At 45.0% G+C, this 109549-nt stretch overlaps 3 protein-coding genes and 1 long non-coding RNA gene across 6 annotated transcripts; 2 read left to right on the top strand and 2 right to left on the bottom strand.

Moving 5' to 3' along the window:
• Positions 1–4320: 4320 nt before the first annotated feature.
• LOC147195266 (ephrin type-A receptor 3-like) lies at positions 4321–81153 on the bottom strand. Of its 2 annotated transcripts, none has more exons than XM_086128374.1 (19): positions 80957–81153; positions 68501–68565; positions 61390–61590; positions 59540–59647; positions 59068–59419; positions 40316–40471; positions 37852–38187; positions 36831–36943; positions 35537–35699; positions 33058–33166; positions 21026–21093; positions 20345–20470; positions 19758–19943; positions 12457–12518; positions 10668–10877; positions 8811–8960; positions 8431–8624; positions 7978–8115; positions 4321–7862 (listed from the first exon to the last, which is right to left on the bottom strand). In XM_086128374.1, the coding sequence occupies exons 1-19, from the start codon at positions 81072–81074 to the stop codon at positions 7814–7816; spliced, it is 2904 nt and encodes a 967-aa protein (XP_085984500.1). In that variant the 5' UTR covers positions 81075–81153; the 3' UTR covers positions 4321–7813. The 2 variants fall into 2 exon arrangements, with proteins under 2 accessions (XP_085984500.1, XP_085984499.1); XM_086128373.1 differs by having other exon boundaries at positions 4321–7836.
• Positions 66804–96070, top strand: LOC147195265 (uncharacterized). 2 transcript variants are annotated; one of them, XR_015102756.1, is made up of 3 exons: positions 66804–67050; positions 95857–95937; positions 96026–96037. It is a non-coding gene; the product is annotated as an uncharacterized LOC147195265 (long non-coding RNA). The 2 variants fall into 2 exon arrangements; XR_015102757.1 differs by lacking the exon at positions 66804–67050 and adding an exon at positions 95484–95606 and having other exon boundaries at positions 96026–96070.
• Positions 96071–97269: 1199 nt separating this feature from the next.
• Positions 97270–99625, bottom strand: LOC147195264 (monocyte chemotactic protein 1B-like). The gene is made up of 3 exons (XM_086128375.1): positions 99526–99625; positions 99323–99431; positions 97270–98914 (listed from the first exon to the last, which is right to left on the bottom strand). The coding sequence occupies exons 1-3, from the start codon at positions 99590–99592 to the stop codon at positions 98773–98775; spliced, it is 318 nt and encodes a 105-aa protein (XP_085984501.1). The 5' UTR covers positions 99593–99625; the 3' UTR covers positions 97270–98772.
• A 3863-nt stretch (positions 99626–103488) lies between these two features.
• LOC147195263 (uncharacterized) lies at positions 103489–104461 on the top strand. Its single transcript, XM_086129386.1, has 4 exons — positions 103489–103626; positions 103705–103813; positions 103908–103982; positions 104108–104461. The coding sequence occupies exons 1-4, from the start codon at positions 103551–103553 to the stop codon at positions 104178–104180; spliced, it is 333 nt and encodes a 110-aa protein (XP_085985512.1). The 5' UTR covers positions 103489–103550; the 3' UTR covers positions 104181–104461.
• The last annotated feature ends 5088 nt before the right edge of the window (positions 104462–109549 follow it).

Raw genomic sequence — 109549 nt, 5'->3', positions numbered from 1 at the left:
CTTTGGCTTTGCACCAGGAAGGAAAAGATGAAGTGCAACGAGAGAATCAATTCTCTCCTCCCTCCTCTCAGAGAGCGATTTACAGGCCAAGTTATGACAGCAAACAATAACGACAACCATCCTTCATTGCGGTAGTCGGACAAGACAGTACCCGCACACGCACAATCAAATCGGCCACAGTTTCATCTCTCGTATGACTGTGTGTGTGTCTGCGTGTGTGTTTCTCCATGTCATCACTAAATGTGATTGTCCTTCATTGGGTTGATCCACTCAGTTTATTGCTGCCAAAGATAAAAGACTCTTAGCAACAACAAAAAAAAAGACTTTTATTGGCAGTGTGGCAATGCAAGGTAACCAGACACGGATAAAGAGTGAAACTTGAGAACATCCATCCATTCATCCATCTTCCGATCCACTTTCTCCTCGCAAGGGTCATGGATTGTTACACAAAGGACAAAGTTGCCTCCTGGGGGGAAAAAAAAAAAAATCCCATGATTTGAAGGTATTTAGATACAGTTGATGGATAGATGCTTCGCCACAAGTAATTGATTTGGCGCAGCCCTTTAGCTCACATTCAGTGTACCAAAAAGCAGGAAAATATCATAAATCATCTCAAGGGTGGGCCACAGCTGATACTTGTCTCACTTGCATTTCATCTTCATGCTTTCGCCGTTGCAAATTTCTCACTTCTCCTCCGCGCGCGCAAACAAGCCACCGGCTTTATTCTCCCGGCTGTTGATACGTCGTGAATATAGAATCCAATACGTGTTATTGTGCGTGCGCTCATGCGCACGCACAATAACACGTCTTGTACATGTCGGCAATTTGATCGGGAGGCCCTAAAGCGCCGGCGGCCTGAAAATCAGCCCCTGGCATCCATCATGCTTTATAGCTCGTCACACAGTGCAGCCCCTCAGTATAGAGACAGAAATGAGGAGGCGGGGTGGGGGGGGGGCATATTAAAAAGTGCAAAATGGAAAAGAGAGAAAGATGAGGCTGTGAATGAAAGCGGGGGGGGGGGGGGGACAACAAAAAAACATTGGGTTCCTGGGGAGTGTGTTTGGGGGGTGTTGGGGTATTGGATCAACCCTTCCAATCAATATCCATTTCCCAGGGCTGTCATGTTGTTGTGCAAGTGGCTGGTACATTACCAAACAGAAAGCGTCTGATCCGAAATAAAATATCACCTTCAGTACAAAGCGGCACATTCATCTTCATTTAACAAACACTCTGCTTTTAGTCAAACCTTTCATGCGTACCTCTCTGTTTTTTTTTTGTGGTGGTGGTTGTTGTTTTATTTTTTTAATCCAAGTTGAAATCGGACCGTAAGCCTGCAGCGTGTTGGCGAAAGCACGACTTTCAAGGCGACCCCCCCGGATAAAAAGAAGGCGTATGCTCACTCTCCTATGAGCTCTGAGTATGGATGTTAATTCTCTATTAGCGATGTCCTCATTCCTTGGACCTTTATTTGGTAGCTCCTCCCACTCGAGATTCGAGTGAGGTGACGACAAAATCACTTGAGGAGCAAGGAGGGAGCGATGAAATGTTCTTTTCACTATGTCACGATATGTCACAGATGTTTCAGCTTGGTAGCTTTATGTTAAATGCCAAATCAAAGCTAACACGAAAATCAGCTCGATGTATGTTGCGGCACAGCAGAGCCGCTCCAAACTGAGCTGTAACATCTTTGTGAGGTGTTTCACAATTTTACTTTTTTAATAAACATTTTAACATCTCGTATAAAACCATTTTCTTTAATGTCATATTTTAAAACGAAACGAATATCTCAGATGATACGAATCAAGACGCATCAAACCTACCCGAGAGCTCATTTACACTTAATGTTCTCTTTATTTGTCGCGTGACTCAATTGATGGCATTTGAATTGCCTCTTATTTCGTAATTTGTCATCAACCGCTCGCTACTCGTACCGTATGTCTAATTGCGCACATGGTGACATGTTTGCAGATGAGCACGTCTTTGTAAAACTCAGTGTCCATTATCATTGTGTTTACTGTATCATTTCAAACAAGAGTGGTGTGTCCCAATAAAAGACGGCGACATAAACTAAAGCGATGGAGCTTCATTTCGCCTCTCATTATTCTCGGTTCTATTTCCATGGCTGCCTGAAAGCCTAAAAGCCGTCATAAATTACAATGTTATTTGGGTCAAACCTTTGTTAGGAAGCACGGGGGGATGATTTAGAGCCTCGACTGCCTACGCTAACCGCCGTGTTTGTGCTTCAGACGCACAAACACTGGTTCACCCAGCGCAGAATGAGACAATGTTGACACTCGGAAAAAAGAGAAGCTCATCATGTTTTTGTGTATTTAGCGAAACGGACCGCTAGCTGTGTCGCCGCTCTGTCGCTGTGTTTATCTTGCGTGGTCAAACTTGAGCTATCACAGTTGTATATTCACTGCGTAGCTACATGGCTAGCGGTTATGGATTCTGGTGTGTGTGTGCGGTGTCCTTCTAAAACAGAGCTAGCTGCTTGTAATCAAATTCATTTTAAAATATGACATCTGGTATTTGGATTACATTACAAACTACATTTTTTTAAAACCAGGTAACAAGTAACTATATCGGAATACATTTTTAAAGTAACCCTCCCAGCCTCGCTACTAAATACAGTACAGGTTGCACTTTGAGTGGCAGAAATTGAGTCCTATTGTACACCTTCATTTGATTTGAATACAAGTGGATTGGGGAATATTACTGCCTTTTTCTTTCAATTCTTTTGATTCTTTTTAAGTAGATTTTGGTTCCAGCTTGACAAGCATGCCCAATGCCATTTGGATGCTAAATCCCCTTTAACGGTATTTGCCATTTGCCGTTCTCGTTTAACTCTACCCAACCGCGACCCGCTGGAGGTTAAAGCAAGCGCCAAAAGCAATGCCACATTCAACCCAACCCAGGTGTGTTATCTTTTCTGTCCTCCATTGCATGGCTCAAATCACAGTGTTCTGTCAACATCCATTTTTCAGCGCCGTCGCAAGCACGCAAACGCACACATGCACAGTTCATGATGCTGACATAGTGACTTCTCATTCCTGTGGTCCGGCGTGAGGAGGGTGAGGCATGTAATATGATTTATAGAGCCGAGCTCCGTTTTTAAATTCAATCAGGAACTTTGATTGTCTTTGAAAATTTGAGACCGGAAATCGCTTTGAGAGCAAACTAAAATACGGCGAGGCAGCGGATTGCAGAAGTGCGCGTGCAAGTGGAGCACGACAAACACAGAGGCTTATTTGATGAGAGAGGACACGGGTAACGCAAACACAATTGACAAAATGGCACATTAAATAACATTTGCTTGGGATTAGATGTCATTTCTACTTTAAAAAAAAAAATTATGTCCGTGCACAGGTCCCGATAGACTTCTAATCTTTTGGTCTCTTGTGTTTTCTTGTAAATGTCTTCTGATGCTGTCGAGAGGACAGTCAAATCCACCCATGACAGCATGAATGAGTGCACCAATTAGCTTTCCTTTGGGATTTTGTCCGCGAGACCCAGCGAGACTGGGCACTTGGACATGTATGTGATAGAAACGTGACAGGCTCATCAGTCATCTATGGCCTTTTAAAGTGTTCTCCATAGGGACACGTGACCTTTTCACTTGATGCCAATAGCAGCTGTGCGATGAATCAATTGCCTGCGACTAGCTCGCACCGACCTCAGCGTCCCTCCTGAGTAAACACGAGAAATGATATTCTCCTCATGTCAAGACCAAAGCCCCATCTTACTGTTTGGCCTTCATGGCTTCCACTCTAACAGACAGTCCAGCAGGGAATCGGGATGATATGCTGGCCTAAAGGAGGTGGAATGCCGGTAATATGGAGCGACTGCAACTGGGGTTCTTTCTTAAGGGGTTAATTAAGGCCAGGCGTCACAGACCTTCCTCCTCCAAGGTGACAAAATTGTCTCTCGTGAAGGAAAACGATGCTCACTCACGCCGTGACTCACGATGAGGTCACAGGCTGGACGAGGTTTGCCATGTGCAAATATTATGAAACAATTTGACTCCACCTTCATAATTGCAACAGAGCAGGGGAGGGGGCGGGGAAAAGGGGGGGCGGGGTTAACTAAGCAACCTTTTATGCTGACTGGTCTGCACTCAACACATTTGATACTTTAAAGCTTTTTAGCAGCAAAAATAATTAAGCGAGGTTCTCATATTACTTTCCTGTAAAGGCACTTTGAATTGCGTGCGGTCCCTCTGGAATCACGCTTGTGAATTTACTCGGCGTGTTCGCTCGTGCATATGTGTTTGTGTGTGCGCGCGGTACAATGAAAGAAAGGGACAATACAGGCGACAGCTAAGAAATTAGAAATATTAGCATATTTATTACAGCGACATGAAAGACATGAGAATGCTGACAACCTTCACGACGAGCAAGACAGAGGAAACTGGCTTGATGGTCCCTCGACAGTATTTGGTGACCGAAGAAAGGAAAAGTGAGAGGAGGTTCAAAAGACTCACTCGTTGAACATTCACAAGAACGCAGATGGAGGACAAAGACTGTCAAAAGATTACGCCAAACCGAGCCACGTAACTTGACGTCAACAGGTGAAATTGGGGACATATTTGGGATTTGAGGCTTACAAAAGGAGTGTGCCGGCATCTTAAAAAAATCCTGTAAAGTGAATTCTGAGATTTGTTTGTAAATACATTATACGTGGCGAGGGGGTTCTGAAATCATACAAACACTGACAACTGGAGAAAAAAAAACACTGACAGCTGTACGGAGCCGATTGTGGCGATATACGGTAGTTTTCAACCTGTTTCTCACCATTTCTGTTTTCCTGATTTTCATTTTGGAGCGTATCGCATTTCTATGTTGTCTCGCTCTATAAACAGTAAGCAGCTACGTACGCATCAGTGGTTTTCCGGCACAATTACGAGTTACTTAGTTTGGCCGTTACTTTGCAAACGATTGCTGGCTAGCGCCTCTCGTTGAGACGTTTTAAGTCCCGCAACGTCCTGGCGGTCCTTCCAGTCACCAGAGACTTGAAGCGGACATGTTTTTTGCGTTTTTTTTACGAAGTAGCATCCATTTTTCAGGTGACATACATACTTATACTTACGTATGTGCTCGGGCAATTAAAGTTTTACATTCAAATTTGGCAGGATTGTTCACGACACTTTCCTTTGTTTCACTTTACAGGGACTTTAATTGTGGAGGGTTGATGCAGTTTCAGCCGTATCCGATTGGGAGGGGGGGCATTTTATCTTGACGTAAGCTTGGAACCATGTCAAAATACAATATGCAACCAGATAGACCAAAGGTGCGTCAGTCAATCACATTTGCATTCCTTTAGTTCACAGAACATAAAATAAATAACAACAACTTTATTTTTTTTTTTTTTTTGCAAACTGTTTCCCCACATCAAGATAACAAAATCCATGGTTCCAATGAAAGCGTGCTGATGCGTGGACATTTGAAGACCAGATAAATCCTTCCTTTACGTACACTTCACTCCTTATAATAGCCTCCGTAGGGCAACAAAAAGACAAAATAAGGCATCCCAAAGGCCACCGTTCAAGGGAACTCCACACAATCCATGAAATCGCAAATTTAGTATGAGTAGAATGTGCTCACGCTGTCAGATGAGAGTATTTTTGATTTACGGTCTAACAGTTTGGCAATGATAAATCAAGTTTATCTGACTGGCTGTTATGGAAGTCGTGAAAATGATCGGCTATTAATGTTCTGTTTTTGAAAGGCTGAAAAAAAAAAATCTCCACTACCTCACTCCAAACATCCAAGCTGACTTTTAGCGTATTATCTGCCCAAGTGGTCCGATAGTGACGCGTCTGACAGCGCCATTCTCGTGTCCTCCCCTGTACTGCGAGAGTGCCGTTGTTTTTTTTACAATGAACGTGTCATTTATACAAGCGCGATGAGCCAAACGAATCCCCAAGTCACCCCTTTTTGGCAACGAAACACTGTTTTTATTTATTTTATTCTAAAACTCATTTAAATGGTTTCCTCTCCTATTTTGGAAGTGCAATCAAAACAAACCCCCAAATCCTTTCATCCCTGCAAGTCTGTCTTAGCGCTGTAAGTCCTTTCCAATGCCCTTGCGCATTTTGTTAATTGTAAATGCTAGCAGGTCAACTAGGATTACTTTTGGTTGCTATGATTGGGCAATCATCAGTTTGGTGAGTGAGTGTCATTTTCAGTGCAAGTACATATAAAAAAACCCAAACAAAAAGAATTCACATTTCATCCCTGCTTGCACAAACATAATCATGGAATGTCAGAGCGCAGCGGGAGCCTCCGGAATTACACTCAAGCAGCCAATGAAATTTTTGGGTTGGAATCAGCCGAAGTCCGTTCTACTGATTCTAATTTGATGTCGAAACCGTGATCGCCGTTGCCCGTCAATCAAAGATGAAGCTCCTTTCCCATGCTACATTCCTCCGTTCGAACGCGTCAAGTACCTCGTACGTTTCTCCTCTTTGCCCCCCCCCTTAACACGCACTCGCGAATCTCTTCAGAACAAAAGTACATCATGGTCATCCTCGTCATCGTTACAAACATCGTATTATTGGAAATCAACACTGTACATATTTTACACTATGATACAATCGTATATATGGTGCGGGATGCCACTCTCTGCCCTACATCGCAAAACACCGAAAACCAGGTTCAGTGCCATTCCAAAGGTCCCGTTAGTTTTCACCTGATCGCCGACTGCTCGGCAAAGCATCGACATTTCCTCACAGAAGGTGAGCCGTTTGCTGTCAAACTTAAGGTTACGTGTTTGAGATACGTTAGCTTTCAATAACTGTGACGAGGGCCACGTAACCATCCGGCCATAGAAGCGGAAATGAGGACTACATCAACCACTGTTGGACCCTTCACCAAAACAAAACATTAAAAAAACAACCTCGGTTTCAGTGTCAACTTGATTTTGACATTTGCTATACAACTAACTATTCCCTTCACGAATCAAAAGCGAGGAAATTGATTTCATCTGATCAATATTGTTCTGGATATTGCTGGCAATGGTGACATGGAAGAAAACTGACTCTGGATAGTCCAAGTCTACAGTAGGTAGATGGAGGGAAGCACTTTGCCCCCGTGTGCACGCATTTTTACCAGTTGCAATACTTCCTTTTTAGGTCAGGTACCCCTCACAACAGCCAAACATTCACGTCCTTCCTCCTTGTGTAGCGCTGAGGAATGGAGGATGTTGGAACACGCGCTCGGTAGAAACTAGCATACAAACCTCAAAACCAATGCAAACGTTAGGTCCATCTACACATCGATACGGGTGTGGGACTCGCCGCCACCTAACATACGGACATCTACACATAAACAACGTACTTGCGGCACCTTTCAAACTCTTCAAGCGGCAACCAGAAGACCACAAAAGCAATTGTAAACCTCACGTGAGAAAGAGATTCTATTTTCTCGTCTTTCCTCTCTCAAGTCTTTTTCGATCGTTTTTAAATGTTGATTTTTATTTTTGAAGCTGTTGCAATGTGAATGATGCCGTAGATGTTGGTGGTTGTGTTGCTGCCGGCACTCCGGAGCTGGTAGCGTCCATTCAGGAGGAGGAAGAATGATGCAAGAATGTGGAAGTGCCCATGTTGTCCTTCAACTCAGTGACTGTTAAAACCAATGGAGTGTCCGTTGACATCTCTCCCTTTCGTAGGGGAGGGAAACTTAAAACGGGCGTCCACACTATGGGCTCTCTCTCAATGTGTGTTGACGTGGAGAGGGTTATACTTGGACATGCGTCCCCTGGGTCTGCAGGCTCTGCACACTGGATAAAATCTTCTTCTGGTGGCCAGCGAGACTCACGCCCATTTTGGCCAATTCACTGCAAGATGGACAACATTCAACAATCTGTGAGAGAAAAGACATTAAAACACACACTCCGCGAAACGTGTCGACGAGTGTATTTCGTATGACACTCATTGTGCGATGGGCGAGCGTGGATAATTGTCAGTCCCTTCTTTACCTGACACTGATGTACAGGATTGAGTCTAAGCTGACGTATCCGGAGCTGGAAAAGTTCTCCTTGTACTGGCCCATCTTGATGGCCTCCAACCACTCGTCCACAGTGCTGACACTGAATTCTGGAGTGGTGGGCTCCTCACTGTTCAGATACAAAGGAGTCGTTTGGCAGTTGCTCATGTGCATTTTCAACAGCACTTCAGATCTTTACATGGACATGTATGACGGTTTTTTTGTTTTTTTTACTTGTTACTTCCCCACTTGCTTTAGGACAGCTACACAAATTGTGCTTTTCTTCACTGTTGTATTTAACGGCATGAGAAAAACACATGATTGGTCTTTGCAGTTTTAGGCTAATCGCTTGCCACCAACTAATGTCTGACGTAGGTGACAAGAAAATCCAACACCAAAATGAAATCTAAAGCGGCCATGATGCCTTCGGCGCGCTCCCACTGACCCTGCGGGGCTGTTGGCCAGCTCTCTGAGGCTGGCGGGGTTTCTGATGAGCTTGTCCAGGATTGTGACGATCTGTCCAAACTTGGGTCGCTCGCTGCGTCCCTTCTCCCAGCAGTCCAACATGAGCTGGTGCAGGACCACCGGACAGTCCATGGGCGCAGGAAGACGGTAGCCCTCGTCGATTGCTTTTATGACCTGCAAACAACAACAAAAAAGAGGCCAATAAATCACGTCTGCTCGAAGTTGCGCTTTGAGGACCGCAAGCGTTCTTTCTGTGCCATGTTTTACTGCATGCTATTAATCGCCAGTGATAACACAACTCTCATGATGCGTGAAGGTCAGAACGGTGGGCTCCAGGACGGGGTCGTGATTGTGACTCACATCCTGGTTGGACATCTCCCAGTAGGGCCTCTCGCCGTACGAAATCACTTCCCACATGACGATTCCGTAACTCCACACGTCACTGGCAGAGGTAAACTTCCTGTAGGCGATGGCCTCCGGAGCCGTCCACCTGATGGGGATCTTCCCTCCCTGGAAATAGTGAAGAGAATCCAAACACACTTAATTGAATATGTCAACCTGAACTTTAAGAAATGCTGTCGTGGGGATTTGGCTCAGGAACGTCATAAATGAAAAGCAATAAGAAGTCCGGGCTGCTTGGAAGCTCTGAGCTGCGTTGACGAGGACTGAGCCGATGATATCATGCACCGCCATTCCCGTGTTTACGCGAGCACGTCGTCCTACCGCTATCAAATTCCCTTTTCTGCTTTCATCCGACTTGTTGTGCGTTTGTCGTGCCGGGCCCGGATCGAAATGGATTTTCTAAAACGCCACGGTGTAGACGCAATGGGGATCTGGCGCCTTTTCGCACCGACGAGCACACGCGACGTGCACAATAACGACCAAAGCTCCGGTCGTCCTTTTAACATACGGCAGCTGCCTCTGCAGCGCCCGAGCGTTGCCCGTCTCTGCGCCGCTTGGTCAAAGTCAAGTGAAAGACAAAGCTGCCCAGTCACTCTGCACTGTACTTGAGTTTCCCTGGCCCCCCGTTGGGCGCCCCTAAAAGCTCCTCTCTTATCTCTGAACTGCTCTCACTGGGTCCCTCCCTTGTTCCCCCTCAGCCTTATTTGATTCCCGCTCCTCTCTGGATGTCTTCCACGTCTCCACCTCTGCCTCTTGCCCCGCCCCCTCCCAGCGCCTCCAGTTTTCCATCGCCGTCTCCTGACATCAGTGGGTGTGCGTCTGATTGCAACGGAGCAGTCTGCGGCTGATGCGGCCCTCCCAGGGCAATGCTAATGCCATATTAAAAATAACATCCTCGACAGTTCCTCCTATGCGTATGAATAATGCCATCTCCTTGTGGGCATTTTAGATGAGTTCCTCCGCCGCAGCTTAACTCGCTGACGACGGCTCTGTGCGAGGACGGGAATGCGACCAAAGATTTGGCCAATTTGGTAATATGTAGGGAAGAACGTGAAAGAGGTTTATTAGCATGACGCGACGTGCCTGTGTTCATAATTGATGAAGTCTCCAGTGATTTCTGGCATGTGAATTGAACAAACCAACCTTGGTGTGAAACATCTTAAACCACTAGGTGTCTCGTAACCAAGTCCTCATCGCGGGATCATTGACTATTTCTTCGGCGGCGGGCTCTCGGAATTTAAGCTCATGTGTTTGCCGGCAATTTGCTGCTCTCTCTCTAAGGATTTGTGATGTACATGTTTATTCCGCAACCAGAATTCTATTTTTGGTTCTCACAGTTGACATTTTGGTTTCCACAAAGTTGGAGGCAAATTGAAGAAGAATTAAGATTTGCGGGAAATAGGGGGGGGGGGTCTTGTTGGTTGATTCATCCAGCCGTCGTTGTTCAAACAAATGAGCTGAAGGCTAAACCGTCAGACTTTGGGCCACACATTCAGGACTGGTTGCTAGCCAACCATCGGGCACACAGGAAAACCATTCAAACTCATGTTTAGACCCGTGTGATTGAGAGGCTTCGGTTAACCGAGCATGCGCGGTTTTGGAATATGGAAGGATGACAGAGTAGCCGCGGAAAACCGGTGCAAGCATCCAGGCAGCATGCTAACAGCGCAAAGAAAAGCTAACATTTGAACCCAGAGTAGTTGACAGTCAGGCAGATGTGCGTTAATAAATCCGACTTTGGGGCCTGCTACGATAATGCTCATCTTCACTATGCAGCGAAGCATCCAAAAGAAAGACCGTGTGAATCTGTCTTACCCTTGTGGTGTACGCAGCCTCCGGGTCGTCCTCCAGAACCCGACTTAGGCCGAAGTCAGACACCTTACACACCAGGTTGCTGTTGACCAGGATGTTTCGTGCCGCGAGATCTCGGTGAACATAGCTCATGTCTGACAGGTACTTCATGCCTGAGGCGATGCCGCGCAGCATGCCCACCAGCTGGATTACGGTGAACTGCCCGTCGTGTTTCTGCGGGAACAAGGAGAAAGATGAATTAATACACAGTGATGTACGTTGTAAAAGCTCACACTGAGCGGCGGCAGGATGACGTCATGAATGCTGCATTCTTCAGCCGCCTCAATTGGAATTTTGAGCCCCCCCCCTTCAAAAAAAATCTTCTCAAGTGTCCCTAAACAACATTTGTAATGCATTCTGTCTCTCGCTAACCCTGTACTTGGCCACTATCAGCGGGATGTCAATGAAATATGTTTTTTTTGGGGGGGGGGGGGGTCCACCACGAAGCCTTGGCGGATCGGAATACTGTATGCCCAAGCAGCGCTCACCTGATTCCGGTTTTTGTGTCCGGGAAGCGGCGCCTGTTGATCGATGACAGTTCAGCTTACCTTCCTCTGCAAATTATTTCTGCCATGGGCCAACGGCGCCCGTTAAAAACCCATCCATGTTATCGGTCACCCTTTCTCCTTCATTTAATCTCTCCCTCCCTCTCTTTGGATGCTCTCGCCATCCGTCTCTGTCTTTCCCGCGGCGTCTTGTCTCAGGCAAAGAGAACTGAATTAGGTGGACTCTATCCCCATGTATCCATTCATCTTGTGGCCATCATCTTTCGGAATATGCACACCGCCCTCTACCAACAACGACCGTGATGCAGTATCCCCCCCCCCCCCTCCACCCCCCACCCCGCCTCAGCAGCTGTGGAGTAAGTTAATTAGCTGGTGGATTTTGCGAGATGCTGATTGATTGGAGTGTCTAACAAACCTACAGACTTCCTCTATTAATCTGCCCACTACATTGTATTGCTGGGCTGCTCAGTAAGGAGGCAGATGAGGAATGAAGGTATTAAATGTGTGTGTGTGTGAGAGAGAGAGAGAGAGAGAGAGAGAAAAAAAATTATATATATACAGTATATATATATATATATATATTTGATATATATTTATATATATATATGTATGTTTTGTTTGTTTATATTTGTAAACATCTGGCATACATGAGCACATTTGTGGGGCAGATGCTATCTCGGCGGATAGTAGGATATTAACGAGAGGGAGGAAGTCCTTCCCTGACAGGTCTCCGGTTTTGTATTTTCTCAGGGACAGCTGTTTAATAAATGGTCAGCATAATTAAAGACACATATGGATGACTAGAGCGCAGATCAGCTGTAAAAAACATGTTCCATTATTATATTGAGGCACCGTGGACACTCTTTATGACCCTCGTTATAAGACAAACTGCAACACACAACAGATTTTGTTTTGTTTGGTTTTGTTTCATCAGTGTGTGGATTTTGTGACTGTGTGTTTTTGTTTTTGTCATTTAAGGTCAGCAGTTCCCATTGATCTTGTTGGAGTAGTGTGTGTGTGTGTGTGTGTGTGAGTGTGTGTGGCAGTTTGCGAAACTCCCCAAAAAAAGGAATCGGCGAACATCCACTAGTTAAATTTTCCACCTTGTGATGTTGAAATCCCCTTTTGAGTTCCAGCAAGCTGTGTGGAGTAAAAGCCCAATTTGGGCTACTCATCATCATCAGGAGCTGCATACCTGACCTTGAAAGTCTGCAAGTGATTATGGCTGTTGCTTCCCGCTCACTCACCTTGAGGAAGGTGTCCAGCGATCCATTCTCCATGAATTCTGTTATGATCATCACCGGCTTACCTAGAAAGAGACATAACAAGGCAGCTGTAATGAAGTGCAATTATATGGAACAAAGACATGGACTATAAAGAGACGAGGAGAGCGCGGCGGCGGTGCAGCCCGCAGCTGTGACCGGCCTTCTTCTCTGGCCTCTCTCTGGGGGGATCGCGTGGCGTGTCGTCATCAGTCACATTGACAGCTTCTAATCAAGCCTCCCCATGAACGCCAGGAGATAATTAGAACGGACCGATCTACTAGCATATCTGTGTGTGTGTGTGTGTGTGTGTGTGTGAGAGAGAGAGGGAGGGTGTTTTAGGGGTTCTCCTGAGATCTCATGAATACTAATCAGCCTCAAGGGAAAGGAGGTGTGGGGCGTGTTGCGGTTCAATCAAGGTGCACCTGCACATGGATGTTTATGTGTGTGTGTGTGTGTGTGTGTGTGTGTCTGTAAAGTTGACTGACAGGCCCCGTGTGCACTATGCCCCTCTGCATGGCATCTGCTCGGGCTTACAAATGACTAACAAAGTAGAGGCAATCACATGTACACGCAAACACACACACACACTAAAACAGCAGCCGTTCCTTTGCGGCGAGGCTAACTCAACGTACGACCCCCGACAGCCCTACTTTGCCAATCGCAAACAATTATGTACAAACCATTTAGTGTGTGTGTGTGCGCGCCTGGAAAGATGGTGTTTACTTTCTACGTCCCGCATTTGCTCTATCTTTGTATTTTGGGGAACTCCACCCAAGCAGACTTTCCTTCCCAATACATGACGTACAGTTAAATAATGATTTCATTTACTTTAATTGCCAACAGGTTGTAGCTGCTATTATTGCATTTCAGAGTCAACAAGGAGATATGAAAAGTACGTGAAGGGATGAGGTTCTAAATACAAGATGAAGGGAGCGAAAGAAGGAAATAAGGGAGGAGGATGGGAGCCCTCCACAAAGGGAAGCCAGACGATAGCAAATACAAAAGAAAGATGGGAATGGGAATGAGATGAGAATGAAACGAGAAGAGGTGACCACATGAGAATAGATGATGGTGAGAACGAGAATGACTTCAGAATTTTTGGAGTGGGCTGACTAATGGATGACGTCAGTTTTTTTCTTCTGTTGTCAAGAGTTGTAGATGAGAGGAAATGTGTAAGAGGACCACAGGTAAGGGTGTTGTGGGGGATTGAGGGGGGGGGGGTCACAATCTTGTCATGGGAAGGCAGAACAACACCACAGAGGCCTCGAGTTAGATTGTAGGTAAAGGCAGCAATGCATCACCTTAAATGAATTCACTTTCTGCGCAGCAAACGGAAGGACACACACACACACACACACACACGGAGAGAGCCGTGGGTCTCCGGTGGTGGTGTCTTCTTTGACAGTGACATTAGTCTCAGGGATAAAAGTGAAAGGGAATTGGATTTTCTACTGCTGGGGGTGAAGACTGCTGGTCACATTTATCTCTACACGGGGCCTGGATTGTGTGTTGCTTTGTATTTGTTTGTCGTGTGTTTATTAAATTGTGTCCCGGCGTGCTTTTGTGTGTGTGTGTATGAGTGTGTCTGAGAACTGGTTTCGGGGCACGGCGAGTGGAAATGGAGACAACAAAAGTGTTCAAACAACTGTTGGTGGGATTTACCGTGATGGAAAAGGACGTGACGCTCTGCCCTTGATCCGCGTATGTGTGTATGACTCGTGATAAATTGTAGATGGATTAGCAGAGGTGGCAAACGTACTCACTCTCTAGAGTTGAGTTATAATTACTGATACCAATAAAAAACATAATACCTCAATACTAACCTACAGTAGTCCACACATAGTACCAGCACACCATCAGTGACTGATTTACATTCCAAAAAGTAAACATTTAAGCTAATAGCATTTAGTGCTACGATTAAGTCATACCAGAGCAGGAGCTGCGGCTATTTTTTGTCTTTTTTTTTTACAGTGCACGCCTTGAGAACATTCACAGGGGTGTTACTTTCCCTTTTTTTTTTTGTTGCACAGCGACACCATCCATACCAAAGTCAGACCTCCCAGGACCATAACTTCCAACACTGACAGCAAGAAATTGAACAACAAAACATGGCTTTGTGTGTGCGGGTAAAATCATATGCCACACGTTACCCGTGAAGTATAGACTATTACCTTTAGGCCGACAGTATTAGCTGTACCAGGAGAGGGCCGGAATGAAAACACATTCATTCTGTCGTCTCAGTGACGATCGGCATGAGCGCGCCACAAGCGCCTGCGCACGCGCACGCACGCACGCAGCGACACACACCATCACCAGTCATCATCTGGACACCTGCCATCCTAAATTATCCTTGCAAGTGACAGATAACAGAGGTTACCAATAAAGTCGACCACACACACACCGGCTCGCAACATTTACACGTTCCTTCTCGTTGACTCGGGTGTGCGCACAGGCACACACACATCCACACACACGCACGCAACACAATGAGCCCTTTTCATTTCCCTGAGCGACTTCATCCACTTTTCAAAACAAAAATGGAACACACTTGCAGGTTGGAGCATGTCAAGAAGCGCCACTTTGCCAAATGCTCCTGAAAGCACATAATTAACTAATCACCTTCTTATTCAGTCAGATTTAATACCTTTCATCACGCTAGGAAATAAGTCAAAGAGCTCGAAGGGCTGTCTGAGTGGGTGCCTGCGTGCAGATTGGCTATTGACATTCTGCCAGGTGGCGTGTCATGGAATGGATCAGCGACAACTGTCCTCGTCTTTCGGCCGCTTCATTTGGTGGAAGCAAGTGTTGTCTATCTTTCCTTGGCCATAAAGCGCTAATCATCACAACCTTGTGCTTGATTGTGTTTGTGCGTGAGTTGAAACCCGTGCTGCTCTCTCATTGTTCGGAACCATTCGTCATTGCATTTGAATTACACAATTGTAAAAGAAGAAATGACCAATGGAGTCACGGAGCTCGACGTTTGTCTCTAGTATGTCGGGTCGAACATTCCTGGGTGTATGCTAGGCGCTAAGCTAACTTCCGCCACACCAGCTAGGTTTGTTTTGCTAGTGTGGCTCAATCATGTTCTTCCAGGCGATGAAGTAAGTAGTCCTCACATCCATGCCAGCGAATAAGCTCTACTTCTGACTAGCACTGCTATTGCAGGAGGAGGATGGTAGTCGCTAATCCCAGGGAGAGCAAAATGGAGAAGCATGCTAACTGCTAAAGTGCATGTAAAACACAAGAGTTGCCGCTCCGTGTGTGTTGAAGTAGCAGATGTTTTGGAAGGTTTCTAAGTACTGTAACATCTATGTTCAATTCCGTTAGCCCATCAATGGTGATTCACATTATCTGTAAGCATTAAGCTAGCTGACTTTTGTTCGACAGACCATGATAGTTTGGTTGGATGGATGCATGGACGGATAATCATGTCAACTGATTGGCATGCTGGAATTAAGTAAATCCAAGATTTCTTTTCCCAGTAAATACGGTGAACTGTCCGTTTCCCCCCCTAATCAACTGTACTATTTTGAAATAGAGCCTCCCCCCACAACCCTCCCAAACCCAGTAGACCCATGCAGTGGAAAAACAACAATAGAAGGGATGTAAACAACACATATGGTCATTTTTAGTGTCTGTTTCTGTTTACGAGCGTACTGTTTGCCAACTGTGTGTATACATGAGTACAATTACGCTACGAGTTTTTTTGTGCCAGAGGCCTGCATCGTGGCATTATTGAACGTGGTTTGAAGTAGAAAAGAGAAAATTAAGGGTTCAGAACAAAATGGTACAGGACAGATCGCGCCATGCGAGGCTGGGTGGAGGGGGTGTGTTGCTGCATAACAGGTAGACAGAAATTCAATAAGCTTATCTCCTCGCGTCTCTCCACCTCCCCATCCTCTCATTTCCTCACGTTCATCTCCTCGCCATTCGCCCTCTCGCCTGCCTGCCCTTCTCGTACCGAAATCTCTGCACACATCTTCCCCGTCACCCTCATTTGTTCTCCAAGTCCAATGTTGTCTAATTTCCTCGCTCTTGTATCCCATCTCATCTCAGCCACCTCTCCGCCATCTTCCCTCCATCCTGCAACCATCATCACCTCTTCGTCCTATCTTAACTCCCCTTCGTTTGCCTCTGCGGTCGCTCCAATCTTCACGGATCTGCATATGAGCGATCCAAAGCGCCTTTTACGCAGTGTATTGTTCGACAAGCGAAGGTGCGCATTTGGAGCCGATCGCTAGATACCCCAGACGAAAGACAAAATGGAATGAAGTCAGTGCGCAGCTTTGCTCAGTTTGAAGCATCTTAATGCATATACAGAGTATTTGATCGGCAGACGAGATGGAGTGCCATAATTGAGGGTTTTCTCCAATGAGCTGATTGTTGCAGCATTTTCTTTTCAAAAAATGCACGAGCGGCGGCCGGATCAAATTAGAGATGCGGTGAATGAGATGAAGGGATGATGAGAGGGAGGAGGAAGGGGGCGCAGATTGTCGCGCTTTTCCTGATGTGCGGATAGAGAAAGGGGGGGTCTTTTTTTCCTCTCGCTCTCTTTTCTTGCGTGTGGCCCACCAATCAGCAAGACAATAGCAACAATCAGATGACAGGCAGCAAAGACGCTTATTAGGGTGGAACACTGCAGGAGCTGAAGGCTTATGCGCTTGTAAACTGACAAGAGCGCACGTATAAAAGGATGACAAGCGCCGGAATTGAAAAGATTGCAGCCAAAATGCACGAGCAGCACACACTCCACACAAGGTCCTACGCAAAATTACAATAAATACGAACAAAGACTTTTCTCTTTTTCTCAGTGAGAACAATTGCTGGGATTGGTTTTAAAGTTTGGAGAAGTTGCACAAAGGGCATTTTTTTTTCAATACGTGACAGCAAATTAGTGCGGCGCTTTACTGAATGTAGTTTAACTGACATCATTGACATTTGTGAATTCATTTGAATCCCCAGAAGCGGCAAAGTATTGATGAAGGAATAATTATGTACTTTGGTTGCACTTTCTTGTCTTCGTACATGCATTCGTTTCATGTGAATAAATAATTCAAATGGACACACATTTGTTGTTGCGTTTATAGCCCAATTTAGAAATCTTCCAAGAGTTTCTCCGTGCGACTGGAAAACCGCGATTGCAAATCCTCCTTCTCCCCCGTTGAAGTCTAGTTAGCAGCTCAACCCCTCTTGAACCCATCTGAGCCCGGTGCACGCGAGGTCAGCCCGGCTGATTGCATACCGAGAGTGGTGTGAAGGGACCAGCTGGTGCGGGAGAAAAGAGCCTGCAGGAATTATTGACCCATCTGAACTGGCCCATCAACAACCCAGCCAATCCACCCGCGCACACCTTAGGCTGTGACCTGTGAAATGACGTCCTGCTCGTGAGATTTGTTTCGGAGGAGCTCGATCACCCTCTCAACACCCCCTACACTGCAAAATAGACCACCTTTGAGCCAGTCTAAAATTCAGTCGACTTTTTGTCACCAAATTTCGAGATGCACTCTATTCGGTTCACGACATGACAAAAAGTGACGTTAAAACCCACAATGCCATAACAGAAGCGTTTCATTAATCCGCCTGCTTCCGCCCTGCATGCAAAAGGTCGCGTTTATTATGAAGCCTTATTTACAGAAAGCAAATAGGCAATTAATAAGTATGTTTTTGCATCAATTGTTTGCACACTGGTGAATATTCATGAAGTTGAAAATCACAGCCAATTAATGTTATGAATTATTGATATTCATGAATATGCATTCACGCTTGTGTTGCTGACCAGGTGCTGTGCTGTGCTGTCGTGTGTGCCGGGCTGAACACTCGAAGCGCCCCCTCCCCAGCACCCCCTCCCTTTTGGTACACTTGTCTTTCCAAATTCATCAATTGGCTACAAAAACACAAAATATTGCCTTTAAAGTAGTTAGATCGAAAGAGGATTTTTTTCTGCGCAATAAGGCCATTTTTATGACGGCAATAGTTGAATTATGTAACATATTAAAAAAAACTAACAAACACTAAACAAGTCAGAGGTCAGTTAGTCCGATTGTGTTCAACATTTAAGGTCCCACCGCAATTGCAGCGCACATTACCATTTGTGTGTAAAAGCCGACTCAAATTTTGATTGACACGCGGTGGTCTCCGCTGCAACAGCTAGCGTGTTATCTGTTCCTGCTTTCATTAGACCAACATCAGGGCACGTCATCTGCCGGCGAAATGGGAGCGAGTGAGAGATAAAGATGGAGAGATAGACCGAAAGAGAGAGGAGAGACTAAATGAGAAGATAAGACGAACACTGAGGGACAAAGCCGCGGCGCGAGATGGACATACGAGACAAGAAGAGAGATGGAAAAGGGAGTGAGTGATGGCTAGAGCGGGCGCCAGAGATAACCAATCAGCCTTGTTGTTGAACCCCGGCCTGCGTCGCTCCCCGACACACACGCAGACGTGCAGAGATGCTCACAATGGATATAACACAGTAGTGAAGTAAACAAGTAGCTATTTGAAGAGCGCAGGACAGTCGCAGTTGCCATGTGTCATGCAGGCGTAACCATGGTAATGGAAATCTATCCCAACAAGGGTCAGCGATATCTGTTTACATCGGCTGTGTGCTGCGGTCCATGTACGGCGGTACAGTGGACCTCGGTTCGCAATCAGTTGACGAACCAAAGATTCAGACAAATATTGCTTTGAATCACAAAGCGATATGTGGAATTTGCTGATTCCTCAAAAGAAAAAAAAAAAGACTTCAAGCTGTTGATTGCCGGTCCTCTTTTATACACATAATTTTCCAAACAACCACAGAAAATTGCCTTCAGGTAGCTTAATGCTAACGGACGATTCAAAACGCTATAGACGGGCTAACGAATAGCACTGCCGGGGGCGGGGTTATTACGTTTCAGGCTCATCAACACAACAGACCAACGTATCACAGTACTCAGTCATACGTTCTTTATCCTCAGTGAAAATTGACAATGTTTACTGCAGATTACAAAGTCATAGGAGTAGTTGTGAAACTCTTCTTTGCGTCTGCATGACTATAACAGTGGCCATGTTGCACACCCCAGAGAGAACCATAATGATATATCATGATGTACAAGCTTTTTTCGACGCAAGTGTGGCTCCACAACAAAATTTGTGTCTCAAGGCATTATGTAGAAAATCACTTATTGCCGCCCCCTAATTTTCCATTAAAGATTCTCGGGGAAAAAATGAAGTTCATAAGAACATTCCACTGTAGGGTGTGTGTGTCATATCAACTGTTAAACCCACACGGAAGCATGACTCACATTTAGTGACGACTCCTTCCAGTCTGATGATGTTGGGGTGGTCGAATTGTCCCATGATGGAGGCCTCTGACAGAAAGTCCCGCCTCTGTTTGTCCGAGTAGCCCGCCTTCAGACTCTTGATTGCCACGTAGATCTCACGTTTTCCTTGGACGCGCAACCGCCCGCTGCACACTTCCCCAAACTCCCCTACAAATACGGACGCACCAAAAAAAAAAAAAGGTTTGCGCTGTTGTTTGACGGCTTGCAAATACTGTCATAGCCAGGCTAATTTGCGTTAGCCCATCAATGGAGTTTCACATTATATGTTAGCATCAGCTAGCTGACTTTTGCTCAATGAAATTACACGGTTTGCTGGTACATTTTGGTTTTTAAATGTACAAGTGTTCAATTCTCTTTCGTTGTATGTGTCAGTGAGAGAGTGAAAAGATTATTTTTTTTGTGTGTGTGTTGATATTCAAAACTTGTTGGAGGTGTGAAACTATGAAAAATGTGTGTCTGGAACATGCCCACCCTAATAAACAGGGGGGTGACTGTATTTATGTTATAATACCCAGGACGAAATGAACCACATATGTTTTCAAGCGTACCGGCTCCAATAACTCTCTCGATGCGAATATTGGTCGCATCGATCTCTTTGGCGAAGTCCCTGACAGCCTGGTTGGGGTCTTCATAGGTGTGAGGATGGATGTAGGTCCGACTGCCGGGAAGCTTGACTGTGCACATGCAAATGAGGGAGAAAAGAAGCGAATGAACAAACATGAGTTGTATTGCCACATCTCCTAAATGTTCCGGCATAGTGGGTTTACGGGGTTTCATAAAAATGCCGTTTGCCATCCCTGCCGTTTGACTGCCCGTGGCGACACGAGTACGCTGCTCGGATGGTGTTAAAATGCTTACGTAATTAGACACGTCGAGTAACTGCTTTGTTAGTTGCGGTGATGAAAATGACACCTCATTTTAACAGGAACCCAGAAGGAGCCTCATCCTACAAGCAGACGTTCGCGTGCAAAAAAAAATAAATTGTTGATGCCGACCTAAATGTCACCGATGCCTTTCTTTACAGCTTTAGTCGGCAACTCTTGGGATGCTTGCATAAGGAACTGTTGATCACAATTTGAGCCATTTTTCTTTGAATGAAATACATTGCATCCGTGCTGATGTGCAAGGCAAGGTTAGCAGTCGCGGGTCCGAGAAAATGGGGCACGCGTCTGTGTTTATGTACGCCTCGGTGTTTGTACGTGTGAATTCTATTAAGGTGATGTTATTACCTCGGCCATGCTGGAACTGCATCTTCTCTTCATCAGGGTCCTGCTTGGCTTTGATATATCCACAGTGCCTGCAAAAAACAAATAGCCAGCTGGGTGAGCAACCTGCTGTACGAGCGCACACGCGCACGCGCGCACCAACCCATATGCGCACTTTCTCCAACAGATGAAAACTCGTGGCGGAGAAAGTACAAAGACTCCGTTAAAATCTGTATCACATATTGAAAATGCGTTGATTATTTTTAAAACAACCGATTCCTCATTTTGTATATATATTTAAATACAGTGGTATCTCTACTTACAAAATTCATTGGTTCTGGAAGAAATTTCTTAACTAGAAATGTTTTCAATTCGAGACAAGTTTTCCATGTAAATGCCCTAATCCGTTCCAAGCCCCCCTAAAATTCAGACAAAAATGTTTTCTAAAGCATAAAAATGCATCAAAACACGTAACAAATACATGTTACAATTAGATTTCATTTCCTCCCGTTTTGGCTGTCAGTGACACACTCCCAACATTGCTGTTTGCTAAATATTGAGCATGTGTGAGAGTCACAGATGTTCCATACACGTTGACTGCATTAACGCGCTACAGCCCCTCTGGCCATGACCGCCTCCAGATTTACTACGGGTCACACTCCTATGCTGACCCCTCCCACCCGTCGGCGCGTACACCCTGCGGTGTGGTCTCCGTGCGACGACCAAAATATTGATCCGTTGATCAACCGGCCTGTTGTCCAGCTGTGAGGACGTGTTTAACAGATTGCGTTATGCCGACCTTGCAGGAGGATGACGCCGAGTTCTTTGTGTGTTTCTCTGAGTGTATTTTTCCACGATGTCGAGCATTATCCAGGAACGGGTTTAACAGCCCCCATCACCCATAAACATCTGACTTGCTGCTCTTTTAGATTCTGCACAAATATTTCAGGCCCAAACCCATAAAATAAGAAAGCAATTTCACTTAATGATGAACTAAAAATGATTTAAACACAGCGTGGCCTCGCCTGTCTGATGGTTGGGGGAATTGAATTCTAATTTGCTTGTCTCTACTTCCCTAAGGCCCGCCGCATATCGACATATGCGGCTGAGCGCGGCTTGACTGGACAACTGCCAACAAATGGCAGTCGGCGACTCGCACCCGGTGATTGACTCTTGCATACGGAATGACTTGCCGCAATGAAAAAAAAAGGCATCTTTATTGGGTAGCAAAATTTTGAGGCGCCATATATAGTTTGCTGTTATTGTCACTGTACAAGAAACAACGCGACACAATGTCCGAGGAAGAGTGGATTGCGCTGGCCGCGGCAACTTTATTATATGCTACCTATTGCACATTCATTGAATGTGCTTGTTTATTCGGCTACAGAGACTATCCGCGCTTCGCTTTTAAGCCACGAGTACATATGCCATTATACATAGTTATGTATGATAGTAAAACACCAAGGATGGGCATCTGAAATGCTCGATGGGGCCAAAATCTTTCATCTGTACTCCTGGGGGGGGGGGGCACAGAGGACTACACAGTTCCTAACCAGCTGTATGTCAAAAATACCAGTTTAAACAGGCAGCATATGTGCAAAATAAGTTCTCATTATAGTTCATTTTTCAGAATACATTTCTCAATGCATATATTAAAGATCCACCACCCTTCAACAACAACGGCTTTGAACAGTCAAAAAAACAGCCCCATGTTATGATCAGTGTGAAGGGCTCTTGTGCATAAAAATGACCAATCAAGGACAGCACAAAACTGCTGAACGGCAAACCAACATCAGGCAATAGTTTTGTTTACTTCCCCCAAAAATCAACTCACTCAAAATTTGAGTGAAAAGATGAGGCTGAAGCGATGTTAAAGAGTTTTGGGGTCATCGTTTTTCGTATATTTCCGGTTTAAACCAACAATTTAGGTGTTTTTGAGAGGGGTGGGATTACTTGCAGATTTCGCTAATCGCGGCAATTTTGAGAGATGCGCAATTGGGCAATAGGACCGGTTCTGGTGCTTGCTCATTAAATCTCAGCCATTTGGCGTTTGATCCTGTTGTTGCTCATTTTTGGGTGTGACACAGCTGACTGAATGTATGCACGGTTGGGGAATACAGTAAACAGACACACACACAATCTGAGCCACAGGAAACTAGTATTTGGGGGCGGTTAAGGAAGGATGTGGGGGTGTGTCATCTGGTTATCAGCTGGGCACAAACCAGTCGATCACCATGAGCCGATCATTATCCCCTTGTCACACACGCGAATACGCACACATACCCCTTTGGGGCATGTGTTTAGAGCATATGGGGAGCCGGGGGGGGGGGGGGGGAACGACACTGAGTCACACTCCTGTGATCGTCCCATGGGTGCACACACATCCCCCTCCGTATCAGCATACATGTTCCGTGAAACCAAAAGCATGCCTCTGTTGCTTCATATTTAATACGTGTGTGTGTGTGTGTGTGTGTGTGTGTGTGCGTGCAGTGCATGGTTACAGATGTGAATGAGTGTGTCTGATGGGAAATGAACACATTTCCATAGTAATTACGGAGAGACTCATTTCTCCTCTCCAGTTAAAAGTGTCATGAATCATTAGCTCGACACTCTGAAACACGGCGTGAAACCTGACACGGCTTTGCCTTTTGTTTCCCTGACTTCTGTTTTTGGGCGCCGCAAAGTGTTAGTCGCCCGAGTTAAAAGCCGCGAGCTACCGAGTCAAATGTGAAAGCTTTTGTCCATCCAACGGAGTCCATTTTCCCCCAAAGTTGCACATCATCATTTCGATATGATGTTCATTGACGGAATCAGGAACAGGTCCAAAATGACAGATATCAAAAGTTACATTGTCCTTTTTTTCATGTCCCAAGTGGCACATTTTGCTCGATTGGATTTGATAGATTTTTATGCGATTAGCTTTGATTAGCAAACCCGAACGTCGCCCACCGAGGCGGGCAAGCCGATAAACATTGACAATATTCCGACACTTTTAAAAGATGTCGTGTACATTTTCATTTTCAGATCTTTTGCATACTTGGTCCACAAATTTACAATTGAGCAGAGACATATTTTCGCTTTATCCGAATACTGTGAAGAAGTAGATTACTCCGTACTCTGTAGTTAATTTGTGCACCTTCGAATTCATCATAGTCGTTTTAAATGAATAAATGATGGATTTTGGGGTCTTTATATTGAGCTTGCTTCATGATGCTTACCGCTCTTTTCTGTAGCTTCAAAATAGGTTAAGTATTTGTTTTGAATGTCATGAGTTAAAATCGTCGTGAGAGAAGCCTCTGAGTTGACCGCACGTCACACAAGCGCGCACACACACACAACACCGCATTCACCACCAGGTTATCCTGACCTACATATTTTCAATAACGTCAGCCCGACTGGCGATTCGGCTCAAATCCTTATTCATGCGTGTCTCTTCGATTTTGTCACTCTGTCTTGGCGAGTTGGTGACAATCGCCTAAAGGTCCGGTCGCGTGCGCCGCAAACACAAAGTCCTCCGCTTTTGCACGTCAGTCATGCAAGGATGTTCTCGTTCGCCGAGGAGTTTGTGGCTTTTTAACCCTTTTGGCGACAGCGCTTACTCCAGCTGATCGTGCTATCAGGTTACAATGTGCATGAAAGATTAACACTGATGTTGGGTGTCATATTTACACAATCACCCAATCAAATTGCCCCCCCACCTCCCCCAAAAGGCAAATGTCAGGTAGCGATGAGGGTTTTCACAAGTATTTATGTTTTCATCCTGACATTTAAGAGTTGTGAGGTAAAGTTTCTAATGAGGATGTCTCGCATTGCCACTGGCTGATTCTTCACGCCGATGCCCTTGCCTTTCAAAGTTGGCACAGTTTGCTATCGCCGGATGTCTTCCTATCTGCTATTTTGCTGACACGCAACTGCACTTCATGCCCATTCTGCACACACACACACACAGGCCCATTGGCACGCAACTTTATGTTACTGCGTACTTACTACGAACACGCACAGGCACGCTCACATGCTAATGGACCTCTACACAGTGTTGCCATCTCCGCCGAGCTCTCACCTTTTTCCCTCTGTTCCACTTCAGTGATGACAGGCTATCCCTGTCCTCCAACGCTGCGCATTTGCATATCAATTTACTTTTTAATATAATACTCTGTCACTTGAGACCCATTTGTCATTCTGCTAGCAAGCTTCCCTCACAGAACTCCATCCTCAAAACATTATGGCCGGAACCACTCCCGCCTACCTTCTTCCCCTCCCTCGCTCTCGTCCTGTCATTCGCACTTTTAAGGCCTTTATCTCTCTTGGGGTATTATTTTATTTCCTAATTCTGTGCTTTTGTGAAAACATTCCCTCGTCCAATCCACCATATATGGCAGCTTTCTTCCCCGGGCATCCATCCATTTATCCACTCTGGCCCCTTTCCTCCACTTTCCGCTCTTCTGGGATCGTGCTGTGTTTTTTGGATAGAAAGAGTGGACTAAAGGGGATGGAACAGAAAGAAAGAAAAAAGGGGAGGGAAGAAAGGAAAGCAAGAAAGAGAGAGAGGGAGGCAGGGAGGGGTTCCAAAGGAGTGCTGACAGGCAAGAAAGCACAATGGGGTTCCGTGCCTGCATACCAACTAACAAGCAATCACATAGGGAGGGGCGGGGAGTGACGAGCGTCGAGGGGGAGCCGTACGGGGGATGTGGGGGCGAGGGGGTGACATAAGGGATGTGCAAAGACAGAGGGTGAGGGCAGTGCTTGTGCCGCAGCAACGTGGCCGGAATGTGAACAGCTATTTGAACAAGGAGACTAAAACTACCTGAGTAAAGTCAAGTGGAGATGTCGGACATCCACAAAATTTATTTATTTTCATTTTTTTAAATAAGCATCTCGTTGGCTATATTTAGATCCCACCTGGCGTTGGCTGTGGGGTGTGTAGACTTTTTCTATCCATCGCATAAGTGTAGGCATGCCAGTTCCATTGAGATAGACGCGTGTGGCTTCATGGTAATGAATAACCTTGGAGTGATGTTAGCATGAGACACTCGCGGCTAATAAAATGTTTTGTAGTACAGCGAGCGCCATGTCACATCACCTGCTTTGTTTTATATGACGGGTCGCATTTGATCGGATTAGAGTCAGCCTGCTCGCCGGGAGACGGGAGGAGAAATTAACACGGTTCTGAAACAAGGAAGAGTCAGGAGGGCTCGGATGCACGTTGTCTTTGGCATGGCTTTACTCATCGTCTCCTTTTCACTTTCATTTCCTGTCTCGCCACGTTATTTTCCTTCTGCTAATCAGAATGACGAGGACAAAGGAAATCAGTACGCCGTTAGTCACCTCTCCGGCATGACATCTGTCCTGCTTTCCGCACCACCTCACCTACCACACGCGCACGCACGCACGCACGCACGCACGCACGCACGCACGCACGCACGCACGCACGCTGCTGTTTTCATTACTCCCGGTGATTACTAATGGCTATTCCATTTAATATCAAGCCATTAAATTAAAACTAATTACTGAGAATGAAATTGGTGGATTGAATTCACCTTCTTGTTATTTCAAAGCAAAAATGTGTCTGGGCACGTCGCTTGAATGACCAAACACATTATTTGCCTACATACCACAATAATTAATTTACCGTAGCGGCTGAATAGCACCAAGTTGACAACTAATACAAAAGAATGAGGAGGACCAAAAAAAAAAAACGCCCAGTCAAAGTGAGTGTTCTAACATGAAGTCCTTTCTGACCCAATCTCCATCTTGTCCCCGTCTGGCACCGGCTCAACGATCTCTGACCACAGTGGAAAAAGATTTACTCAGCGCCGGCTAATTATTAAGACGGGGAAATGATTAGCGCAAGAGTTATGACGAATAAATCTGTCTATGTTTCATTAGCACCCTGTTTGGAAACATTTCAATTAGCTCCTTCTCATTACGGAGAATGGAAATGGATAAAACGAGGCAGGGGGCGGGAACGAGGAGCGCTTCGGAACTGCAATGCAAGAATTTTATGGTCACGGGAGAAAGAGAGAAAAGGCGGACGAACGGCGTATCATCAAGCTAAGTGTATTTTTATATATGCAAATAGATCGGTATTTAGATCAGTGCGATACTTCGAATGATGTCACTTACTTGATGAAGTCACCATTGTAAAATGGCTAATAAATACATCTCAATGGTCTTTCAAACTGGAACAACCCAAAAAACGGTTCGATTTTTTTGTTTTGTTTTTCTGAATAGGCCGTTTGATCAATCCCATCGCAACATATGCTCATTTGCATAAAGCCTGAGTGAAATTGTTTTGCACCAGGGGCAACAAGCTTCCAAGGCTGCAGCGCTTTGCAGGCGCTCTGCACACAAAGATGCATCGTGGTTACACCCTACGCTTTAATTGAAAGCGCTCGCACCCAAGCAAAACAGCCGAATCTTTTCTAATAACATCTCATTCTAATATCATCACATAACAGCATGTACACAATAGACTGGCCTGTCTACTGCGGTGTCTCTTGCACACCGTACCTTGGATGCCAAATCTTTATTGTGCTATTACTGGAGAGACATTGCAAAAGAGCCACGTGAACAGGCTTTGTGGAGTTCACTGGCAGATTTCTACCTCCAGTATAGTCTCCTTGAAGTATCATTCAAAACTGTCATTGAAAGCAAGAGCATTTCTCTTTGCTTCCAACATCCAAGTCACAAAGCATCCTCAGCGCTGACTAGTCATTATCAGAATACGTTGCACTGCTCTTTGAATTCCAAACGCATCATCTTTTGGGGGGGGGGGGTAGGGGGGAATTTTTCATGGCATACCAACTCCACTACTCTCGCAAATTACCTTTTTTTTTCCTCACTTTTGTGTCATTAAAATTTTAGGACCAAGCTTTGGGCTTCACAGCAATGCCGTGAAGGTAAAAGAACCTACCCGCAGAAACATCGCCGTTGACACAATGTGCTAATGCGCTACTGCCATTACCATGCTCCATGATCACACGAAATCACAAGAATTTCCCCTTTTCCGGTTTCCTCCCACATTCAAAAAAACATGCGTGGCAGGTTAACGGAACGCTCTAAATTGTCCCTAGGTTTGATTGTAAGTGTGAATTGTTGTGTGCCCCGCGATTGGCGCTGGCAACCAGTTCAGGATGTAGACGGCTGGGAGAGGCTCCAGCACGCCTGCGACCCTCGTGCGAATACGCGGATCAGAAAATGGACGGATGGATGAATGTACAGAAGTACTTTTTAGCATTTGTACTTTTTTTTTTTTTTTTTTTTTTACTTTGAAGTACAGGAATTCAATCAGTACTTTGACTCTTACCACCATTATGATCAGTTTCCCCCTCTCCGACCGACAAATGAAAACATGGCTAACACGCCAAAATGTGTCCGGGGTGACGAGCCATTCCGATATTCACAGGACACGCCTTGGTAGCAAGACTGGGGAGTGATTCGATGGCACACGAGACGGGATGCACACACAGATGCTGCGAGGCAAAAGCTGCAACATGTTTAACAAGGAGCGAGAGAAAGTGAGGACCTTGCGGGTCGCGGGGGCGTGTGCGAGCACGCTTTGAGTGAAAGGCCATCTGCTGAATTCATGGTTATGCCATTCGCTCGCTTGCCTCCCACCACTCACACCTGCCAGCCTGCCAAAGCCCCCCCCCCCCCCCACTGCCCCCCACCCCACCCCCCAGGTGGAGGAGAAGTGGCAAGTTCGCACACAAACACACACTTCCACGCCTGCGCTTGCAGAGCAATAATGGCGCTCATACAAGCGGAACTGGTGTTATTTGTCAGAGACGCTCGGCTCGGCATTCTGAGGAGCTTTGGACACTTTTTCATGTTTCCCCTTATGGTGTAACAATCATCTAATCGCAGTGGTAGGTCGTATCAAGCTCCATGGTGCTTGCGAGCACCACATTGGTAACACCTACGCTAGGCCGATTTAGCGCCGGCTAATGCTAGCATTAGCGAACGTCCATCGATAGCAGCGGGACTTCAATTTAACCAACGTCGCCCGGCTCTTTACTTGCTTAACAACCTACTCAACACGCGAGTCACTGTCTTTTAATTCATAATTCATTCAAGCCAAACTTATAAGACCAAAACATTTATGAAGAATAAAACTGATATTTTTGACTGTAACACAGATTAATTTGCTTGTGCTTGTTTAAAAAAAAAAAAACATAAATATGAAGAGGACCACGAAAGAATAGTCCCATTTTAAATCATAATATTGAGTAGAAAATATTTGTAATTTATTTTTGAGAAATCATTCCGCACGACTTCCTTTCAGTCTAGTTGTTCCGCTGCTCCTCCTGCCTGGCTCCCATATGCAGCTTTGATCCCTGACATAAAACACGCAACTCCAAGACTCACCTAATGCACATGGCGATGCAACTTTTGACAGCTGCAACAGATGCTGTTTAATCCAGAGCGATAATCAACACCCGCCCCGCCCGTCTAAATAGGGGGAAGATGGAGGGCGACAACGGCAGACGAAGCGACCTAAAATTGATGTCAGCGGATCGACCCTCTTGTAAAACTCAGTTAACATCTCCCGGCTTGTGAGAGCTTATTAGCCGAGTGTGACTCTGTGGGCGCGTCACATCACGCGTGCTCAAAATGTGCGACATTTAACGGCTTGTTTTATGTCTCTCATAATTCCCCTTTGATTAAAAAAAAAAAAAAAAGTTGTAGTGCTCTATATGTACGAAATGTGTGTGTGCGTTTGCGCGTTTGTTTGTTTGTGCGGGTCTTGGCCTGATTACATCGCTCCGACTCGATGGCGAACATTGCGCTCCGCCTGATAAGCAATCACCTCAATCAATAGGAATGTTTTTCGAGTGCGTTCATGAGTGAGTGTCCGTACGGGCGCGTGCGCAGCTTGTGTGTTGCGCGTAGCCTGTTGTGAATCGAGTTGGAGCTCGTTGAGGTTCAATTTTTGCTCAGGCGCTACCGTGAAGTCACAGATGTCACCCCTTCTTTCAACCCTCTGTATCATCTTCTGTACCGTATTTTCACGACCATTCGATGCACCGTATGGTTGGGCGCAGTCTCATTAATGGGTGCTATTTCTGTATTTTACACATAGACAAAACGCACTGTATTATTGGGCGCAATTTTAAAGTGGTAAAACATATGCCAGCTTAAACATACGGCATGCATGCGCGCACGCTAAAAACACGTTAGCTTGTAGCATACGGTAGCATGCCAAGACATACAGATACAAGCTAAAAACACGTTTTTAAAAAGGCAACGAAGCAAAACGGAGTTCCGTTGTATTTTATTTAGCCATCGTACAATGTACTCACGTTTTTCGATCAATCATCACCCAGAAATCCATCAAAGTCCTCATCCTCTGTATCAGAATTGAACAATTGTGCAAGTACCGGTAATCCATCAAAAACGCCGTGTTCCCTCTCGTTGTCAGTCACTCTCATTGCCATGTGGCTCCACAGAAATGATGCCGGCTTTGCCAAAAACTCGAACAACAGTGCAAGCAGACACGTTCGTCCAAGCAGCCACAATCCATTCGCAAATTGTGGCGTAACTCGCCCGGCGCTGCCTCTCACTCTTTGTAAAGTTGTGTTTGCCATCGATCATTCATTGTTCCCATGCCGCTCGCAACTTTACTTTGAACGCCCGGTTGATGCCGATGTCCAGCGGTTGGAGTTCTTTAGTCAAGCCTCCGGTAATAACGGCAAGCTCAGAGTTCATTTGCTTGACTTGGTTTTTCACCGCTGCTGTGAGATGGGCACGCATGCCAAAAGCATAACCGATGGCTTGAAGTTTGAACTGAGCTTCGTAGGCGTGTCTCTTTGTAGAATTTATTTTCGGGGGTTCTTAGAAACCAAAACCGAAGTTGTTTTGCAACAATGCACATAGCCACACTCTATACAGGTGTTGGTACCTGCTTGTAGCGTCCCTTTAGCGTCCACTTACACGCCCACCCTTCACTCATTGGCGGCCTGCTTCCCCGCATGCCTGTCACTCACGTCTGCCTTTTCTCTCTCTTTCCATCCATCCATTTTCCGAACCGCTTGATCCTCACTAGGGTCGCGGGGGGTGCTGGAGCCTATCCCAGCCATCTCCGGGCAGTAGGCCGGGGACACCCTGAATCAGTTGCCAGCCAATCGCAGGGCACACAGAGACGAACAACCATCCACGCCCACACTCACACCTAGGGACAATTTTAGAGCGTCCAATCAGCCTGACATGCATGTTTTTGGAATGTGGGAGGAAACCGGAGCACCCGGAGAAAACCCACGCAGGCCCGGGGAGAACATGCAAACTCCACACAGGGAGGCCGGAGCTGGAATCGAACCCGGTACCTCCGCACTGTGAAGCCGACGTGCTAACCACTGGACTACCAGGCCACCCTTCTCTCTCTTTCTCTCCATATATGTATATATACACGCCCACCCTTCACTGATTGGCCGACTTCTTTGCCGCATGCCTGTCCACAGTCACTTCCGCCTTTTCTCTATATAAACAGCGTGTCGGCTGTCAGTCAGGTTTTGGAACTCAGCGCATAGACAAGACGCTCCGCATCATAAAGCGTCCTGTCCATTTTGGAGAAAATTTTAGACTTTTAATGGCGCCTTATAGTCATGAAAATACGGTAATTTTTTGGTTTTCTTTTCTCACCTTCTTCTCTACGTCCCCCTCATTTTCTCATGTCCTTGCGTTCCTCAGCTGCGACCCGTATTTCAAAAATCTCGCAAGTCGGGATACTCGTATCTCAAGGCCCCACTGCACAGTGGGGCCTCTACTTACGAAATTAATTGGTTCTGGAAGAAATTTCTTAACTAGAACATTTCTTAAGTAGAGACGAGTTTTCCATGGAAATGCCCTAATCCGTTCCAAGATCCCCAAAATTCAGACATAAATGTTTTCTTAAGCATAAAAACGCATCAAAATGTGCAACAAATGTTGCATGTTACAAGCACAGTCCTCAGCGCTGAGCTCAAACAGGACTGATTCCGCATCTCTTTGGCTCTGAATCTCTCCTTGCGTGCCTTCCCGTGAGTGATCTTGTTCTCTGCGAGTAAATATACAGCTGAGTGAAAATTTAATTTTCTCCTTGAGGGATCATAATGAGTATGAGAAGTTAAAATATATATCTATAAATAAATAACAGTAATAAGCATGGACACAAGGACCCTGTGCAGACTGGCTGCGTGTCAACTCATAAGCAAAGGTAACCCATGCAACAGAACTGACGGTGTATGCACAGAGACTCTGGGGTGCAACCCCCCCCCCCCTCCCCCCCAGCGGAAGGTTTTTTTCCATCGTCACGTAAAGCGGAGGATTTTGAACGGTGGTACTCCAACAAATGGATTTTTTTTGGGCGTCGTCGATCCCGCCATTCTTAACATTCTGTGATTTGTATGAATACGGTTTGCATGTTGCTGCTGAGCGTAAGAGACCAAAATATTTCTTTACTCTTCCTATGAATATTTTGAATCCCCCCTGGCCAGGTATGAACAAAAAAATGCCAAGTTCAATTCAATGCTGCTCTTGGCTAACTTTGACTGTCTTAGCAAATTTTCTTTGGTAGAAGGTGTTTCTCTGAAAACACCCCAAATCTTTTCTTCTGCTTTTCTCACACTCCTCGTCTTTTCCTTTCGTCCTCCCCTCCAAAAGAGCCTAATTCACTTCCTTTCATCTTCTCAACTCTCAGCCGTCTGCTTCATTTGATTCTATTTCCTCCCTCTCTTCTGCATCCCCTGTGTGGCCTTCCTTGAGACACGGTATTAACCTTGAAAGGAGGCGATCTTAGCAGCGCTGTCTACTTCACAGAAAGACTAACACGGCCTTTGGTTGGGGCTGAAATGTCAGAAGCCGGATGCTCGGCTGCAGTTTGCCCATCAATAATGTTATCCCTCCGTATCGGACCTAAATTTAAAGACCAAAAAGCCCTTGTCGCTCAGTTAGTACGTCTTCAACAGCGTCCGCTACAAATGCCTCCTCACGCGTCGAGACGATGAATTCACATTTTCTCGCTCGCAAAAAGGGCAACATCTCGTTCTATCGCGTGATCGTTTTTGCATGCTTGACCTCACCTTCCGCTAACAACGAAGCACGTCACCAAGAAGATGAGGAGAACCACGCCACCCGCCACCGATACGGCCAGAATGGTGGTCTGGTTCGGGTCTCCGATCGCAAAGACGTCTGTGTGGAGAGAGGACACAGGGGGAGAGCGAGGCAGATTTAATAAAAGCGGCAGGAGCAATTGCAAATAAATCAACAAATAAATTAAAAAAAAAAGGCAGCAGCAAAGTGATAAAAGCGAGCGAGGCAGCTGGATGGAATAGTAAGCAAGCATTCCTGATAAAAAAGCCTCGCCGCCTGAGAGGCACCGAGAGAAGACGTGAGAGCAATTCCCGCTCGGCGCTGGTCAACGTTGCGTATAACAAGACCGCCGGCCAGAACTTTCCGGTCGCATCGATTTTTATTTCTTTATTTTTCTTTCTACACCACACCGATCGAGCAATTCATCGAAACTAATTTCCATTTTATCCGCCATAGGTGAACACGAGTGCATCGGCTCGTGCAAAGTGTCTGTTGGCAATTCACGTCTCTCAAGCAAGCGGCAGTTTGTGATCTGCTGCATTCATTAGCATGTGCATATTCTTTCATAATCAATACCATTGATCAGATATGTTCACATTGATAAGACTCTGAAGTGCACTTGGCCTCGCGCACCTGATTAAATAGCCCTCCTAAAATTTAATTAACACCGACGTTGGAATATGTTGCGGCTATCTTTTTGGGAAATCTCTTTAACGTCATTCTTCCTCCCCACAATGAGCATTTCGGATTATCTGAAATGAAATTTCACTGAGGATAAAATTTCAGTTATGCCATGATGGATATCGATAATTCATTGGCAAATATCGGTGATATCTGAATCACGGCTGTCCGCGTGAATTCATTCATCTGTAATTTGATTCTGACCAGTCATAATTCTTGATCAGGATATCTTGAATTCATCTCAAATCAAAAATCACTGTCGGATGTCTTACAACTGCAATTCACGAGCAGATCTCTGCACACGCGAATGGCAAAACCGCCGACATCTTTCCTAGATGCAATTCAATGAGAAGTTACGTGACAGTTACCTCAATTCAAAATGTAATTACAACTATCGTAAAAAAAAACAAAAGACAACTCAGCTTTGAAATGTCAAATCAGCTTGCCATACGACGCCCATGTTTTTAATACATGCGGCTTTCGTTTTTCTGCCCTGGCGCCTAGCATTGAACTTGTACAAAACGAAGAAAAAAAAAATCATAGCACAAATGCTAACAAAATGCTAACAATTTCCCCGTCGTTTGCATTTCCCACATACAGTTTTGTCGCAGGGCAGAAGCGGAAAACCTCCTTTCAACCATATTCATTGATTATTCAGTGATTAGTAGGCTAATGTGTTCCCACTGTATGCGGCGCGATCTATATCCGCGCCGCGATACGCTAAGAGATTTATGGCCCTCTCTGCCCGGCCATCTGAGAATCAATGTGCACTTTGAAGAGCAGATTATGGGGCCTCTATTGCAAGAAAATCGTTTCCCCCCATGATGAAGTGATGAGCCAAGTAAATGGCGGCTAACAAAGCATACAAGAAGGGAAAGTGAGTTTGACAACACGGCGACGGGGTCGATCACATGCCAAAGAAATTGGTACCCTTTGAGGAAAAAAATAATTTTTTGAAACTGACACAAGTACCGGTAGTAATAAATACATTTTCACTGAAACTTCACGAATGAAAACCAGGTATTGCGGTTTTGTGGTCCAACGTACATTATTTGAAAACTAAATAATAATAATACAAAATTTTGCACAAACATTTAAGGCACTGCAATCGATCTATTTCTGTAACTCTAACGAGAATGATGTACCAGTCAATCGGTCGCCCACTTCAGAGTAATCTGTTTTACTCATTTCATTTAATTGCCCTGTTAAGAAACCTTCTGAAGTTTTCAGTGACATCGCAGCCAGCATTTTGTCTTTTTTCAATGGCGGCTGAAAAAGTGGACAGTTGCAATAAAAAACAATACATATACAGTATATCTATATATATTGATAGATATATATTAATTAATAGTAGAAATATTTACCCGGATGTTTCAAAATAGAAATGTTATGATGTGAACTTCCCCTTGACGAAAGCAAGTCCAATAAATGCAAGAGTGAGATTCCTTAGCTGACAAGCGTCACTTTATTCTTATTTTTTTTAAATTGAATAAATCGTACAAATTCTGAGGACAAGAGAACCGTAAGAAGCCATTGAGATGAAATGTGAGCGATTTAATAACCATTCATCGGATTGATTTTAAACTCCATCGGGGGACAAATCACCACGTGGAGATGGAATCGAGCGCCGCTGTTTGCACTTTGTCTTTGTCTACCTTGACCGTCGCGCGCTCTTTGAATTTGGATCCGTTTTAACACGCGTGCCTTACACACGCGACTGCGAAAGATCAATGCCCTCCGTGGCACGGAGAAAACGATCGGCAGCTTGCGTAAATTCAAAACGCGTACCTTCGTGGCTGGTTTCCAGTTCAATCTCTCCGCCGTAGCTGCCGTAGCCGCCGGCGGTTCGAGCCCTGACCCGGAACACGTAGGTGGTGCCCGGTTTCAATCCGTCCACTGTCATCATGGTGGAGCGAGTTTTCAAAACGGTGTAGTTTTGCTCCCGCTGGTTCTGAAGCAGAGATCATAAAAGAAGTCAAGTGAATAAACGTCATACTGAAGAGATAAAAGGCACTTATTTATTTATTCATCATGTTCGTTCTTAAAGACGGCCGATTCGACGCTCGGAAGAGTATGCAGTCAAGTTTTGCTGTTCTTCAGTTCATGATTGGATCGGATGGCGTTCCTGTGGGTGTATGTCGACGGAGGGCTGACTAACGAAGACGTGCGTCTGTTAGTCGGAACCCTGCAGAGAGGTTACTCATTCTCAAATGGAAGAGGCTCTTCGGCATGGATTAAGACGATTTCATGACTAATGCAAGCCGTCACCCATACACACACGCTCAAAAGCGCCGAGGCTTAATTTCATCACCTCGACGACGTTTTACCAGATTTGTCCAACAGATGTGTGAGTAATTGACATGCCGGGAGCCGCGGGAGAGGAGCGAGTCCGATATGCCCTTCGGCTAAAACACACAGCCAATAAGTCCAACGAGAGAGACGAACGTGTTTGCTTTCGCGAATCCTGCGACCGGCGTTCAAGACGACACCTTCCATATGCAGTCGGCGCTAATAAGCAAGAAAAATGTGACCACGTTTGTTAAAATGGATAAGCGCGGATAATTTCGCAGCCGTTTTAAAAAATGCATCTATTTATTTTTTTGAACTATTTTTGACATTGACGTTTACTAGTAGGCGGTCCAACGGTTAGCGCGTCGACCTCACAGTGCAGAGGTACCGGGTTCAATTCCAGATCCGGCCTCCCTGTCTGGAGTTTGCATGTCCGGGTCTGCGTGGGTTTTCTCAGGGTATTCCGGTTCCCTCCCACATTCCAAAAACATGCATGGCAAACTGATTGAACATTCCAAATTGTCCCTCGGTGTGAGTGTGGGCGCGGATGGTTGTTCGTGTCTGTGTGCCCTGCGATTGGCTGGCAACCGGTTCAGGGTGTCCCCCGCCTACTGCCTGAAGACGGCTGGGATAGGCTCCAGCACGCCCCGCCACCCTTGTGAGGGTAAAGCGGATCAGAAAATGGATGGTTGGACGTTTACTAGTATGGGGAAAAAGTACAGCCCTGTTAAAATGCCAAGAAAAAAGATACACAGGTAAAGGCAACCTTTTAAAAAGCATTTTTTTCTCTCACCTTCTCGTAGTAGATGACCTCATACTCCACGATCACACCTTTGGGTCTCTGTGGGCCTTGCCAGGCCAATGTCACGCTGTCCTTGCTGCGCCTCTCTTTCAACACAACGCTCACTGCAGGAAAAGGAAAGGAAAGAGAACGGGGAGGGTGAAGCTTGACGCTGAAGTGGGGAGAGAGATGTGTTAGGTGGTCCTTTTTTTTTTTTTTTTTTGCGCTGCGAAAAGCAGAGCTTGTCACATGAAACATCGTATGCTAATTGAGGGTATATTTACAAGGCGTTATTTGATATATTTTCCATTACAGAAGGTGGAATGATAAATGATCTGCTCATTATGCATGAAAATCGCAAAAACTGATCAAAATGCGTGCGAGTGTGCACGAGGGATGTGAGTGGCATGTGCGGGGCTTCTTAATGAGGGTTGCAACCTCCTACGCGCCTGTTCGTCATCACCACCCCGTCACATGCAATTCCGCCGCGCCCCTTTTCGACATATCCGCGGCCGTGTAGGATGTATACGCGATTAAAAGAAAAGTGACAGTGTGAGTGACTCATAAACGAGCAGCGGTGCAAAAGCCGTTGTTAATCACTTAAGCGTCAAGTTGTTGCTACCTTCCCATTAACTCATTCACTCCCAAAGACGTTTTTAAACGTCTTTTCAGACTTGGTCTAGAATTGGCTGGTACTGGATGAGTTAATGGAAGAAAAGCCCACATTAGTCACTGGAATAACCGAATGTGTGGCAGCCTAAATATGAGGCTTGTTCAGACAAAAAGTCAATCGCACCTTGACAATAAGTATTTGTGACTGTTGTAAAAGAAAGCCCAGTCTTTGCTCCAATCCAAAAATCGGTTGCAAAATGGCTGAATAGGAAGTGGGAGCTGCTCAGCTCTTCAGGACTTTGGTGGGTCCGTTTGGGATGTTTTCAAACACGCCGTGGAGAAATGAGACAGTAGTCGCTTTCTTTGCGCTGCAGAAGGAGTGGATGCAAATGGCCAACACGTGACTCGCCAAGTCACTCACCCGTTTGCGACGTGGTAATATTAATCACGGCTCTTCCCTTCGGGGTTGGACTTAAGTCCGACACGCCGTTCTGGCTCTCGATGATGAAACTGTAGTTTGAATCCGGTTGCAGGTCGGTGATGGCGACCGCGGCTGATGTGAGGCCAAATTGCCGCGGCACAAAGTGGACGGCGCTTCCGCAGGGCGCGCACTGTTTGCCCTCGCCGGAGCACTTTCTGCAGTGAAGGCTGTAAGTGATGTCCCCCCGTCCTCCCGTGTCCCTGGGGGACGACCACTCCAAAGTCACGCAGGTCTCGTTCACCGTGGAGATCGGGTTTTCCGGACCGGATGGGGGACCTGCCAAAGAAAAAAATAATAGATGATAACAACACAGGGAGAAGACAAAGAATATTAGAATCCATGCTAATGAATTGTAGTCCCATCGCGAGTTGCAACCAGCATGATTCGTTTGGCAGGGTTTTTATAATCAAAAAAAATGAATAAATCGAGTCTAAAAGTAGACACTTGAATGAGTGACAAACTTTGAAAAGAGGTTGTCCGGTTGTGCTTGTACGCAGTGAAATAATAAAATACGACGGTGAACGTCGACATTCGTTGATAGGCGGGATTTCATTGCCACAGTTCGGACAATAAATAATCCGCGTGATCCGTAAAAAGTGCTAGGAAAGTCAATTTCTCGCAAGTCGGGTACTGTATATCTTTTGATTTAGAAGACTTTGCATTACTCTTAATGTGAATTTATGACACATGCCAAAGTCCATTAAGTGATACGGCAATCACTCGAAAAGGTTGACACTTCATTTCAGCAAGATTTGACTTTGAACTGTTTTTACGGCTCGTAGAGGTGCTAGCCCTTTCATTATGGAAGCTCATAATCACCCCAAATCTGCTACATTTCTTAGTGACTAGCATGTGTGTGTGTGTATGTGTGCGTGTGTGTGTGTGTGTGTGTGTGTGTGTGAGTCAGTCACATTTGAGAGCTGAACCAGGAATTGCACACGCAGCGTCGGTGCCCAAAAAAAATAAAAAATAAAGACTTTTTTTTTTTTTTGCTGAAGTGTCTTGAAGTAAAGTTTGGGATCTTATCAAAATATCGTAAATAATATTACGGGAGGGGTGCTTGGTTTGGGATGATCCCAACATGAGGTTTTCAAGCGATGAACAGTGCGCAAGGAACTAGTTTAAAAAATTGAAGTGCGGATGACCGTCGAGTATGTCGACATGTCATCAGGACATGGCTGAATACGGTCCTGAGCCCTGATACCCCCCCCCCCCCCCACCCCCCGGCACTGCCTGGGCCTTCCTTGATTCGCCTTCCCCAGTGGCGAGCATCTGAGAGACACACGGGTAGGGGCTCCCAGATCGGAGTGCACGCTGCGGGATAATTGAAGCTACCTGTAAGAAATCTGTCAGCAGGGCATCCGGATGTCTCCTGCTAATTCTGTCATTTGCTTTTCTGCACCCCCCCCCCCCCCCACTTCCCTCGGCCACGCATAACTGTCCATCATCATCATTGGAGATCCCGTGCCCGACTGCAATCGCCGACTGTTCTATTCCTTTCCCGTTTGAAGTGTCATTCCACACGTCTCCCCGTAACTTATGCGTTCACCCCATTCTCCTTGTTTGATCCCATTCCCTTCTCCCCCCCCCCCTGCTCCTTCCTGCTGCCCATTTAGGGGAGCATACATATTTGAAGGAGGCATTAGTCATTTCCAACTGATAACGCCTGTCACATCTCACCTGCTACAACGATTAATGAGAGTAATCTACCATAACCTGATAATGGGTCCGCGCTTGTGAGTGTGGGCTGTGGGGTGTTTCCGTGTGGAAGGTTTGTGTTCTTCTTCGCTTTCGGTCTTTGTCATTGTGTCACTGTCCTTTCCTGCCCCCCCCCCCAACAACCCCCCGCCGTCCTCACACATCCTTCCGTCCATCTCAATCCATCTCTTTGCGTGTAGTGTTCTCGCTTCATTCGCCCCTCCGTGCTCATAGGACAGAGTTAAATTCCTTTGGCGGTGTGTGTGTGTGTGTGTGTGTGTGTGTGTGTGTGTGTGTGTGTGTGTTTGTGTGTGTGTGTGCGTGTGATAAAAAGGTCAAGAAATTTCCTACATGCTTTCAATAAGAGTATTCGCCTCATGTGTTCTCACGGCACAGTGACCTACAAGCACTCAGCCAACACGCCCGGTTGTGTTACATGTGTGTGTCAGGCGTGTCGAACAGGCAGAGCCGAAGGAAAAGGGAAACGGCACGCGCGCGGCTCGTTACAGACATAAAATTGGAACGCTGTCATGCACCGTAAATCCTTACAAAGAGCACATTACAAACAAATTAAATGGAATGTAATCCAATTGTTGGAACTTGAAGCCACAGTTTGGTGCAGGATGCTATGAAATGAACTTACATCTCTATGCGCGTGTGCGCGTGTGTGGTTATTTCTTCATATTTCGGCCAGAGCTTCACTCACGTGTGCACGCCATCGAGCGTGGATCGCCGTCGGCTCGGTAAAAGCCTTTCTCGCAAATGCACTCCGTGGCTTTCTCCTGCGGGGACGAGCTGTGAGGAGGACATTTGTTGCAGTAGGCGTCAGTGGCCGAGGCCTTGTAGGTCCCGAGTCTGCACGCTGGGGTCGAGGAGAAAGACACCGACACAAAGTTAATGGAGGAGTCAAGGTAGCCACTTAAATGCCCGGATGATGTTCGTTTAAGATCAATCACATAGACAAAGAAATGCTGCTTTAAATGTGAAAAGTGTTGCAATAACCGCCGGTTCCTATTTGGAATTGATTGATGACTAAAATAGGATTACTTACAAAAAAATACCCACGAACTATACATAACAATCAATGAGAGGCATCGGAACTCGCCGAGTTCACAAGACCGTACGCTGCATCCTTGACATTGAGAAATGGCTTCAAACCACAAGCCAAACCAAAATGGCTGCCAAAAACAACACTGATTTACCGGAGGTATTTATTGATTATATTTGTGGCTGTGATAGGTTGTTGTGATTTTGCTGTTGTATATTTTTCATTTTGTCATTGACTGTGTTATATTTTCATTATTATGAAGTTCTGCGGTGTATGGTGTCGTACCTGTATCCCGTATCTCCTTTCCGTGTAGCTAGCTAATGCTACCGCAATACTGTTTGTTTGAACGGTTCATTTTTTTATGAATCATAAATACATGAATGACTCACCATCAAAATACTAAATGATCTAAAGTAATGAAATACTCTGATATTGTCTTTTACTGTCGGTCCAATGTTATTTAATACACATTTTAATCACTATAATCATTATTTTCTCTCTCTTATTTGGCTGCGAGAACCCACTTGAACTCATTCAGTACCAGCCAATTCTAGACCAAGTCTGAAAAGACGTTTCAAAACGTCTTTGGGAGTGAATGAGTTAATGGCCAATTCAGATGATTCTATTATTTAGTCCTTGAAACGCACTGAAAGAAGAGCCAAAGGCTTGACCAAAAAAAGTGACCAAGGGTAAAAAAAAAAAAAAAAAGCGAAGTTGTGGTGCGGCAAAGGCACTCGAGAAACCGATGGCTCATACGATGTTTCGTGCAGCACCCATGGCAACGGACACGAAAACAAGAGTCTGATTTAATGCATGGTGGCATTCGGTCTTCCTACGTGAGATCTTTTTGCATCAGGCGGCAAGACCGCGGGGGTCGTGCTGTATAAAACACAGCCAGGCAGCATCACAACTGTCACTACGCTTAGATAAGCGCTGGCTCTTCAGGCTACCGGGGAGGCACAAATACAAAGCTGCAAATCCTCTGGGGGTAACATAACATGACTGTGGCTTGGCTCTGGATGCTTAGTCGTCATTTTGGGGCGGGGCATCCTGGAATAACGTTGTGCACGTTGGATTCAAGGCAGTGGAATAGACGATGCTCTTTGGTCATACACATCGTTAGACTTGACACAGATTTGATTGTATCTGCAGATATTTTGCATTTGATGCATTTTTCACATTTAATTGTTACTATGTATTGCTAATGCCTTTAGTCGTGAATTTGGCTGTTTGTGGCGCAGGCCAGTCCCACTTCCCCTTAAATAGTCGTGGTTGATATTGCTTGAGATGGGTTCATTTTTTTGATCGGATTGCTCATCGGTTGTCACTTTTTTTTCCTTTTTTTTTACTCTCTGATCAATGATCCTGACTGTGTAAAGCCTTCAATACATTTCTAGGACGAGTATTCAGATCCTTATACAGTCCCCCGGATTCCGTGTGATGAAAATGAGGGTGTCACACAACCGGCGAGTGTGCTTCTGCATATTTGTCTGCAGGATAACCGATGCTTTGGAATCCACCTGGCGCTGATTGTAATTCGATGTGCCTGACACGTGTGTTATGTGTGCTGCTAATGTGTGTGCGTGTGCGCGTGCCTGCGTAAATGCGTTTGTGTGCCTGCTGATTGCTTGTGCCACCGGTGAAGGTCACGCATTTAATCAAGGTACAATCACTCATCCCGGGAAAGCTGTAAATTATCACACTCATGCACGTCCACACACACACAAACACACACACACACACACACGCATACGCTCAACATATACACGCCCCAAAAAGATGTTTATGAAGTTTATGGAAAATGTAAAAAGTTCACCCTACCATATCATATCATGAACTTGGACATTTAAGGAGAAGGATGCACTGGTGATTTCCTGATCTCCAACAATTTGTTGAAACAAAAGTTAACAAAAGCGGTGGGTACACCACAAGAAAACATTTCGACATCTCAATAACTCATCATGTGCCCTTGAGGATCAATTACAGGTTAACGACGTCGCATGCTGTTCAGAAGTCGACTTATTGTCTGATGAGGCATGACATCCGATTTTTCTTGAAGGTTCATTGAGGTTCTGGGGGCTCATTGTTCATAACGTAGCGGTCATCAGCGTGGGATGTAGCCAAAGGACATCCACTTCTACATCTTTCTGTGACTCTTCCAGTCTCTCTGTAACGGCGACCTGCTAATGACACTGTGTAGCACTCTAAGCTCAGTGGCCACTTGTGTCTGAGAGTGTCCTTTATGAAGCATCACAATGGCACGGTAACGTTGATCTATTGGAGGTGTCGTCTTGGTCTCACGATGTCAAAATTGTGAACGGTGTGATGAGGACGACTGTTGAAACAGCAGCTCTAATTGAATCAGGACATTTATTGGTCGAATCAAACACCATTTTGTGAATTTTGCCACTAAACTCCCATTATTTTACACAACTTGTGCAAAAAGCACTGAAACAACAGTTGGACATGTGCATTCAAAAGCTTAGAGAAGCTCACATTTAAGTCGACCTGGAAAGGTTTGAATGCATTTTAGGCTCGTCTTGAAATTTCACCAGCAAGCCAAATATCCCTCCCTTTTTTTTGTAAGTAGTTTATATGCAAGGCAGTAGTAGTTAACCTGCAGAGAAAGAGAGAGACGGAAATGTGGCCTCAAAGCGGTGTGATTTCTCAAAAGTGGAGCTTAAGCTCTTCCATCTGGATGCTGCGCTCGCTCGTGAACAGAAAGTATTTTTAGGCAAAACATTCATCATATTGGGAGCAAGGTCCACCAGCGCAATCCCCTGAAGACCTGCGGGAACGCTGGAACGGGAGACGTGCTGCCGGTAAAAAAAAAGAAATAAAATAATCAGGAAAACAAAAATAAAGGCGAGGTCAGTGGAGGGAAGGACGGGAAGTGCGTATTCTCAAAGGGAGGACTTTGTGGCCTCTTTCCTCCTTGCCGTCATCTTCCAAGAGAATGGCTACCCGTGCGCTATCCCGTGTGGATGCCTTTGGCTGAGCTCTAGAAGTAGGGTGGGCTAGCGACTATTCTCCAAGGGGGGGGGGGGGGGTCCTCATCCGGAGCGTCCTTGCTCTTGCCAAGCCTGGCGTCCCAACACTGCCCGATCAAAGTCTGTGTAAAAACTTGGCGTCTTCGAGGAGCGCTTTGCCCTCCCAATTCTTTCTTTCTTTTTTTTTTTTTTTTGCCTCGCCGCTGCTACTTTATGTCTCTTCCACAGAGCCTCGTCTTTCTTTCCGTCGCTCCCTGACGGGGGTTCCCTTCTGATTCATGTCAGATACGAAAAGACAGACGCACAAAAACAACCTAGCGCGCAAAAAGAGTCGCCCTCGAGACTAGAAGGTAAAGCCACGAAAATCATGTGAAGCGATGCTGTGGAGCGATGAGAATTCCAAATTTGCATTTGCAACAGGAGAGCACAGATCAGAAGGAACATGAATGATAAGAGATGTGACACGATCTAACGCAGGCCGTTTGAGGGCCCTGACTATGGAGAAATGCAGCGAGGCATGCTGGGAAAGTCCTTCTTCTTCTTGTCAATTTCGAATGCTGCTGACAAGAGTTGCATTATCGCTAGCCACCGGGAAATGTTCAGCATTGACGCACTGAAATATGGATGGAAGCCTAATGGAAAGCCATTTCATAAATTTTAACGAAATGAATCTTTGTTCATCCTGCCATAGCCTCCACGTTCAGTTTCGTTCATTTGGGGATTCATAGAATTGGGACGATTTTTAGGAATCGCCATGAATTCTCAAACTTCGATGATTTCAATCGCATCACCATATTTTCCACACAAAAAGGCGCGCCGGATTATGAGGCGCACCTTCAATGAATGGCCTATTTTGTCTTTTTTTTTCGTACATTGGGCGCACCGCGTTATAAGATGCAATCTACAATGCATCCACTAGATGGAGCTACACTCAAGGAAACACCAACAGAACGATCAGATATCAGTAAAAGTTATTTATAAAGCAACGCAACACGGTTCACTTAACCAATAGCAAGTTACAACAGTGACGAGTTCACGTTGAACTCTCTTGCCGCCGCTCTATTTCTGTGTTCAACTGCGTAACCCGATCGCCTTAAGTTTGAATTCTGCGTTGTAAGCATGTCTCTAGCAAGGAGCCATTTTGGGGTTGAAATATTACCGTGATGATCATACACAAGGCGCATCGGATTTGAAGGCGCCCCGTGAGTTTTTAAGAAAATGGAAGGCTTTTAGGTGCGCCTCTTAGTGCGGAAAATACGGTAATAACCAAAACAGGTAGCTAGTAACTGTAAGAAGACATTTTCAACGAGCCCTCCCAAATTTGCGCATCGCTTACATCAGTGGTTCCCAACCAGTGTGCCGTGAGAGTTCAAATGGTGCGCCACGGTGCACAACCGAGAGTGACAGAAAGACCAAATAAATGATCTCCTATTAGATGGCAAAAATAGTATGAAATTGACATATCTATCCTCGATGGGTGACAATTTTGTTTGGTGGTGTGCCATGCGATTTTTTTTTTTTAATGCTAAAAAAAAAAAAGTGCCGTGGCTCAATAAAGTTTGGGAATCACCGGCTTACATTCCGTATTCTATTTCTATGCCGTTGACACTTCCAATGCCATCCTGCCCGCACGCTCGCCAAGTGACGTCAGATCATTTCTGACTGTCCCAAATGTTGCTGCGGCTGGCGTAATTGCTAATTAGGGCATCACCCATGTGACAAGCTCTTGTGCCAGTAAACACCCAACGATTTTCTTTTTTTGTGAGATGAGCGGCCGTGTGCGGATGCGGCGGCACGGGTGTGTTTCTTCGAACGACAAAGGATGGCCTCATATCCAGTGTCTGGTTAAATATTTATCTGGTCACCAGAGAGACTCTCCGTATTTATGCCAATCGATAGCTCTTAGATATGATGTAGCAGAGCTACTCAGGACACCCACGCTCTGATTGAGGAGTGGGGGGGACAGCCCGGCTGTCTCCACTGGACCCACACGACTCTGTGAGCAGTTTGAAGGGAAAAAAAAAAAAGATTTTGTCATTTTCTCCAGAGCTCTCCCAACATGTTAAATTTACTTCTACAGGACGGTGGACGAGAGTTTAGCACGTCTGGCTCACATTTCTGAGAACGGTGGTTTGAATCCGGGATCCGGACTTCCTGTTTGGAGTTTGCATGTTCTCCCCATGCGTGCGTGTTTTTTTTTTTTTCTTTTCAGGTATTCTGACTTCCTCTGGTCATCCCCCAAAATGCATGTTAGCTTCTCTGAAGACTCTTAAGTTGTCGTTTAGGTATAGCACAAGAGACATATTTTGAAGTTGTAAATTCTAAGTTTGACAAAGATGAAACCAGAGTGCATTTGTCAAACCTCCCCGAAACCCAATTTCTTTGAAATTATAAAGCTACTCCGTGTCAGGGGACATCTGGGGGTACTTAAAAACCAGCGGAATGCCGTTTAAACATATTCGCTGGAAAAAAAAGGTGATGAAATGTCAGTTTTTGCTTGTTCCGCTGCTCTCGGGTTAATATTGCTTTTGCTTGATAAATGACTGTAAATGTTATTAACTTCCTATCACGGGTTTCTCGGCAAGTCACTTTGCAGTTGTGTTTATTAGTTCAAGTTGAATGAGGCCGGGGAACGGGATCGTTTTAATTATTGCCTTTTCAATATTCTTCACAGTTGTTCATATTTATTCTCGGTTTTATGAGAACCGCTAGCTTGACATTAAATGAGAGTGTTTAGTATTGTTATAAAAGTTTATTGGGGAACACGCATTCGCCATTTAATATCCCAAAATGAATAACAAATGAACGGGATTACAAAGCGTTCCAATTGATTAAAAATCAAACAAACGTAGATGTCTTGAAAACCGTATCGAATTTAATCTGCATGCAGTAACACCTTCAATGTGTTTTCGCAGGGGGTGCTACCCCGGTCGTTTTGGAGGATAATGTGCACGTTGGTTCAAAATTTCCACACGGAGACGCGTAGCTGCATCATGGACTTTTTGACTGTCTGTTCAAACCTGTCAAAATGGCAATTTGACGAACAACAATTTGCAGCGGGAGCACAACTTTTCAATTACCCTTTGCTAAAATATCCTGTCAAGATATGAACACAAATAGTAACTGATACATAATTAGGTTGATCGTGCACCTGCTTGATTTATAAGCAAATGTTGAAACTCACAAAAACACAAAGCCAATACCTCACGGTCAATGCTTTCTAATTACATTCCAAACAGGTGGTCGCTGAGACTGTGTGCTCTCTTGTCTGCTCCAGACTCTGGCGCTAGTTAGTCTGTTAATTGCTCCTTTCCTGGCCCTCGACGACAATCAGTTCAAGGCAAACATTGGCTCGCCATCAGGTTTGGCACAAAGCTCTGAGAAGGGAGAAAAGTGCGCGTGTATGTGCATATATATGTGTGTGTGTGTGTGCGTGTGTGTGTGCGTGTGTGTGTGGTTTGGAGCTGCCGGGTGGGCATGGAGTGTACTGAGTGCGTGACAAAAAGTGTACGTATATGTGTGTATGTATCCTTTTGAGAGGGCTGTTGTGTAAAGCCCGGTGGCCCCCCAGGAGATGAGCTCTATAATGGTCACCATGGCAACGGGCTTTCTGGACGCAACCTTCCTAGTACCCCTTGAGTGCCACAGCTCCTGAAGCAAAAGTAGCAGTGTGTGTGTGTGTGTGTGTGTGGGCTATCCGGGCGTCAGTTTAGGCCCGTCACTTAAAAATTGATCCATCAAACGTCAGTGGAGAAATGTGACGAGATCAAACGTGGCATCCTTCACGGCCACGAGGGTCGCATCTGTGCGGGTGCTTGTGCTCAAGCGCATATTGCCGTGAAAGGTGTTTGACACGTCTTCGTGCTCAACAAACTTGGGTGGGTGGGGGGGGGGGGATCATGCTAATGATCACAACTCGGGGCTTCTCGGCGATTTGCAGATCGCGAAAGACGGAAAAGTCGGCGTGCGGCAAGCGGCGCAGGAATGTGCCCTTTTGCGACGACATGCCGGCTGGCTGCATGACGCCGTGTTTGTGTGGGGAAGAAGAGATGTCAAGTGCTCTGCTGAGAGTAACGCTCATCTCTATTTTTAACCGCATAATGCCTCGTAGGATGCTCACACCGGCGCTTTTCATCCCTCGGACCAATTAGATTTCTCGTGCTAAAGGGATTGTGTTATCTTTAACCTTCAATTGCAAACATTTTCCATAGGTTGCATCATCTGCAAGGAGTGAGGCAGGATACAATTCAGGGCCACGTATTTGCGGCTGCACATAAAAAAAAAAAATCATTTCAACCCCGGATGCCGTGTGACGTGGGAAATGATTCACTTTTACGTCATTTGTCAGAAAATAATTTATTTACGCCGTATGACGCTGCTTTATCTATTTATGCCAATGACTTCTAGTGATCGGAAGGCATTTAACCCTTTCGTGCACAAATAATGATAACCTGTAACCTGATAAGCTGTCCACTGTCGTGACCACCGTCCCTGAAAGAACGTAGGTTGCTATGATAAGTTTGGACTTCAAGTTTGATGTGGCTAAAAAGATTAGCCCAGATATCGTCGAAAAAATGTATAGATGTTGCAATTATGTCATTGATATTCAAGTCTGTATAGTATAACCAAATCCTTTGTAGTTTACAATTTAGTTTGGTGGGGTGTTGTGTGAAGCGGCGATGGCCGTATGGCATCAATTAAGTGAAACCAGCAAGAGGTTTGTGTGCGTGTGTGTGTGTGTGTGTACGTGCGGAAAGTTGCGAGCGACACCTCATCACGCACACCCTCTCGGTCTTTCGGGCTCCTTATGACTTCCCCTACTCGCGCGTTCGGACCGGATATGAAACGCTTGATGATGTCCAAGCGCATGAAGTGCACGAGTCGCCCGTGGGTGTCCTCAATGTAGCCGTCCAATTACCGAGAGCGGTGGAGGGGAACCGCCGGATGAAGCTTGTCCCTCCTCCTCCTCCTCCTTCTGTCCATCTCTGTCTTTCATCTCTGATGCCGCTACTCTGTTTTTCCCCTCGACATGTCTCTGTTTGCCCTCCTGTCTATTTTTTATTTTTTTTAATGTTCTCTCCTTGCCGCCCCTTTCGATTCGTTATGCGCGTGTGTTTGCGCGCGGGGGTTGATGTGTGTGTGTGTGTGTGTGTGTGAGTTTCTCTTATTTCCCAGTGGACTGTCTGTCATACGTTGACCCCGACCTTCCTCAGAGCTCCTGCACAAATATTTACCCTCCCGCTGACAGGGACACACACACGCACACACACGCACGCACAGAAAGCTCCATTTGAGTACAATTAAAGCAACCTCCCACGCCATACGTGCACATGCCTGGCTGGCAGTAATCCAAGCGGATGGCTCACTAATTTCAAGTCGAGGTGATTATCCAAGAGTCCCAAAAAAATAGAAAAAAAAAAAGGATGAAATACATGCCAGGTGTGTGCATGTGTGTGTGTGTGTCCGTGAGTGAGGGGTCATGGGCGATAGGCGAGCAAAGGAAGGAAGAAAGAGAACCTGACAGGCCCACAGGAGAAGTCTGGTGGGAGTTTGCTTCTCAGTCTGAATAGCTTATTCTCCCGTCTGTTCCTTTTCCAAAGCTTCACCTTTCCCATTTTGAATGGAAGCGGACAGATCCCGTCTCCCGCACCCGCACGCGCACAGCTCACGTTAACGTCATGGAGGCACACGATGTCGTGGAAAGAAAATGAACCGACGCGTTTCTCGTCTCCCGTGATGCAAAAAAAAAGTCATCGGGGCCCCTCGCGTCCAGCCGAGTGTGAGTGGACGGCGCCGCGCGCGTCCTCTCCTCACCGCGGTTATTTTCAGTTCGGCGCGCTCAATAATTCATCCTCTCGAAGGCGCGCGAGCCCCCGTGTCCGATTCTCGGAAACGCAGCGCGGACGTGAAAACGCACCCACAAGCGCGCAACACCCGTCAGGCGCGACAAGGCTGACTTCTCGCACGTAACATTGATGACGCCAAAAGGGAAAGCGGCTCCACTCGAAGCGGGTTTGCCATCAAAGCTTTCGTTCAGCACCATGCAAAGAAGTCAAGCGGGTGTCACGGATGAGCTCCTTGATGTCTATTTTGGAGCTTTATAAGCGACAAATAACGTGTGCGCGTCTACAAAACAACTCCATGTTGGTCAGCTTACGATGCAGCCTTGAAGGATTACAACAGAAGAAACTCACTGATTCACAAGAGCTTTGCGTCCACTTTATAGTGTGAACGCGGAGAGCCAAGGACTCACGTCTGTAAATCTGCAACAATCAAAAAAAAACAACAAATCTATATTTTAGTTTAGTGGTCCTTTGACTGAGGAGTTGAATTCATTCTGTGAGCATTATCTCATAACACTCAAGGCCGAATTCACAAAGCAAGAATTGCGGCCGCTGATAGCCGATATATTCAAAATATCGGAGCGGTGTCATATTTGGGGTGGGGGGGGGCGTCATTTTGGAAGAAATTGATGGTGTTAGTTAATTAGATGTTGATGAATGAAGCTCATTTGCATAAAGGTGGGCAATTTCTCTGCCAAATATATGCATATACCCTTATCTAAATCCGGGCAAATATCGCCGACACGCCGAGACACATTCCGCTCGGCAGCTCAGTTAGCGAAGCGTTTCACCATCTGCAAGGTGAATCCGTTTGCTCGATTTTTACCGCTTAGCGCCACGCGATCGATATGCAATTTTCTGTCTCCGTCGAAGTGAACGGAAATAGAGTGAAACCGTTCCAGCATTTGCGCTGTTTCTGGTTTGTGCACCTTCGTTTCATTCAGACACGGAGACATACAGTACACACAGTTTGGGAGCTACGAATTCACGACTCGTGACGTTTGGCGGGTGTCGCCGTTCCAGAACTCATTTGTCTGTGCGCCGTTGTTTATATTGTACAATGTAAATTTTTTTCCTTGTCTTGTTCAGTCCCGTCTCTCAGTATCGGCAGAAAACGTATGACGAAGTTTGTATCCGATGCCATTTATTTCTGTATTGATACACGTATCAACATTTTACTTGGAGCCGATGGGAAGGATTTTCTCATGGGCGGGTAGAAAAGAGAAGCAACTGCTTCCCTGAAAAGTGCATTTCAGAACACAAAAGTCCAGAAGCTATGATAAGTGCCGGTAGGTGGCTACGTCATTTGAGGAAATTGAAAAATTCCTCTGTCTCAAAGCTGTGCAATAATACTCGAGCCGTCGCGGACGAGAAAAGCCGCTTGCGCCCTCAGATGCCGAACGGAATGGCTCCCCGATCGGCACTCTTGGCCTTCGCCTCCGCTGCTGACTTTGCGCTGCCATGACACGCGCCGCAGTTACTTGGTGGGCGCTGACTGAACATCGCAGTCGTCAATCTGTTCCGCCAATCAGCTGGTTGTCAAGAGTTGGGTCGGTGCCGGCTACTCACACGACGAGAGCCTCAACAAATTGGACTTTGACCGCTACTACATTGGTATGTCATGTTCGGTGCCGGTTAACGCCGGCCCGGTCTTTGTGGCGGACCGATCGTACATCTGGAAGCCATTCATGAACTACAATGAGAGGGAGGGGACAAAGGGAAGGGGGGGGGGGGAGGGTCAATGGCCGCCTTCCTGTGTCTCTGCTTCCTGCTGGCTTGTCAGGCGCTGGCATCTTGAAAAGAGCCTTTAGATCTTAAATGGAGCAAACCTCAAACTGACTCCACGCTACAGAAATGTGCGCTTGTTTAACTCACTGGAACTCAGCAGCGTTATGAATCGCAGCCAATTAATGGCGACTGTACCCAGAGGAGTCTCCCCCCATCTTTAGGGGGGGGGGCAAAGCTATATTAAGGCACCAGGAGATGGAAACACACGTGTTAACTGTTTCCCAATCCGTGTCCCGCTTTTGCCAGTTCGCTCACGGCCCGGCCCGCTGCTCGAGACAAAGCCGAGGTGAGCCGCAGTGCTCTTGCCATCGCTTTTGGTCCCCCCCCCGCCCCCCCCCCCCCCTCCCGACACCGCGCTCGAGCGAGGCAGGTGATCCGCCACGGCGAAAGAGGATGTCAGCTTTCGAGGCGCCGTGTAATTGGACATTGTCCGCATCAATGCCACACGGCTATGTAGATGGCCACTATTGTGCGGTGAGAGTAGCGTGAGCGCCCAAAGCCTTTGTAACCACGTGCGTCATTTGTTCAAACACAAAGGAAGGGGGGGGGATGAGAAACGGGGAGAGAGGAATGTCGGATTGAGGTGAGGCGCGCATGTAGAAAAGGGGAGATAAAGGCAAAATGAAGAGCGGGATTATTGTGGAAAGTGTTGGCAGACAGATAAAGCGGGTTGTGAAGAGGGTGTACGGACAGGCAGACGATTGAGAGATGGCGAGACGTTTCTTGTTCCGTTTTTTTGGAACGCGTCGCTTATCAATTAATTAATCAATCAAAGGTTTTGGCTAAAGTCTTGCGTTACACAATCGTAATTTTGCCGACATTCTGGACAACTCTGTGCCTCGAGCTTTTTGCGTGAACACATGGGGGGGGGGGGGATGAAATCACTTCTTGTTCTGCTTGATGGATGGATAAAATTCCCATGAACGCACCTCACAAGTCATCCAGCTGCAAACATGGGGGGACTCCAGGTCATGACTGAGATGGATCATTATGGAAAATTATAGTTGGCCACTCTTTGCGACACACCAAGACAAAATTTGCTTTTCTTTCTCTTTGATTTAGACTTTCCCCCTTTTTCGGTTTTGAATGTGCAATCGCACATTGTGCAGACGCTCCGTCGACTGTTTTTGGCACTTGTGGCCTCGACATTCATCGGCGGAGGATATTGGACTTAGTTTCGCGGCATGGATGGATCAGCCCCGTTTTTGTTGAGAGGAAAATGTCGGAACTTTTGGACTGTCGCCACCTGACGGCGATGGTACGGCTGCAGGGCGCGTGTGGTTTTCAACCTTAACGGGTATCATTTTTGCAACAGCCCCGTTTTTTTTATCTTTTTTTTTTCTGTTGCCTCGGCTGGACGGCTACGAGCGCTGACGCTACGAGGAGGCAGATGCTGTTTATGGTCTCAAGGTGACCAGCTCGCCGATGCATAGATTCCGCTTTTGCCTCTGTTCTATCAACAGCTTCATACATGCCCAACAAGAGAGAATAAAACTGCACCACCTGAATGCGAAGCGTCGCTGTGATGCGAGTCATACTGTCATATGAACAGAAAAAATGTTTTTGCCTTTATCCCTCATGAAAATGAGTTGCCCAAACCCCGCACACTGCCCGACAGTTCAGTCAGTGCGTAGCAGGCCTTACACTTTCAACAACTTAAGGCCACAATGCCCCAAGTTGTGAGAAAACACACACACACACAAGAGCTCCTTGACTTGCTGTTTAAATCTTTTTTGTTGCCGCCCCCTCCCATCCTCCTTTTTTACCTTCAAGCTCGCTCAAGCTCCCCCAGCTGCCGTCAAAAGAGGAGCGTAGAAACCAAAGAACAGCATGTGTGTGAACATGGAAAGGGGGTGTGTGGGGCGAGGGCGTTGACCTTCAAACGTCTGTGCGCAGTGAACACAAAATTGCTCACTTTACCGAGCAAACACACACGCACACACACACACACACACACACACACACACACACACACACACGTGCAGCTAGTGGGATGGAGACAGACTTCAGGTTCTGTGTGGGTGAGGCAATGAAGTGAAGCAGGTTCCCTACTGTGCTTTCCACACACACACATACACGCACGCCTGTAAATGAGCTGGATCTCTTTTACAGGTGTAAAGATGAGCCTTTCTCTACATCTGTTCTTTGCTAAAACCTTTCATTGTGAAGAGAGCCTGGAATCCTCCGATGAGATATGACGTGGACCGCGCGCCTGCGTCTGCGCGTGCGTCTTGGCGTGCGTGTGCATGTGCACGCACGGGCCTTTTAAGTGCACTCGCTTTCATCTTGTGCATCTAAGGGCCTATCTTGATTAAAGCCTGACTGAATCCATGTCTTATAACCTCTAGCTTGTCGCTTTTCCTTTTTTCTTTTTTTTTGCCAAGGTGCATAAACAGAGTTCTCTTTTCCTCCTGCTCCGTGGTCGTAGCCAAAGTCTGATTGTCCTAGCAGCTGAGAAGCAGCCCTTTGATCGCAGCCCGTCACTGAACAAACGGAAAAGCCAAATTCCACTCACAGCTTGGGCGGTTTTTCCCCCAAACTCTTCTGTAAACGACATTGTGCAGACCTCTGCGTCACCTCCCTAAAGTTATGATCTCATAGCGGCAGCCAAGCGGAATTTATGGTGTGTAAAAGTGATGTTTGCCTGACTTTTGCACATGGCCAGCCCTTAATAGGCGGGTTCTCTTTCAAGGAAGTTATGTTTTCAGAGCAGTGCTTTACCCGTTGTTTTCAACGAAACGATGAGCGCAATGGGTGAAGCGCGTGTCCAGGAGGCAACTTGCATTACTGAGAACGAATAGATGTTATTTTCAGTGATCCTATTGCGGCCGATGAGTATTTATCCCACGTTACGTCAGCTGAAAATGACGTCACAGGTCAATGGAGATGGAAAAAAAAAAGAAAAATCACATTTTCATGGGTTTGTCCATTGATCTGAACCACTGAGGCCTTTTTAACCCTTTCATGCACCCTGTAACCTGATAAAATGCCCGCTGTCGTAACCGCTGTCCCTGAAAAGGCTTAAGGTCAAATTTAGCTCTGTTTATGCGAAATCTGAAGATCAACTGTTAAATTAAGATTCAGATTGTGGAGCGCTTGGCAGAAGAGTCACATGGAAAATCCCATTGAACGTGTTTACATGCTTCCCGGTAATGTTTCTGTCAAATCGCAACAGATCAGATCGCATTGTCATTTGCGGTGCTTGTGTAGGATCCTATAACACTTTGTTCCCTTGGTTCATAGCAAATCGTAGCTCCTGTGCTCTTAATGTCCCAGATGGGAGATGATTTTCAGGTGACAAACGACCAAGCCTTGGCAGCGGTCCCAATGCCCTGGGTCTGAGTGTGATTTTATAATGTCCTAAATAGTCTAGATATCTCATTATTGCAGCACCGGACCGATGCCGATTGCGCGAGGAGAAAGCTGCTATAAATCGAGTGGCGTCTGTCTGCAACAAAAAAGGAGTGCCACGCCGAGCTTTAGTACTGCGGCATGCTGAGGAAAAGAGAGTGCGAGGAGGTCTTACGAGGTGACAGGTGTCTGTCCTGTTCCGCTCTCTTTTCTCCATCTGAGGTGGTAATTGGCGCTGTCAGGCACACAGAAGAGGACAGAACACACATGCAAACACACACTCCTGCCCTTCAACGTGTACCCCTTGGGCTTAAAGAGGTTTGAGAAGAGATTTTACCGTGCTCCCTTGCCGCCTGGCAGAAAGCAGGAGAGGGCGAAGGACCGCCAAGCGGGAATGGAGGCAGTAATGGCGAATGTATGAGAGACAAACAAGCCTGTCTGAAAGAAGTGGTGGCCTCCTGGAGTGTGCAAATGATGGTTGGAGTAGGAGTGAGTGAGGGAGAGATTTTGTAAGTCCCCGTGAAGGGACAAAGCGCATCTGTATGATTGCCCGTGATGGAGCCGCAACCTTGTTGCGCACGCGCGCCTCAGTTGACAGGCGGCACGCGTGTGAGTGATATAACACAGGTTAACATAACAGCAATTACGCAATCTCTATCTGTCTATCCAGCTAGCTAGCTAGCGAGCTGGTATTCTCAATCGAATAAAGTTACTGAATTTTATGAGCTAGCTAGCTAGCGAGCTGGTATTCTCAATCGAATAAAGTTACTGAATTTTATGAACAAAGATGGCACGGTGGAAAACAACAGTCATAAGAATGTGTAAGGACAGTGAGGGGGGGAAAAAAAGCTCGATTATAGAGAGACACCGAAGCGAGGTTAGACATAGCCTATAGAGGGGGGAGTTTGCTGGGGGGGGGGGTAGTAATTGGAGGTGTCTGCTGTTTGTCTAACACAGAAAGGCTAGTAATGATTCCATTAGCGCCTCACACCGAGAGAGAGAAAGAGAGAAAGCGACGGGGATACAAAGAGAGACGTTCGGGGTGGGGGTGGGGGGGGGGGGGGTGGGAGTCAGAGACAAACACTGAGACAAAATGAGGCAGCTCAAGGAGGAAAAAGGGGGAGATCCGCACAGAACATTAGCACGGAAAAACAATGAACGTCAGAGCAGCGAAATGGCAAAGAGGAACAAGAGAGAAGGAATTCAAAGTGGCCATTACAAGACTTGTTCACCTGCAAAATGAGAGTCACAAACGCCCGTCCATTCCCCACACCCACCCCCCCCACCCCCCAACTCTTTGTGCGAAGGCAAGCGCGAGAGGGTGATTTAAATGCATTAGCAGCGTGTGTTTTCCCAGAGGAGGACCTTTAGAATGTGTCAGGGCAGGAACATTTTGTTTAGAGCCACCATACAGGTGTGAGTGGATGCGGCAGAGCTCGGCTACCTCTCAGCGGGACCCATTAAAGCATAACGCACTGGCTAATATTTCTATGCGGCCTCTTATGTCTTTTTTTAAATGCAAGCATGGATGCGACTGCAGTGCTCAACACCCCCCTCTAAATATATATACTGTATATATTTTGATCTCTTTCTCTGAACACAATGAAATTATATTTTGTGTGTGCACATTGACAGGTGGTCAAACTCTTACCAGTTTTTTTTTTCTCCATAAGCTTTCTGACAGAGTGGACATTTTGGCTTATGCTAACAATGAATTAGCACATGGTGGGCCTTCACTTAGCGACATGATTCACTGAGCAAGCTGTTTAACGACATAGTTACCATTTCTAAAAGGGTTTTGTATCAACTGATATGTCTCTGTGACAGAGTGGACAAACTTGACTATATCCAACAAGACTCATCTCATAAAATGACAATGATAAAACATCAATTTCAATATTTATTCTGCAACTGTCCACTGGTTCGGAATGCTGTTAAAAATGTCACTACTGTACATACATCAAAGGGTATCTTCAAGGAAAAGTGACTCAATAATGACAGGGTGGATACCAATTTCAGGAAAGCCTGCAAAATGATCAATATGATTTTGAAAGTATACAATATACATGATCAAAATAACTCATTTTATCCAATAACCTAAACAAAGACAATCATGCTGGGTTCTGACGGACACTGCCAGAGTGGTAGTAATAAAGTTTATTATTGCAAAGTACAATTACAATTATATTGAAGGCACTCACCGTTAAGGTTAAGTGATCTAATTTGGACCAAAGATAAGGAAACTGGTTAAAAAATATATTGCCTTGCTACCATACAAACAAAACATCTTGGCTTACCCTAATTAAATGGGTAACGCAATAGTAGTTCAGAAATGTTATTCGGAATCCTTTTGCAAAGACTTGATCTGCTTACGCGCACACACACAAAGCTGAGCCTAATTATTCCAACCCCCCCACCACTTTTTCTTTTTTTTTGCAGTCTTTTGAATTGGATCTCATGAGATTGTGCAGGTGGTCATAATGTGTTGCCTGCTGAGTGCATGTGGGAAAATAAAAGCCTAAATTGCCCAAAATGCATTTGTGAAGTGAGTAGGTGTCAAAGGAAAACATGCCATCGATATGCTTCTAATCATCACAAGGGAATTCAAATTGTTTGGCAAGCACCCGCCCATTGTTTCCAGAATAATCACCACACAAGCAAATATGCTTTAACTTGAACTTGAACCGAAAAAAAAAAGGATTTATGGCCAACAATGGAAGCCTGCCGTCCGGTAATCTACTAACCATAAGTAATTACACAAGACAAGGGTCACATGATTCCTGCTCTTTGACCTTAGACCATCTGAGACCCCCCCCACCCCCACCCCCCTCCCTTGCAGTGACAATATACACGCACACCCACACGCATATACACAAATGCACTATGATTGAGTTAAACCTAGCTTGGGAAATTGAGCAGTGAGCATTTTAGCATGCAACATAACACTGTAGGTTTATGGCAATGTGTTCATGGGCTTCAACCCGCTAACTCAGGGGTGTCAAACTCGTTTTTGGCGTCAGCCACATTTTGGTTACCGTTTCACTTGACCCATATATAACATCTAACCATATAAAGAAGTCAAGAATAACTGTTGGTTCGACTCTTGTTTAAGTGACTATCATGAGGGGTTTGGTCACAAGAAAATGCTTGGAATATATCTCTTATTTATTACGTATAAGAATTAAAAGTGTTGGTAGACATTTTAGATAGGACCATGGTAGTTGACATCTTTGAGCTGCTTTCGCAGGCCATATAAAATGATGTGGCAGGCCAGATCTGGCCCCCGGGCCTTGCGTTTGATACCTGTGCGCTAACGAGTTCTACTTTATACTTGTAGAAGTTTTCAAAGATTATTTTCTTGGATATATATATTTTTTAATATTCGGAACAATCACTGTTAGCGAGTTAGCGTTCAGGGATTTCCGGAACATTTGGTAGCTCTGCGTTCTGTCGCATAAATGCATCGGTAGTTTTGTGTTTGCGTGTGTGTGATTGATTGACTCGCAAACTGCAAGGCCAATTGCTGTATGTGCCATAGAGTCCACCTATGTTGTGTCGGTCCTAAAAAAAAAAAAGAAGACGACTGCCGATTGAGTGTACGTTTTAACAAAGGAAAAGGGAGAGTAGGAAGTGGAATCGCTGAAATCAGCCCTCACCGAAGAAGCTCCAGACAGACGCGAAGCTCAACGGCGATTGAGATGCAGCCAGAGTTGCGACGCAATCTGTGCACATTAACAGTGTGCAGGCTGCAGTGTACAGCTTGTACTTATTCACTTGTCTCTAAGGCCCCCACTGCCAAGGTTTCAGGGTGTCTTGGCGGCCGCTTCTCGAAAAACAACCGAGATTGCATTATGTGCTCGCGTTGCAAGTTTGCGAGGATGAATATCAATGATTTTTTTTTTTCCCCCTTCCTGGAGGAAAGTGAGCCTGCGGGGACACGGTGGGAAGGCATCGATCTAATGGAGCTTCCTCTCCCCAATACATGCGGGCAAAGCAGGCAGACAAACACGGCGCACATTGCACATGCCATCTGTGGAGTTTTACGACTCAATAACCGCCTTCCTCGGGCATACCTTTTCCTCTTTCAACACACACGCACACACACACACACACACACACACACATACAGTACATCTAGCAATAAGCACTTTCTCAAACACGTTGTCAAACTGTGCTCTCCTCAGCTCAGCGGGGTAAACGAGATATTCAAGATGGACAAACACACACACGCGCACCTCTTAAATATAGGAGAAGACGCCTCAAAGCATCTCCCACAGTTCCTTCCGAGACCTGGCCGAACATTATTGAGGGAGGCTTCGCAAAGGGACGCCACACACAAACCCACACGCTTCTCAAAAGACGCCGCCATTCCTTCCTTACGCAGGAGCGAGCCAGCAGCATCCAGACACATTTTCAGACACGCACGCGGTCCACTCACGTTGGCAGATGTCCTTGTTCTCCTCGAAGCCCGGTTTACACACACACCTCCCGATTGGAACCAGCCAGCCGCCGTCTGCGCTGCAGTACATCTTGGGAACCTCAAATTCCTCGGAGGCATTCACGCAAGCTCCGTGCACCTCCACCAGGGCCGTGTCCCCCCCTGTTATGGTGTCGGGGAACTGGGCCAAATTAAGCACAGTGAGCGGACACTTCTTGTAGAAGACCCGCACCGAAACCAGAGCGATGCAAGCGCCCAGGTCCTGGAAGGCCAAGTAGAAGCCTTTTTTGCCGAGATTGCTGATGTCGCGCACTTCCGTATTGAGCTTCATCACGCGGTCGCCAACATCCACCTGGCGAGAGGAAATACGGTGCAACGCGTTACAAAAAAGCAACCGTACATCTGATTGACCAAATATTTGAACCCCTTTCAGGTACAGCGGTCACGACAGTACGCGTACGCGTGTCCTTACCTGTGTAAAGCTTTCATCTGCAGCGATAGTATCGATCTTGACGTACTGGCCTTCCTTGATGAACCACAGGTTGGCGTTGTTCGATTCGTAGTAGTACATGTTGAATGTCTGCAACAACAACAAAAATGAAAAATAAACCTTCACGTTCACTTCGACGCATTGTCGTCGAGCACTTGGGCATCCACCAGTGCACCCGATGTGAAATTTCAACCGAGCTTGCTGCCCTCTCCCCTCGGCGTTAGTCCATCCGTCTCGATAACCCGTCGCAAAACTATCGCGCGGCTCTTTGAAAAGGCCGCTCCGTCCAATCTCATCGCGTCTCCGCCACGCCTCAATCGAGAAATGCTCCGTCAGTGACTGAGCGCGAGAGACGGACACAGTGGAGTCAAAGTGAATACGGCGGAGCAGTAAAATCACAGATATGAGCCAATGGAGGCCTGTGAAAAAAATATATATATAGATATCAGGAATTACAAGTTACAAGAAGCTCCGGAGAGAGTCTCTGGGGCGTTGTTTTTTTAAGTCTTTGAAATTGGAAAGAAGAAACTGAATAGTTTTTTTTAACGCTGCAGGAAGCAAAGTCACTCAACGCGCATCTAGTAAGTCGACATAATCAAACTGATAAATGGAAGGTACCATGAGAAGCGCATATCTTGCTTTGACACAAAAAAATAAACGTGTCGTACGCGCGAGCGCAGGTTTTTTTTTTTCTCTGTAATCCGCCAACGGGATGCAAACCAACAGCATCTAAACGGGAAAACGGGAACAAATATTACGCAAAGGTCAGACCCCCTTCAATTATCTAATGAGTTGATCCAGCGGAAGGCGCGCTCAAAGATAAATTTGCTCAACTGCGTAAATGTCAGAATGTTTTCATCAGCCCATTTTCGTAAGCTTCATTATTACATTGATAAACCTCACTCGATTGCAGCAAAATGCGGCAGGAATCGTTTCAACATTATTATTTTTGTTTCTCGTGAGAGACAATCCAATTCCGACTTGCTCCAAATCCAATGCAATGCTGCGCTATTGATTGGGGGGAGGGGGGGGGGAGTGTCTCTTCACTTCAACGAGACGTCCGCAGGAGGTTGCGATGAACTCAGTGACTGGCGCCCTTGGGAGGGGACGATTTCACCACACTCACCAGTTACGACGGCCGCTCTGGTCTTAAAGTACACTTACCAGATACGAAAAGCAGCTGAACATATTTCACGGACCGCCACATTAAAAATTGGCTGACACTGTCGGAGAGTTATCGATTTGATGGAGTCAACTGATGGTAAACTACATTTTTGTTGTTTTCTTTTGTTTTGTTTTTTTAAAGAGACTTTCTAAGTTTACAAAAGGACGATTTCTCACAAATATTGTTCACAAATCTGTCAAAATCTGTGCTGAGTTGGACACTCCTTCGCCGAGCCGGGTGGCATCTCAACAATTATTGAGCATCCTTCGCCTCGCGCGGAGTTGATCAGGTTGATTGCGGCCATATACGCCAATACCTGCTCGAGGGGTGAATATTTTGGCCCCGCCAAGAACTTTGATTTTTTTTAGCTTTCAGGGATTGTGTACAGATCCTTGCAACATTCTTGATTTGTGAACAATTTCGGTGCAAAATAGCAAAAATAGAAGAACACAGACGAGATCTCCCAGCTCATATACAACGAGAGAGAACCCCCCCCCCCCCCCCGCCAAAGTGTTGCTTTTATGTTTTTGTTCGGGATGGTTTCAGGAACGAGTCGAGATTTATGAGCAAAATTTTGCTTCGGTTCACGAAAGGCTTGTGCAAGCGTTATGGCCAGTGAGCGTCAATGCACGTTACTGCTTGTGTGTGTGTGTGAGTTGACACAAACCTCTTTGCAGGTGCCAGGGACCCCCGGGAGGCTGTTGCAGTCGCGCAGGGTAAATTTGATCTCGATGTAAACCCGCTGCGCTCCTTCCCGGCTGATGTGGCGTGTCCGCAGCCAGTTGTTCTGATTGGCCTGCATGACATTGCACACCTGGTACGTCCGCATCGGCGTGTTGCGCTCGTCCATCACGCTGATCTCCTCCCACTGAAGGTAAAAGAGAAGTTGCGAGTTCAGATTCCTTTGTCGCGCTTGGAAACAACTTGACGGCATTTTATCATTTTGCAGGAAACGCACGGAGGAGAGGCGCAACCAGATCCGTCCGTCCATCACGGCGCGGATGTTGAAAACGGTCAGAACGGATGAAAGAAGCGAAACGAAGGAGGAAATACCTGAGGTAAGTGGAGGATACATAAAACGGGAATAAAGGCCTGTTTTTTTGTGTTTTTGAAAGTAATACCAAGCAGCGCAGCTTTACTTGACAGCATCAACCCGCAGCTCTGAGTTGGTTTTATGGGCAAAGGAGATCTCAGTCCAAAGTTTTTTTTTTGGGGGGGGGGCGGGATTCATGCAGGGGGGGGACAGGGCTCACAGTCAATGAAGTGTGAGGTCGCACAACATACAGGTTCTGTTTTGAAGTCTGGCTGAGTATGAATGATGAGCTGCGTCAAGAAGACTCGAGGACTGTCTTTGTGTGTGTGTGTGCGTGTAAGACAGAGCAACTTTGTCTCCCATCATTTGCTGCCATCTGTTTCCACTTGCGAGTAAGGCAGTAATTGAGACCACTTCTCGCATGAGCAGGAAAACATTTCTATCTCCACGCACACACACGCACAGTCGGCACAGAGTGAGCATTTCAATTCCTTAAAGACAAGAAAAATAAACCAATGCGGTTTGAGTGTTTAAAGATATTTGATCCATTGAAGGGGAAACCAACTGGGCGCACGAATACTCCGAGACGCACACAAAAAGAAAAATTAAAAAAAAAAAAAAGAAACGTTTGCGGGGCGTGAGGAGAAGGCCCGTATTTGTTCTGCACTCGTGTCATCACGTTGATCCTCAAGCTCCTCCACAGTGATGATGATGATGTATCACCTAGCAACCGTCCAAACGCAGGCCTGCGGCGTCACGTGAATGTGGTCGAAAAGCACACAAATCTTGAACATTGAATTGGAGGCTAAAGTGTCCCGCAAGTGAAGTTCCAGCAGTGCGACACGCACCGAAGGGTGCAGTGAACGAATAAACATGGAGGAAATTCGGGTTTTTATTTGGAATACCGGTACTTATAATTCGATGTTGCCTCAATTTTAAAACAGCGGTAAGGCAGTTGTAGTTTGGCATGTTATTTTCATAACATTTATTCCAGCACCTCATAAGTTTTCGAGGGTTATTTTTTTAGTTAGTTACTTAGTTATTTAGTTATTTTTACAAATATGTTTGGCAAAGTTTGTATTGGTAAAGCAATGACGATGATTGCAGTATACAGTATATAAGTGTATATCCTATTGATATGAAGTCATACTAAATAATTATGATGGCAGACTGTATATAAACATATAGTCTTAAAACTGCTTGGTCGATAAAAATAGTAGTAATAAAAACAATAATCTGGTATAAAAAATTTAAAAAAATCTGACCGACCTGTTACTTGGGTCATTTTGACACAAACCTAACAAACTAGAAAGTTGAGTCAAATTGAGAAGTAGCAGGTCGGTCTGATTTTTCACCACAATTGTTTTGTTTTTGGCCCACTTGTTTTAAGAGTGTCGACTTCTGTCATTCATTAGTTTTAGTCATAAATCCCTGCGGAATTCTTGGAACTTCCACATGTGTGCCACGACGAATTAAGACTAAACTGTTTCAAGTTTAAAAAAAAAAAATCTTCCCCAAAATGTGCCCCTTTTCTGTGAATTATTTCTTTTCACAAAATACTATTCACGTGAAATTCTACAAAGTTCTTGTCATAAAAAATGTGATGAAACTGTACTGTATGTGTATGAAAGGCACAGCAGAGAAAAACTGACAACAAATTGGAAAAACAGCCCTTTTCAAAGCGTTCCCAGTGGTGTGCTCACTTATAAAATCCCACTTTATTGTCGGAGACAGACACTCAGCACGTCCACCTGTCATGACGTATTGCGCATCAATCTAGAGGGAATTCCATGGTTGCGTGCAGGAAAGACACAACCGGGCGAGGGCCAATAAGAGAACAGCCATTCCGGTAACAACCTGAAAGGCGCAAAACGGAACTTTCCAGCTTCTGGAAGTTAATGTGATGTGACGTTCCGACAAGGCGGCAATAAAGTCCTTAACGCCAGTCACCTTGAGCACCAAAAACAGATCAAGACGCGCGTTCTCACGCCGACTCGCTCGCTCTCAGCTGCTTTTCATCTCCACTGAGACGTCTCGTGTGTATGAATTGGAGCACAACCAGTTTTTCCCTGGACCCTCTCCCAAACTTCTAGCGGGGGGGGGGGGGGGGCGCAACAGAGGCAAAGAGATGAGAACATGTGTGTGACAGGGGGGGGGGGGGGGGGGGTTGCTTAAGATAGAGCGGCCAACTGAAAAGTCAGTGAAAGTTTAGACCATTGCTCGGACTGGATTGCTGAAAGACAACGTAGCGCCGAAAATGCCAGCGAGTGCTCCTGATCTATGGCACTCCATTCAATTAGAAGTGCAAAACTAGAGACTGGTGGGAGGGGGGAGGGGTGGGTGGCGGGGGGTGGGGGGGATAAATGTTTGTAAATTACAGGCGCGCTTGGCAGCTAAATAGACCCATCTGTGCAGCACTGAGACCAGTCGGACATCACAAGATGGACACACACACACACACACACACGCACACGTGCACACAACACTCCCGCGGGAGTAGTGATTAAAGCATTTATGGGAATAGTCGTTGAGGGATAAAGAGGGCTTTATAATGTCTGTGTTTATTTCTTTGTAGGCAGAGTTTGGAGTGGCTGGATTACTGCCACTTGCGAGCGAGCAACTTATTTCCCCAGTCGGACGCGTCCGTTCGTCATCACTTTTTACTTGCCGCGGAGCACAGGTGTGTTTATGGACACGAAAACAACCTGCGCTCCTTCTCAACTGCATCGCTATTATGCCACTTGAGAGAAAGAGAGTTTAAAAAAATAAAAAATAACGTGCATGGATGGGAAAATATTTGGATCATTTGGAAGTTGTCACCGATCAGTCAAACTGAAATTGAAAAAACATTTTTTTTGTTCATGAGACGAAATAAAAATGAGAGTGCTTTTCAAGAAATGAAACCGAATTGAAAGTACATTTGAGGTTTGAAATATTAACACAGACTATAATTCGAACAAAAAAAGCTAAAAATGTTCCTAACAACTGAAGTTAAAGGACATGAAGTCGAAACGAAAAAAATGACAACAACCACAAACTATAACATGCCCGCTCGCTAGTCAACACATTTGCACCCACACAGAGTTGAAACACGGGTTCAGCCTCGATGCTAATTGACATTTCGGGTTGGACAAAAAAAAAAAAAAAAATGAGCCCGCTCCCCGCTCCCATCCCCCCTGAGCCCTCGGCCAACGCAGCCAATCAGCACAGAGCTCTCTTGATTTCTTTGAAGTGAAGCAGAGACGTCAGATCAGGGTCGAAGTTCAACCATTCGCTGGCTTCCCATAATATCCCTGCTGCTGCAATCATCTGATGTGTACACCTACCGGCACATAATTGGCTCCCAAAGTTTGGAAAAAGCTCTGGCTTAGTTTAGGGATCCCAAATTAGAGAGGGGTGAAGAGCCTGCGGCGGTGGAGAGATGTTATGGGGCCTCTCATTTTCAAACATCATTATGACATATCTGTTTTGTGTCCCTCACGACGATCACCCCCCTCCCCCACCCCTGGTTGCTCAGTGACAGAAATGGGTCGCTCCGCTCCGTCTCGGCCACGTCCGGCTCCGCACGGCCCGGATTAAATTTGACCTGCGGGGGTCAAGTGTGGTTTTTGGACTAATTCGTGTAGACAGTGGTCTCAGATTGGTCGGGATTGGCTCGAGCTGAAACCAATCTCAAGGTTTTAAAAGCGCAAAGGTCAACTCGATAAGACCCATTATAGGAAACACAAGACCTTCTTGCAACCGCACCATTTTTCCTCCGTTCACCGGCCACTTACTTCTCCTATTTTGACATTCGCTGAGCAGTGACACAAACAAGCCGCTAATATATCAAGATGCAGATAGATTTGCAATTTTTTTATGGATTCAAAAACACCACAAGAGAATTGCTGAATGCAAAACTGCAGAAGAAAGTACGGATTGGTTCGTGTCGTCTTTCAGTTTGTTGGCCACAAAAAGCAAAATAAAACCGAAGCGCAACATCCTGGTGAAAGAGAAAGAGCAAACGTGTGGATGCAACGTGATTGGATTACATCATGGGAATGGGAGGAAAATGTGGCAGTGTGAATCTCAGGGGGGCGGCCATTTTGCCGCTTGCCGTCGACCGAAAATGACATCACAGTTGCTCAGGGCTGAGGTAAGGACCCATCACGCCTAATCTGTTTTCTGACTTTGGTCATGTAACATTTGCAATGGTCCTTAACCTCAGCCCTGAGCAACTCCATCCATCCATCCATCCATTTTCCGATCCCGATGGATAAAAATGGGTGGAATTTGCTGCGCACAATATTAGTCAGAATATCGTGTTTAGACTAGTGTGGCTGCATAGAATATCTTCTTGGAAAGAAAATATGGGGCTTGATTCCCCCTTCAAATGTTAAAGTTTCCAACATTCCGTATATATTTTCCATGAAAAATAGGAGGAAAATAACAAAATAAAATAAATAAATGGAAAACTGAAATTAAAAAAATAAGGAAAAAAAGAGTAAAAACAAAATCAGCGAATAGGTGAATTTGCGGGTGCCAAACAGTGAGTATCAGGGTAAAGAAAACCATTTCTATTACATATATTATTCTGAAACCTCGACGAGACTCAATCCTGATGACTGAGAGTCACAAAAACTGTTTGCCTTGATTTCAGGTGCGATCGCAATATTCATTTTAAATCCAAAGCGCATTCTTTTTAGTTCAGCGGGCTCATATTTGACTCCACGTTTGTTTGTGTTACCTCCGCAGGCACAGATTGCCTTCAACCAGATGGTGCTCTTTCTGGAAAAAACACCATTTGTACTAAAGTTTAGTAGAAATGGTACCAACCCACCGGTCCGCAGGGCATTTGGTTCCAGGTCGCACAGAAAGAACTTGCCTTAATGCCGTTTTATTTATTTCGGAATACGAAATGTTTTATTTTGAAAAATTACCGGCTTCTCCGTTACATCCGTTTCTGTTACGCTTGACACGCGTCAAACCACGCTTCTGCATCACGTGACCGATTACGCTCCAAATTGTTTTTTAAAAATGTGTAAAAAAAAACTGCTGGAGATTGCAAATGACAGCGGCCTTAAAAGGACGTTCGAGACAACTGGATTAAAGTTATGTATATTCTGAGATCGCCACAATAGCACTGTTGCTATTTCCGACATACTACCTGTGTGAGGCGGGGCTTTTCTGCAGCAACGGCGGCTAAAACAAAATTACGAAGTAGATTGGACATAAAACACACACTTGAGATGTCATTGTCTCCTATTACCGCGAGATGGGACCGTCTGGTTGCAGAAAATCAAGCTCGGGGCTGTGGTGAGTCGTCATTTTCATGCACTTTAAATTTGCATTGTATCGTATTTTGAATGCATTAAACATTACCATCGCGATCAGAGTGTTGCGGCCAGATTATATGCTCCTTGTGTTTATTGTTATTATATTACGAAAACGCCACAGTTTTCATGCCGCTCATAGCATATTATTTTGTTGTATTATTTCTGCCGGTCCGTGAAAATATTGTCTGACATAAACCGGTCCGTGGGGCAAAAGAGGTTGGGGACCCCTGAACTAAACCCATAACTGACTGCAGTAAATTAGTGAGACATCCGTTTGAAGAACACAACTGAAAACTCCATCAAACTAAAATAAAGGCAAGATAAACAAGCAGCAACAAGATTGTTTGTGTAAGAGTAAAGGAACATCTCTCGTGAAAGCAACAAAGTCGACCACTTTCATCCACTTATGTCATTTCCTCTCTGTATACACTCAAGGGAGTGATGTGCAATCCTTGCTTGAACGCAAGATAAAAAGATAGATGCAAAAAAAAAAAAAGGGGGCATTTCATTCTGCAGTCGGTAAATTTGTAATTGTAAAATGAGAACAAATGTGCTTTTTCAGGAAGCCCACGTCAACCGAATCACATTTTCATGACAAGAAAACCCGTTCATAGCGAGTCACAGATGGAAGCCATTATGCTCGTCGATGAGAACCTCGCTGAAAGAAAACATCCACAAACATAAACAAGATGGCCGCACAATCAATGCGTTTTCGAGCGCATGAACCCGATACCCTCAATTGCTTGAGAAAACAAGCCCGCTAAGCCCCGTTCGCTTCGGCTGCTGCCTCTTTGCCGCTCGCAAACCATGAAACCCGTGTGCGGCGTCCCGCAATTCAAGCCGCCTGCGCTGAATGGCCACGCGGAAGTTGGAATCGAGTCGAATCTAATCAGTGCCAGTCAAAGGCTCCTCTGCTTGCGTGCCGTACAAAGTCGCTTATATTTCTAGCACGTTGGTCATTGGTCCTCGCGACACGTTCCTCTCGCTTTACCTGCAAAAGGCGAGTTACGCAACCCTTACATGCACGTCAATCCACAATATACGCATGCAAACATCACAAGCGTCTACATTTCATCTTACATAATAATATTTACCCCTCCCGCCAACCCCTTTACTCTTGCCCTACCAAAGAATTTTTTAAAAGCAAGCGGAAATAAATGGAGGCTACAGCGTCACAGCACAGTTTTCAGTGCGGCGGCAATAATTTGTAAATTCCCCCTGAAGATTCCTGATTTAGCAAGAAGAGCTCAAGAACTCGGCGCTCTCTCTCTCTTTTCAAGCACACTGCACTGCGGCTGCTGCTAAGTCCCGCCTTCCTTCCCTTCCCTTAAAATAAAACATGACGCGCATAACTTATACATGTGGTGGCGGCACGAAGAAAGCCCGATGTTTGTTTGTGCGGGCGTGTGATGTGTGCTGCGCATACTCACCCCCTCATTAGGGTAAGCCTCCCAGCCCAGGTCGGCCAAGGCTGACATGGAGTCCAGCAACGTCACTGCAAAAGAGAAAACAAACATGTGAAGCCTTTCTTTCAAGGTGTTTGTTTATACACTCAAGGGAGGGGGTGGGGGCGGGCGTCTGCCTTGAATGCACCAGATCAGTCCTTCATGGGTGAGTTTTTGTGCATCTGGAAGGCTTTTGTTGTGCTGGGAAACAGCTGAGGTGGAGCTTTTGTCAAATCCCAATGTTGCGTTCGGCGCGGTGGGCCTTGCAGCTGCCGGTGTTTTTTTTTTTTTAACGGGAGACCAAAAGTCACTCGGCGAGACCGAAAGCGGGCCGGGATGCCAAGAGCTTTGAGTTGAAACGTTGAAGTGATGATGCTCTTTTCCAAGATCAACCGCAAGGAGTGCAACGCGGCTGCAATAACTTTGTCATTTCGAAGGAGTAAAAGGGGTTTTGGTGACGCGCGCGACGGCCTTAGCAGCTTGCAGAGCTCCTCGACAGACGTTCTACAACATGTTGGAAGTGTGTCTGTGGGATGTTTTTCTTTTTTTTTTTCCTTTTTGAGCGTTTATCCAGAAAAACACATTTGAGGTTACTGTTATTGGACTTGAGAGAAAGAAGGCCTGGCTCGCTACTAGTTCATCTCAATGGTGTTCTTTTCGTTGACATGCGGAGTCGTTTGACTGTCATCGTCAACAAAGAAGAATTATTGAGTGGTGGTGGTTTTCACGTCTTTTTATTTATTTATTTATTTTTTGCCTCTTTGGCTAGCGCTCTCCACTGTGGAGGTCCTGCTCAGATACTGGACAAAATCTTTGTTTTCTCTCCCATTCATCATGAGCTGAACTCGTGAGTGAATCTGTGTTAAGCTAGCTAGAATTCTGAGAAGATTTGGAACGGACCCTTGGAAAACTATCATCTCACACTTGCTCACATTTAAAGACGGGTTGCCGAGTTTCTGACAGACATTTTTCAAAGACTGAATTTGGCAGGGTGGGCGGCTCGGTGGGCCAGTGGTTAGCGTGTCAACCTCACAATGCAGAGGTCGTGCGTTCGATCCCAGCTCCGGCCTTTCTGTGTGGAGTTTGCATGTTCTCCCCGGCCCTGCGTGGGTTTTCTGCGGGTACTCCGGTTTCCTCCCACATCCCAAAGAACATGCACGGCAGGCTGATTAAACACTCCAAATTGTCCCGAGGTGTGAGTGTGAGCGCGGATGGTTGTTTGTCTCTATGTGCATCCCCCGCGACCCAGCAGGAAGTGGAGGGGAGATGAAGGAAGGTGATCATGACAAGCGATGAGAAGAAGGCAGCGGCATGACCAGCAGGAGGCATCGTAAAAACTTCTTAACTCGTGTGTGCGGGTGGTGATTCATCGAACGTGTGTGGCTGCACGTCTCCCGCTCAGGTCCTAATCAAGCCTTCAATGCCGCTGATCATCAATATTTAATCAGCATCCATATGCAGAGACGCCTGCTTCTCTCTTTCTTCTTGCCACTCAACTGCCATCACGTCAAGCTTCTCTGTTATGCAGATTACAGTATGGCCACAATCGAGTGGAGATTTTTTTTTTTATAGCACACTGTCCACTGTTGAAGCTGCTGGGTTATTAAAGTAACACCAAATGGAGCAAAGTAGCTAACCCAGCGCTGGGTCAAAAAGGGACTAAGCCAATGCTGTTATTTATCCCCAGCATATTTTGGGTTAAAGATTTGAACCAGAACATTGGGTCAAGATTTAGACATAGTAAGGGGTAAAAAACAAACAAACAAAAAATATGCCATACTGATGAGTTGAAGTGACCCAAAAATTAATTATGAGGTTATTAGCCGCGCTGTAGTTGAAAAATAATGCCTACTTTAGTCGCAAAATGTTCTTCGAAACAACTTTCCCCTGTCGGGGCAAATCTTTTTTTACACTGGATGCCCTTGCTAACGTAACACGCCCATTTTTAATCAAGGTTTCAGACCAGCAGTGGCTGTGAATTTGCATAAAAAGTCATTTTTATTTTTTTTTCAACAACGTTGAGTCAGCGCTGTGACCCACTGAGCCGTTTTGGAAGATTATTAAATTATATTTGACTTCATGTTCAGCAAAACTGTCCAAAATGGTGACCGGTTACATGCCCAAATTCAATCTGCTTGGTCAAAATAACCAACCCAACCTTTGCTAAAAGTGACCCAACCCGCTCAAAATCCACAACTAGCCAGTCAGTTAGTTAGGAAAACACCCCAGCATTTTCTTGTATGTTCACTCACTTCAGGGGGATCAGCTGTGGCACACAAATCACCCAATTACCAATTTGGCACATCTTGTAATATTTTCTGCAATAAGAGTTTGATACAACATCTTCATCACTTCCGAAAAGACGTAACGTAATCACATTTACTACACAGGGTATATACGCCTGTTTCCAAGCTCATCTGAGCCCGAGAGAGTGCCCGGTGTGTGCGTCGCATGAAAGTGGGATGAAATAAGCAGCGTGACAAAAGAACGGGGAGGGAGAGGTGCTGAGCAGCGAAAGGGCATGTGAAACCTCCAGCCTCACGCACATATTAAGGGCATTTAGTGTAAACCGCCTCCCTCCATCAAGTGGCACAGAAAGAAAGGGAACATCATAATCGCATGATTATACGTGATATCAAGAGGCCGCTATAGAATCACACAATGACGCTAATCACGGAGCAAATGCATGTACTGCGTTGTTAGTCCTGCATTTCTACGAGTGGCCATGCTTGTTGAAATAGGTGATCTGTGCACATTTCATCTGTTATGTTATGCCTTCGAACACACATTCATTTCATAATACTGTTGCAAAAATGGTCAACGTGGCCTCACCCGATGGATACCCGATCCTATCTGCAGTTGAGTAAAAAAAACAAAAAAAAACAGACGCTATATGGGGAAATAGTTTTCCACCCCTTTCTCCAAGATGACATAAAGCTGAGGAAGCAAAAAATCGATTAGCATGGGATTTTAGGGCGGGGAAAAAAAGTCAATAATTTTATTTTAAGGCCATATCGCCCTGCCCACCAGTTCTTGTTTTGTACCTCACAAGAGAAAAACGACCTTGCGGCCTGATCCCCTCCACAGGGTTTACATTTCCCGAACCCGGGCAAACAGCTTCATGCATTAAGATGCACCTCAACACGTTTTTCTTCTTCTCTTCACACCTCTGGTCAATACCACTTATCCCTTATAATCAACGGGCGCACTTATCAATTATGTAGCGCTGTAGATCCCTTCCTGACTGTGCTGACGCAGCATCGCTCCATTGCGTGGATGCTGTTGGCCAACGCAAGCATTTGATCCACACTTATTATTAATCATCAGCGCATGTAACGTTGTCGAAAACGTTGAAATCAAAATTTGCTGCCGCAACCTTAACGGAGCAAAGCTATTACCTTGAACAAACATTTTAAAATCACAAGCGTCACGTTGAAAGCATTCATGGCCGAGCTCTTACGTTTTTTTTGCACGTGGAACTGATGAATTAGAGAGAGAGTGCAGCTCTTCCGTAAGCAAACCTCAGCAAGCGTCCGTGTCTATATTTGCCTCGGCATGATTCTCTCCCTTCTTGCCATTTTCTCTCCTCCTGGGACCTTAAATGGCATTTGTGTGCGTGTGCGTGTGTGTGTGTCTAAGACAGGCATGAACATATTCAGTCTGATGAGCAGTCTATGCCTCTGACGAGCACGCGCAATTTCCGCTTTGATGAGAATCGAAATATGACATCACATAGCAGCTGCGGAGAGCGCCTTGCGAATCTGATGGCTTGGGTTCTCCGGTACTTTTGAGGTGAACCACCCAATGTAAGTCTTCTCCTTATCTCCCTCACACACATAGTGTACACATACGTGCTGAGCATATACGGTATAGTGGCATACAAGCGGATGGATGACGTTTTCTGTAAGTTGTTGACGATTCTGCAGCCTTGCTTTTTCCATTCGGTCCCTTACTTAACATGAGCCCAAAATATTTTCCAGAAAAAGTTACCTCTCCCGGCACAAAAACCTCCCAGAATCCCCTGCTTGTGGCTCCTAAAAAGATTTTCATCGAGGTCCAAGCCTTCGGTGACTATTGTTACATCGAGTATTTTTCTCTGTATTGCATGTCTGCCGCGTGCAGGCAAGAACACGTTGAAGAGGTTAATCAATCAAATAACTTTTAAATGTTAATAAAACGATCTTGTTGCTATACGTGATGCAAAAATATACGTTGATTAAATTATGGCGGCCTGGTGGTCGCCGAAGGTTTGGTCTTCCTGTGTGCAGTTTGCATGTTTCCCCCGTGCATGCGTGGGTTTTCTGCGGGTTTCCTCCCACATTCCAAAAACATGTACGGGTATGGCAGGCGAATGGAATACTCTGAATTGTTCTTGTGAGTCCAATGACAGCTGGGATAGGCTTCTTTTTCGAGTATTCTTAATAATGTGAAGCACATTGAGTTAGCTTTGGTATGAATTGCATCATCTAAAGCCTTGCTTCGCCTAAAAGTGTCGATAAAACTGAACTGTACTCAGGCAGTGATTCTGTTCCGCACCTTTAGTTGGAAAATCGCATTTCTTTCGAAAATGCTGAACTTATTACGGACTAGTTTTGCCGAACAAATCATCATTTCAATCAGTCCTTGTGTGTCTGTTGATGATTCCTGTTATTCCTTTCATGAGTGCCTCTCTCTCTCTTGTGGGCATCCGCATATGGAGCTGAGCAGCCCCTGCCAAGCCTCAAGCAGCGATGCCAATAGCCCGGCTGGCTCACAAAGAGACCAAGATGTTGCGCATGCACACATTTAGATGATGCAAAAAAGGCCATCCCAGGGATGCGAAGCACAATACATAACTTCATACATAGTTAATTAGGTCAAGTCAAGTCAAGTCAAGTCAACAGTATTTATAGAGCACTTTCAAACAGCCATCGCTGCATACAAAGTGCTGTACATGGAGCAATTTAACATGCTGGTGGCTTTAATTGAGTACAAACAACTGACTACGGGGGACAAGCCACTACTTTGTCCACATTGCGCGAGGAGCCAACCCAAACAGTCGACGTGATTATCTGAGTCCTTGTTGTCCACTCAGTCAGAGACTTCAACGCGCTTCCCCTCGTCTGATCGTTGAGCCCAGAGAGGGCGGGAAGTTGTTGTCAGGGCAACACACGGGCTGACAGAGAGCGCGACTGAGGAGCGCAAGCAGTTGAGCTATGAACTTTCGGAGTAAGGCGGCCCCGCAGCAGGAGCGCTCCACTCACCGCTGTCTTCTTCTCATCAGTCCTCTCTCCACTCATCCACAACCCACCGGAGGCTCTGCACTCGTTTTTCTTCTAGTTATCTCTCGCCGTGCTCATCCCCTGGTCATGTCACTTTAATGGAGATTGCGTATGTGTGTGTGTGCTCGTGTGTTTCTTGGCTTATGACTTTCCATGATTGTTTCATAACTGTTCTTCCACATGCGAGCCAGCAAGGATTGCAGCAAGATTAAGGTTGAGCTTTGTAAAGCTTTTACATTTCAACTTTTACAAAGTTGTTGCCAATTTTGAAAAAGCTTTTGAGCACAGCGTTCCACCGCTATTCATCGTTTGTGTGCCTGCCATTTTGCATATTTTTTTTTCAAAAGTTTTTGATAGGTTTCTACAGTCTACTTACTGAGAGTGATGCCCTTGCATGTGGGAAAGGAGAGCCACTGTTGCTGGTGCACTTGGAAGACATTTTGTGCTTGATTTTTAATTTTTATTTTCATTCAAATGAACGGTGCTCGGACCAATCGGCAATATGTGGTCGACAAATGTCAATCAATTACTTTTATAGCCGATCATAACAAAAACGATCACCTGCAGCTCGTGCTTGCAGCCTGCAGCCAACTAGAGGCACGCCTCTGAGTGGCGCGACTGTGATGAGGGAATCGCTGACGACATGATTTGTCCAAACCGCCGAAGCCAACTAAAAAGCAGGAAACTCACACAACCCCTTCGCAGTTTGAAAAAAAAACGGTATGCTTATTTTCACATTAGTGTAAGACGGAGCAACGATTCAAATTCACCTTCCCCCAATTAAGTCATAATGCATTTCACGTGGATAAAAAAGCGGCAATTGCAACACTGCCTTTGTTCAAAGACGGCGTGTGGCGTATTGATGGCGATGCTCTCGGCGGCCTTTGATGAAAAGCTCGGAAGCCGCAACAAAGTCGATGGTGCAGAATTCTACAAATAACTCCAACGTACTCTTTCCTTTGAAATTACACTTGATTATCAGAGAAGCTATTTCCGAGCTGAAATGTCCAGGAAAGACTATAATAGAGGACGGTACTGCTGATTTACACACAATCCACACGCACTTGCAGAATTCACAAACACAACAGTCCGAACGATCAGCACGACGTGCAATTTGACGGTCCCGGCATTCATTATACGGACGAAATGAAGTAATTCAACAAATGACTGTTCACTCGGGCCGACGAATGAGACGGCTTTGGTGACTACGCATTGTGTTGCTAGCTCTTAACGTCGCCATACTCGGGTTCTGTGGCGAGGTTTCCGGATTTCTTCTTGACCTTTTACAGCGTAAGCCGTTTCTCCTTATGAGAGCGGAGTCCTGATAGCCTGTGGACTCAAACTACTGTCACACAGTGGTTGGCCACAGGAGGGGAAATTAGAGCAGTGGGCCTTAGCAGTTGACACGGATAGGAGATCACATGGCAGACAGGTTGTTACTCGTCATGCACATATACACGCACGCACACCCACAATGGCAACATCTGTCACTGCCAAACATCCAAAGGACTTTAGTCCCGAGGCTTTGTTGCGGCCTGGTCATATGATCATGCGTGAAGTGGACTTTTATGTGTGAGTGACTGAAAATGTGACCGACGGTCAAATCTGGTTTTAGCAGAGATTATACTGTTTGTACCCTGAAACGGGCTACCTGCAAGTTTAAAAATATTTGCTTCATTCTCATATACTGCAATGGTGCCTTGACTTAAGAGTTTGACTCTTGGCCATGCTCATCACTGGAAACACTTGTATCACATATCATCTTTCGCCACTGGGATGAATGCAAATCATAATAATCTGTTCCAGCTCTTTCTGTTCATTAGGTGTGCCGGTCTTGACCATTGTGCTGTGATGTAATCTAGCCCTACAGACACAAACGAAGAAACGTTTCACTACTAAGTTGCAATAGCAGTCATTTTTCGCAGAGGATAAATAATATATGCAGACGAGCATTGTTATATTGCTTGTCTACATGTGTTGCTGTTGAGTTTGTAGTCATTATCCATTGCCTAAAGCATCATTACACCAGCCAGGGCTGCAGACTAACTTTTTTTTGGGGGGGGGGGCATTCGGTTCATACTCTTTTGGCTGTGCACTTGCTTAATATGTCAGCCTTATTTATTGTATGGTGAATGAATACCTCATAGTTGGAGCGAAGAATGGAAGGAGTTACGCGTATAATGTGTTAAGTGACGATGATACGGCCTGATGCAATGGCGCTTGTAAGACGTCGCTCATTGTGCGAAGATAATCTACCCAGCCGCTTGCGTTACATTTCTATTGAGGCTACGGTACAAACGCACTGAGAGCATTTGTCATTTCACTGTCGGCGAGAATCCGACGAAACAGCCATCGAGTTCAAAGACAAAAAAGAGCAAAGATCAATGTGATGAGTATTCCGCTCCCTGCAGAAAATAAGAAATGCTTCAAATAATAGAGGCTTAGTTGCGTGGTTTATTTATTAAAACAAGATAAAGCCTCCCTGGGCTTACCATCACTGTGTGTTGCCACAACGCCTGCCTCTTTGTCTCTCGTTTCAACTCACTCCTGTGGATTTGCTTTTTTCTTTTGCTTTTCATTGATAATAGCTCACCCGCAGACACACACACACACACACACACACACACACACACAAGCGCAGAAACACAGTATGCGCTCCTAGCCTTCGCACCAGAATCATTCCCTGTCACTGTGCTGTATTTATAGCCTCATCTATCAGCTAGCCGCAGGAATACTTGACGTTATTCTCTGGACCAAGACCACCAAACTGCCCCCTAGCCATACATTAGGATGAAATGAGTGTCTGTGGGCGTGCATGCAGAATGCACGGGCACCAATATCAGTGTGCCGATGTATTACACGTACGCGGCCCCACCTTGTTCCAAGTGCAGGGAGATCCTGTGATATTCGTATTACTGAGGGAGGGAGGCGGGGAAGGGGGGCTTGAATGAGAAAGAACTGAAGGGGAAAACAATCCAAGAAAGAGATAAAGTAAAGTGGGGCACATATGACAAAAGGAGATGAGAGAAAAGGGAAAAAAAGAATCAGGTGGTTGCTCGTGCTTCTTTTTACTTTCCCGCTCTCTTATGACAACGGCGATCTATAGCCTCTTCTGTTCAAGGTCACGGTTGTTACACGGGAGCGCCGCCATCGCCGGCGCACAAAGGCACATTCACAGTGAGGTATGCCTCTGCCGATAACTGCAAGCAACCCTTATAGATTAAAGCAATTAAAGCGGAGGAAACCTTTGACCCTACATTATACCACAGTCAGGATCTTGTGTGAATCATTAGGATGGTGTGTATGTGTGTGTGTGTGTGTGTGTGCGTGCTTGCTCGTGTGTCAGCAGAGGGCATGTATTACATATGCTCGTCTCTGCAATAAACTGCTCATATTAACCTTACAAAGCAATACAGCCATGACCCACCACCACCTCCCTCGAGCACCTCCACCCAAGACCAATGGAATGAAAAAAACATCATGTCGATTGTGCTTACTCGGGGGGTGCACTGTATATGCGGTACAAATCTGGCCTACAGTACACTTTGAAGATTTGGACTCGACTGATCAGTCACAATAATACCTGTCTGTCGCCGTACCTGAATCAGTGCGAAAATGGCTTCGAGCTCTTCTGACCACAGAGCTGGAAGAGCTGCCGGCTATACGTGCGTCTACATTGAACCAGTCACCCTCCTTGATTTCATGGCTGCTTGGGAACTAACAGGGAATGCCCCTGGTTGCGGCTGGCTAGCTAGCATAGCGAAACATTGTCCGGAGCTTCTCTCTAAATCACTGATCCTTGCCTCTAAGGTAGCAATTAAGCTTTTCAGGCCTGCTCCTGACAAGTATTGTTATCACTAAAGGAGATCAAGGAATAATAATAGCTAATCATGTGACATGATAAGCAAAAAGAAAACGGGGGAAGACTGATAAGCCATGCTAACCACTAAACTAGCGTGAATTGTGGAACAGCGAAATACCAAAATAAGGCTGAAACAGTGTCAAAGCAGAAGGGCTTCCATCAACTATGAACATCAAATTAGCAAGTGAATTCGATCTCGTTTGAAGCAAGCCAAACACAATCAAATGACTCGCTTAGGACCAAAACTAGGACGTCAACATCAAGCAAACACTCAAATTGACTCCCAGAGTGGATGGCTCCGAACTATACGCCACTAGTAAAAGATGAAGGCTTCCAATATGTGCTACAGATGCGATCCAACTCTTCAACTGCCATGCAGAAAGCATTCAAAAGCAACACTGCCCCTGAAAAATACTGTCCTAAAATGGTACTTTTGGTGTGTTCATTTCTGGCCAGGGACATTTTCTATTTGGTTTCGAGAGTCAAAAAAAATCCACATCTGTGTCTATTATTGTATTCAGTCATTAAATTTAGTTGGAATAAAAATCTTTCCTTTTTGTTTTTGTTTCGCGGGTTGGTCAATGAAGCATTGCGAATGTACTACAGAATGCATTCAGAAATACTTGCATGATAAATAGACGTTTCGGCCATAGCACCCTAGCCCTGTGCTTATCAAACCTCCAATTTAAAGTACCGGCAATTTCTTTCACCACACTGATTATTTATATGCTGTATTCCAATGAGCAGCACATAAAAGGAAGACCCAGTCATATCTTTCCAAGGATTGAGGGGGGCTGCGTATTTGGAAATACAAAAGTAGGAGGCAAAGACGGCACGCAGAAAGATCTAAACGGCAAAAATGATGAAAGATGGAGCCACAAACAGAGAGCAGAGCTGGGGGCACCCATCCTAATGTTACATCGGTTTGCCCTCAGGGTTCGCACAATACTGAATGAGTGTGTGGGGCTCCCTCTGCTGGTCCACAATCATCTCCTGGCAACTCCTAATCCCCCGTCCCCTCTCATTCGTGCTTCTGACAAAGACTTTAAAAAGCCACTTGTGAAAAAAAAAAAAAAAATCATTTCCACGATAGATCATGTTCCCCTGTCTGCAGTTACCACCAATTCCAAGCAATGTAATCAATTCCCCCCGTAGCACTTTGTTCCGCTTGTCCACCCTCACGGCGGGTTTTCTTGTAAATGCCGCCAATTTCCGTGTACGATCACGTTGTAAACAAAGCTTGTTGTCGCTGAAACATGATTCGAGCTTACAATATCAGCTCCGTCCGAGGGCCTTGTTGCTCTTTAATTGGTCCTGAATGGGGGAACTGTTAAGTTTTTTATGACAGTATCGGCCCCGTGGGTAGATGATGCGTCATATGTGCACGCGCTCGCATACGCATAGACACTATGAAGTCAAACGATCTCGATGGAAAAGCAGAAAGATCCAAAGTAAAAGCAAAGTAGCAATAGCACATCCATCCGTCACCTTATATGTGCGCCACCACGCGCAAACTCGGCAATCTCATAATCCGGAAGCGAGGAGGTATCAAAACAAATCTGCATCACAATGACATCCGTGTTCAGTTTTGATTGACACTTTATTCATTTAACCGAATGACGTGGCCGGGAAGGGAAGCTGTTTACCATACAGAAGTGGCGCTTGAGGTGCAAATTGGAGTCAGTATGTGTGAAACAGCAGGACACCCAAGATCACACGTGGATAAGCCACACGATGAGAGAATGAAATCTTGAAAATGTCCGTCGGGGCTCACATCAATTAAAGTGGGAGTCGGTCGTATACGCCGCAAACGCGGCGGCTCGTTTATCTACATCGACAGGAGTTTCAATTCATCATCCTTCAGTCTGCATTCACCTCGATGAATATTTCATCACATGCATTCGGCATTGTCTCCACTTGTTTAAACATTCCTTCCTGACCGCCTCTCCTCATCCTCACTCGCCGACTGGGAGATCTCCTCCGGGCTGTGACATACATTCGGCATTGTACCTATAGTATACACTGCACTTAACACACTCAAATTGGAGGTCTGAGGTGGGGCCAGCTTGTTGTGTCAACTTGAAGCGATTCATGGTGTGAGACCTGAGCGTCAAGCATATTTTCAAACCCTTTATAGGCCACTCCTTGGAAGAGTAAAATCTTACATACATTACATTAGTTTCAATTTAGTACCCTCTCATCATTACAATGATTTCAAATGAACTATATAATGTATGGATTATCGTGAAAAAAATATTTCCTTATGAATAATTTTGTTAACTGTGTACAATTTAGTAAACATGTGCCTTAACACAAAATGGAGTGAACGACCACCGTTGCTTTAGTCTCGTTAATTTGTCTAATTTGTAGTCCAAAGAACACATATCTGCAATGAAGGTCATATTAATAAAATAGCATTTTATTCAAATCTAACAGTGTAGTCATTTTCTCCAGGAAAATGCCAAATCTTAAACGTTGGACTTTTTTCAACTGTAAGATCAAAAGCACAAGAGCATCCACTCACATCCTGTACTGCCCCTTTGAATCGTTATGAAATGCTCTCCTTTCTTTCCTCTCCTCTTAATTTGTAAACTTCCGATGTTAGCCAAATCACACATGCACCACTGACACTGCCTGACAGCGTCGTTTCTTCTCCCGGTCAATAAGTTGCTTAATAAAGTGCTCATCATGAATCTCCCCGCCTGCCTTCATACAGAATGATGACTTCTTTTTTTTTTTTTTTTAATCCTCCCGCAACTTGCCAGTAAACAAGCCATCTTGCATGTTTCAGCCCGAGAAGCGGTCAGGAGTAGTTAGCGACTAAATGTATTGGCCGAACATCGATGTTAATTTAATAACAGAGAGAGGCTGTGACAAATGTAATGCAATTGCTGCCTCTCATTTGCAGACTGAGTTAGATGGCTCGAGTCCGCCGAAGAAAAGACATCATCATCCCTCAGTGTGTTTTAATGAACGCGTCTGCATGGCAGGGTTGTTTTGGGGGGGGGGGGGTTAAGTGCTACAAGTTCGCCCACTTTCGTACACATCAGCCTTCTATCGTCACATGTCATGCAAATTTAATGTCAAAATCCAGAGGAAAGCGGGGAAACGTGACGCACCCCCCATCTCCAAGCTCTTTTTGTGGCTCTTTATGCATGATTCATAACCGAGCGGAGCACTTAATCGCGAAGCGCCACCGTTCCTCAACCGACAAGTGGGGCGCTCCAGATGGGGCTGGAGGGCCACGACAACCCCGTTCCCCCACACGCCCCCTCCCGGTCAAGTAGCCCGCGCGCGCACACCCACCCACCTACCTACCTTCATTATCCGGATAATTCCTTAAGGCTCCACACGGCAACAACACGTGAAAAAGCACCGAGGAGGCGAGCAGGAAAAGGGAAGGATAGATCCACAAGACGCGCGGAGTCGGGGCCATTTTTCAGGCTGCGCTTCGCCCTCGATGCATCCCTGTTGGCGGCGTGGAGAGTGTGCGCGCAGCCGGGGAGATGAAGAGAGAGCCAGAGAGAGAGAGCAGAGCGGAGAGGAAAAGAGAGGGAGAGTGAGGAGGAAGAGGAGGAGGAGGAGGTTGGGATGACGGGAAGGAGGGTCGCTAGCCAGCCAAGTGCTGTCAATCATCCGCTTGGCCCCCCCTGGCTGTTTGGAACGCCCGCGCGCAATGCTCCGAAGCGAAGGGTGGTGGGAAGTAACGAAGTACAAAAGCTGTACCATACTGAGAGTCATTCTTTTTTCAGGGAACTGTCTTTTTTTTCTGACGACTTTTACTCCTTACGTTTGAAAATGTGCAGTGGTGTCTTGACCACTCTCAAGGACTTGTATGTCAAATCATCGTTCCCCATTGACATGAGTGGAAATGTCAGTAATCCATCCAGTCGGTGATAAAACACCAGCAAAAGTTTTAGTAATGTATTTTGGATTAAAAAAAAAAAACACTTTACAGTAACGTAACTTTAAAAAAAAACAGTTTGTCACATCATGATCTTATGCAATAATTGTTCAGCTCCTTCTGGCGTGTGCCTCGCAGGACGCTTATCTTCCGACAAAAATACGGGAAGAAGATGATCACTGTTTTTAGTAAGCAACAGTGATGTTAGTTTTCGCAGGGGACAGTGGTATTTTCTGTAATCCTGAAATGTTTCAAAAAGGAAAAAACAAATGCTACCTTCTATCTCAAAATAGAAATATTGATCCATGGGGGGAAAAAAATACAGCAAAATGAGGATTGTGTTTGTAGTGAATGGTAGAAGATGAGAAATGTTTCATATTCTGGTTTACGCCAGGTACTTACCCTACTGCTGCATATCAGACAAGTACTGTATGGCTTTACCCTTTTCTAGCACTTTGAGAAGAACATCTATTAAAAACCAAAAAATAAAATCTTTCAAATCAGATTCAATGATCCGATTCCATTCAGTTCAGAGCATCAGCAAAGCTTTGGGTATGAACACGAAGCAAGTTTAGTAAAAGTTGGAGACTATTTTGTGTGGAGGGAAACCCCCTCCCCACCCACTCATCCACCCGCATATGTGCCAAGTTGGTTTTGTATATAATTGACAGCATAGACTTTATATTTACTTTTGTACATTTCGGAATCTCGACTTTTGTACTTTGACTTCATTTAAAGGAGCCGAATCAGTAGTTCTGCTTGAAGCACAGTTTTTCTTCGCCAAGTATCTCTTTTAGCACCTCTGCAATCATGTCCCCGGCCCTCTCGCTGATCGGGAGCCCGCGGGCGCCCGCGCACAGTGCCGCAAAGTGAGCCTTATTTACAATGACACTCGGGATTGTCTGTGCGCCGTTGAACAACGACTGTGCAACATTAACACCAACCTATTACTTTGAATTGAAACGGCTTCAAGCTTACACATTCTTGCATGTGTAAGGGCGACTGAGCAAATGTCCAGAAGTGGAAAAAGTCTACTTAAGTAGATGTATATACACTTCTTTTTTTTTTTTTAACACTCAGTTCACAATTTTTATCATAGTTGTGGAAACATTTTGTTCTTGAGCAAAGCCAGTTCCAGCACTAGTACAAACTAGTAGGCGCTAGTAACCAAGTATTTCTACCTGCAACCTTTCGAAACCTTTAACATTTCGTTCCATTCGACGACTTAACATGAACGGTGCCCAAAATGCCGTTAGATTGTTCTATAACAATGTAACCACCCAATGGAGTAAAGTGAGTGGATGCGTGTAACCGCCGCCACAAAGACACCGCAACAACTCCAGACGTCTCATTAAAATGCTCCGCTCTTGTTAAGATGCACAATAGGCAGCGTGGCCGTGACCAGGAAAAACACTTGCGTCTTGCTTGTATGAAATCTTATCAATTAGCGTTGCCCGAGCAAGATAGGCGGGCGCATGCTTTTGTGGGGATTAGTGTCAAGTCGGTCTTCTTCCGCTTGTTCGCATGCTTCCTGTAAATGTCACCAACATACGCCGAGGCTGACGTATAATACATTTGAGTAAAACGTGAAAATGTATTCAGCCTGGTTTACCCAACTTTGAATTCAGCGGAGACGCAGGGCCGCGCGCAATGTGTTGGCAGCTCTGGGGATGCCGGCAACCGACCGTCTTTAAAATATGAATAAATAATGTGCGAAGCCTCATATAAAATGTGCGAGGGGGGAGCTGAGGTCAAGCTCGCAGTCTTTTACCGCTTCGTGCAAGAGCCACTTGACAGTGCCCATGCGGTGAAACCTCTGCCCTTGATGTAAGACGCTGTTTAAGAGGATTTCACTTGCCACTTGCTTCTGCACACGCTCACTGGCCGTAACATTAGGTACACCAAGACAAAAGACATTTAAAAAAAAAATAAATCAAAAGCATTCAGTTTTGGTTGCCATTATCAGAGATTTTTTTTTTGGGGAGGTATTATTATTATTTATGGCGGCCCGGTGGAGTTTGCATGTTCTCCCCAAGCCTGCGTGGGTTTTCTCCGGGTACTCCGTTTTCCTCCCACATTCCAAAAACATGCACGGCAGGCTGACTGAACACTCCAAATTGTCCCGAGGTGTCTGTGTGAGCGTGGATGGTTGTTCGTCTCTGTGTGCCCTGCGATTGGCTGGCAACCGGTTCAGGGTGTCCCCCGTCGAGGATAAGCGGATAGGAAAATAGATGGATGGAGTTGCTCAGGGCAAAGGTTAAGGACCATTGCAAATGTTACACAACCAAAGTCAGAATACAGGTAACCAAGAACAGCTGGTATAAGCTCCAGAGACCCCCCCCCCCCCCCACCTCCACCCCCGCAACCCCGCTGAGGATAATGAATGAATGAATGACTTATTATCTACCGAAAGTAGAATTTTGGTTATGGCCCTTGTATTTGTTTCCTCATGAGTAGTCAAGAAAAAAAAATCAACTATACTACAGCTGCTAGTCTGCATCCTGATAACTACTAGTAAGGTGACCTTGAGCGAGGCACCAAATCATCCCCAAACCCGCACACCATTTGCCTGCGCGATCACTCTTCTTTCATACGCGCATATGTGGCCTGCGCCTGTGCGGCGTGTGACACAACATGTACGGCAGAGTGTAAATTGAATTTTCCCTTGAGAGCACCTCATCAGTACAATAAATTGGCAATTAAAGGTGTAGCTTCTGCTGTGGCTGCTGAGGGTGTTACGTTGAATTGAATTCCTTTATCATTATTGCGCAGTGAAGCAGAATGATGGAGCCTATGATGAGACTCACCAAAGTTGTAGAAAAGACGCTGTCAATTCTAGAACGTCCATCTATTTTCGAATCCTCACAAGGGTGCTTGACCCTATCTCGGATGTCTTCGGGCAGTAGGCGGCGTACAACCTGAACTGATTGCCAACCAATCGCAGGGCACACGTAGACAAACAACCATTTGTGCTCACAATCACACCCTTGGGACAATCTGGAATGTGGGAGAAAACCGGAGTACCCAGAGAAAACCCACGCGGGCCAGTGGGGAACATGCAAACTCCACACAGGAAGGCCGTAGCAGGGATCAAACCCACGACCTTTGCACTGTGAAGTCGACACGCTAACCACTCGACTACCACGCCGCCCACTATAGAACATAAAGTATATGTGATGAAATAATAATCGCATCTGTTTGGCGGCTGGAATGTGTGATTAAAATTAAAAAAAAAAAAAAAAAGACTTTTGGTATTGAAAGAAAATCTTACTTTTCATGACCAATCTCTAGGGTTTTATTAGACACAATGATGTGTCGATCAATGCTTCTGGAACTTCACATTAAAAAAATATATATAATAATAATAATTGATGTTTATTATTTTGAAATACATGGCTGAGTACATTCATCCTCTTGATTCCCTGATGGACTTCTTAGGTTTTTCTTTCCCTTCCTTGATGTAAGCATGCGGTGATTTATGAAGAGATCACGACCACAATTACATATAGCACAAATTACGCTCCTCTCTCCCGCCTGTGTTCCAAATGAGGCTGCTTGAATGAGGTATAAAACCGTCAAACGGCCTCGAGATTTATGCCGGGATTCTGTTTTACTCCCTCCCAGGGTGATGTGAGCGGCCGTAGAAACGTGTGACGGCTTTTGTGGTTTGTGTGTCTGAAGCGCCCACGGTGGAAAAGGATCCAATTATGATGATGATGATGATTTGTTCCTTACAACGGTTGGACGAGAATGACCTCATTTCCTTTCTTCTCGTTGCTTCCTTCCGTGGTCTTCTGCTGCCGTGACGGCGCGAAAACCTCAGGCAGTCCCCCGTAGTGACGCTCTTGACACACGGCTGGCGTAGAGTCCTCTTGCTAGCGCAAGACGCTACTCGTGCATGTTAACACCTTGGGGGTTGTACACGCATGAAGTCAAAGTTGAGTGAGCGGGACTTTGGTGCAGACTGTTGAAGCGTTCCGTGCATTTCCTCGCGGAAACAATCACAGGACTGAAAGGCGAAATTCACAATGGATTTTTTTTGTTGTTGTTTGAGAGCGGCAAGCTGGACATGGCGGAGCTTGACACGCAGCTGTCAAACAGAAGGTTGAATGAGGAAGACTGATCTCACTGGTGCTCATCTTATCATTTACTGATCATGTCAACATATGGCACTGTTCCTTGTCGCCTTCCTCACATTTCATTCGTTTGCGGCGGAAATCTCAACTCAACGATATCCAGACCGCGAAGTCCTTGATGTCAACTTGACTTGAAGCCGTCCTCCGTTTAAATCTACTGCACAAAGAGGAGCGGGGCTGGACGCGCGCATGCGCCGCCGGTGGGCGAGCGCTTGTCCGACAAGGGTCGGAGGTGATAATGGGGTCGTCTGCCTTGTTCAGGGACGACCCCCTTCCCCCGTTTGCCGCCACATTCTGTATACGCACAAGCCCCTTCGAGGCATTCAAAACCACTCACTCGTGTGGTAATGTCTCCATTGTGGCTGGCTAAATGCTTTACGGGCAACGTTTGGGCAGAGGCATGAGTCCGTCGGAAGGTTAGCGTGTCGACTGACTCGCCAAGCGCTTGAAAAACCGAGACCTTGATTTCTCAGCATGAGCGCCGGATGAGAAGCGGCGCCATTTTTATGCGCAGAGATTTCAAGGCCACGCGCGCAAGAACCTTCATTCATCACTTCGCTCCATTCCGTTTTTCTTTTTTCTTTCTTTTTTTTTTTTTTGATTGAAACTTTTCGAGTAACACGTCTCGGGCAAAGCAGGCCGTGCGATTCGTCATGTCGGAGAGCCCCAGTGCGCCCATACAACAAAAGGTGAAAGGGAGTGTGGGAAAGGGCTGGTGCACAAAGCCTGCCGTGCCCCCCCCCCCCCCCCCCCATCTGTCCTCCTGTCTTCGTTGTAGGCACATTGACACTTGAAGCATCCCCCACCTTGCACAACGCCAATCAAGGAAAAGTTGTGAGGGAGGTCGTTTATTTCTCGCGATGAGGTAAAATAATGAAGAGAAACAGCGGTTTGACAAAGTTGAGGGGTCAAAACCAAGGGATGGCTGTGGGCCTGTGGTGCCCCTTGATTAAGATTGATTGATTGATTGATACGTGTTAACCCTTTTGTGATTAAACAAAACAACTTGACTCAACTGTCCAAGAATCACGTGTTGATGAAAACATCCTTCCTTGCTACAAGTGTTTGGCGTCTAAGCATTGGTCAAATGACCCCTTTCACGCACACCTGGACCACGACATGTGCTGCACATTTGTCGAGAAGGCCAGGAGCTCAAATAAGCAGAAGGTCATAGAAAAATGATGACATTTTTCGGTCCTCAAACAGCTGACTTTCCGAGGCACCTGCACGATTAAACAAAGTCAACTGGGACTAAGATGAAGGCCAGTAAACATTTTTCTCTGATAGAATCGTTAAAGAGCTACAGAGCTGAAAAAAAGCCCTTTCTTTCACATAGTTGTCACAATAGTGGGGCCGGAGAGGGTGAGGGTGTGGGGGCGGGGCAATACTGTAAATAATCCTGCTGAGGAAATTGCATCATTTTCCAGCCTACTTTCCTTCACACATGCATACAGAAACACACACACACACGCACACGTTGGTGTGATTTGTCACCATCCGTCGAGGCACGGACACGCTTGCTCTAATGGACAAACACTCTTTGTGTGCTAAACAAATTAGCTCCATTACGAAGAGACAGACAGCGCGGGTGAGAGAGACAGATGGAGACAACTTAAAGGTCGAAGATATGGGAAGCTAGCGGGAAATGGATTCAGTGAAAGCTAAACAAGTCGACAAAATGAGCAAAGTGGTTGTTTTATACCGTTTCGCATTCCCACCAAGTCGGCGTACGAACCTGCCGTTTTATCCCTGTCTTTGAGAGCGAGTCTGCGCGAGCCAGACGAGACGTCCAACCCCTCGTGAGAGAGGCTAAATGTGCATTACCGTCCATCCATCACTCACTCATTACTCATTCGCTTACTTCCACACACACACACACATATGAAGGCTGATACACACACTTAACACCACCAGACTGGATGCAAGCGAGACACATTTATCTCGATGCAACTGTGTGGAAGTGATGCTGAGTGCATCTGGGAATTTGTGTTGTACGTGTGTGCATGTGTGTGTGTGTGTGTGTGTGTGTGTGTGTGTGTCTGTGGAGGAGAGAATGTGATCCGCCAGGTTTCAGGTCAAAGCAATTCTCTGCCAAATGATTGGTTCATAATCGGATTGACAGGCTAACTCGCTCTCCTCGCCTTGTCCTCTCCTTTCTTTCCCAACATTTATCATTCTTGTTTCCGTCTTTCTCATGACGCGTCGTCCTGATGTATACATTAGCGGCCTTTTCTGCCGACGGCTCGCCTCTTGTTTGTCCTGGGTGCCCCTTTTCTCCAGCCCATAATATAAACTCATCAGTCTGTCTGAGCTGTGGGGATGCATTACCTGTTCTCATCTCCGCCAGTGGGGTGAGAGGAAAGACTTTCTCCTGTGATACTTGGAACCCGTTTTCATTTTCAGTCCAGGGGAAAAGAATGGCGTCAAAAGTTTTTTTAATATCCAAACTCCAGTTTGTCAAACTCCAAAGTCTTTCAGGATATTATCTTAGAGGCTCGGTATTTTTGTTTTGAAAATTCAAACCAAAAAAAGCTCCGAGAGCTTCCAGCGGCATCGGCCTGTCATAAAAAGTGAAATGAAAACATAACCATTGAATCTGATTGTTATTATTATTTTTTAAAATCAGATCTCATCCATCCATCCATCCATTTTCTGAACCGCTTCATCCTCACAAGGGTCACGGGGCGTGCTGGAGCCTATCCCAGCCGTCTTCGGGTAGTAGGCAGGGGGACACCCTGCCTGAACCGGTTGCCAGCCACTCGCAGGGCAGACACAGACAAACAACCATCCGTCATCACATTCACATCTAGGGACAATTTGGAGTGTTCCATCAGCCCGCCATGCTTGTTTTCAGAATGTGGGAGGAAACCGGAGTACCTGGAGAAAACCCACGCAGGACCGGGGAGAACATGCAAAATGCACACAGGGAGGCCGGAGCACTCTAAATTGTTCCGAACAATTCCGATGTTGTGTGTGGCTAGTGCTCGGAACTGCGGTGGTGGAACCTGTCGTGTTGTGCGTGTACCATGGGAAAAAATAAATAAAAATGACAGATCTGAGTTTGATATTCAAATCCAGCACACTCCCGCCATCGAGCGGAGGTAGAATGTAATCGGTTGTGACATACTGAAATATAAATGCCACGGTTAATAAGAGTGACAAAGATAACGGAATGATAAGAATCATTATTGGAAACTTTGTTCATTTCACTTGTCTAAAGGAAAAGTGCCCCGCGCCCATAATGTATTACTGCACTTCCATAAATCAGATCTTATTGATCCCTGGAGTGCGATTGGTTTTCTACCACTGTTCAGCATTCACTTACCGAAAGAGCGTAATGAGCACAGTTTAGAAGAAAAAAAAAAAAGCATTCTGAGAGAGTACATTATGATTGAAAAAAAAAAAAAGAACAGTCTTGTTATTTTGCATGTTTTGGAATGCAGAAAGAGAAAATGCACCGTTAGAACGTGGAATACGATAAAATCAATTCATTTCAAGTCTATGGATGATCCGTGATAAGGTGTGAATTCATAAATCAAGATATTGTGGAAAATTGGATGACAAGTGCTCCAGTTTCCTGACTGGTCCTTCCCTGCGCACAACGCTCGACATTTACGGGCTAGACACGGTGCAAGATGTCACCAATGAATTTAATCAGGATTGCTCATGCGTTCTCTGATTTATGGACGATTCCTTGACAAGTCCCCGCCCCTGGTGATGTTTTATGATCAGCGGTGGCCATATTTTTGAGATAGATCAGAAACACTTTGTCATTCGGAGACTCCAAACGTGCCGCTCTGACTGGCGAACGGGCGGAAAAGCGTTCATAATGGAAAGCACTTTCTGCCGCATTTCATGTTGAGGGCAAGAGTGGATGTGAAGATTTTCACACTTCAATCACCTGCGCTTACTTTTGAAAACATCAACTACCACGCTTCTTAAACTGCAACTATGTACAGTAACTGCACACATTTCCTGAAGAATTATTTCCAAAAGCTGAGTTAGTGTTTTCAACGAATAACGGAAGATAAAGTTTTGGAAAATGCGAGTGGTTCAATATACGTACTGCGGTAATTCCACCGTGCAGGGCAATGTAAAACTTTCATTGGGTGATCCCAAGTAGAGTGGGACCTCTACTTACAAAATTTATTGGTTCTGGAAGAAATTTCTTCACTAGAAAATTTTGTAAGTAGAGACACGTTTTCCATGTAAACGCCCTAATCCGTTCCAAGCCGCCCCAAAAAACGATTGGAACACCTCATGGCCCGAGGGAAGACGCTACATAGACACTTTTTATCTCTCTCCACACACAGACACAAACGGTAGAGGTCCCTCTTAGCCAATGGGATGCTAGGAAGATGCTCGGTAATAGCCGATGGCAGAGCAACTATAAGTATGTTGCGTTCAGGAAACTCGGAGCTGCGAGTAGCACACCATAATGTATTTCTACCTTTCATATCTTGAGATTTCTTTCGTAACAAGACGCAATATTTTCCTCTTGAGACGTTTTGTAACTTCAAAATTTCCTATGAAGAGACGTTCGTAAGTAGAGGGACCACTGTCGTAGCTTTTTGGCGCGAGAGTGTACATCGAGTGTAATGGCTTCCAAGTGAAAATGCAATCTGCAAAGCCACAGTCAAACAAGTATTTGGTTGCGTTTGTGGGACTTTATTCAAATCGCAGACCTCATTTAAAATCTTAGCAGCAGCTGTGGCTCTTTGGTGTTGCTCAGCGATCAATAGCACACACGCCTATGCACGTGCGTCCACGCATCCCGGGACGGCTCTTTCTTATCGGCAAACATCACGTCAAGCAGATACACTTGAATGACTCTCGGGGACAGATGAACTCTGCGTGAGGGGAGTCAGGATCAATGTGGGGTATTTTATTTTTTTTTCCCTCGAAAGACAAACTCATCTGGACCATTGAGTATTGTCGTGCCCAACCAGCTGTTCAAGCCATATTGATATCAAGATAGTGCTCAGGATCAAAGGGTGTTCTCCCGAACCGGCTGTGTGCTTTAGTGGACAAGTGTGACAAGAAAGACCCCCCACCCCCTCCGGCTGAGCTCCCCCGCCGGGCTTGGGAGACAAAGGCAAGTGCCCGTGTTGCCAAACATGGGCCTCACTCATCACCCAGGGGTCAGGAACTCGGAATAATCTAGCGCAAACAGGAGGACACACACACACACATACACACACTTGGGGATTAAGGCTTTGATATGACCCTGCTTAACCCAGCAGAGGAACAAATAGCGGGGTGTCACCGGGGGAAAAGAGCTGTCGCAAAAGCGGAATGAAGAGAAGCGTTTGGAATGACGCTGGCGATTGGTAGTCGGATGAAAAGGCCAACCACGAAGCATGCGCTTGACCCGACAAAGAGCTCCGGCTCGCCTGCGAAAAAAGGCCAAAAGAAGATTTTGAAGGTTTGGAAATGGTTTGGTATGATCAAAGCAGACAAATGACGGGATGGATGAAGAGACCTTGCTTCCGTGAGTCATTAAGGATGAGCGCGGTGCTCTAAAAGGGGACACGTGCTCTTTGATCCTCTTTCAATTTTCAGGCCTCATCACACGCTAGCAGCAATGGAGATAAATGACCGACGACCACACTCAACTTCAATCAGCAGATTTCCTACCTGCTTGCAAAAGTACATTTTCCTCTCCTTTTGGCGCGATCTCATTCTACAAAGTCGCCGGTTGACTGGTGAGCTTGTCGAGGAGGAGGCAGTCGAAATTGTTCAAGGCATGCTGACATTTTCTCTTTCGCCTTACAACTTACTGTTGGGCCATGAAACGCGGAATACATTTCAGATATCGCCCGGAGGCTCCGAGGGGTTATATTTTGAAACCACACTCAACTAGTGGGTTAAATTTAGAGAGCTCGCTTTCTCTCCCTCTCAGCAGAAGCTGACGAGCCAGCCGCATCCTCTCAGAGACTGTGGGGAAAGCTCGCCATCTGGTGGTCAAATATTAAATGTAGCTGTCCCTACATTTTAGGGGGAAAGAAACTACGAGTATTCTGACTAGCTCTACCCGTAGGCTGATTCAAACTACACCCAAAATGATTCAGGGCCTCGGCGACAAGCAGCCGAGCAAAAATGTGTGGCATGATGATGAGAAGAATTTGAAAAATGATGTTCACCTACTTTGCCATAGCTTCTCAATAGTTTCCGTTTTATTCCGGTCTGGCATCGAACAAAAAAAAGGAAAAAGGAAGGCTTGTGATTATTAATCATCACATAGTTAGTCATGATTTTAAAAGAAGGAGTATGTCAGACGTGTATATATAAAAGACCATTAATTAATTTGCCCCATATTCCAGCAAGGAAATGTAAGGTCGGCCCATTAGCGTTAAGTATGCAATAACCCGAATGTAATGACTCCCGTTGTGATTATTTTTCATGAGGAAATAATCCAGACGAATCAGCCTCCGCGGACCGGCAGATCATAAATGAATATTGTCGCAACTCCTCCATATTGTGCTGCGAACGATAACAAGTCGAGTCTCGGTAGCCTGACGCAACTACAATAAGCTATATAGAAAGCTTAAAACGGTCCCCTCCACCTCTACTAATCGGCCCATTTTCCCAATCTTAAAGAGAAGGGAGGACAATTTGCTGTCTATAATGGCTTTGGCAAGAGAGAGACAAGTTACTGAGGCGGTGAAAAGCCAGCGCCTCAGAAACGATCACGCCGGATCAGCTGTGGCATTGCACGCTGCCCAAGCGTGAAGAACCGCGGGCTGAGCGCCATTAGAATTAAAGCATATATTGATTAGACTTTAGTGTCCCTTTAGATTGTGTGCCAGTCGCTCTCACAAGACATCCAAAGCGCCTCCGGAGGGAGCCACGAGAGCAATGTCTATGCTAATGCCTACGGTAATAGAAGCCTCGCTTGACGTCAATTATTGACGCCAAGCTCTAAATGGCGGCTCGAACCGCAATTGAAGCTTTGTGCGCAGGCGGGGTCAATAGCAATAAGATGGATACCGGGGGGCAGGAGGGTCAGTTTCATTTCAACCTCACCACCTTCAGGAAATGACTTTGCTAATTGAAATATTAATTTGAAGAGAAAATGACAATTCCCAAGAGGGATTTGTGTTCATCCCATGCTATTGAGTAGGAATACACATCCATAAAGGCCCTTGGGAATGGCTTAGGATGAATTTCTCGGCCGTTGAAATGAAGTGAGCAAAAAAAATGAAGGATCGTAATAAAAACGGGTCAAGTAAAATACTGTCGTCGGACACGAGAAAGAGCCTGAACGGTTGGAGCTCAGGATAAAGCGCGTGAGGTTTTATGGACCTCCCGCAAGTCGGAGTTGTTGATAAAGGTCATGGGATCGATGCCCACTCTTACAAATCAAAATCATCTGTGCTCTTCAGAGCAGAAATAAACCTCTTAAAACACTTCGCCCTCCAACAGCAGCAACGCCAAGAAAAAAAAAGTTTCTGGTCCAATTATTTTCCATGACTCCAGATGAACTTCCCACCATGTTTACAAAGATAGGAGGAAGGAGGAGTCCTCTCTGATGGTGAGAGAAAGGAAAAAAAAATGACACATCTTTATCTTCCGGGGATGAATCAAAAACATTCCTCGAGCGGCAAGAAGGATGAATCGAAAGCTTGAGACGTCTGCAGCCGAATCCTCATTAAAAACAAAGAGAGCCAAATTTAGCCATCAAACATCCTGTAATTTCTGGAGCACACATCCGCAGCACTCAGGGGTGCGTTTGGTTTATCTCTGAGGAACCCTCGGTTTCATATCTGAATATTAAATTATTAAAAGCTGTTCATATTGTTCATCAGACATGTTCTTTAAAGCTTATTATGTAGTCCATTATCTGGTTCTGATGACGGGGCAAAAAGAAACAAAATACCCGTTGTGTGTGTTATATTTTCATGTTTCATGTACACTTTTGAGAAATGTAAAAAAAAAAAAAAAAAAAAAAGTGTGAGCGGCATTTTCAACTCAATTGAACTTCACACTGCTCCTCATCATACAAGTGAAGAAGGATTTGTTCAAAGTTTGTTTTTGTTTTATGTCATAGGATGACTGATGTATTTTTACACTCAAAAAGTCCCTGTAAAGTGAAAAAGAAGGATTCAAAATTTGAGAGGAGCGTAAAAACAGCACCGGGCAATATTTCGATTGATAAAAACATACGGAAATGTCAAAATTAAACACAAATAAAAAGGTTTCGACAGTCAGGATAGATGTCTCCGCTCTTTGCAGAGGATAAATATTATACGACTGTGCGTACTGACACGTTGAATGTGTTGCTGCACCCTTTGTGTTTAAATATCGCGTCTGTTAGCAATAGCATTAAGATAGCGGACTCAAGACATCTACAGTCTGTGTACAAGTTACATGAGGCTAGACTGTATGTAAAAGTCTCGGGACCCACGTCAGGAGGCTCTCGTACAGGCTCAATTACGAACTGGAGGTTTCACCGCAACAAAGACATTTTGCACAATTCCGTACTTCCACAAGAAGGGGCTCTGTAAGTTACCGTCGATGTCATCGGCAATTGTCCCAATACTTTTATCCACCGTGCCCTTTTAAAAGTTCTTCCCGGGCTTCCTTGTTCTGTTGACGATGCGTCGCGTGGCGAGGACGCACCCCCTCGCATCCATACCTGAAAATGGGCTGCCATGTCCCTACGTGCGCTCAATGTCCAACGAGAATATGAGAGTCGGTATGGATTGCAATTTCCTGCCATGCAACATTCCAGTCGCCGGCTTTATCAAGAGACTAATTCTAAATCAGTGACGCTGTCGTCCCGCCGACAGTCGCGGGCTGCTGCCAGGACGACAACTAATGAATTGGAGAGGGACGAATAATCCAGAGAGGCAATGATAATGATGCGGCTGGCATATTGCGAGCTGGGAGTTATGTGGATCAGTGTGAACGCTGGGGGCTTTCTCGCATGCCAGTAGACAACAGAGCAGCACGTGCATCAGGTGGACCGACGGGTGGGTGGTTTTGTGTGTTATAATGGCTTGGGATTTTGCATTATAGTTTGTTTTTAAGTAGTTTAGATTTTTGCTGTTTAATTTCAGCTAGTTGCAGAGTTTTTGGAGGATATTTGTTAGTTTTGATTCGTTTTTTAAATTTTCCAAATATGCCTGATTTTAGTTTAGTTTTTAATTGGTTTTAGTATTAGTTTTAGTTTAAAAAAAAACTCGTACGATGGCGGAGGGTCGCCCATATTTCCAAATTCGCTCTCATTCTGTCTGCAGAGATCATAATACAAGCATTTGTTGCGTCTCGCCTTGACAATTGTGGCGTCTTGCTTTCTAGTTTTCCCATGTCTCATCGTGAAAGCCTGCAGTTAGGACAAAAAGCTGCAGAAAGACTCCCAACGAGGACAAGAAACTATCATCCCAAGACTGTACGAGCAAATTTGAACCGGCTCCTGGTCCACCTGTGATGCAATTTCAAGTTTTGTTTTTTTTCTTAGTCATAAATGAAAACACAGCTGAGCAAAATCCTTTCGAAGCAACTTAGTGGCACCGTACGTTCCATCCCAAAACCTTTGTTGATAACACGCTGGTCTTCTGCTGATATCCGAGAGCCAAATGGAAGTCCGCAGGTTCCCAATGTGCCCACCCACCGTTCTAGTTAACATTGTGTAACATCACATTCCGTGATTAACGCTCCCCACTCTGCATCCTTTGCATCTGTGGTGCCCTCTGGGGTTTGTTTTTTTCCCGCCCGCATGTTTTTTTTCCCTTACCCTCTTGGGGGGGTTTAGATCAGGGGATTATTATTGTCAACGGTGGTTTTATGAAGCCTTCTGAGACACTTTTGTGATTAAGGGCTTAGTAAAACAATCTGACATGACAAAATACAAAATATGTTTGTTTTTTTTTAGAAACGATGCACAAAACCTCATGCCTCATTGGTGCTACTATTACTTCATGAGGTAAGCACAGCAATTTGTGGTGATTAGATGGTAACAAAAAAATACTTGGGTTGTGACTTTAAACTGATTCGATATACAAATGGGAGCAAGCGAGCAGCTCAGGATGCTCGGCGTGTATACACCTTGATCTTTGCACATCTACGTGTGTGGTCCGCTTAAAATAGACAACTGTGTGTACGAGAGCCACGTGAGACTTTTTTCCAAGGAGGTGATGTGCGAGAGTGTTAAACTATTGTTTCATTGCGGATAGAACTGTGGTCAGTGGTCTCTTCGCTCATCAATTCCACCGCCGCCTATCAAGCAACCACAGAAGAACAACTTCATGGAAGAGGTGGGAGTGTCTATATTTTATAAGAGCATCGATCCTAAACTGGATTAATTTCATCCGCTCGCTGGTCTGCCATTCAAATCACCGGCAGCTCTGTTGTTCCTGCTCCAAAGATGAAACTCAACCTAATTCTTCTCTGCTTGTCTCTGTGGATGACCTCGGCCCTCACAAGTGAGTGTTGTTAAAAAAAAAAAAAAAATTATTTTTTGAAATCATCATTTGATCTGAGTGTCCATGTAATGGTTTTCTTTGCGTTTGTCTTGTGTAGCGCACGGGCCTGTTTCGGACTGCTGTCCTGGCTTGTCCAACACCACAGTTAGCCTGAATCGAATCAAGAGTTACGTTATTCAGTCTGTGGGCGCCTGCTCCTTCAAGGCAGTAGTGTAAGTAAAACCTTGGCTATGGAGATTAAAAAGATACACCATATGTACTTCATATTTATAGAACACAGTAGATGTAGGTATCTTTGCAAAAATTGCCATTCAATTTTTCATTAGAAAGGAGAGTTTAACAGACAGCGACAGCTCTTGTTCATTTCAATGAAAACGGAATGAATTATTGCAAATTAGACAATTTGGTTCAACCCCCCATTTCCTCATTTTCCATACCACTGTTTGACAAAAAAAAAAAGAAAAACATGAAAATAGACTTTTCTGTGTGACCATTAAACTATTGCCCCTCCATTTTAGGTTTTACACTCACGGCCGCAAAAGAATTTGCGCAGACCACAACAGTTGTTGGACTCAGAGAGCCATGTTCAAAGTGGATGGCAGAGCTTTGTGGCGGAAGGAAGAGAGCAACGACAAATCCACAGGGGCCAGTGGGACGACTGTATCGTGCACCCCGTCAAGAAATTCACAAGGGAAGAAACGTCGAAGGGGAAAGCTGCTACGAATGAAAAAAGGCAAGACGCGGGTGTAGATATATTTGAACGAATGTCCTAAATAAATGTGGTTCAACAATGATTTATGTGCAGTATGTAAATCCATCCATCCATCCATCCATTTTCAAATCCGCTTATCCTCACATGGGTCGCGCCACGTGCTGGAGCCTAGCCCAGCCCTCTATCCCAGCCAATCGCAGGGACACACATAGACAAACAACCATTTGCACTCACAATCATACCTAGGGACAATTTAGAGTGTCGCATTAAACTGCCACACATGTTTTTGGAATGTGGGAGGAAACCAGAGTACCCGGAGAAAACCCACGCTGGCACTATCCATCTACCTAGCTACCTAGCTATCTATCGAGCTTGCTAGCTAGCTAGCTATTTACACAACACAGGAAGTTCTTTGCACTTTTCCTCCTTAATGTACTATGTACTATGCTGCATTATTCTTGGCTGTACTCTACTCCAGTGTACTATGCAAGCCTGCACTGCACTATTGCACAGTATATTGTTCAATACAATACAATGATTTACTATACTGTACCAGTTGCATACCTGTCAACTTTTCGGAGCGCCAACCTGTATAAACTACCAAAAAAAAAAAAATCCTTATAAAGAGCAAAAAATCCTTATAACATACCAAAGCATTTTATATGTCAAAATAACGACAGAAAAAAACCCCACGAAATGTTCAATGATATTTATTGTAGATCTCCATAATACAATGTCTGGTTAATGTCTAATCATCATTCTACTTAGTGGCATTACTGTGTTCAGAGTTGTATTCCTGTGTTACTTTTTTCACCAACTCCAAATGCTGACCCATCGGCTCGAAGTTACAGCATCAATTCATATTTACTTTGGAAATGAAAGCATTCGAGTAGACTAGCACCATTCTGGGCAAAAGCAAACGGAACTACCTGTTAGGGGGGTGGGGGCGGAAATCGTCAGAATCCGTATGATTTGTGCGATACGGCCATATAGTAAGATTCACCACTAAATCCGAATGAACTATGGCTAAACCGTATGAGTTGACAGGTATGCAGTTGTGCAAATCTGTGGAATGCAAGACAAAAAAGGAAAGCTTGATACCAATAAAGAAAAAGTATCATTTAAACCTGCGTCACCAGCTTCAGCTGACTTGCAATGGATCGATGACAGTCGAGTCATCTGATTTCACAAAGCCCCCAATAAAATTGTTACAAGTATGGTAGGTTGTTTTAAAAGTTGTCCATTTCATGGTAGCCCTCAATTCAGCCAATGTGGGAAAACCTTGAGTACACATTACCCGGAAACCACAAATTTAATCCAGTACGTAGTCTCACACACTGCCCCATAAATGCTCCATAGGCTGGTGGGTGGGGGGAGTCTATCATTGTGATTGACGTCTGCATCAAGGAAAATCCATTCACCTCCTCAAAGCTCCACTGAGAAGCAGCAGTTCTCTTCCCACACATTGTAAGCAAATATGTCTGGACTGGAAGCCCCCTAAACCTCCACCTGGGCAGCCAGAAGACCGCCGTGACTCAACTACGTACCAGGACGTATGGGGGCTGTGGAGGGCTGTGTAAAACTTCTGAATACCATCTGAGTCATTTGTGGTCAAAGACGGATAGAATTTCATTTCCCCCGGCGAACGAGGGTAACGCTCGGGCCTAACTAAGTAACTCCTCAAAGAATGGCCGCATCTCAGATCTGACAGCTGGCGACTCTTCGATTGACTTTCTTCCAAGAAATGTCTTTCAAAAGCCTTTTATTTAGAGAGCTCTTGCAGCCATTGGCTTAGTTCCAACTTTGCTAAAAATGCAAACAAACAAAAAAAAACATTTAATTAATTTGCATGGTCTGTTTCTGGTTTACATGGAAAGGCTGTACTAGAGGGGTGACCCTTTTTTTTTTTTTTTTTAAAGGAGGTTTTTAAGTAGAAAATATGACATTACTACAGTTCATGTGAAGCGGTGTGCCCGCTTCCGTTGTGTGCCGAGCTTTTGGGCATGACAGTTCTTCCCGTCGAGGTATGCCATGCTAGTTTGGGTCCACGACTTGGTCGGGTCGGCGCAGATTCTCTTGCCTTTTAACGTGACGAAACTGAGAAATAAGTACAAAAGAAACATAAGGTGGAGAAAAGTAAATTAAAACCTTTCCAACATCATATTTTTAAATTTAAAATAATGTGATATAGTACATGGGTTTTTTGGGCTTTTTTAAAAATTTTATTTTATTTTTACAATTTTACATTTTTAAAAATAATGTCACACCTTACATTAAATCTCAGACATGTGACTATAAAAGTCTATTTAAAAAGTTTTTTAAAAAAAAGGTTAATAATAACAGAGCAGTCCACAAATGACCCCTGGTCTGGAGTTTGGACACATCTGCTTAAAATACTTTCCTTGTAATTTCTCATTGGTAATATATTGCATAATAGAGATAATATATTTAATATGCATTCAAGAGAACAGATGCACTGTCGAAATTATTTCAAATGTAACTTACACCACGGCATGCAAAGCACAAGAGGGGGGTCGTTGGATATAGTACTTGGTCAGCAGATGTCGACGGACTTGCGTGTCGGAGATTTTGCGACAACAACTTGGTAACCCCCCTGAGATAAAAATATGGGGGCAAAAAAAAAAAAAAACCTCGTCAAATCAATAACACATCATCTCATATGTGAGCGAACTTGACATAGCACCTACCTTGAGCTAAGGCGCCGGGCACCATGACAGCAACCAGAAAAAGGCCGACCAAGTTAAGAGCTGTCATCGCACATGTCGGACGTAATCAGGTGTGAAGTGGATGTTGCGCTGCGGGCTTTTAAAGCCCGCGAACGTCGTCAAATACGTGAATTTGTGTCACTTGCGAGTCTGGCATGATGCACCCACAGTTGCACATACACCTGGAAATAATCAAACCTTTTTCCTTCCACGGAAAAAAGGCCAAAACAGCCCTTGGCCTTCTTTTCGACCTAGAGCGAGGGTGTCGATGGCCTACTTTTCTATTGCAGGAGTTTCGTGTCAGAGCACATTCTTTTGCAATTACAATACTCCTTAGTTTGTGTATAACAGCCAATATTTCATCTTGATCTTCGCGGTCAATCCAATTTTTCAGCTTTGTGCATGACCTGAGAAGCAGATCCACTTTTTAGCTCTTTTTTTGTCAGTTTGTTTGTGTGTGTGTTTTATGGTGCATTCAGCAGAGTTGGGGCACTCGACACAGGACTGGACTCGAGTCAGTCTTAGGTCACCAATTTTAGGACTTGGGATTTGCGACCATTTATCGGGTTTTTAGAAAATAATAAAACACATGTCTTGTACTGAACCACAAAAACATGTCACCATTGTCAAGGAAGAAGTGAACTGCCACAAAGGGAGGAAATGAAGCCCCGCCGCACACTAAGCGATATAAAAGCAAAGCGTGGAGAGTATCTGTCGCGGAAATGCATGAATGCCGTCAGTCAGTACCAGCGTGCAAACATTGCTAAAAGCCTCTCAAACGATCCACATGCACTCCATTATTTTTGGGGGGTAATCCGCGACTTCCTTGACAATCATGCCATGTTTTTGCGGTTCAAAAAATAATAATTTTTAAAAAACATTACAGTACAGTATAATGTTTATGGAATCTAAAAACCTAGTACAGGGCCACAGTTTGGCACTCATTGTGTTGGTATGAGGAACCAGTTACTATATTTTATTTGTACTTGTCCCAGCTCGTGTAATTAACACGACCTTGGACAGCAAACAAGTGAACGGGCACATTTTTTAAAGTCCCCCAGTCGGCGTTTGTAATGTGCTGAGATCTTATTGTACTACGGTGCTGTGTGGCTGCTGCAACAAAACAATTCCTCACTTATTGATGATGACGTATGACTTTTTCTACCGCCATTTTTCAGCAGCGTTTATTCAATTCATATATAGAAACACAATATTTACCCCATCTCAAAATATCTAGTTCATCATCGAGTTACTTTCAAGCGATCGCAGACTGCATATATCTTGATCTGCTTTTGAAAGCTTGTGAGACATGAACTCGGCCGTGGGTTTTCTTTCTAAGAGAGAAAGTGGCGCTCACAGAACAACTTGCGGTATGTAAACGGATACAGTGTACCAACAAAGTTTCCCTAAAACTCCCCCCTTGTTTGTGGTCACTTGATCTTTGCTGAAAGGAAGTGCATGTTGTACTCACGTGGTTGTGTCGACAACTTTTTCCTGCATGACTGCATACAGAATTATCAAGGTCCACCGTGACATTTTCTATCTTTAATGTATGAAACACGAAAAAAAAATCCATTAAGCAGTCGTCACAGGCTTTTGGTTGAAGATGATGAAGCAAAACACCCAGTGAGGTGCATCGCGGTCCCATACAGTCTACACTAGACAATACCAAAATGAAGTTGTGCACGTTTTTACGCCGAGCGCAGGGGCGCCCGTCAACCAAAATAGTTTTGCCTCAACTCTTTTTTTATATGAAATCTTCCGCAACGACGACAGTTATTATTTTCCTGGCACAGTATGATTATGAGTCAGTAATTTTACCATCTTCATTATCTGCAGATCTCTGGAATCCAATGAGTCATTTTGAGAATGTTTCACCAGATCTTCTATCTGCAGTGGTCTCAATTTCTCCGTCAGATTAATAATCTTTGTCTGTCTGCCACGGCCCTGAAAAATGAAATGAATCTTTATTCATTCATTCACAATCTAGCAATCACATGATACGATTCAGAGAAGTGGGTCCTTGATTTTCGTGAATGCTTCCTTCCTCCTTGTGGGTGACACTTCTTCTTTTCACTTGCAACGAATTCTAATGTTTCATTCAGAAACTTCAGCGCAATCTCGGCTGCGTTATATTTACTGCCGGCACTGTACGGACACACGGGCCTAACTTTCAGACTGATGACGAATCGTAGTGGCGTCAAACTCTATTTGTCATCCTGTTTGGAAACAAATGGCACCTTCCTCTGCTCATCCATATTCTCCTTTTGCTTCGGTTACAGGCAATCTTTGTTGAAATGATAGCATTGTTTGGGTAAAAAAAAAAGCCGCTTTCTACCATCAGCAGGCTAACATTAGCTCTTTCCCGCCCAACTACAGAGATCTTAGAAACAATGATGTCAGACTGACTTGCCGTTCATAGTCTCCCATTTAAATGTTTCTCCGCTTCTTGCCCAAAAGTCAGCCGGGACAGGCTCCAGCATTGCCGTGACCCCGGGCGAGGACAAGCAATATAGAAAATGAATGGATCACTATTTAGTCTAATTCACAAACATGTTGAGACTCGTGCCGACTGACTAATGACCAAAATGTTTGGCGGATGTTTGCGGTGCAAACCTCAGGATCTCCTTCCTTCCCTTTTCTTTTTGAAACAAAAGAAATACAGCATGGCACACTTACAAGTGATCAGCATGTGCATGTATATGTTTTTTTGTTAGTTTTTTTGCTGAAATCATCAAGATAATAACATTACTTCAAGGTCGCCATTCATATTTCGCAATAAGATTGCTGTCCACCCCTAAGTAGCCAGTCAGTCTGTCGGGACAAGACAGGACATGATTCTAGCGAGATCACTGACAATTCCCCTGATACCACAAAGTCCTGTAACATTCAACAATTATACAGATGGATGGTTGAACAATAAATGATCAAATAAAATATGACCTCTTATCACCTGTAACAAATTCCAAAATGTATCATCTCTGATTTGTTTGAAAATAGATGCTCTATGATCTATGCTGTTATTGACGTCTTTGTTTGCAGTGGTCTAGAATAGATTACATCATTCTGACAGCTGTTTCTAATATTCTGGTCGCCTTATTTAGCTGAGTGAGAGCGGCATAATACTCAAAACTAGGGATGAGGAACAATATTTTGCCAAGGATAACCATAGCTATAAGTTACAGTAAAACCCCTACAACTCATAAGGGATAGAGACCATAACCTACCGTGAATAGTAAACACAGCCAGTCATAGACGCCCTCAAATAATATTGTCTTAATAAATTATAATTAAACCATCAACCAGTTTGTTAAGTTGGGTGACGTTCATCTTATGTGTATATTGTTTGTGGTATCCCCCAAGGGTCAATTTTGGGCCCCATACCGTTTATTTTCTAGATCAATGACACTCATAAACAGGTGACACGTAAACAAACAACCATTAAAACACATAATCACACCAGAGGGCAATTTTGAGTGGTCAATTAACCAACCGGGCATGTTTTTGAAATGTGGTGTACCCAGAGAAAACCCAAGCAGGCACGGGGAGAAGTCAATGCAGGAATGCCGGGGACCAGAATTGAACCCCGGTTTCCTGTTTCTGTATATCAAAAGCACTCGATGTATCGGGATGCCGTATCAGATGAATACTGAAAGAGCGAACACTCAAACTAGTATGGGTCTGAAAAAAATTTAAATCCAACATCCTTGCTGTAACAAATCCAAACTTTGCTGTACTATTAAAATGTATAACATAGCCAAGTTGGATGACGAGTGTGTGTTAGATTTCAGTCATGTAACTGTAATGATGAAATCAAGGGAAAGAAATGCGTCACCGACCCTCCCAACATGAACACGCTGTTGAGTACAAGATGATGCCTGCGGTCAGTTGGCTTCCCCTTTTTCTCCGATAAAACCCGGAGGTCTGACCAGAGGGGATCACCCTTCTACTCCTCCTGCCGGATCAAACGTTCAGGTAGTCATCTGGAACCATCTCAAGAAACAATCATGCAAGTGAACACTGCAAGACTGGCATGCTTGGCCCTTTTCGTAGGCTACCTGGCATTGGCTGCCGCAGGCCCCGGTAAGTCATCCGATCCTGCTGAGGTGGCAGTACTTCACACGATGCTTAAACTGAAATCTATTCTTTGCATGTGAACAGGAATTAAGATGACCTCCTGCTGCACTAAAAGCACCTTGGGGCAGATTTCGGCCCCAATCATTGGCTACAGGATCCAAAGGAAGAACCTTCCTTGTATCCACGCTATCGTGTAAGAACGCAAAGAGCCTACGATGCTTCAATGTGATGAATCTTTTGTTGAAGCGAAACGAGATTTTGAGCGGTTTCTTTTATCCGCTGCTCAGATTTGAGACCACTGATGGAGAAGTGTGCAGCCACTGGAAGCAGGACTGGATCATTAAGAAGGTCAAGGAGCTTGAGTGAGTTGACTTTTGTCTTGTGCCTTTTTCTGTTAATATGTGTTTTGTTTGTTTGTTTTTTAACGCGTATCTCATATTCAACGTAACTCTGAAATGACGTGCATTTTTTTGTGTGTGTTTTACAGGGAAGCACGGAAAGTTAGAGTAAACAGCACTTCTTACCATCACGGAGAGACAAACACAACAGCCTTATACTGAGTTCACATATTTAAAAATATAATTACAGGTTTTAATTTAATATTTATTGGCATCAGTTTTATTTATATTTTTCTCTAATTTACCGGTTCGGAATGAATCTACTGTAGTCTGAAAGATGGATGATGTGGTGGCGAAAACTGTGTTCTGTTGTTTCCATTGAATAATAATACCTTTTCCTGATCATAATATTTTGTGTGTTTATTCGCGCCACCAAAGGCGTTTTCATTGTTGCCTGTGAAACGAGATGTCTCATTTGGAAAGTGGCTCCCTTGAGTTATTAAAGTTCCTGTAGAGTGAAAATATCTTGTGAATTTGGTGTTCTGAAAGATGAAAGAAAATAACAAGTGTATAAAATCAAGCACTTCTCTCAGCTCTCAAATGCTGCGGCAGTGTCCCTTAACTGTGCTGAAACCACGCTGCGCTACAGTTAAAAATGGATTCTACTTTGTTCAGCAACTTTAAAAAATATAATTTACACTTAAATAAACCATGGCTGGAATATGTCCCACCAGGTCATGGCAGGGTTTTCTGTGAGGCACTCAAAACCACTCATGAAGCTCCTGCCCATTTCTCACAATTTGCAAGTTTTCAGCAATCCTCTTCAAACATGTACTTCAAAACAAATCTCTGAATTCATTTTACGAGCTCTTTAAAACAGCAACGTCTTCGTGTTCATTAATGGCCAAGATTAGGTCCGGCATTTTGCTTTTGTGTGGGTCATTAGTCAGGGAAGAATTCTAGTGTGGATCCAGAAATTTGCTTCAGTTATTGTTTGCGGCATTGTGACATATTTCATTGAATGATGCATGAAAGTCCAGGGTACTCAAATATGCTTCACAACCCCCCCCCCCCCCCCCATCTTTTGATCGTGTCCTATCCCTGATATGATATTTTAAAGCGATAAAATCTTTTGCAACATTCTAATGGCTCAACTTACTTTTAGCATCTCCTAAAAAGCAGTCTTGAGTCTAGTTTTCGACAGTGCTCATCCTCATTAGGGTTGAGCCGGAGGCTACCTGAGCTGTTTTTGACCAAGAGGCGGGTCACACACACTCTGGACTGGTCGCCAACCAATCACAGGACACATAATGTATCAACAAACAACCATTCACACAGAATCCCAATTTCACCACGGGGGTGACCGCTGACTTCGAGTATTATTATCTACTATGAACATAAGATTGCAAATGTATCCTTTGAAAAGCAATCTGTAGCATTTTGGAGATGGGACCTTTTTCACCGTCTCTCCCAAAATATCGTCCAGCACTGTTTTCTCACTTTCCTGGGTCATTTCCTAATCCAGAAGATTCATTGCCCATTCTCCCATTCATTCATCAAATCAAAAATGACTTGGCCCGCCGGATATGAATCATTTTGAAGTGAACGTCATGATTCAAGTCTGGTTCAAGGGTTACAATTTTGGATCTCTTTTGCCACTCAGTGGCCAATCCAGGTTACTGCAGTGAGTGACTTGTGGCTGGAGTCACCTTGCGTGACCGCAGCATCATCAAGCCCTGTGGCCTCCAGAGCAGAAATGGCAAACTGGGCAGCTTTTTGACAGTCACGTCATGCATTTGCATGAGTTAGCTGGCACGACGTCTCATTAAACATTTTAAGGCACCCTTCAGCTGGTATGGCATCGTTGTTTTTTTGTTTTTTTGTCTTAATACTGCAGGCGGGTGCCACTTTGCGCAGTCCCACACACTTTATAGACTTAACTGAAAAGCACAAAGGTTCACTGTGTTAAAACAAAAAAAAGTAATCCACGTTCATCGCAAAGATGCTCGGCTTTGAAGTCATAATTATTCCGCATTAAGGTTGACAGATTGACCACAGAAGTGACGATTAGCATGATTGCATTTCAACATATTCATGACCTCCAACTGGCAATTTCTTTAACTGCGCCACAAATGCTGCGAATAGCAAATTGGAGTGTTGATTTGAAAGGTTTATGTGGTATTGAGGAGAGTGCTCTTTTCTGGTTTAACTCAGTATTTTTTTTTCTTCCAGGTTTAAATGATTCAGTTGGACACCCACCAACCCGTTATTTATTTGGATGCTAAAAAGATGAAGCAGGTTTAAGCATAAGCACAACACGATCCTATATTGATATCTTGAGTTATGTGTACTCCATCTTACAAGTTTTTTTTCAAGTTCCAAGCCATCGGTGGATGGATTTTAGCAATATGGATATGTTCGGATATGCTAGCGTTACTTGGGGTATTCCACTCGCATTCAAACAGCCTGTCAAAAAAAAAAAAACTGCCATTGGTGTTTTTATGGCATAAGATTTGAGAACTAATTTTAGATTTTTTTTTTTAACACTTAACTCCCATACAGAGAGCGGGAAGTGAAATGATCCCACAATGACAGCCAAAGCTTCACAGTTTACACATTTATCCTCTACCGGGACATTATGCAACTGTGAGGTGTGTTGATGTGAGCCGTTCAAAATATCAGCGCACTCGTCGGCGCTGATGAATTGCTGTCGGTCCGCTCATTTCGTTTTCCAGTGCTCTCATCTGTAACATGCGTGAAAATACTCACGGTGTGATGATGAACCTGCACGCTTGGTTCATCATCACACCGTGAGTATTTTCACGCACGCTACATCACAGCACTTCCTCCTCGCGTCATGAAGATAAACCCTCACGTCCCCATGCTCTACTGTCATTTATAGAATATTTAGATCACATGCATGCATAATGGCGCCACTGTAATCTGTTTCCGCATAATATTGCCTTTGTCTTGCCTTACTTTTCCCCAGGGGAGACAAGACTAATATCCACTGTCATCATTTCATGCTGTGTCTTGAAGTGCAGATATGGGTGCTTTACCACATCAGCAATCTTGTGGGGGTTTTTAAAAAATATTTATTAATTTTTATCCAAATCTCCTCACAGCCACCACACTCCCTCCTCCTCAACATGCCCTGTTTCATCTGCTATAACGTAACAACTCCAAATGTAGAACATGCACAGATTCTTTTACGGCAGGGTTGTGTGAGCATCCACAACATAAATATCCTTTCAATGCAGTCAAAGCTACATGAAATAATGAGTATCACGAGTACTACCTCTCCTTTCTTATCATTTGCATTCTTGTATTGAAAAGACAGGACAGAGTCTGTTGTGCATCAATTTCCACCTCTATTGTCATCATCATACCTGAACCGCTCAATATGTTCTCAGTGGCAGTGGTAGGCTAAATTATATTAGCTAACATCTTTTTGATTTGACGGGGGGGGGGGGGGGTGTTGTAATTTTTATTGTTCTGTTGATCATTTCAGCCTTACTTGTCATCAACCTTTTTAACCACTTAAGATCCCCCCCCCCCCACCCCCGAAATCTCCGGTTGAATTCCAAATTGTCCAAACGTGACATTTGACCTTTGAGTTCCATTGCGTTATTCTTTTCAAATAAGAGTGACTGGATACCCGTACAAGAGGTCATTTAAAAATCTTCAGAACAAAAGGCAGTTTTTAAACAGTCTATTTTATTATTGACGGTGAGTGTTGGTGTTTGGTTCAATTTCGTATGCTCGCCTAAATGGAGTTTCGATTCTCAGACATTTTTTTTCAAATCAGTTTTCAAAGTTATTCCTCTCTGATAGCCATTAGAACGCAGCTGTTTACAAAGGAATGTAGTTAACTTCGGATGAGAGATGGTGACTCATGATGTTCTCCTCTGACTTACTGCCCTCCTCTGCCCTCCCGCAGTCCCACACGTCGACATGTCGCACCTTCCTCCACATCCACAATGTGTATGACGTCAATGATGCAGTCTCCGGCCACCAGGGAGCGCTGTTTGAGGCGGCTTCTCCACTCCGCGGAAGTTGGAAATGGCAAACGTTTATCACACGACTGAGGTGGGTTCATGAGATAAAATGACACCAATGTGTAATTGTGTGCAGGGCATCTTGAGGTTTCAGTTTCACCCCCGTTTTATTGTGTCTGCATACGTGTGTATGTGTGAGCTATTGTGTTTACTGATAAAAGAAAAGGTAACTTGATCAACTGGACAATCATATGGTTTGACAGCCTAATCCTCACTAAGCCGCCCAAACACAAACTCTTATCACCAGCATGTCTGCCTCAGAACAAAAAGAAAACACCTTCATGTGATCTTCCTGCCAGCTGTTCAATTTCAGGCGACTTTTCTCATTTGCACCCGTTAGTCGTGATAAAATAATGATAAATGTTTTAAGTGGAGTGTATTAACCGTAATGAAGAGAAGTTAATTTGAAAAGCCTTTTACAAAATTGGGGTTGGGACACAGAACGGTTTATTGACCATTTAGCAGGCAAACCTTTGTTGCACTTAATATGTGTTTTGTATTTACAGTGTGCCTGTGTTCTTAGTTTTTGAATATGCGCAGGATATAACCTACTTTAAGTTAAAGTGATTTTTGTTTGCTGAATGGTTATCTTCTGCCTAAAATTATATAAGAGCATAGTATGTTTATGTATGCGGTATTTTCAGAAAAAAATATCTTTTTAAATAACAGAACATGGACATCAAGTCGTTGACCACTTTCTCGTGTTATTTCCAACTAGTTATTCACCAAATAAAAATGAACTCAACATTTGGGGACAGTTTGAATAATTTATGTTTGAATAGCAGGGAGAAAATGAACCTAATTTGGCACTGCAGCTGAATATTTTTGAGAAAGCTTATCTCATACTCTTTTTTTTTTTCGCCATTGGTAAGAAAAGATGGGTGGGGGTTGGTTTTTTTTTTTAGGGGGAACGAGGGTGAGGGTGAAGAGAAAGGACCACCATTGAGTTGTCCACCCACGTAAAGCCCCCTCTGGTCACCTGCGTGGGTTTGGGCCAAAAGAAAGGCGAGAGTGCGCACACACACACGACACGCACATGCACATGCACACACACAAACAAGAAAGAATGATACCCTTCTAACCTCACCTGTGAAATGTGGAGTTAAAACATTAAATATAACCAAGAAACATCATGAGGCTGAAAAAAGTACAATATTGTAATAGTGCTTCACATCAGAGAAGATGAAAAGCTCTTAAAAATGCTTTTGGCGTTGACTTCAAACCCTTTATGCAAATTCCTCCTGACAGTAAAACCTGTACAATAAGCCAAACAACGTACTCCTCACTGTGTATGTGTGTATGTGTGTGTGTGTGTGTGTGTGTGTGGGTGTGCGTGTGTGTGAGTGTGTGAAGAGTAATGGTAAATGACTTGATGTGGAATTGTTAGTGAGCCCAGAAGCTTGTGTCCTCTCCTTCTCCTCCTACATCCCATCTGCGTGTCCACAGTGTGGGTGATTGCAAGAGCTGCGGGGGTGATGAGGAATTATTGTAGCGAAACGATAAGGAAACTTGTGATGTAACAGTCTGAGTTCC

Source organism: Hippocampus guttulatus, chromosome 14 (genome assembly GCF_054856545.1).
Source record: "Hippocampus guttulatus isolate MCC_2025c chromosome 14, RoL_Hgut_1.0, whole genome shotgun sequence".
NCBI lineage: Eukaryota > Metazoa > Chordata > Actinopteri > Syngnathiformes > Syngnathidae > Hippocampus > Hippocampus guttulatus.
This window is presented reverse-complemented; position numbering and strand designations above follow the sequence as displayed.

Bases quoted from the DNA above. Each gene is read 5' to 3' on its own strand.
- LOC147195266 (XM_086128373.1), bottom strand. From the start codon at position 81,074: ATGGCCCCGACTCCGCGCGTCTTGTGGATCTATCCTTCCCTTTTCCTG. The intron at 21,094-33,057 runs GTGAGGTCAAGC...TGTTTTTTGCAG, and splicing joins TGCTTCGTTGTTAGCGGAAG to GCACTGTGGATATATCAAAG. The intron at 10,878-12,456 runs GTGAGTGAGCGG...TTGTTCCCGCAG, and splicing joins CGCTGGACACCTTCCTCAAG to AAACACGACGGGCAGTTCAC.
- LOC147195264 (XM_086128375.1), bottom strand. From the start codon at position 99,592: ATGACAGCTCTTAACTTGGTCGGCCTTTTTCTGGTTGCTGTCATGGTG. The intron at 99,432-99,525 runs GTAGGTGCTATG...TTTTTATCTCAG, and splicing joins GCCCGGCGCCTTAGCTCAAG to GGGGGTTACCAAGTTGTTGT. The intron at 98,915-99,322 runs GTAAGTTACATT...CTTATTTCTCAG, and splicing joins TGTGCTTTGCATGCCGTGGT to TTTCGTCACGTTAAAAGGCA.
- LOC147195263 (XM_086129386.1), top strand. From the start codon at position 103,551: ATGCAAGTGAACACTGCAAGACTGGCATGCTTGGCCCTTTTCGTAGGC. The intron at 103,627-103,704 runs GTAAGTCATCCG...GCATGTGAACAG, and splicing joins ATTGGCTGCCGCAGGCCCCG to GAATTAAGATGACCTCCTGC. The intron at 103,814-103,907 runs GTAAGAACGCAA...TCCGCTGCTCAG, and splicing joins CCTTGTATCCACGCTATCGT to ATTTGAGACCACTGATGGAG.